Raw genomic sequence first — 133539 nt, forward strand, 5'->3', positions numbered from 1 at the left:
GGAACATTCATCATTCCCTCTTCTTCCATTCATTCTGACTTTTGTTTTTCCTCCATTTGCAGCTATCTCGCGATGGCTCGCTTGAAACAAACTGCGCGTTTAGTTGCCTCGTCCTCTGGTGCACAGCCTTCCGCGAGTGCGCCAGCTTCACCACCGCCTGTTGCTACCTCCTTCCATGACAACGCCAGGGTCTACGAATGGGCCTCCCTGGCGTTGCTCGCTGAAACCTCCACTCTATTGCCCCAGGGCCACCTCACGTCCTTGCTGAGCCACAATCCTGATGAGCCTTCCTGCGCCATCGACAGGGAGAATGACTTCAATATCCGAATTCGCATTCCTCCTCGAGGAATGCCCATCTGCGCGGATGACAGGGCCACCAATGGGGTGCCCTTTGTCTTCATCTACTCCGCTATCTTCAAGAGGTTGGAGCTGCGCCTCCCTTTCACCTTCTTCGAAAAGGAGCTGATGATGGAGTTAAACGTCGCGCCTTGTCAACTCCACCCAAATGCCTGGGCCTTCATCCGGGCATTTCAAATCCTTTGCAGTCATTTCGGGCACAACGCCTCCGTGGACGTGTTCCTCTACTTCTTCGAAGCGAAGAACCCTGGGGACAGGTCCTGGGTTAGCCTGAACGGGGTTACTGGGCGGGTGCTCCTGGGCTTGTACCAGCAATCCTTCAAAGACTGGAAGGGCAGATTCTACATGATATCTGCTACCCCTCAAAGTCCAAATCTGCTCGAGGGATACCCCCTCTACTGGGTTCCTGGAGTTGAATTCAAGAAGTCCAGGGACCTCGAAGCTATGGCCCCCTACGAGCGCGAGCTATGTGGGCTGCTCCTGGGGGCCAAGTACAACTCCGCCCGCCTCATCAAGGATGAATTTGATGTGGTGGCTCTGAAAAAATATATAGGTAGCTCTTCTTGCACCTTTTAGGATACTTGTCCCTTCTCATGCATGTTTCTATGTGCTTTTTGACTTACTTGCATAACTTGACCAACTAACCCTTCCTTTTCTCGTCTATGCAGACTCAATGACGGGGAAAGACAGGAAGCTGGCCTTGCTGGAGCTTGCCAAGCGTCGGGGAACCAAAGGCACTGGGTCCTCCTCTTCTACAACTGAGCCCATCGCAGCCCCTCCCCTCTCGGTCGCGCCAGCTGAAGGCCCCGAGCAAGGAAAGAAGAGGAAGAGGCTGGTGAAGGCTTCCACCTCACTTGCTGTTGCTGCTACCGTCGCCTCAACTGAAGAGGAGAGCTCAGGCTCTCCTCTTGTACACCGCCAGAGGAAGAGGCCAGCAGTCGAGGGGGCCTCATCTCTCCAGCTTGGAGAGATTGAGGTGGTGGAAGTAGAGGAAGGGTCTTCCCCTCCTCCCTGCGCTCAACCTGCCTCAGAGCCCGCCAACCTTCCTTCTCCAGGCCAGCAGTTGCCTCCAACTACCACACTTCCATTTTCCCCCCCAGCAGGCCAATCACCTGGTCCATCCGCTCATCTTGCTGGGGGCGCTTCTGCCCAAACTGGGGGTGCACCACCACCACTGCTGCCAATTCCTACCGCCACTGCTGAATGTGGTGGGTCTAGCTCGCGCCCAAGCGCTTCTGGGGCCACCCACGAGAATTTCAGCAGGGTCATCACCCTGGTTCGACAGCTCATAAGCAACCGGGAGCTCGTCGAGTGGAATGGTGATGAGGTGGACATGCACCTGGCAAGGCAGGTAGTGCTCTCTCTGGAGTTCTCCACCCAGCATCGCAAGCAAATAGCCCTGGAGAAGAGGGTGAAGGAGCTTGAGCACGACAAGGAGTCACTGCGAAGTGACTTCGAAGCTGCTCAAGGGTCCGTTGAACTGATGCGAGGCATGGTGGAGAAGGCTAGGAGGGAATACCTAGCGCAGGTCCAAGAGACCATCAAGACGGAGATCTTGATGGGGCAGACGGTGAGCTCTTTGGACTGCGCGGTGGTGGAGCTTAGGGCCGAGACTTCCTCCCTGCGCCAACTGAACACTCAACTAGTGGGGGAGCTCGAGTCCACCAAAGAAGCAGCTGCTGCTGGGGAGAAGAGACTTGAGGAGGTGGTGGGCAAACTGTCTGAAACTGCCTCCTCCCTTGCTGCCGTCACCACTGAGAGAGATGCTGCGAAGGCTTCAAAGCAAAAACTGGAGGTGGAGAAGGCTGATTTGATGAACGTGGGTGCTGATGCCCTTACAGATGGATTCGAGCTAGCACTCGAGCAAATCAGATGCGTTCTCCCAGACCTGGACCTCTCGCAGTTCAGCATCTATCATGAAGTGGTGGATGGAAAGCTCATCCCTCCTACCCCTTAAACTTTTCTCTTCTCTGTAAATGTAACTTTTGCACAATTTTTCTTAATGCTCCGAAATTTGTATAAGACTTGACTGTAAATACAAACTCTCAATGCTTCTTTTATTGCATAAGTTTTTTCCCTTGTATTTTCTTTGAGCTTCACTTATCTTTATGCGCGCGACTAACGGTTAGTTAGCTTAGGTTCAGCGCGATCTTGGGCTTTATCTTTCCTTTCGCACACGACTAAGTGTTAATCAGCTTAGGCTTAGCGCGATCTTGAGCTTTGTCTTTCACTTTGCGCACGACTAAGTGTTAACCAGCTTAGGCTTAGCGCGATCCGCTTCTCTTATTCTTTCGCTTCTACTTGATCACGACTGGCTATTCCCTTAGCTTGGTGTTTGACAGTCCTCGTGCGCTGCTTCACACCACTAACCAATCACTGACGACTCATCAGTGATCGTTCTTCGATCTTCACCTAGCTTCCCCGTTGCTCTAGCGCTAAGTGCATGGAGAACCTTGACATCGATCGCTCGAGGTGATGCCTTGTTTTGGGGAAATAAAAGTGTTTCTCGCTAACCCCTCTTACTTTCCCCAAGGTCATCACCCTTCGGGGCGTTGAGTCGTTCATTCCCTGCCTCACTCCTGGGGTGAGAAGGGTTTCGGACTAAGAGCTTTACTGGGCCAGTACTGGTGCATGCCAAGCGGGTAAGGACGTTTTGTCAAAACCTTTCCTTTCCCTCCCTTGGTTTTACTAGCATCCCTGGCTTTTCAAACCTTTGACTGCTTGCGCTCACTCCTGGGGTGAGGAAGACTTGGATTGGTGCCAGTACTTGCGCCTAGGGCAAGTAGGGCCTAACCAATCGCCTGCACTTGCACTTGGGGCAAGGAGGACTTTAACTTTAATACTTGAGCACACTTGATATGCTAGAAATTTTTCTTTAATTTGGTGGCCTCGTTAAAAACCCTCCTTAGGGAAAAGAGTGCCCCCTTGTCTGTTCAACTGTTTCCAACACATACAAGGCATGTATCTTTTAGCGCGAGAACTCCATTACTGTACAATTTTAACTGAAATAAAATTTTAAATGGGTGGCGTTCCACGTTCTGGGGATTGCTCCTCCCTCCAGAGTCTCTAGGCGATAGGCTCCGTTCTCCAATGTCTCCACTACTCTGTACGGGCCTGTCCACTTTGGGGACAACTTGTTCTGCATGTCGTTCTGGTGCGCCTTTCTCATCACCAGATCACCTTCCTGGAAGCGCCTGGGCCTCACTTTAGAGTTGTGCCTCCGCTCTACTCTTCTCTTCACAGCTTCAGCACTGACTCTGGCCTCTTCTCGCACTTCGTCTAGCAGGTCCAAGTTCACCCTACGCTCTTCATTGGACTCTTCAGCAACGAAGTTCAAGAATCTGGGGGAGCTCTCCTGTATCTCTACAGGAATCATGGCGTCTGTTCCATAGACAAGGCTGAAGGGTGTCTCATGGGTGCTGGACTGTGGGGTGGTGTGATAAGACCATACAATTTTGGGGACCTCCTCTGCCCAGCCTCCTTTGGCCTTGTCTAGTCTTCGCTTCAGCCCCCTGAGCAGTACTCGATTTGCTGACTCCACCTGCCCATTGGTTTGTGGGTGTTCCACTGAAGCGAAAACCTGTTGTATCTTTAACTCTTCACACATCTTCCTCAGCTGATGACTTGTGAACTGGGTGCCATTGTCGGAGACCAGCCTCTTGGGTATCCCGAAGCGGCAGACAATGTTCTTCCAGACGAAGTGCTCGACTTTCTGTGCGGTGATGTGTGCGACTGGCTCTGCCTCCACCCACTTGGTGAAATACTCGATGGCCACGATGAGGAACTTCATCTGCCTCACCGCCAAGGGAAAGGGTCCTAGGATGTCAATCCCCCATGTATGGAATGGCCACGGGCTATGGATGGACCTCAACTCCTCAGGTGGTGCCTTGTGCCAGTCTGCATGCAGCTGACATTGTTTGCAACGCTGAGCAAACCTTATGCAGTCTTCCTTTAACTTTGGCCAGTAGTACCCCGCGCGGAGTACTCTACTTGCTAAAGCGCGACCACCTACGTGGCTTCCGCACACCCCCTCGTGCAGCTCAGTCATGAGTCTGGTGCATTGCTCGCCGTGCACACAGATCTGCACAGGGTGAGAAAATCCAAATCTAAAGAGGTTTCCATCTATAAGAGTGAACTTACTTGAACTCCTCTTTATCTTTTTGGTCTTTGCCGCATCGAGCGGGAGTACACCATCTTCTAAGTATAGCTGGTATGGCGTCATCCAGGTGTCGGGTTCCTTCCCCGCGTGGACCTCCATCGACTCATCGGTCTTTGACGGTCGCGATCTCACCCTCGGTGCTCTCAGCGTTTCTTGGGTCAACGACCGATGACCGATCGTTAGACGCTCCATTGATTTGTATATATGAAGTACCTGGTTGTCCGACACGAACGCGCGTGGCACCTTCAGGGTCTCCTGAATGACGGTCCTCTGCTTCCCCCCTTTGCCTGAGCTAGCCAGCTTGGCAAGCAGGTCTGCTCTGGCATTTTGCTCTCTTGGCACGTGCACTAATTCAAACTCAGCGAAAGACGTCTTCAGGAGCCGCACATACTCCAGGTAGGCTGCCATCTGGGGATCTTTTGCTTGGAACTCCCCTGTAACCTGCCCGGTGACCAGCAAAGAGTCGCTTTTGGCCAGCAGATTTCTTGCTCCCATTTCTCTTGCTAGCAACATTCCTGCGATCAGGGCTTCATACTCCGCCTGATTGTTGCTAGCTTTGAAGGCGAAGCGAAGGGACTGCTCGATCAGTACCCCGTTTGGTCCCTCCAGGATGACTCCCGCGCCGCTCCCCTGCTGATTAGAGGAGCCATCCACCGATAATACCCATCGGAAGTCTAATCCTTCTGCAGGTGTCGCGATTGACGACAGCTCGACGACAAAGTCCGCGAACACCTGCCCCTTGATCGGTCCTCGGGGCTCGTACTGGATGTCAAATTCTGACAATTCCACCGCCCATTTGACCATCCTTCCTGCTACATCAGGTTTCTTCAATACGTTCTGGATAGGCAGATCAGTCATCACCACCACTGTGAAGCTGTGGAAGTAATGCCTGAGTCTTCTGGCTGAAAACACCACCGCCAGAGCAGCCTTCTTGAGGGCCTGGTACCTTGTTTCAGGGCCTTGCAGCACCTTACTCACAAAGTAAACAGGCCTCTGGGTCTGATCTTGTTCTTGCACCAAGACTGAGCTGACTGCTCTCTCCGTCACAGCAAAGTATAGACGAAGAGGGATGCCTACCTGAGGTTTTCGCAAGACTGGTGGGCTCGCCAGATACCCCTTTAACTTGATGAAGGCATCCTCGCACTCCTGCGTCCAGAGAAATCTGCTGTTGCGTTTGAGACACTGGAAGTATGGGTGACCTTTCTCCCCTCCAGCGGACATAAACCGGGACAAGGCCGCCAAGCGACCGGTGAGCTGCTGCACTTCCTTCACCGTCGTTGGGCTCCTCATCGCCACGATCGCCGCACACTTCTCTGGGTTGGCTTCGATTCCCCGCTCTGTTAAGAGGAAACCCAAGAACTTCCCAGCCTCTACACCAAAAATGCATTTCTCAGGGTTGAGCTTCAGCCTGTACTTGGCAATGGTGGTGAATAGCTCTTCCAGATCAGCTGCATGATGCTTCTTCTCTTGGGACGTAACCACCATGTCATCTACATAGGCGTGTACGTTCCTTCCCAGCATGGGCAAGAGCACCCTATCCATGAGCCGCTGGTAGGTAGCCCCCGCATTCTTTAACCCAAATGGCATGACCTTGTAGCAATAGCAAGACCGTTCCGTCATAAACGCAGTCTTGCACTCATCCATGGGGTGCATCCTGATCTGGTTGTACCCCGAGAAAGCGTCCAAAAAGCTGAGTAGCTTTCCCCCCGATGCGCTATTAACTAGGGCATCTATACTGGGTAAAGGGTAAGAATCCTTGGGGCACGCCTTGTTGAGGTCAGTGAAGTCCACGCACATTCTCCACTTGCCGCTTGCCTTCTGAACCAGCACCACATTCGCTAGCCACTCGGGGTACTGGATCTCTCTGATGTGCCCTGCAGCAAGGAGCTTCTGCGCTTCGTCGTGGATCACCTTCCTCTTCTCCTCGTTGAATTTCCTTCGCCTCTGTCGCACAGGTCGAACCATAGGGTCCATCGACAGGCGATGGCAGAGGAAATCGGGGTCGATACCTGGCATGTCGGATGCTGACCATGCAAAGGCATTCATGTGCTTCTCAATCACACCCATGATCAGCCTTCGCTCTTCTTCGACGAGGGATCCCCCTAACTTGAACTTTCTTCCCCCGATGTCCACTTCAACCCACCCTTCAGCTGGGTGGGGCCTTTTCTCATTGGCGATAACCGCCCTCGCGATCCCTGACTCGCGAGGAGTGATCGCGCCTCCCTCTTCTTCTTCAACTTGGGCTACCTGGGAGCCCCCCACCGCAGTATCCTCCATCCTCTGAGCGCCATGTATCTCCCTGACCACCGATCGCTCTTCGCGCACGCCTGGTGGTGGTTTCGTGGTGACGTGGCACACACTTCTCTTTTGCTTCAAGCTGTTCTCATAACAGCGTCTTGCCTCAGCCTGATCCGACTTGATGGTTATCACGGTCCCCTCCATCGACGGCAGCTTCAACTTCATGTGCCTCGTCGATGGTATTGCGCCCAACCTATTGAGTGTTGGTCTCCCCAACAAGACGTTGTACGCAGAAGGGGCGTTCACCACCAGGTACTTTATCTTTTCAGTGCGGGCTGTCGTTCCGTCAGTGAACGTTGTCCTCAGCTCGATGTATCCCCGCACCTCTACCTGATCTCCTGCAAAACCGTAGAGGCACCCGATATACGGCCTTAGCTGATCAGGGGACAACTGTAACTTGTTGAATGTTGGCCAGAACATGACGTCTGCCGAGCTTCCTTGATCTACGAGTACTCTATGCACTCGTCTTCCCGCTGTGATGAGAGAAATGACCACAGGGTCGTTGTCGTGCGGGACAACGTCCCGTAGATCAGCTTTCCTGAAGATAATGTCCACTTCAGGGTAGTGACTTTCATTTACCGCATCTACCGCCATCACCGATCGAGCGTATCTCCTTCTTTGTTAAGCTGTGCATCCCCCACCAGAGAAGCCTCCTGCGATCGTCTGCACTTCCCCATGTACAGGGACTTCATGCTGCTGTTCTCCAGTCTGGGATCCTGACGCGCGATCACCCTGTGGCTCACGTAGGTAATCTGCTAGGAACCCAGACTTCACCAACTCTGCCAGTTGGTGTCCCAGCGCCAAACAGGAATGAAGTGTATGGCCAAAGGCCTGGTGAAACTCGCACCATTCATTCTTCTTCCTTCCCAGTACCTTATCTGTCTTCTCTGGTACTCGTAGCCTTGTTGCTACAGCAGGAAGGGCGATGAGATCCGCCAATCCTACCATGAAGTTGTATCTCGGGGGTGCGTTATTCTCCCTTGCACGCCCCCTGCTCTGATCTTTGCCTGGTGCATAGGGACGAGGTTTTTCCCGCACCTTCTTCCCCTCTTTGGCCTCATGCACCCTTGCTTGTTGTGGCTTTCCTTGTCCTCCACGCGGTCTTGGTGGTGTAGCACTGCCCCTCTTCTCAGAAACCTCTGTTTCTGCCACTATGTGCGCCACCGCCCGTCGTCGGATCTCTGCAAAGGTGCTGGGATGGCTCCTGATGAGAGACTCGCTGAAGGGGCCAGGCAACACTCCCTTCTTAAACGCGTGCACCAGCATATCTTCATCTTTGCTGGGCAATCTAACCACTTGTGCCCCAAAGCGGTTGAGGTAGTCTTTCAGCGACTCACCTTGGTATTGACGCACGTCAAACAAGTCGTATGACACCACTGCAGGTGCCTTGTTGACGATATATTGCTCAGTGAAGAGTTTTGAAAACTGAGAGAAAGACGTGATATGTCCTTCTGGTAAACTCACGAACCACTCCATGGCGATTCCGCTCAACGTGCTCATGAACATCTTGCAGTACACAGCGTCTGAGCCCCCAGACAACATCATCTGGGTGTGGAACGCCGTCAGATGCGCCTCCGGGTCTTCTACCCCCTTGAACGCTGCCTTCACCCCCACCAGGTTGGGAGGCACCATGGTTCCCATGATCTCAGGGGAGAATGGCATGGGGAATGCTCTTGGAGGTGAGGGCTGCCTAGACACCCTTTCGTCAACAATGTGTTCCCTCTGCGCCTGCAGCGTCCTTCTCAACTCTTCGTTGACGCGATTCAGCTCGTCGTTCCTGCTTTGCGACGCAGCCAACTCCGTCTGCATCCTTTCTTGTTCAACTTTCGACGCTGCGGCGTTATCCTGCAGCGTGCGCACCATTTCCAGGACTTGCGCCATTGTCACAGCCCCTTCGTCAGCAGATGGCGCAGGTGATGGTTGTCTGTTTCTAGGCATCTTTCTCTATCAAAGAGACTGATCAAACTTTGGTGAACTTCAAAAACTGTGGTGTATATGGGACAACGATTCACTCGAGCCCCACGGTGGGCGCCAAATGATCCTGTCGGCAACTCGAACGTGGAGGAATCGCTTCGTAGCACTCTCTGCCCTGTCTACGCGACTGCGTCTTCTGCAGAATCACCCTCAAAACCTTCTCTTGGATCTCCAAATGTGACCTGCAAAACACACAGACGGCGCCTCTGGCGGCCGTTTGCACTCCGACGATCAAGTTAGTCCACAGAACCACCAAATCAGAAAACTAGTAGTGTGTGTGAAAAACTCTTGCTCTCTGTTTTTCGTATCCTCCACTTCTCTCCCTGATTCCTCCTTTTATCTCTCTGTCTCTGTTTCTGGGCATAACAGAATTCTGTTATGCTTTTCTGGCATGTGTCAGAAACCTGTTATGCTTTTCAGAGACAGTGTACCTGCAGAATCAGAGAGTGTGGGTGTCTGTGCGTGTCCGCGCGTCTCTGCGCTGGGCTGCGCCTGTCTGTACCCTTAATGGTACGGAGTGCACTTTTGTCTGGACCGCACCCCTCTCAGATGGTGACACGTGGAGGCCTGCAACTCACATCTAACCACACACGTGTCATTTACTGGAAGGGCTCTAGCGCTTCTCTTTGTGTGCCTAAGTTACGCCCTTGCGGAGTAGCTTAGGATATTTCTCTTATCTGGGTAAATCGCATACTCTTAGGAGAACGTCGGGTGTGGCTGGTCTAGGCACACTCACCAAACGTTGCTCTCTGCGTAGGCGACTTACCCTTCACGATGCCACGCACGTAATGGGTTGAGGGAATCACCAATCACTGACTAGTTTACTAGTTCCCTCAGGCCACTCTCGTGCATGATTCCTTGAGGTGTGCTCATGCGAAATCCATGCGTAACGCTCTCGCTGGGAACCTCAGTCCCAGTTTAACTACGTGTAACACGAGACCCCGATGACAATACACCCGATGACTGATCAATCAGTGTTTATTCGCTTCTCACGCTCTGCCTCCAGGCGCGAGTCTGAGAACTGGTCCGTTGGTGGCCACTTGGCTACTGACCACCGATCACCATTCTGGATGATCTGTCCCCCGACCTCTCTGCCGCCTGATCTGTCGGTGGTCGCTTGGTTACTGACCACCGATCACCGCTCTTGGCGATCGTCTCCCTGACCTCTCTGCCACCTGGTCCACGTGTCACCCTGCGAGTGGTCCACGTGGTTCTCTGCTGCTGACGTCATCGACTACCGATGACCGATCGGATCACCCCTACTAAACCATCATTGGGGAACGTGTTCCTTGGGGTTTTTTTAAACCTCAGGAAAAGTCATTCAGAATCCTTGTTAAATATCGTGGGTTTAAGAACCTCCATAAAATACCGTGGGTTTCAAAACCTCCGTTAAATACCATGGGTTTTAAAACCTCCATAAATTATCACGGGTTTAAAAACCTCTGTAAAATACCACCAGTTTCAAAATTTCCATAAAATGACTTGTCATTTGAAATAACCTTCAATCCTATTTTTCACCATCTCTAACAATCCTCCTGACTTCTCTCTTCCACCATAGACACATTGTTCTCCGGCACAGGCTTAATGGCCGCCAACGACATTCCTAACAAGGAATTACAATTCAGTCAGACTTATGTCTATTATATCTAAGGAGAAGAAATACACTACAAAAAATGATGTATACGGTGACGGTTATTTTCGTATAAAACTGACGTTTATAAACGTCACAATATACGTGTGTGAAGGTTTACCAAACCGCCATAGAACTAGCCGTCATAAAGTTTAATGAGGCAGTCTAACGCTAATCGTCGCAACACCCACCACTTTAACACTTTATTTAAAGTGACGGTTTCTATATGTAAGTAATGTTAGTCATAATTGTCGTAGTTTAATTCATTGAAAAGAATTTCAACTTCATTATATAGGGTATAATGTGAGGTTTTTAACTGTCAGTACTATAATGAAATCGTATAAATAATACGTCAGTTTCAACTGACGTAATTTTAATTCTAAATAAATGGAATTTAGCCACCACTTTTTATAATCTGGTTTGCACAATTAAACTAAACATAATATATTTTCATAATAAAAAACTAAAATATTAATAAAATGAAATATTTTATAAAGTTACAAGCATCCATTATTTGCATTGAAAATTAAACATAATATTGTTCAAAAGTTGATACATAATTGAAAATTAAAACACATTGTTCAAAAGTTGATACATAATTTAAAATTAAAACACATAATTGTTCAAAAGTTGATACATAATTTAAAATTAAAACACATAATTGTTCATCCCTAATCAGTTTTGCTTCCAAAACTTGATCCTATTACTTGATTAGGTAATAAAGCACCACTTCCAACATCTGATGTCTGAAATAAATAATTTTATAAGTTAATAATTTTCAATATTTATAATTATAAAATAAAAGACATCAATAAATATTTAATTGACGTGTAAAAAATATTATTCAAACAAGTAAGTAATAAATAGTTAAATAAAAAGAAAACTTATGGTTGTCAAAACTAAATCAACTCCTAAATGATTGTCAATCTGAAAAAATATCCATTAGACACACCAAGTATAGATATTATCATTAGATTATTTCACCAATAATAAAAATAAACATACACATTATAAAACTGTTTAGAACTATCAACTCATTGGGAAGTGTAAAACTGTTTTGCAAACATAAAACTCTTTTGAATCAACATCATCAACCCAAAAACAGTGGGTAAGTGGAGGTTTAAATACAAAAAGCTGCCCTTGCTGAGAAGTAGGTTATGTGTCTTCCTAGGTAACTAAACTATACATGACCAAATATCAATACTGTAATGGTGATACTTAACACAATTATGTTCATATTCAATGCATCAATGCATGCAATTTTAAATAAACTATATCCATATTCCAGTATTGAATTCAGTGGGTATGAGCTTCTCGGATCCACTCACTGCAAGTAGATGAATGAATGTTATGAGTAAAGAACAAAAGAAGGCATTGTTTTGGATCATATGCATGTCAAATAAACTAAAGTAAATGGAATGAATAAGTTGCTTACATATAATTTTCTTTATTTTTAGAAGTTGTTTACAGGAAATTTGGTTAATAAATAGAAATTTGATATTAATATAAAATTTGGAAAATTAAATAAAACGAATAAAGAAGGTTGTTATTCAAGTAAAACAAAGCAAACATTTTCGGAGGAAAAAATATAAACAAAGACCAAGTATATGTTTAATGTTAGAAGCAATTTGGTCGGACAATAATGCTATATACAATTAAATTAAATCACCGGTAATATAACTGCTGGAAATCTAAAGTTTAATAATAATAATAACAATAATTATAATAATAATAATATAAATACAATGTATTATTTCTAGTCTTTAATATGTATGGGAGTTTAGACTATTCTTTTACATCCTCTTTTCAGTAAAGTTTAACTTTATGTATTTCTAACATGATCTTCTGCTCAAGCATCTGCAGTTGTACCTCTTGTGTTTTGAGTGATCTGTAAGAAACTTATAAGTAATCTAATATTTTATTTAAAGTGTTGCTCTGAGTATGATACTAAGTTTTCCCTTATATGAAGTAGTAGGTGGAAAAAAAATTCAAATAATCAAATTTAATCCATAAATATTTAAATTCATGTTACTTTTAATTTATTTAAATCGATTTATTTTAAATTCAAATCTATATTTTTAAATTTTAAGTAAAATCCATTTAATTTGATATGGATTAGATATAAACTAGATATATTTTTGGATTATCTAAAATGAATTTTGGGGTGGATTTTGACATGGCCTTAATCTAAGTTGAGCCGAGTCAATTCGGACCCAGCTCGAGTAGCCCAAGTTCATGTCGAGCTGAGTCGGCTCAGACCAAAGTCAAGTCGATTCAGTTTGTGCCAAAGTCGAACCGAGTTAGTCCAGGTCAAACTCGGGCCGAATCAGTCCAGGCAAAAGTCGAAACAGAGTCAGTGTAGGAAAAAGTTGACTCGAGTCAGCCCGAGCCGATTGCAAGCCGAGTCGGCCCAGACCGATGTCGAGCCGTGTCGACCTAGGCCAATGTCGAGCCGAGTCGGCCCGGGTCCGTTTCAAGCAGATTCAGCCCGACTCAGGTCGATGTCGAGTCGAGTCGACCTGGGCCGTTGTCGAGCCGAGTCGGTCCGGGCCGATGTCAAGTCGAATTGGTTTGGGCTGATGTCTAGTTGAGTTGGCCCAGGCCGATGTTGAGCCGAGTCGGTTTGGGCCGATGTAGAAGTGAGTTGATCTGGGCTGAAATCAAGTCGAGTTGGTCCGGGCTGAAATCGAGCTGATTCGATCCAGGCCCATGTCGAGCAAAGTCAACCTGGGCCGATGTAGAACTGAGTCAATTCGGACCAATGTCGAGCCGAGTCAACCTGGGCCCGTGTCAACCTAAGTCAGCCCGAGCTGATGCCGAGCCGACTTAGCCTGGGTCGATGTCCATCTTAGTCGGCCCAGGTCGATGACAAGCCGATTCGGCCTGATTCGATGTCGATTTGAGTCGGTCTAGACCGAAAAAGCCCGGGACCGTATTAATCCAAGTTTGTTCGGGCCTGTGTCGAGCTAAGTCAGCCCGAGCCCGGCCCGTGTTGAGTCGAGTCAGACTGGGCCCGTGTCAAGTCAAGTTGGCTCGGGCCAATGTCGAGCCGAGTGCGCATGTCGAGTTGTGTCGGTTCTGGCTGATATTGAACCGAGTCGGTCCGGACCCATGTCGCGTTGAGTTGGGTTGATCACGCTCGAGTCCATGTCTAAGCGAGTGGACCTAGGTATAGATCTAGCCGTGTCAGTCCAGGTCTAGGTCGAGTCGATTTAAGCTCATGTCAAGTCAAGTTAGTTCATGTCCAAAATAAAATAAATTTAATCTAATTTACATAGTGAATTTAATCTAATTATAAAGTAAATTTAATCTAATTTATAAAATAAATTTAATCTAAATTTAATTTACTTTAAATAAATTAAATAAATTTCATCTAGTTAATATGAATTTAAATAAATTATTTGGATTGAATATAAATTGAATTTTAAATACCAATCTAATCCATGATCACCTACTACCTGATATATAATTCATTTCCTCCTAACTAGGCATATTGTGGTCCTACCATTTAGGCATATTTTTTAATGTTCAAGTCATAAACCACTGGAGTAAGTGTGGAACTTTTTAAGGAACTAAAACTAAAACTAAAAAAGTAACTGAAAATTTTATAAAGATAAAATACAATTTTTTAATAAAACCTAAAACCAAATTCTGCTAATCATATGATAAAAAAATATATTTAATTCTTATAAGTTATTTATTTTTTCAACATACGGATATTTCAGCGCTTCACAAGTAATTTTATATATAGCCTTATTTTTTTACTTCTATTAGTAATAAGCAAGAACGAACTGTCTAGGTTCTGGAGGACTAAACTATTTGGGCTGATAGTGGCTTCTAGAGCATAACATAAATCTTCAAGAATAGATCCTATTATGTCATTTGATTTCATAATTACCCCCAAACTCCTTTCTCCCACAAAAAATCAGTATTATCTACGAAATTTTATTCACAGATTTTAATTCATAGGTAAATTCATCATTACATACGAACAACATTATCTATGTATATTATTTACAGATCTAAATCCGTAGGTAAATTCAGTATTACCTACCAACTATTATCCACAAATCTTATTACCTACGAACTTTTACCCACGAATCTCTATTACCAACCAACTATTATCATAATAATTATATACATAAGTAGGGTTACTAACCCGTGCGATGCACGAGAAAGAAATACAGGTATAATTATTTATGAAGTATGATTACTATATTAATAATTTTTTATATTATTTTTTTTACTGTTTTTTATAGTATTTTTTGGATTTTTTAACAAAGTTCCTTACTTTTATCATTTATGTCAATTCTTTTCATCTCTTTATTGGTTTGTTTCCTCCATTGTTCTTCATATTGTTGCTTCTGTGTTTGTTAAGTTTTTTTCGCAACATAAAAATGATTTCTTTTTTGGTTTTCTAATAAAAATGGATTGCTTTTTATGTTTCTATTGATATAAAAAATTATGCAAGATTTAAACTATATTATAAAAGTAAAATAAAAAAATTAATGTTGTAAGTGAAATCTGAAAAATAAATAAATATGAAATCATAAAACAGTTATTTTATGTATATGACATTAAATTAGCAGAACAAATACCATAAAGAAAACCATAAATAAAGAGTGTAATAAACATAAAAATAATAAATTAAAAATTAAAAATCCAAATTAAATTAATAAATAAATTACACATTATAAAATTCTGAATTACATACTGTCTTAATTTCTATTTACAATAATAATAAAAAAAAACTTCATGTCTTTAGTTCAGCAAAATCCTGTTGTAAGTGAAATCTGAAAAACAACTTTAATATCATATAACATTTATTTTATGTATCATGGACAGAACAAATATTGTAAAGAAAACCATAAATTAAACAGTATAATAAACATAAACATAACAGTAAAAATAAATATCTAGAGTCCTAAATATAAACATAAAAATAAAAAAACATCTGAATCCAAAATTACAATAACTTTAATTTTTGTAAGTAAAATAATTTAGAAAATATTATTTTGTTACAATATTTATTTGAGATTATTATTTAAGCAAGAAATAAAATAATTTAGGATTTTTATTTATTTAGAATTTTGAAAACTTAGAAATTTATTAATTTTAGATTTTTATATGAAATTAAATAATTAAATAATTTAGGATGTGAATTTATTTAAAATTTTGATTAATTTACAAATTTTATTGATTTTTTATGTTTATCTAACTGACATTACAAAGTTTTGGAATTTTATTTATTTAAAATTTTGAAAAACATAGAAATGTTATTTATTTTATATTTTTATTTAAGTAGGACATAAAATAATTTTTTATTTTTGATTTATGTATGATTTTTAAAAACTTTTGATATTTTATTTATATATCACATAAAATAAGTTATGATTTGTGTTTATTTAAAATTTTGGATATTTTAAAATTTTATTTTGTTTCAAATTTTTATTTAAGTAGAGAATTAAATAATTTAGAATTATTATTTATTAATATTTTGAATAATATAAGAATTTTATTTATTTTAGATATTTTATTTAAGTAGGACATTAAATAATTTAGAATTTTTTTTTGTTTAAAACTTTGAATTATTTAGGAATTTTATTTTGAATAATTTAAGAAATTTATTTCTTGTAAATTTTTATTTAAGTATGACTTTCAATAATTTAGGATTTGTATTTATTTATAATTTTAAATAATTTAAGTATTTTATTTATTGTAAATTTTTATTTAAGTACTATATTTAATAATTTATGATTGTATTTATTTAGAATTTTAAATAATTTAGGAATTTTTTATTTTATTAAGACATTAAATAATTTAGAATTTGTATTTATTAAGGATTTTGAATAATTTAGGAATTTCATTATTTGGTATGTTAACATCTGCTAATGACTTTTTTGAAGTAATTTAATATACAAAAATTCTTTTATCCCGCTCTAAGTTTTTTTGATTTATTTGATGTGTTTTCTTACACTATTTTTTATAAAAATATGATTTACATAATTAAATATTAAATATATATATATAAGTGTAAATGTAAATAAGAAATTAAATAAAAAAAATACAAAACAAATATTAGTATATAAGAAATAAACATAAGCATATATGAATAAATAAATTAATATAAACAATGCATAATTATAAATAATACACCATAAATAAATAAATTGTTCAACTACTAACAAATTGACACAAAGTTTTAGGAAAATAAGTAACAATAAAGAGTTATGTAAAAAAAATGATTCATCATAAAAGGGGAATAACTCGAATTTCATAATTTGGTATGTTAACCTCGGTTTCAAAAACAATCTTATCGCATTATTGAAATCATTTCACACACTTAAATTCTTTCATCCCGCTCCAAGTGTTGTTGATTTATTTGACGTGTTTTCTTCACTATTTTATATAAAATTATAATTTATATAATTATATTATATATATATATATAAATGTAAATAGGAAAATAAATAAATAAAAATTACAATCAAATATTAATATATAAGAAATAAAAATCAGCATATATGAATAAATAAATAAACTAAACATACTAAAATTAATATAAACAATGCATAAAGATAAATAATACACGTACAAAAAAATAAATTGTTCAAGTATTAAGAAATTGACACAAATTTTGAAGAAAGTAAGTAACAATAAACAATTATGTAAACAAATGATTCATCAGGGCGTATAGCTCGAAATTAATAATTTAGTATGTTAACACCTACTTCACAAACAATTTTATTGCTTTCTTTGAAGTTATTTAACATACATAAATTCTTTCATCCCACTCTAAGTTTCATTGATTTATTTGGTGCAATTTCTTCACTATTTTGTATAAAAATATAATTTATATAATTAAATATACATATATATATATATATAAATGTAAATGTGAATAAGAAAATAAAAAAAATACAAATCAAATATTAATATATAAGAAATAAACATTAGCATATACGAATAAATAAATAAAACTAAACATACTAAAATTAATATAAACAATGCATAAAGATAAATAATATATGTAAATAAATAAATTGTTCAAGTATGAACATACTGACACAATTTTTGAGAAAGTAACAATAAACATCATGTAAAAAAATTATTCATCCTAAAAGGCAAGTGACTTTAATATAATTATTTGGTATTTTAACATCTACTTCAAAAACAATTTTATCGTTTTCTTTGAAATCATTTAACCTACAAAAATTCTTTCATTCCGTTCAAGTTTTGTTGATTTAATTGACTTGTTTTCCCTTACTATTATAAATAATAATATAATTTATATAATTAAATATATATAAATGTAATTGTAAGTAAAAAAAAATACAAAAAAATATTAATATATAAGAAATAAATATCAGCATATGCGAACAAATAACAAAACTAAACATACTAAAATTAATATAAACAATGCATAAACTTAAATAATTAAATTGTTCAAATATCAACAACTTGACACAAATCTTGGGAAAAATAAGTAATAATAAACAATTATGTAAAACAATGATTAATCCCGAATAATTCGAATCGAATCTCATTATTTGGTATGTTGACTTGCTTCAAAATTAATCTTGTCACCTTTTTTGAAATCACTTAACATACATGTCAGAAGCAAAGCTTGTTTAGTATCAGGGCGGTACAGAATGGGTTATACTTATAGTGATGACAAAACTCCATGTTCAAAAACCATTGAAGGCAAAAACCCCACAATCTTTGGTGCACCATGTTCAAAAACTCCATGGCTTAGTTGGAAATGCAATCACTGAAGGTAATTTCTTTGTTTTGGAAGTGGCCTATTTAATTGTTGTAGTTTATGTCGTGCCTCTCGGTACATATGTACTATCACCAACAAAAGAACTAGTTCTATGTTAGGAGTTTTAGTTATGAAGGCAGCTCATTCTCACGGATTGATAAGGCCGTTAGTTAATCCACTTTCATTGAGTTTTGCTTCACCAAGCAATACTGATGGAAAGTTGGCAAAGGGAGTTCTTGGAGCTCGTAGGCCATGCTGGGAGCCGATGTGGACGGGCACTATCTTAGGTTGTAATAGTATATGAAAAGGAGTTGATATATCTCGATACGAACACCATGTGTCTACCGTGGGGTTCAGCTGAGAGCTTTTACGCTTCTAGAAGGTGTTTGTGACGGACATGATGGATAACAGATCTCCAATTTTGCATTTTAACTTTGAGGCATCGTTGGAGTAAGGAACCATTCCCATTTCGCAAGGCTCTCCTTTGTAGAAAATGATTTTCAACACTGCACCATCAGTTAATGCATGGCTGAAGTGGGAGAGAGCAGAAGACAAGAATTGCTATGCAGCCATTGAAGCAGCGGGCACCAATGGTTGTACAGGAAGTATATATTTTGATGCTGGCCTTTATGTGCGTCTCAATCTGATTAGATGCCAGGATGAATGTCAGCCCCGGGAAGCCGCTTTTGGCCACACTTCTGCACTGGTGAGTCAATACAGATGAATAGCAAAAACAAGGGATTGACTGGTGGAGATTGCTCAAAATACCACAAAACTCTGAATTATGCAGCTTTAGCCTATGTTCTCAGTTGTTAGGCTATAGAGAATGAGAGGAGGAAGGAGGTGCTGTGGTATGTGGGGATGCCTGATGACGTTGTTGCTTCTGTTTGTTCTCGTTTTCTTAGTGTTATTAGAGGTAGGGTGTTGTTTTAATGCTAGTTTTTGCAGCGTTTTATTGCAAACAGTTCAACCTCTTTTTCTATGAGGGCGTTTTATGTAAAAGGGTTGGGATACCCCTTTGTATCTCCTCTAATTTTAATTCCATTCTTTGCTAATAATAAAAAAAAAAAACTTAACATACATAAATTCTTCAATCCCGCTCTAAGTTTTGTTGATTTATTTGACACATTTCCTTTCACTATTTTGTATATAAATAATTTTATCTTCTTTCACTATAAATAATTTTATAATTATATATATATATACAAATGTACATGTAAATAAGAAAATAAATAAAAAAATTACAAAAAAAGTATTAATACATAAGAAATAAACATCACCATATACAAATAATTAAAAAAAACTAAACATACTAAAATTAATATAAACAACACAAACTTAAATAATACATTTAAATAAATAAATTGTTCAAAAATAACCAAAATTCCTTCATCTTTTGATATATTTATTTCAAATTTTAATTAAGTAGGACATTAAATATTTTAAATTTGTATTTATTTCAGATTATGAATAATTTTATAATTGTTCAACTATCAACAAATTGAGACAGTTTTAAGAAAATAAGTAATAATAAACAATTATGTAAAAAAATGATTCATCATAAAAGGGGAATAACTCGAATTTCATAATTTGGTATGTTAACCTCTACTTCAAAAATATTTTATCAAATCCTTTGAAATCATTTCACATATTTAAACTCTTTCATCCCGCTCCAAGTGTTGTTGATTTATTTGACGTGTTCTTTTTTCACTATTTTGTATGAAAATATAATTTATATAATTATATATATCTATTATATAAATGTAAATAGGAAAATAAAATAAAAAAATTACAATCAAATATTAATATATAAGAAATAAAAATCAGCATATACGAATAAATAAATAAACTAAACATACTAAAATTAATAGAAACAATGCATAAAGGTAAATAATACACTTAAAAAAATAAATTGTTCAAGTAGTAACAAACTGATACAAATTTTGAGGAAACTAAGTAACAATAAACACTTATGTAAAAATATGATTCATCCTAAAAGGTGTATAACTCGAATTTAATAATTTAGTATGTTAACACCTACTTCACAAACAATTTTATAGCTTTCTTTGAAGTCATTTAACCTACATAAATTCTTTCATCCCACTCGAAGTTTCATTGATTTATATGGCGCAATTTCTTCACTTTTTTGTATAAAAATATAATTTATATAATTAAATATACATATATATATATATATATAAATGTAAATGTGAATAAAAAAATAAAAAAAATACAAATCAAATATTAATATATAAGAAATAAACATTAGCATATATGAATAAATAAAAAACTAAACATCCTAAAATTAATATAAACAATGCATAAAGATAAATAATACACATAAATAAATAAATTGTTCAAGTATCAACAAACTGACACAAATCTTGAGAAAGTAACAATAAACCGTCATGTAAAAAAATGATTCATCCTAAAAGGTGAGTAACTTGAATTTAATTATTTGTTATGTTAGCCTCTACTTCAAAAACAATTTTATCGCTTTCTTTGAAATCATTTAACCTATCAAAATTCTTTCATCCCGCTTAAGTTTTTTTTATTTAATTGACACGTTTTCCTTCCTATTATAAATAATAATATAATTTATATAATTAAATATAAATAAATAAACTTGTAAATGAAAAAAAAATTAAAAATTAAAAATATATAAGAAATAATCATTAACATATGCGAATAAATAAAAAAGCATAAACATACTAAAATTAATCTAAATAATCCATGGACATAAATAAATAATTCAAGTATAACAAACTGAAAAAAAATTCGAGGAAACCAAAGACCAATTCGAAAAAAATTCAGAAAGAAAGTTTTTTTTTTAAAAAAAGAGAACCAAAGACCAAAAAATATTGAGAAAAAGGATGAGAAAACATATTGACAAAGAAAAAATGAAAGGATGACAGAAAAGATCAAAGTTTGCAACTTTGATAAAAAACAGAGAACAAAAAAAAAATTAAGAAAGCTTTGGCATGTTAGAAATAAACATAAATTAATATAAGAAATAAACATTAGCATATACGAATAAATAAAAAACTAAACATACTAAAATTAATATAAAGAATGCATAAAGATAAATAATACACATAAATAAATAAATTGTTCAAGTATCAACAAACAAACACAAATCTTGAGAAAGTAACAATAAACCGTCATGTAAAAAAATGATTCATCCTAAAATGCGAGTAACTTGAATTTAATTATTTGGTATGTTAGTCTCTACTTCAAAAACAATTTTATCGCTTTCTTTGAAATCATTTAACCTATAAAAATTCTTTCATCCCGCTCAAGTTTTTTTTTTAATTGACACGTTTTCCTTTCCTATTATAAATAATAATATAATTTATATAATTAAATATAAATAAATATAATTGTAAATGACAAAAAAAAAGTAAAAATTAAAAATATATAAGAAATAATCATTACCATATGCGAATAAATAAAAAAGCATAAACATACTAAAATTAATCTAAACAATCCATGGACATAAATAAATAATTCAAGTATAACAAACTCAAAAAAAAAAAAAAATCGAGGAAACCAAAGACCAATTTGAAAAAAATTCAGAAAGAAAGTTTGTTTAAAAAAAAAAAAAACCAAAGACCAAAAAATATTGAGAAAAAAGATGAGAAAACATATTGACAAAGAAAAAAATGAAAGGATGAGAGAGAAAATCAAAGTTTGCAACTTTGATAAAAACAGAGAACAAAAAAAAATTTAAGAAAGCTTTTGCATGTTAGAAAGAAATGTTTTTTATACTTAGAAATATTTTTCATATTACTATTTGGTATAACTGCAATACTACTATTTATTATTCATTAATTCTTAGGCATTGTACTTTATTCAATGTTCATAAAATAATTTAAATAATATTGAATGAAAATCAATGTCATTTTATTTTTATTTTTATATAATCTTAATGTAATGTTACTAAAAGGATTTAAATAATATTGAATGAAAATCAATGTCATTCTATTTTTATTTTTATATCATCTAAATGTAATGTTACTAAAATGATTTAAATAATATTGAATGAAAATCAATGTCATTCTATTTTTATATCATCTAAATGTAATGTTTTCAAACAATCTCAAAATATTCATATCTATACACAAAATAAAGGAAATGACCTTGTATGCAAAATGTCTTTTTACACAATCAAAGAAATTGATTTTACATTGATATAGACTTCTTTCATCAGAGTATACAAAATATGACTTTAAACAATTACAGAATTGTTTCATCCTTGTATCAATCCTACATAAGTTCTTTGATCCTACACATTGATCTTCAAATTACACATTGATCTTCAAATGCATGCTAAACATTAAGCAGCAACGTGTTCTTCAAACTGATATTCAAACACTTCTTCAAATGCAGCCTACACAATAAAGTCTAATAAAAGTAAAAAACAATAACAATGGAAAATTCAAATTTAAAAAGAAATTACCTTTGATCAGAAATAGAGAACCAAAGACCAATAAAATTTAGAAAAAGCATGAAAGGATGGCAGAGAAGATCAAAGTTTGCAACTTTGATAAAAAAAAGCAGAGAACCAAAACAAACATAAATTTAAGAAAGCTTTTGCATGTTAGAAAGAAAGCTTTTTTTTATCAAAAAAAGAGAACCAATGACCAAAAAATCATGAAAATAAAGCATGAGAAAACATATTGACAAACCAAAAAATGAAAGGATGGTAGAGAAGATCAAAGTTTGCAACTTTGATAAAAAAACAGAGAACAAAAACAGTAATGAATACAACCTGAACAGAGTTGCAGCGCCTGTTATGCATGGAGGAACTGGTTGCCATTTTTGAACTAATAGTATTGATGAAAAACAAACACATTGAATAAGTTGGATAAGATGAACAAAAAGCAAAAAAATGAGAAATAAGATGAACAAAAAAAAATATATATTAGAAAGGCAAAAATAAAGAGCAATGAAATTAACACATGCTTACAACCCTACAACACGAACTCAACCCTAGTGAAAAAATACACGGTATATATAGTGAAAAATAATGGTGTTTTGGGGAAAAAAAGCTTTCAAATACGGCATCTCTGAAGTTGCCGAATTGGTGAAAAGGAGTAAAGGATAGTAATTAGGTTTCAGAGATACAAAGAATGGGAAAAGTGACGCTAGAAAGCAGAAATTGAAATTGAGATTCAAAACATTACCTGAAGGGTGCTTTGTCATTGTTCTGCACAACTGCTGGAATCGACATTTGCAGAGTCATACACGCTTCTGGAAAAGCCATTGCTAGGCACATAGAAAACACATTCTCAGAAACCCTAATTTTTCCTCCACCTATAGATATTGGGCCTGTTCACTCATTTTGCACTCATTTTGGCCCAACGGAACCATGGGCTCGTTTTCTTCCCAAGCCTCACAATTTGCCACGTGTAATTTTTTTCTTCTTCCGGTAAATTTCATTTATTATTTTTTTTTCAAAAAATCGTGAGAGTGACACGTGAAGAAAGTTGTCTGTTTGTGCTCCCTCAAATGTTATAAGTATAGATATTAAAAATATTATTATAATATAATTAATTATAAAATAATAAATAATATTTATAAATAATAATAATCATAACTAATAAGTATAACATATTATTAATATTATAAAAATTAATAATATTAATATAATAATATAATTAGTATTATATTAATAATATGAATAATAATAATAATATTAATAAAATTAATGATATTAATAGTATTAATGATATTAATAATATAATAAAATGAATATTATTTATAATATTAACACTATTTATAATATTTAATAATATTAATTCTACCGACCAATCCTCGGACTTGGACGTTGACCAAAGTCATGGTGGGGCCTCGAAGGCTGAGTTCACTGGGAGGCTGGCAGGACGGGCCAGAGTCTCAGTAAGCTCGCGGGTAAGGGCAGCTGAGGAGGGGGCGACATCAAGTCGTGGAGCATGGAGGCCTCGGACCTCGACAATCCATACAGTAAAGCTGAGCCGAAAAATGGTGGTTTTCAAGCCACATTCCAGCACTCAATAAGGGAGAAGTTAAGGTCACAAAAGGTCCATGCATGGGGTGTGGACGAGGCGGTAGGGCGCGTCACAATCAAAGAGCCCCTGGGAAAGAGATGACTGGTAAGGGTCACGTCCCAGGGGTGATCTGCATGCATGACACGTGAATAAGACAGGGCACTCCCAAGGCAGATGACCCAGAGATTGGGTGCATGAGTTGTGATGACATTCTTGGAAAAACATGACTATGACAAAACTTGTATGGATTCAAAAAGGAAAAAACACAAACACTTGATAGGCACAAATAAGAAAACAGCAATAAAACTCAAAATAAGCCTAAAAAACAGAAAGATAAACACAAGAATATAGAGCTCTTGAATTAAAGTGCAACACAACTCAAAATTAAACAAGAACACACCTAAAATCTAGATACCACATGATGTGATTCCAATAGCAAGATATAGATGATTCTTTGACATTTTATGGAATCAACTTGAGTTGGAGAATGAATAGGCACTTTTAATAGAAATGGATCAATGTTCTATGTTTCAAGAACTCACCAAAACTTGCACCAAACACCAAACTCACATGGAAGACCCATTTCTTGCCAATTGAACCGATTAAATTGAACAAGAAAGTAAATGAACCGATTAAATTGCTTAAGAAATGAAATGAACCGATTAAAATGCTTCAAAACTGAAATGCACCGAACAAATCCAAGGAGAAAGAAGATGAACCGATTGAAACATGAAAATAAGCAAGAACACCGAATAGAAAGCAAGAAAGGAACCTAAGACATGTTTAGGAATTCAAATAGGCACGGAAATGGAATGAGAAGATGGAGAAGAAAGAGGACTTATGTGGTTGTAGTTCTTGATTGATGAACACGCCACTTGAAGTGTGATTGCTCCAAGATAAGTGTGAATTGCCGCCACTTGAGGGAACCAAGGCTCTCAAGATGAGACTAGGAAGAGGAGAAATCAAATCTCACTCACTCAATCACCAAATTGGGAGAGTTTCTTTACTACAAATTCCAAATCTGCATTATGAAGGACCTAAGCCCTCCTTTTATAGGAGCAAGGGCTGGTCATGAAGCTTACAAAACAAGCTAACCAAAAGTCCCTTGCATGCTACTCACTTCTAACACCTAAAGTGAAGCATGAAGAGTCACCTTCTAGAAAATTCTAAACTAATGCCTAAAGATGCTTTTACAAAAGAGGTATCTAAGGTTTCCCTCTAAGCACCTTTCCTAAAAACTATGTATTTAAACATTCTATATTATTTACAAATTTATAAAAGAAACTATAAAGAGAGATATTTAAATGAAGCCTATTCTTGAAAGCTTGTAGACTTCTTTGGCTTTATGGCTTGATCCTCTCTTTATTTTTTGTCTTCTTTTTAATTTTGAAAAGACTAGAAGGAAGAACTTCAAATGTGTAGGTGAATGACCTCTCCCTTCATTAATAAAAGCCTCATTTATTTGATTCTCATCAAGTTGGCACCCAAGTGGTCATCCCGCGGAGGTTGCACTCCAGTAAAGGGGGTGTTGCACACTAAATGACCCTAAAAGTGGGTGATAGTGATGCTAAGATGCACTTACAGTAAGCCTAAGTCACAGTGAGCGAAGAAAGCAGAAACACCAAAGAGTATTGTACCGACCAGGTCATCGGGTGTGACGACGTGTTTAGCAAGTGAGTACGTGGGGCGTGCTCAGCAGGACACGTGGATAAGAGAAAGATGAATGGTCCAGGAGTGGGCATGGTCGCCGTTTGTGGAAGCGGCATTCTGCAGTGTACATAGTCGGTTGTCGCCAGGTTTTCATGTCATCGCCGTGTTAGATCATGGAAGATCAGGTGGTCTCCCATCGCCACAAGAAGTACATCGCCGGGTTTCCCCAGTAAACGTAGTTGAAGCTGTTGGAGGTCCAGGCGAATAAGTTCAAGTGTGTAAGTTCAGTAAAGATGATTGTTACGTCAGCATGGGGCGTGAAGGTTGAGTGAGTTGGAGGAAACAGCTTGTTCATCAACGACGGGTTTCCCAGAGTGGACATTCGTCGATGGCGAGGTTTCCTCAGCTAGAACATGCATGGCGTGGCAATGAGGAGGGTGGCGCTTGCGAAGAGTGATATCACAGAGACGGTGTACTTCGTTGCATCCGATACTCGCCTTGTCAGGTGGTGTTCCAGAGCGTGTGACGTGCTAGATTACTCCTTGAATAGGAGGCTTGGCCGCGCGACTGGTTACTACATAGAGATGACGCTCAAGTTACCCCAGCCCAGATGATGACACGTGTAGGGTTGGGTATTACCAGTTACCCTAGCCCAGATGACGACACGTGTAGGGTTGGATGCTACATAGAAATGACGCTCAAGTTATCCTAGCTCAGATGATGACACGTGTAGGGCTGGGTACTACCTGTTACCCCATCCCAGATGATGACACGTGCAAGGTTGGATGCGAGCCACGCGTCCAAAGCGTAACTGCCTGGAGAGAGAAAAAACCTAGGTATAAAGGTAAACTTAACAAAATTTGCAGAGGGACGTTCATTACGGCTCATTGTTTTGGCTTGAGTGCACTTTAGTACGGGTCTACAGAGCATAGTTTTCTCTCAGTTTTTGGGTGTTCTTGTTACTGACTTGAGCGTCAGAGCGCCACCGGCCGCAGAGGCGCCATCTTGTGTTTTCAGGTTCTCGGAGTGCCAATCTGTGGTGTGGACTTGAAGGGCACGTGGTGTCAAAGCTGGTGAGGAAAAATCGTGACGAGGCATCGTTCTTGCGCTTGGTCAACCGACAGGATCACCTGGCGCCCACCGTGGGGCCGTATAAAAGGTGATTCCCAACCACAGTTCGAGTTTGTTGAAGTTTTGGTGCTTTCTGTTCGACTGCTTGCTGTCGCAGTCAGTTTTCTGGAGTTTTCACCGTTCATTTGGAGTTTCTTTGAGTTGTTGAGTTTGCTGAGAAAGAATGAGGACAATGCGATCCAGTTTAGTCGCACCGTCAACCGAAGAGGACGCTGTGTCTATAACGCAGGTGATGGAGATGATGAGGACGTTGCAGGAGAACGTGGCTGCATCACGTTCTGAACAAGAGAAAATGCATGAGGCGCTAGTGGCCTCACAGGCTAGGAATGAAGAGCTCAACAGAGTTAACGAAGAGCTGCGTAAAGCCCTTCAAGGACAGGAGGAGCGTGCGATTGAGGACAGATCTGCACCCCTGTCCCCACCGCGTAGTTTTCCCATGCCGTTTTCTCAAGAGATCATGGACACGGTGGTCCCTGCAAATACGGTAGCGGTGAAAGCATCTTTCACCGGTGTGGAAGATCCTGAGGCTCATCTCACGGCGTTTCACACGCAGATGATGCTCCCAGGAGGTTCAGACGCGGTCTACTGCAAGGTGTTCATGAGCACTCTCAGCGGAACAGCGCTGCACTGGTTCGTCAGTTTGCCTACTGGCCACATTACCACGTTCCAGCAGTTCTCCAAGATGTTCGTTGAGCAGTACATAGTGAACAAGGCACCGCCGTTGGTGTCTTACGATCTGTTCGACGTGAGGCAGTATCAAGGGGAGTCTCTGAAGGATTTTTTGAACAGATTCGGAGCTTAGATTGTTCACTTGCCAGGTAAGGATGAAGAAATGTTTGTGCATGCCTTCAAAAAGGGCGTGTTGCCTGGACCTTTTAGTGAATCGCTGATAAGCCCCGTCACGTTCGCTGAAATCCGGCGACGTGTCGTGGCTCACATCGCCGCTGAGAGCGAGGTCTCCGAGAAAAGGGGGAATGTGGCCCCAGCTAAGCCACGCGCTCAGATGAGGATTCAGCCGCAGAGGGTGATGGAGGCGGCGGCAGGGAAGAAGAATCAAAGGATGCATCATCCTTATGATCTAAAGAAGAGCAAGGGGAAGGGGTCAGGACGACTTAGAGAGTCCAATCTCCCACCGAGGTACGAGTTCGTGATGGGATTGGCTGACCTGATCGCCATCCCAAACATTGTTGCCAGGCTAAAAGTGCCTGAGAAGACAACGAATAAGGTGTTGGGCCCAAAACCAGACGCGTGGTGAGAGTTCCACAAGAGCTTTGGCCACTCCATCAATTCGTGTTTGGCTTTGGGATACCAACTCGCCGAGTTGGTCAAGTGTGGGTTCTTGAAGGACTACTTGCTGGAGAAGCACATGGGGCAATCGTCAGGTTCACAACCGACGAGCAGTGAGGGACAGCAGCACGAAGTACCCATTCACGGCGAGATCCACACCATAGCTGGTGGATTCTCGGGTGGTGGGTGTACTGCATCGCAGCGAAAGAAGTATGCAAGGTCCGTGATGTCAGTGGAGGCTTTTGAGGATCACTCACCCGACGTGGACATTACATTCACCAAAGAAGACCTTAGGGATGTTGTGCCTCATGACAATGACCCTATTGTAATCTCGCTTGTTACGGCGGGAAGGATGGTCCATCGGGTGCTGGTCGATCAAAGAAGCTCGGCAGATGTGATGTTTTGGCCGACTTTTGAAAAGTTACAATTATCCCCTGACCAGTTGAGGCCATATGGGGGCTGCTTCTACGGTTTTGCTGGTGATCAAGTGGAGGTCAGGGGGTACATTTAGTTAAGAACGACGTTCACAGATGGGTTGGCCTCGCGCACAGAGAAGATCAGGTACCTTGTTGTGAACGCTCCATCGGCATACAACATCCTGTTGGGAAGGCCAACACTCAACAGGACAGGAGCTGTGCCTTCAACAAGGCACATGAAGGTCAAGTTACCTTCAATGGAGGGGGTGGTCATCACCATCCGTTCTGACCAAAAGGAGGCAAAGAAGTGCTATGAAAACAGCCTCAAGAACAAGAGATTGGTATGCCATGTAACCACAATGCCACCCCCTGGTGTGAGGCTTGAGCAGGAAAATCGGCAAGTTGAGGATACAGCGTTGGAGGTGGCCGCTGAGGGGGATGTGGCAATGGAGGATGTTGTGGCGAGGACCGAGAACGCCGCTCGAGTGGAGGAAGAGAAAAGCTACCCGAAGATCGCCAGGGAGTCAGGAATTGCGAGAGCTCTGATCGCCAGTGTGAAGAGGCCTCAGCCGGTCGAGGAGTGGCTCGAGAAGAAGATCGGCGACAAAACGTTTAAGCTGGGGAAACCCTTAGATGGCGAGACACAGGACTAGATCGCCAAAATGATAAGTAGACATCTGGACGCGTTTGCATGGTCTGCTTCAGACATGCCCGGGATTGACCCCGATTTTTTGTGTCATCGTTTGGCAATGGATCCCCAAGTCAGGCTGATCCGCCAGAGAAGGAGAAAGTTCAACAAAGAAAAGAGGCAGGCGATCAGGGACGAGACGCAGAAACTCCTCGCGGCAGGCCATATCAAGGAGATTCAATATCCAGAATGGCTCGCCAATGTCGTTCTGGTCAAGAAGAGCAGTGGGAAGTGGCAGATGTGTGTTGATTTTACGGATCTGAATAAAGCCTGTCCAAAGGATTCTTATCCTTTGCCAAGTATAGATGCCCTGGTAGATAGTGCGTCAGGGTGTAAATTGCTCAGCTTCTTGGACGCCTTCTCGGGATATAACCAGATTAAGATGCATCCCATGGAGGAGGAAAAGACTGCTTTCATGACGGAAAGGTCGTGCTATTGCTACAAGGTAATGCCCTTTGGGTTGAAGAACGCGGGAGCCACGTACCAGAGGCTAATGGATAAGGTGCTTGCGCCTATGCTTGGGCGGAACGTGCAAGCGTATGTTGACGATATGGTCGTGACATCTCTGGAAAAGAGTAGGCACGTTGCTGATCTGGAGGAGTTGTTCGTTACAATAGCCAAATACAAGCTGAAATTGAATCCCGAGAAGTGCATTTTCGGCGTGGAGGCAGGGAAGTTTCTGGGATTTCTCTTGACTGAGAGGGGAATCGAGGCGAATCCCGACAAGTGTGCTGCCATTCTGGCGATGAGGAGTCCTGCCACTATAAAGGAGGTGCAGCTGCTCACAGGCCGGATGGCCGCCCTGTCTCGGTTCGTGTCTGCCAGTGGAGAAAAAGGCCACCCATACTTCCAATGTCTGAAGAGGAATAACAGGTTTGTCTGGACGAGGGAGTGTGAAGAAGCTTTTGTGAAGCTCAAAGCGTATTTGGCGAGCCCGCCGGTTCTGTGCAAACCTAAAATGGGAACGCCCCTCAGGTTATATTTTGCCATTACTGAGAAGGCGATAAGTGCAGTGCTCGTCCAGGATCAAGATCAAGTCCAGAAGCCTATCTATTTTGTTAGCAAGGTGTTGCAGGGCCCAGAAGTGAGATATCAGGCCTTAGAGAAAGCAGCGCTGGCGGTCGTGTTTTCGGCGAGGAGGCTGTGTCATTACTTCCAGAGCTTTACAGTGTTAGTAATGACTGACTTACCCATCCATAAGGTTTTGAAGAAACCGGATGTAGCTGGGAGGATGGTAAAATGGGCGGTGGAGTTGTCAGAATTCGACATCAAGTATGAGCCCCGAGGACCGATTAAGGGGCAAATCTTCGCTGACTTTGTGGTCGAGCTATCCTCTGAAACAGTGCAGAGTGCGAGGGATGATTTTCGTTGGGTGCTCTCGGTGGATGGGTCGTCTAACCAGCTGGGTAGTGGAGCTGGAGTCATTTTGGAAGGACCCAACGGTGTGTTGAAAGAACAATCTCTGAGGTTTGCATTCAAAGCCAGCAATAATCAAGCGGAGTATGAGGCTTTGATTGCCGGTATTTTGTTGGCAAAGGAGATGGGAGCAAAGGTGCTGATGGCGAAGAGTGACTCGTTGTTGGTAACTGGGCAGGTAACGGGTGAGTTTCAGGCCAAAGATCCGCAGATGGCGGCTTACCTGGAGTATGTGCAAGAGTTAAAGAGGTCCTTTGTTTTGTTTGAAGTGGTGCACGTGCCAAGGGAGCAGAATGCCCGAGCTGACTTGCTAGCCAAGCTCGCCAGTTCGGGCAAGGGGGGCAGGCAGAGGACCGTTATACAAGAAACTTTGAAGACACCTCGGGCATTCGTGACAGATCACCAGGTTCTTCAAGTGTGCAAGTCAATGGAAGGGACGGCGAGGAGTCATAGATCTTTGACTCAGGAGACTTTGAGGACACCGAGAGTCAGAGCACATCCAGTGGGAGAGACGAAGATGACGCAAGTTTGCGCTATCCATGAGCCAGATACATGGATATCGCCATACCAGAGCTATATGGCGGATGGCATGCTCCCAATGGACCCGACGGAGGCCAGAAAGATAAAGAAGAACTCCAGTAGGTTCACCCTCATCGATGGCGAGTTGTACAGGTTCGGGTTCACACATCCTCCTTTAGTATGTGTATATGGAGATAAGTGCATGAGAATTATGACTGAGCTCCATGAGGGGATTTGTGGGAGTCACATCGGGGGTCGAGCTTTGGCAACAAGAACCCTCCGTGCAGGTTATTACTGGCCCACAATGAGGGAAGATTGCAAGAAATATGCCCAGTGTTGCAAGCAATGCCAGCAGCACGCCGATTGGCACAAGGCGCCTCCAGAGGAGCTAAAGTCAATTTACAGCCCCTGGTCGTTCCATACGTGGGGAATCGATATTCTGGGACCCTTTCCATTGGCGATCAGGCAAATGAAGTATTTGGTTGTGGCGATCGAGTACTTCACAAAGTGGATTGAAGCAGAACCAGTAGCCCAGATCACCGCGCACAAGATTCAGTGTTTCGTGTGGAAGAGTATAGTGTGCCGATTTGGTGTGCCCAAGCGTTTGGTATCAGATAATGGGACTCAATTTGCAAGTCACCTGTTGAAGAAGCTGTGTGGGGATGTTGGGATATAGCAGGTGTTTGCTTCTGTGGAGCACCCACAAACGAATGGGCAAGTGGAGTCAGCCAATCGGGTTTTGTTGAGAGGCTTGAAGAGGAGGTTGGAGAAGGCCAAGGGGTCTTGGGCTGAAGAGGTTCCCCGTATAGTATGGGCGTATCATACCACTGAGCAATCGGGAACCCACAAAACCCCGTTTAGTTTGGTGTATGGGTGTGATGCGATGATTCCAGTTGAAACCCAGGAAAGCTCGTTGAGATTCCAAAACTTCGTGGCGGAAGACTCAAACGAAGAAAGGAGAATGAACTTGGATTTGCTGGATGAAGTCAGGGAGGAAGCACGGGTGAAGGCCGAAGCAGTAAAGAGAAGAATTGAACGCAAGTACAACTCTAGAATAAGGCCAAGGCAATTCAGAGACGGCGACCTGGTGATGAGGAAGGCCCACCAGTATGAGATGGAGAACAAACTGTCACCCAAGTGGACAGGACCGTTTAGAATAACCGAAGCACTCGAGAATGGAGCCTACTGCTTGGAGACGATGGAAGGAGGGGCGATTCCTCGCACTTGGAACGCCACCCATATCAAGTTTTATTACAGTTAAAGCATTGTAAGTAGTGATTAACTTGAACAGTTTAAGGCAGTTTCAGTTAAAACAATTTTTCAAGGGGGCACTCTTTTTTCCCTAAGGAGGGTTTTTAACGAGGCCACCCAATAAAGAAGGTTTCGAAGTTTATCAAAGTTTCCAAGTTATTAAGTTTGCATGCTTATCGTTTTTAAGTTTTCGGAAAGAGACTTTGTCGCCCTTGTGTAATTTAAAGCAACGGTGAATTCAGATCGCATGCATTCAGTACAAAGTTTTAAAGCATAAAGTTTTAAACCCTCATCGCCACTTGGCGATCGGAGGTACAAGTTAAAGTTTTAAGGCCTCATCGCCACCTGGCGACCGGAGGTACAAGTATAAAGCTTTTTAAGTTCTCATCGCCATCTGGCGAGAAAAGGTTAAAAAGTCCTCCTCGCCTTGAGCGAGCGCAGGCGAGAAGAGATTAAAAAGTCCTCCTCACCTTGAGCGAGCGCAGACGAGAAGAGATTAAAAAGTCCTCCTCGCCTTGAGCGAGTGCAGACGAGAAGAGATTAAAAAGACCTCCTCGCCTTGAGCGAGTGTAGGCGAGAAGAGATTAAAAAGTCCTCCTCGCCCTGTGCAGGCAAGAGCAGATTGCAAGACCTCTTTGCGTAAGCAAATTGAGGCAAGTTTGAAAGTCCTCAGTGCATCCAGGGGAGGAGGAGATGTAACCCCTGGGCAAGTTGAGGCATCAGGAAAAGCCCTTCTCACCCTCAAGTGAGTTCAGGCAAGATAAAGCTAAAAAGTCAGGGGTGTTAATGATCTCGAGTATGGGAAAGGAAGGTTGACGGAAAACGCCTTTTCCTTGGGGTGAAACATCAATATTGACCTAGTAAGACCGGTTAAAAAAGAAGGTAAAGGATGGCTGGGGAAGGTTCGCAGAGGGCACCTCACCACCTAAATCATTGTTCTAAAACTCAGGGAGGTAAAGAAGGATCCGAAAGGCGGCTCTACCCCCATATGAGAGAACAATGACTTAAGCTATCTCAGGATTAAAGACTCAGGGAAGGTAGAGGGAGATCCGAAAGGCAGCTCTCCTTCCTGTCGAGCAAAGATGAAGTCATGAGGTGGCCCCACAGGGGATGTTTTCAGTTAAAAGGAAAATGGCGTCGCCGAAAGCCTATGGCTTTGAGATTGAAATAGAAAGAAGGTTACACGGCGAGAGCCAGATCAGCAAAGTGTTAGGCGATAACATAGAAACACACTTGCCACTTGGCAGATCAGGCGAGCGAGATTCCAGATACTAAGATTGACCCACGCCTACTGCCCAATAAGTGATTTCGTGTCAAATGTTATGGCTATAGACTAACAGTTTGTTTGAGTTAAGTGGATTTCCAGAGAATTAAGTATCAGTTTGTGTTAAGTTAATTGGGTTGAGTAAAAACCAACCAGTTGTCAGGTGATCGCACAACAGATAAAGTTAGAGCCATGTACATTCATGTATATCAAAACAGTATGAACAAAATGAAAATTATTACATATAAATCAGAGTTAAATACAAGAAGTTTCAAGGTGATTAAATTGAAGTGGCAGATGGGAGCAGTTAAGTTGGAGGCATGATCTTGCCATCCACCACTTCGTTGTACACTGAAAACTCAGAGAGGTCGAGATCGGGGAATTTGCAAGCAAACTGCTCCAAAGCAGCCCCGAAGCCTGAGGTAAGAGCCTGGGCAGCGTCAAGCTCAAGCTCGTCGATCTTCTCCTTGAGCCCCCTGTTCTCCTCGCGAACCTGGGCAATCTCAAGTTCAAGCTCGTCGGCCTTCTTCTTGAACCCGCTGCTCTCCCCACGCACTTGGGCGAGCTCGGTAGTAATTTCGCTCAGTTCTTTGGATGCCTTGTCCCGATCTGCTTCAACCTTCCCAGAAGGGTTTCCCTCTCGGTCGACCTCTTCTCCAATTTGGCCATCTTGGCCTCGTCAGCTTTTCGGGCCTCCTCCAGCTCTGCAATTCTCTCCCTCATAGGAACGAGCTTGCCCTCTAGCTCAACGGCGTCATGAAGTTTGTTGTGCAGTTTCAGGCGTAGTTCAGCTTTGTCCTTGCGCAAACTTCGGAGCTCGTCGTTGAGGGCATTTTCCACCCGCGAGAACTCTATCCCTTGCATCACCATGTCGCATTTGACTTTGTCAGCTTCGGCTCTCGCGGTGCTCGCCTCCTCCTGATGGATGCGGTTATCAACTTCGAACTTGCTCAAGGAGTCTTTCAGACCTTCACCGACGATTTGAGGAAGACTCTCGTCAACCATGGCGTTTAGGCGCACGGTGAAAGACTTCAAGGCTTCCTGGAGAGGAGCTGGAAGGGCTGGAGTTGGGGGAGGAGGTGAAGGTTGATTCTCACCACCACCCTCGCAAGGTTAGATGGCGAGGGGAGCCTCGAGGCGTGGTGGTGAGGCAGGTAGTTCCGCAGCAGCCTGAGAAGAAGCTTGCGTATTTGCGAGCTGCTCGGGTATAGCTTCAGCAGCTGAGGCATTTGAAGCAAGAACATCCCCAGCGGACTCGAATGGTGTGGAGGCGCTGGGGGGGTTCTCGGCGTAGTCAGGGATGGCGCCTTCAGCTGCTGGTGGCACAGCTACAGCTCCCCTTTTCCTCTTGCAGATCAACCCATCCTCGGTGTTTTCGTCTGCCTCTTCGTCCGACACTACCCTGGGGGCCTTCCTCTTAGCCCTTTTGGGTAGCAGTTTCTTTCACTCAGGGGCAAGAAGAGCGGCGACAATAGATGGGCCAACCGGCAGAGATTTGCCTTGGGCGGCGGCGATTTCTGCAACCGAGTTGGGAATGGTCTGGGAGCCCGCCGACAAATTGTGAAGTTTGGCCATGGAGCGCAGCTTAGCCATTTTCTCTTTACCCAACATCATATCTGCACAAGCAAGCCAACGATCACAAACCAGTCCAATGCAAGCAGTTGATAATGCACAAGAAAATAAGCAGTGTGAGTCAATGCATGGACTAGCTAGTTAAGACTGCGCGCGAATCAGAATGACAACATCAATGTAAAAGACAGGGTGATGCGAATTCAAGGAAAGGGAACTCGGAGATGAGGGAAAGACAAACCTATATGGACGTCCAGTTGACCTTCGTGGAATTCATAGGTGATGATGGAGGAGGTGGCCAAAGTTACGTTGGAGGAGGCAACACCTTTCCAGAAGTTGGATAAGTCTTTGTCGAGCTCCCCCATCTTTTCTGGACCCCTAGCACTCCTGAAGCTGGACTCCTTCTTTCCCTTGTACACCCAGTACAAGGGAAATCCGTCGAGGAGGGTGGGGTTTTGGTCATTGCAGCAGACGCGCACGAACTGCCCTTTCCAGTCTTTGTAGGATTGCTAGAAGATGGAGAGGATGAACCTCTCAGCAACCCCGTTGAGGCTGACCCATAGACGATCGCCTGGGTTATTGGCCTCGAACAAATAGAGGAACACGTCCACCGAAGCTGGATGTCCCAAGTGCGCACAGATAATCTGGTATGCCCTGACGAACGCCCAAGTGTTGGGATGAAGCTGGGCGGGGGCTATGTCAAGCTCGGTCAAGAGCTCCCTCTCGAAACGAGTGAAGGGGAAGCAGAGCTTGACCTTCTTGAACATCGTGGCATAGACGAAGCAGAAGGTTTTGCCGTTGCTCCCCTGGTCGTCAGAGCAGATGGGTTCTTCGGGAGGACAGGGATGAACAGACACCTTGTCATCATGTTCCTTGCTGAAAGAAAGGTGAGCTTGATCACCTTTCATAAGGCGAAGGATGTCGACGTCGGTGTTGATAGAGGAGGTCTCACCCAGCAAGGTTGTAGTAGCCCATGGATACAACTTTTTGTAGTCAGGGAGGGGCCTCACAGCTGCGCTGGTTTGAGGTGGGGTTGGTTGTGGTTGGTTGGGCAGAGAAGACGCGGGTCTCACGGCCTGGCTTGAAGGGACACTGGGATCCCTTGGTGGATTGTGAGAAGAAGAAGGGTTGGCCCTACGTGTTTTCGCCGAAGGGTTTTGGGAAGATGGAGGAGGGTTTGGAGTAATTTTGGTGCGAGCCATCAGAAGAGCTGCAAAGAAGATGAAAAAGGGAAGAGATGAGAGTTTATAAATAGAACGACTCGACAGAAAAGAAGGAGACAAAAAGAACAAGGGGGGCTTGCGAAGGAAAGGCCAGAAAACCTAGACGCAGGAAAAAACGAAACGAAGAACAAAACAACCCACAACGTATGCTCCAGACAGTTAATGGATGATGCAAACCGATTAAAATGCAGCAAATGTCAGTGGGAAGAGATGAACTGTTACCTTTTGATGATCAGAAATGTGTTGAGCAAGATGATGATTGAAGGAGATGAAACGTTCACTAGAGTATTTCGGGAGTTTGAAGTAAAGAAGAAGATAATGAAACAATGAAGTGGCGCGAAGGTATTAAGAATTTCGAACGTTGCAAGAAGCGCAAACGACAATGAATAATAGTTGTTGACAAGTCCACGTGTCGTTTGATCGGAGGGGTTGGTGAAATGTCAAATCAGTAAACAGTATGAGCGTCAACGCGCAAGGCCACGTAGGTCGCCGTAAATTTAACTCTTTAGTCTTTTCACTGAACAAGCCACAGCTGATGGAGGAGGGCCAAGCACAACCTCCCATGAAAGGCTAGACCCCAAGTCAAGAGCGTCTAGACCCAAGCCAAGCATCTAAGACCAAGCTAGGAGCGTCTAAAATCAAGCTAGGAGCGTCTAAGACCAATCTAGGAGCGTCTAGGACAAGAAGGCTTGGATCAAGCTATGAATGGGAGAATGACATATTGGTACATGTTCCGTGAAGGCCCATCAAGTGTAGCCTAGTTTTAATTGAGGTGTAAATAGCATAGCCATGTGGACAAATGTTTATTTTTCTGCACATTAGAATTAAGGAGGAATTAACCTTGATTAGCTAAAGGTTTCTAGAAGCCTTCACTAATCAAGTTCGGCCATGTGTAAGTTGGAGGGCCATGTGCACCCATGTGCCATGTGCTCCATGTGCCTCTATGTGCCACTTCTTTACATTTCATTTGGCTTACATTTGTGTAGCATTTAGGTCATCAAATCTGGTCCTCCTTAGCCTATAAAAGGAGGAGCCTACACCTTGTATTTTCAAGATTAAATAGAGTAATGTTATGCTGCCAATTTAGTGCCATACATTGCCTTTGCCTAGTTTCTAGGACCTAATCTTCTCTTCACCATCTACCAAGGGGGCTGGCCGAACCTCCCTCTTTCCATACACTTCATGCACCTTCAAGGTCACCACAACTCCTAGGAGGACCTTGCCCACTTTCACCATTAGCTTCCGCACCATTTTCATCAACATCCAAGAAGAGCTCCTTGAGAAGGCCATCATTTGGTATCATGAGCATAGGTTCTTCAAAGATGAGTATTTCTTGGTCATTTTCTATTTGAGTTCTTCTTTAATCCGTGTTGTTCTTTACATTCCATATTGTCTTGCTGTTTTTTAATTTTTGCTTTGAATTGGTGTGTTGTTTGGAAATTCCAATCGGTGCATCTTGTTCAATTGTTCTTGAGCAATCTTTGTGCAATTTTTGGTAGGATTTTCCATACACTTTGTGTTGCTGTTTTTATTTTAGGTTTTTGAGTCCTTATTGCAATTTTATTTGGTTCATTTTGTGTTCATTTGAGTCTTTTAATTTCTGAATCTATACGTGTTTTGTCTAGTCATGTTTTTCCAAAATGTCATCAAATCATAGTAGTACTTTGTTTGTTTTATTTGTTTCTTGATTTTGGTCTAAATGTTTGTTTTGAATCTGCTGTGGTTTTTATCCTTTGGTGCCTTTTATTTTTAGCTTGAGTTCATATTTGTGTTTAGATCTACACAAATTCCTTTTCACCAATTCCATTGTGTTTTTCTTTTGGTATCTTGCTGTTTTTTTTCCAGATTTACAGAATCCCCTGTTTTGCATAACTCTGTGCTGGCTGTTTTGCTTAAGAAAATTATTTTCCCACATAGAAAATTTCTGATCCTCTGGATTATGAAAGATTGAGGTGTTACAGAAAAGACAAAAAAAGAATCAGTTCAAAAAAACAAATAGAAAAAAATGATAAATATTATAAAAGCAGTGTGCAAATCTGGCGCTACAACTGGCGTAACTGAACACTGATTTTAGAAAATTTATTAAAAAAAAATGGTTCATGCGTTTGGAGTGAAACCAACGCCAGAATTCAGTTAAGATCTTGAATTGTTTGCATATAAATTTTCAGAAGCAAATATTAAAAGGGAAGCTCAGCATAAATCAGTGAAAATCACGCTCTCTGGACCACAACAATTATTTCAGTGGTGCTGTTTTTGATTTTGAAATCAAATCTAGTGCTATTCCTAGGATCCATTTTTGTGTGCCTTCTTTCTTTGAGTACCTTTTATTTGCTTGTCTACTTTCTTTGGAACTCTTTCTAGTTGTCACATTTAATTCCTTTTGTGTGGTACTGTTTTTTTTAATTAATTTGTTTCTTGCTTTAATTCTTTGACCTCTAAACTTGGTGGTGGATTGATTTTCAATTGGTGCTTATTTGAGTGGAAATTGACTTGAGTGAGGTCTAGTTTGCTTGATAGGTGCTGGATTTTTAGAATTAATTCCCTAATTCCAAGAGGAACAAAGGCAAGGGCAGAAACAAACACCTACAAAAACACCACATAGATTGGAAGGCCCAACAAAGAGGAGACAACAAAAAGAAGTGCAAATAGAAAAAACAACAAAAGGGAGTTCATCTAATTTTCTTTCTGCTTAACTCTTGTTAATTACTTGTTTAATTACACAATTAGACGGTGAGTGTGGCTTCAAGGGCTCCAAGTGTCCAAGAAGCCTCACCTAGGGCCGATTAGTGTAGAACTATCTAGTTTAGCAATTGTTAATTGCTTTTGTTTAGTCTTGTTTAAAGCTTTGATTATTTGTTTTGTTTGTTAAATAGTTTGCATTGTTTTCTTGCATTCAAAATTTGATTTCTACATCCTCATTGTGTTTCAAGTGATTTACCTAAAGAAAGATTTGTGTGAAGGTCTTGAGGGATAGTTTTTGGCTAAGGCAAAGACTTGGTATTTAAGTAGTCCATTGTGACTCACCTCTCTTACCTGGAAAACTACCTTCATTAGTTTCCCTCCTCTTTCTTAAAAGTAAAACATTTCTAAACACAAAGCTTTAGTCATTTCTTCTCACTCCTCTAAATCTCTTAAAAGTGAGGTGAAATCCTTGAAATCTCTTTTGAAACAACTTTCCAAGGATATGCAATCAATTTCATCTAAACAATTGGAGAATGAGGCTAAAACTAATGAATTGACTAAAGCAAAGGATGAGAAATCTCACATTTTAAAACAATTACCTTCTCATGCATCTATCTCTAAAGATCATGATTCTTTTGGGGAGGGAAGCCTTAGAATAAATGATTATTATCAAGCAACCCCTAGAAGACATAGAAGAGATAGAAAAGAACAAGAAAACCCAAGAGAGGTTAGGGTAGACCAACCCCATTTCCATGGAAAAGAAAATATAGAAGCTTGCCTAGATTGGGAAATGAGGGTAGAAAAATTGTTTGCTTCCCATAAAGAAAGAAAGGAAAGAAAAATACAAAAGAAAAGAGAGGAAGTCGAAAGGGAAGCTAAAGAAAAAGAAAAAGAAAAAGAAAAGCATGAGAAGACCCTTGAGAAACAAAAGGCGTGGGAGAAGAGTGTTCCTTCCCACAAGGTCATTCAACAAGACAAAAGATTTAAAAATACCTTTGAAAATTTGTGTCTTGTTGAACAACCTCAAAGCCTTACCTTTTGTAAAGGAACACTTGCAAGCATAGAAAAAAAAGAATCCTTAAAAGAGGCTTGCATAGATTATTTTACATATATACCAAGATATCCCCAAGTGAAGGTCAAGTTATCTATAGGTAACTACCAAACCAATTTTTTATGTGAGGTAGTACCTAAAGAAACTTGTCATGTCTTATTGAGACAACCCTTGCAAAGCATTAAAATTTTCATGAACAATGGTTGTATCAAAGAGACTACCTTCACACATAAAAGAAAAACTCTTCATAAAGGAGAACTCATGGGACAAAATAGAGTTGATAAAACTCTAGAGCTTTTAAAGGGAAAACTTTTGTCGCCCATGAGAAAAGAAGTTCAAAGACATTACCTTAGATACATTTCTTGTTTTACAAATACGCCTAAGGCAATGTCTCATGAACTCTATACTCCTTTACCTTTTGCAAATGATCTTTGGGAAGACATAAACCTCGATTTTATCTTAGAGCTTCCTAGGACAACAAAAGGTTTTTCCATGGATATGGATAAACTCTTCTCTAGAGAAGTGATAAGTCTCCATGGTTTATCTTCAAGCATAGTGTTGGATAGAGCTCCAAAAATTGAAAACCATCATTCGAGGATACTTTTAGAAAAACTTGAAATTAAGTTGTACTCTTCAAATTTTTATCCTCAAAAGAATGGTCAAAATAAAATTGAAAACATAGCTCTTTCCACTATGCCTAGAGTAATCATAAAAGACAAACACAACTCTAGAGATGAGCATGCACACCATAAAGTAGTTCACAAAACTACTTATATTTCTACTTTTGAGGTTGTATGTGGGCTAAATCATCTTTCTTCTTTTGAGTTGTTACCATCTCCTATAGGATTTGTGCCTAAGGAGAAAGTAACCACAATTGAAAATTTTAAAATGCATAAGATGATTAGAGAACACATACAACAATCAAAAAAGAAATATTGTAAAAAGTTGCCAAACACAAAAGAAAAACAAAAATGGCAACTTAGTGAAATTAATTTTCAGACTAACACCTCTTCTTTATTTGATGATTTCCGTAGGTACACGTTTGACACGGGAGGGCAATCCTAGTTCTCAAAGCAAGAGGCTGCTATCCGAGATCAAGTCTGAAGATCTGAGGATAGATCTTCTCAAGAAGGAGGAGATGATGGACACCATCCAACCACAACCATCCCCCTAGGAAGCAAAAGCATTGGATTTGAGGATAAATCCTTTTCAAGAGGGAGGGGATGATGGAGGAAGGCCAAGCACAACCTCCCATGAAAGGCTAGACCCCAAGTCAAGAGCATCTAGACCCAAGCCAAGCATCTAAGACCAAGCTAGGAGCGTCTAAAATCAAGTTAGGAGCGTCTAAGACCAAGCTAGGAGCGTCTAGGACAAGAAGGCTTGGATCAAGCTATGAATGGGAGAATGACATATTGGTACATGTTCCATGAAGGCCCATCAAGTGTAGCCTAGTTTTAATTGGGGTGTAAATAGCATAGCCATGTGGACAAATGTTTATTTTTCTGCACATTAGAATTAAGGAGAAATTAACCTTGATTAGCTAAAGGTTTCTAGAAGCCTTCACTAATCAAGTTTAGCCATGTGTAAGTTGGAGGGCCATGTGCACCCATGTGCCATGTGCTCCATGTGCCTCCATGTGCCACTTCTTTACATTTCACTTGGCTTACATTTGTGTAGCATTTAGGTCATCAAATCTGGTCCTCCTTAGCCTATAAAAGGAGGAGCCTACACCTTGTATTTTCAAGATTAAATAGAGTAATGTTATGCTGCCAATTTAGTGCCATACATTGCCTTTGCCTAGTTTCCAGGACCTAATCTTCTCTTCACCATCTACCAAGGGGGCTGGCCGAACCTCCCTCTTTCCATACACTTCATGCACCTTCAAGGTCACCACAACTCCTAGGAGGACCTTGCCCACTTTCACCATTAGCTTTAGCACCATTTTCATCAACATCCAAGAAGAGCTCCTTGAGAATGCCATCAACAGCTCAAGACTGGGGGGCTTGTGTACCGACCAGGTCATCAGGTGTGACGACGTGTTTAGCAAGTGAGTACATGGGGCGTGCTCAGCAGGACACGTGGATAAGAGAAAGATGAATGGTCCAGGAGTGAGCATGGTCGCCGTTTGTGGAAGCGGCGTTCTGCAGTGTACATAGTCGGTTGTTGCCCGGTTTTCATGTCATCACCGTGTTAGATCATGGAAGATCAGGTGGTCTCCCATCGCCACAAGAAGCACATCGTCGGGTTTCCCCAGTAAACGTAGTTGAAGCTGTTGGAGGTCCAGGCGAATAAGTTCAAGCGTGTAAGTTCAGTAAAGATGATTGTTACGTCAGCATGGGGCGTGAAGGTCGAGTGAGTTGGAGGAAACAGCTTGTTCATCAACGACGGGTTTCCCAGAGTGGACATTCGTCGATGGCGAGGTTTCCTCAGCTAGAACATGCATGGCGTGGCAATGAGGAGGGTGGCGCTTCTGACGAGCGATATCACAGAGACGGTGTACTTCGTTGCATCCGATACTCGCCTTGTTGGGTGGTGTTCCAGAGCGTGTGACGTGCTAGATTACTCCTTGAATAGGAGGCTTGGCCGCGCGACTAGTTACTACATAGAGATGACGCTCAAGTTACCCTAGCCCAGATGGTGACACGTGTAGGGTTGGGTACTACCAGTTACCCTAGCCCAGATGACGACACATGTAGGGTTGTGATCCTGCCGACAACTCGAGCGTAGAGGAATTGCCTTGTCGCTTGCTTGACCCACCTCTGGCAACTGTGTTATCTGCAAGAACACTCTTAGAACCTCCTTCTAAGGAACTCCGAACGCAACCTGCAAACACACAGACGACGCCTCTAGCGGCCGTTTGCACTCCGACGCTCAAGTTAGAATCACAGAATCACTAGAAAACAATGTGTGTAAAAACAACAGTGTGTGTGTGTTTCTCTCTGATTCTCTTTTTATCCCCCTCTATGTCTGTGCCTAACAGAATTCTGCTGCGCTGCTCTCTGCGTGTGTCAGAATTCTGTTATGCTTTTGTACGAAAACGTACCACAGTCAGGGTCGTGGGTGTCTGGGTTTTCTGTCTGTACCTTTCACGACACGGAGTGCACCTTTATCTGGGTCGCGCCCCTCTCAGGCAGTGACACGTGGAGGCATGCAACTCACATCTAACCGTGCACGTGCCACCACCTGAGGGGCTCTAGCGCATCTCTTTGTGCGCCTAAGTTATTCCCTTGCGGAGTAACTTAGCGCGTTTCTTCCATCTGGGTGAAATCGCACATTCTCAGGAGAACGCTAGGTGTGGCTGGACTAGGCACACTCACCAAGCATTGCTCTCTGCATACACGATTTCCCCTTCACGATGCCATGCACGTAATGGGTTGAGAGAGTAACCAATCGCTGACCGGTTTACTGACTCCCTCAGGCTACTCTCGTGCACGACTATACCGACGAGGAGCTCTTCTTTCTCTGAGGTATGATCATGCGAGGTCCATGCGTAACGCTCTCGCTGGGAATCTCAGTCCCAGTTTAACTGCGTGTAACACGAAACCCCGATGACCATGCACCCGATGACTGATCGGTGCTCTATTGCTTCTCGCGTTCTCCCCCGGGTGTTTATCTTGGAACTGATCTGTCGGTGGCCACTCGGTTACTGACCACCGATCTCCATATTGGGGAATCTCCTCCATGACTACTCTGCTACCTGATCCACGTGTCACCCGTTTATCTTGGAACTGATCTGTCGGTGGCCACTCGGTTACTGACCACCGATAACCATACCGGGTGATCTCCTCCATGACTACTCTGCCACCTGGTCCACGTGTCACCGTACGAGTGGTCCACGTGGTTATCTGCTGCTGACGTCATCGACTACCGATGACCGACCGGATCAGGTTGTATGCTACATAGAAATGACGCTCAAGTTATCCTAGCTCAGATGATGACACGTGTAGGGCTGGGTACTACCTGTTACCCCAGCCCAGATGATGACACGTGCAGGGTTGGATGCGAGCCACGCGTCCAAAGCGTAACTGCCTGGAAAGAGAAAAAACCTAGATATAAAGGTAAACTTAACAGAATTTGCAGAGGGACGTTCATTACGGCTCATTGTTTTGGGTTGAGTGCACTTTAGTACGGTTCTACAGAGCATAGTTTTCTTTCAGTTTTTGGGTGTTCTTGTTACTGACTTGAGCATCGGAGCGCCACCGGCCGCAGAGGCGCCATCTTGTGTTTTCAGGTTCTCGTAGTGCCAATCTGTTGTGTGGACTTGAAGGGCACGTGGTGTCAAAGCTGGTGAGGAAAAATCGTGACGAGGCATCGTTCTTGCGCTTGGTCAACCGACAGGATCAAGTATATAAAGGGTAACAAACCAACAGAATAAGGTACGCAATTCTAATGTGAAAACACACACAGAACTCTCGGAGTTCAAAGTTTTTTGGTGTTTCATTGCCCGAAGTTTGACTTGAGCGTCAGAGTGCAAACGGTCGCGAGGACGCCCTTTGTCCCTTGTTTTTCAGGTGATCCACGAGGAGGAAAGCACCGTGGTGAAGGAGGGAGTCCTGGACGCGAAGGTTGTTGTTAATATTTAATTATATTTAATTATATTTAATTATATTTAATTATATTTAATAATATTTAATAATATTAATAATATTAATAATATTAATAATATTTAATAATATTAATAATATTAATAATATTAATAATATTAATAATATTAATAATATTAATAATATTTAATAATATTAATAATATTAATAATATTAATAATATTTAATAATATTTAATATTATTAATAATATTTAATAATATTAATAATATTTAGTAATATTAATAATATTTAATAGTATTAATAATATTAATAATATTTAATAATATTAATAATATTTAATAGTATTTAATAATATTAATAATATTTAAAAAGATGAATAAGATTTAATAATATTAATAATATTAATAATATTAATGGTATTCAATAATTTTAATAATATTTAATAATATTAATAATAGATAAGAATGTTAATAATTTTTATATTATTAACTATATTAATATTGATAATCTTACTAATAAGTGTAATAATAATTATAATGTGACAACAAAACTTGATTGATATAATGGTTAAAGTTCTAGAGATATTATTAAAGGGACTTGGCTTTTGAGTATACCACCGTATCAGCTTCAGATAAATCAGATCTTCCACCAGTGGCCTACGACACACACAATGGAGGCCATGAACTGCTATGAATTTATGATGAAGATATTGACAGAAAGGCATGAAGATGGAGATAATCAAGATCTAAGTTGTAAGCATGAGACTCACATTGGTACCACGAAGCACATGAACAATAGTAGAGACGTCAGTTGTAACAGAGAGGACTAATGGTAAGCCAGAAGAGTAAAGTAGCCAAAATAAATATGTGGAGAAGGCAAGAGAGCAAAGCAAGAACAGGTATGGTACCATACCAGCTGCAGTATTAAGTAGGTTGGACGATCGGGTGAACAACATATTTCGATAAATGTGATCAAAATCAGCATTTCGCTGATTAACTGCTTCCAAATGTGCAGCAAAGCACATTATTATGTCATACACTCTAATTCTCAAACCCACTCCTCCCTGATTGATCAATATTTACCATGTAATAAGTGTTCATTTCAGTGAAAAGAAAAAGAATTCAACGCTCATAAGTGAAAATAGTTCATTGCTATTTTTTTATTTTATTTCGTCCAAATCCATGATTTGTACAAGTAACATCAATATGACTTGCAGGAAAAAAAAACAATTTGAACGCAGTACAAAATGGTAACCTACTGTTGCAAAAACAAATATTAATCAGAACAGTAAAAAAGCATTCCATCTAGCATGGTGCAATAAACAGAGAAGGCAATCTATACTCCCTGGTTGTTTCTTCTATGACCGTTCTTTCATTCTGTATTTTCTCCTCTCATAGAGTTCTTTCTCCTAGTTAAAATTGTAACTAGAGCAGCTTCAATTCAACCAAATAAATGACAGTTAAATTCTTCCAAATAAATCATTCAACCAAATAATCAATAAAATATAAGCTACATACACACATTCATACATAATACGGTCAAACAAAGAATTTAGTGTTTAGGTCAAACATAAAAGTGTTTTGCAATACATTTTACAAATCCTAATCAATTCTTCTATTAACCAAATCCTAACAAATATTATCTATACTAGAAGACACAAACTCATAGTTCACATGATTGAGACAATAACAACAATACTCAAGCGATAAATCAAAACTAAGCATTAGATAAAAAACTGACTATTCTTTTGGCAAGTGAAGGACAAAGGCAAATAAAGAACCAACACAGGGCAAAGGCAATCAACCTTTAACTCAATTGCAAATTAAATTTAGAGGACATCTTTATTCTCCGCAGCATATTCATACACAATATTTGTTCACAATAGATTTCACAAATTAAGAACCAACACAGGGAAAAGATAATCCAATAATAGATTTCAAAGACAAAGTTATAGAGCACAAACCTGAACAAACGATGGCAGATAGAAGTTTGAAATCCTTGCGAGGAGGCGACGATGGTAGACAAAAGAAACTATGACAATGGCAGACAATGAAGGGCGCGAGAGTGAGGGTTATGTTTAGGGCATGCGAGAGTGAGAAGATGCGAGACTTAGGTTTAGGGCATGCGAAAGTGAGAACACGCGAGACTTAGGTTTCGCAAAGAGGGTGAAGGCGAGAGTGAAGGGAAGAGTGTTTGGTGAAGAGAGTGAAGGGAAGGGAATAGTGTTTTGTGAAGAGAGGGTTTCGTGAAGAGCTTGCAAAGAGAGGGAAGAGTCACGTTTCTGAAGAGTGTGAAGAGTTAATGGTATTAAAAGATATTCAGTTTCCAAAGAGTCAACGAAGGTTTTAAAAAAAATTTAGGAATAATATGGAATGGTATGAAGGGAAGGAAAATGTGGGGCTTTTATTTCGAAGTTGAATTATGGCAGTTCAAGATGACACGTTCTCAAGGATAATTATGGCGATTATTAAGATGTTGTATTATATGGATACTTTTGGAGGTTATTAATAACCGCCATATTAAAATCGCCACTTCATACATAATTTTTTTGTAGTGCATTAGATAAGGCACTATCTTCTTCTTACTCCAATATTGCTTTCTTCTTACTCCAATATTGCTTCTCTCCCATCACCTTATTGCCCCAACTTTCTATATCCTAAATAATTGTATTATTTGTCAGATGTGTACTTCAAAACCATGTGTGTTCTTGAATACAAGGACTTCAAAGATTGTAAGAACATATTGCGAGAAGAAATTAACTTTATTATTTCTCACTTTCGCAATGAGTTAGTTATTGGATGCATTTTAAATTAAAGGCCTTAATTTAAAATATTTCAAAATTATGAGAATTAAATTTTAACAATTATAACTAAAACTAAAATCGCACATAAAAGTACGAACATCAAAAACTAAAACAACATAGGTCGGGTTTTTTGAAGTATGAGCTCCTAACAAACAAAAACTTAGAATTATATAAACTAACTACCATCAATCATAAGAAATGTGCAAATAATAATAAATATGCAAATATTGTTGAAATACTTATTATCCAAGATTAGTTATTGAAAGACTTTTTATCCAAGGTTATTTTGCTTTTAAAATAAATTTTTGAAACTTTAGAAAACTTATTTCTAGTGTAAAGTTACACTTTCAAAATTTTAGAGAGTTCAAATATAAAATATATTAAAACTATATAGTTTTTAGGTATAATTACCTTATTGGTCCCTACATTTAGGGTCAATATTCAATTTAGTATAGTGGTTTTAAAAAAAATCAATTTGGTCCTTATGTTTTTTAAAAAGTACCCAAATTGGTCCTTTCCGTTAAATCCCACCTTACGACGTCAAGTATTGCTTATGTGGCAGAGAGAGGTGGGATTAGGATTAGGGGTTGTGTGAGATGGAAAGTGGAGTGAATTGATAGATTAGTGAAAATCAATTGGGGGATTAGGGTTTTTTGAATTGCAATGAGTGAGTGGACAATTGGGATTAGGATTTTTTAATTGCAATAGTGTGGTTGCACTATGCTCAACACAAATTGTCTCTCCATGATGCCCGAAGACTCCCAGAAATGCGTCAACTCGCTCCAAGACTCGCTCCTTACCTACAACATTCGAATACCCCAACCCAACGCCACCTGCGACGCCATCCTCTGCTTCTGCGGCATCAGACTCCATCAACTAACATCCCTAACAACCCAATGCCACTCCTATCACCGTCGTTCATAACTTGGAGAACGATTGTCGGAACTCCTCTTACACCGGTTGCACGAAATGCCTCCCCTCTAGTTGAAGTTGCACCCGTGATTTTGCTTATGAGTTTGGGTTTAGGGTTTGTGCAGAGGAAATATAATATTCAAAAATTAAAAAATAAATATAATTAATAATTAATTATAAATGTGCATAATACTTGAGATCCATATATGCACAATTGTGCCATATAGTGTGCCACGTAATCACCATTTAACGTCGTCAATACATATTTAACAAAAGGGATCAAATTGTATATTTTTGAACAAAACTTGGGACCAAATTTATTTTTTTAAAAACCACTATAGTAATTGAATATTGACCCTAAATGTGAGGACCAAAAAGGTAATTGTACCTAGTTTTTAATTATTTATTTATAAATAGATTTAATTTTATTTATTTATTGAAGTTTGAAAAATCTGGAGTGTTTTTTTTAGGTTCTACTCTAAATTTTTTGAATTTAACGAAGGTTAAAAAACTTCTGTTATTTTGCTAAGGTTTTAGAATAAACCTTTGGAATTTAACGAAGGTTAAAAAATCCTTCGTTATTTGGCTGAAGTTTTAGAATAAACCTTTGGAATTTAACAAAGGTTAAAAAACTTTCGTTATTTTGCTGAGATTTTCTAACATAAACCTTTGGAATTTAATGAAGGTTAAAAAAACTTCCATTATTTTGCTGAGGTTTTAAAATAAACCTTTGAAATTTAACGAAGGTTAAAAATACCTATGTTATTTTGCTGAGGTTTTAGAATAACCTTTGGAACTTAAGAAGGTTAAAAAATTAAAAAAACCTCCATTAATTAAATCAATTTCTAGGGTTATATTAACCTTTGCTAAATAACCTCTGTTCAAACCCTTTTTTCTTGTAGTGATACTTGACCTGATAAACAATTTTCTCCATTTAAACCTCCAATTTATTTATTTATTTCTTACTATTCTTGGAGCCGTTTTATAATGTCATAGACACTAGTGTCGCCTTAGTATCAGATCAATGAGATTTCACTTCTATAGGTAATCCCGACATTTCCCTAATTTACCTTTACTTTAATTTACCTTAACTTGTAACTCTCTCCATACTCATGGTGCAACTATTCACTTCACAATCTTCTAACTTGAAGATACAACTTTCTATTCATCACAACTAAATAGAATGTAATTGACATAAGATCAATTCATTCCAAAAATTATACCTAGATTCTTGAAAGGTACCCATCTTAAATTCACTTACAATTTGTGTCCATCAACAAAAACAAAACACCTATAGTATTTGAAAATTCTACCCCAAAACAAATGTTGGTGTAAAGCTATTAATTTAAAAGACAACTTCAAAATCTACAAACAACACTTTATAAATAAAACATATTACACTATAATCAAACATATGTTCAACATTAAATTACACACAATATAAAATTAATTGTTTAAAATATATCTTTAAAATGTATTCTAGCTTTTAGAGTTAAGATAGAAAATCGTCTTGATTTAGTCATGACTGTGTACGCTCACCACTTTATCCAAACTCTTTTCTTTCTTAATATTTTTATCTTCATTCATAACAATAATTTCAAATCAAATACAAACAAGGTTTCAAAAACATTTTAACTAAGTCTTGAAACTAGACTTAAACAACCCTACCTTTAGGATGAGCCGCTTTGATACCACTAAATGTAACACCCAGATTATTATTTAAATAATTTTTATTTAATTAGAAATTGTGATATGAGTTGATTTTTAAGATTGCACCTTTAGAAGAATTTTGAAAAATATTCCCACATTTCTCTAACAAATGTTGCATGTAACTAGAGTTATGATTAGATAAACAAGAGAAGGAAGGAGAATACCAAAGTGAGCCGATAGTATTTATTTTTGGACGGATCAACATTACGGTTTTCACCACGTTTGGTGAGGTGATGAGCCTCATTTTGTTATTTTTGTTATTTTTGTTATTTTTGTCATCTTTTTCAGATTTTCTTTTTTGTTTCATTTTTATTTGGTCTTTATTTACCTCTTTTGGAGATAGGGGTTTCAATATGATCTTATAGCCTTGGAAGTGAAAAGATATCTTGTTAGTTAGTCCATCATGTAAAGTTTTCCTATCATATTGTCATGGTCTTCCTAAAAGAATATGGAATGCTTCCATGGGCACAACATCACATAACATCTCATATTTATATTTTCCAATTGAGAAAGATATGAGGAGTTGTTTATTATCAATTATTTCACCCTCTTCACTTAGCCATTGCAATTTGTAGGGTTGTGTATGAGAAATGGTTGGTAATCCAACTTTCTCCACCACTCTTCTACTTGCCACATTTGTAAAACTATCACCATCAACTATCAAGGAACATAATTTGTCATTAATAAGGCACTGGGTATGAAAAATATTTTTCCTTTGAGTTTCATCAAAATGTTTTTGAAGTATTCTTAACATGTGCCTTACTACTAACAAATCACCTTCACATGACATTTAACATTCATCCTCACTTGGGAACTATGGTCACTTACGATTATCCCCTCTCTAACCATCATTGTTCTTTTACTTGGACAATTAGCAGCAATGTGCCCAAAACCTAAACATTTAAAACATTTTTTACTTGAGGTTTTGGTGGGTGATTTAGGAGTAGAAGTAGAAGATTTAAAATTTTTATGATGTAGGATGGTTTCTTTTGAGAAATTTTAAGGAGAGTTTTGGTTTACGCCAAAATACAACTAAAAAGGTGGGAAGAGATTCTTACGTGATAGGGACAATTTTGTTAAGTGAAGGAAAAATTTGAAAACCATAACGTGATAAGGAATTAATCAAAAATAAAATTGAAGAGTTAAAAGTTTATTTTTTACGTTTTAAAAAAATCGATTCAATAACTTTTTTAATAATATAATAAAATATATGATATTTAAATTTAAATTTTTTTAAAAATAATTAAAAATTTTATATTATTAATTGTTAAGTAATTAATTTTTTAAAATATTAAAGTCTATCTAAAAATGTTTGATAAAAAAAGTTCAAAAATGTTCAAATTCAAATTCAAAAAGACCTCATATTTGCGTAACATTTTCAAAAACTAACGTTTTCATACAAATTTATGTTATGATTCCTAAAAGATAATTTATATAAAGTATATGAAAATCTATTATTTCTCAAAATAAAATGAAAATTTGAATAATAAAATTCGTATGTTATTATGAATAATATATTTTATCAATTCAACAAATTTATTTATAATTTATGAGATTCATAATCTTAAGTATAGAAAAAATTCGCATACCTAATGTCTCTTTAAAATATTAGAACATTTAAAATCTTGAACATGAAAGTTATAAACTTGCAAAGTAATTATATTATTAATATAGTAAAACGTAATAGTCTTTTTTATTAATCATTTACATCTTTATTTATTTTTTGTTAGAATATTAATAGGCATTCTTTAGAAGTTTTTTCTAAATTATTAGAAGAAATCTAGAAAGTTTAACCTCATAACGTGATCAATAAAGTACATACTCATAATAATATACACTGATTACATGCAATATAACAAAATATTATCATCAAAAGAATCATAGAATTTATAAAAATAAAAGAAGTATTAAAACAAGAACAAAATGATGATATGGATTACGAATTTCAAAATCATATATGTGTGCATTCATTTGCATTTGACAACCCTTTTATATAATTGTCATTTTCAGCACCACCACAAACTTAGCTAAGCTAAATATAAGTTATATATAGTAAATTCTACTCCAAGCAAATTTAACCGACCATATTTGAGGGTGTTCATTATTTCAACGGTCTCATTAGGAAGGTAAAACCCTATACAAGGGCTACCACTTACGTAAACATGTGAACTTTGTGCTGTTCTTAGGCAGGGTGGTGCATGAGGTGTGTGTAAAGTGACCTCAATGGAGAAGACTAAGTTACAATTATCTAATCTATATGGAGGACATGAATGTCAAGTTCTCTAATATAACTATTAATGTAGTTAGTAACAGTCATATTAAGTGGTAACCTGTGTAGAAATAAGTGGTAACCTACTACTAAGTTTCTACACCGTTAAGTAATTTTAAAAATTTTAAACTTTGTGTTGTTCTTGTATGAGGTGGTGCATGAGATGTGTGTAAAGTGACATCAATGGAATATACCAAGGTACAATTATCTAATTCCAATGTCAATTAGTCAGAGTAAGTGGTTACCTATGTATGAATAAGTGGTGATCAACTACCAACTTTCTCTACAACAAAGTAATTTTAGAAATTTTAAGCTTTGTTTTTTTCTTGAGTGGGGCTATGTAGTGCATGAGATGTGTGTAAAGTCACCCCAGTTGATACAATCCAAGTAGCCAAGAAGATGACTAAGGACTCAAGAGACAATTCACATTATGAGGATTCATCTCAGCAATCAAGTCAAGACCCCACCAAAGATTAGACGGATCTCACCAGAAGAAGAACCGGGCATAGACCAGAACACCAAATGTTCTTTCTCATGGTCTTTTTAAAAGTAAAAAACATGTTTGTAAATAAGTGGACTCACTTTGGGGGTCCAAATAAAATAGGCTATAGTAGGTTCACATAGCATAAAAGGGAGTGTACTTAGCGAAATGGACTTGTATAAAGCCCTTTTTTTCAAGACAAGGCACCTAGAATTAGGGTTTTTAACCTACCTTCTAGAAGTTATGCCTAAAGGTGCGGTTTTGACCATGATCAACACCCTAGGCAGCCCCTCTCCCTTGCCATTTCTACCCTTCATCTATCTTACCCACCAAGGCACCCCTTCCTATAAATAGGATGTCTTGCCCCATGTATTTTCAACATTGAAATTTTAAGTAAAGAAACTTTGTTGGAGTGAATTTGTGAGTATGAGTACTCCTTTTATATGGGTCTTATCTTGGGTGGGTAATATCCCAAGTGGCGGCTCTGGGTCTTATCTTGGGTGGCTAATATCTCAAGTGGCGACTCTTGCACCACTCATCTTGAAGTTCATCTGCTTCAAGTGGCGTGACATCTTCCATTCCATAAGTTTCCTCTGTCTCTTCATCTTTTTCCTTTTAATTCCTTTCTGCTTCCTCTTTGCGCCATCTTATCTCTTATCTTCTTTATTTTCGGTCCATATGCTGTCATCTTCATCTTTGTTCATGTTAGCTTTCGCACCTTCATCATCATAATCACCATATATTTGTGTTTTTCTCTTTGCCCTTCTGAATTGAACCTTCACACTTACTTAACGACTTGGTTAAGTTCGTGTCCAGTGGGAATCTTCTTAAGTTCTTACCATAATTGCTAAATCAAAAATATTAAACAAAGAGCAACCAATAAAATGTGCAATCCTAAAATCAACTCACATCACCAGTGGAGGACACGATGGTTAAGTTCTCTAATGCCACTGTGAATGTAGTTTGTTATAGTCACATTAAGTGGTGACGAGTGTAGGCATAAGTGATGACCTACTACCAAGTTTTTGTATAGTTAAATAATTTTAGAAATTTTAAAATTTGTTTTTTTCTTGGGTCATGATGTGTATAAAGTGACCTTAGTGGAGGACACCAAGGTCGTTCTTTAATCTCAACTTCAATGTAGTTAGTCACAACAAGTGGTGACCTGTGTAGCAATAAATGGTGACCTTATACCATTTTTCTACATATATAGTGATGTAATTTTGGAATTTTTAAATTTTGTTTTGTTCTTTGGTGGAATGGTGAATTAGTTGTGTGTAAAGTGACCTTAGTGGAGTACACCAAGGTCAAGTTCTTTAATCTCAACTTCAATGTAGTTAGTCACAATAAGTGGCGACCTATGTAGCAATAAATAGTGACCTGCTACCATTTTTCTACATAATGATGTAATTTTGGAAATTTTAAACTTTGTTTTGTTCTTGGGTGGGATGGTGCATGAGTTGTGTTTAAAGTGACCTTAGTGGACGACACCAAGGTCAATTTCTCTAATCTCGGTGTGAATGTTGTTAGTCACAGTGAGGACCTGTATAGGAATAAGTGGTGACCTGCTACCAAGTTTTTGCACACTAATCAAATTTTTGAAAATCTGAGCTTATTGTTGTTCTTGGGTGAGGTGATTTATGAAGTGTGTGTAAGTGACCTCAGTGCAGGACACCAAAGTCAATTTTTGTAATCTCAATGTCAATGTAGTTAGTGATAAATACACTACGTGATGACTTAGGTAGTAATAAATGGTGACCTGCTCCCATGTTTCTACACATTGAAGTAATTTTAGAAATTTTGAGCTTTAAGTTGTTCTTGGGGGAGGATGGTGAATGAGATGTGTGTAAATTAACCTCAATGGAGGACATCGAGAAAAAGTTCTCTAATCTCATTATCAATGTAGTTAATCAAAATAAGTGATGACTTGTGTAGGAATAAGTGGTGACCTGCTATCAACGTTTTGCACACTGAGCAAATTCCCAACATTTTGAGCTTATTGTTGTTGTTCGGTGGGGGTGGTGTATGAGGTAGTATGAAGTGACCCAGTGAAGGACACCAAGGTGAATATTTCTAATATCACAAAGGACCAGTCGAACATGTAGTTATGTACAACATTTACAATTTATGTTTTAAGTTGGACAATTCTTTTAGTTAGTGGGTTTGTATTACTAATGTTACATTGTTCAAAATGTTTAAAGTAATCAATTTCATTTTTCATATGATAAATAAATTTCATAAATGATAAATGTACCGACCAGGTCATCGGGTATGATGACGTGTCTAGCACGTGACTATGTGGGGCGTGCTCAGCAGAACACATGGACAAGAAAAAGATGAACAGTTCAGAAGTGAGCATAGTCACCGATTCGTTGAACCGGCGTTCTATAGTAAACATGGTCGGTTGTCGTCGGGGTTGTGTGTCATCGGCACGGTAGACAATGGAAGATCAGGTGGTCTGACATCGCCATAAGGAGCACATTGCCGAATCTCCCAGTAAGCTTAGTTAAAGCTACAGGAGGCTCAGAAGAGTGAGTTCAGGCGTGTAAGTTCAGTAAGACGATTGTTGCATCAGCATAGGGCGTGAAGGTCGTGTGGGTTGAAGGGAACATCTTGCCCATCAGCGACAGGATTCCCATAGTGGACATTCGTTGGTGGCAAGGTTTCCTCAGCTAGAACATGCATGGCGTAGCAATAAGGAAGGTGCCACTTGCGACAAGCGATATCACAAAGATGGTGCACTTTGCTGCATCCGATACTCGCCTTGTCAGGTGGTGTTCCAGAGCATATTACGTGCTAGATTACTCCTTGAGTAGGAGACATAGCCGCGCGAGGGCTATTACACAGAAATAACGCTCAAGTTACCCCAACCCAGATGACGACACGTGTAGGGTTGGATGCTACCTGTTTATCCCAACCTAGATGATGACATGTATAGGGTTGGATGCAATATGGAAATGACGCTCGAGTTATCCTAGCTCAGATGATGACACGTGTAGGGCTGGGTGCTACCTGCTACCCCAACCCAGATGGTGACACGTGCAGGGTTGGATGCGAGCCACATGTCCAAAGCGTAACTGCCTGGAGAGAGAAAAAACCTAGCTATAAAGGTAAACTTAACAGAATTTGCAGAGGTACGTTTTCATTACGGCTCATTATTCTGGGTTGAGTGCACTTTAGTACGGTTCTACAGAGTATAGTTTTCTCTCAGTTTTTGGGTGTTCTTGTCACTGACTTGAGCGTCGGAGCGCCACCGGCCGTAGAGGCGCCACTTTGTGTTTTTCAGGTTCTCAGAGAGGCTATCTGTGGTGTGGACTTGAAGGACACGTGGTGTCAAGCTGGTGAGGGAGATCGTGACGAGGCAACGCTCTTGCGCCTAGGTCAACCGGCAAGAACATCTGGCGCCCACCGTGGAGCCGTATAAAAGGTGATTCCCAACCACAGTTCGAGTTTGTTGAAGTTTTGGTGTTTTTTGTTCGACTGCTTGCTGTTGCAGTCGGGTTTCGAAGTTTTTACCATTCATTTGGAGTTTCTTTGAGTTGCTGAGTTTGCTGAGAAAGGATGAGGGCAACACGGTCCATTTCAGTCGCACCATCGACCGAGGAGGACGCTGTGTTCATGACGCAGGTGATGGAGATGATGAGAACGTTGCAGGAGAACGGAGCTGCATCGCATTCTGAACAAGAAAGAATGCACAAGGCGCTGGTGGCCTCACAAGCTAGGAATGAAGAGCTCAACAGAATCAACGAATAGCTGCGTAAAGCTCTTCAGGGACGGGAGGAGCGCGCGATTGGGGACAGATCTGCACCCCCATCCCCACCGCGTAGCTTTCCCATGCCATTTTCTCAGGAGATCATGGACACGGTGGTCCCTGCAAATACAGTAGCGATGAAAGCGTCTTTCACCGGGGTGGAGGACCCTGAGGCTCACCTCACAGCGTTTCACACTCAGATGATGCTCTCAGGAGGGTCTGACGCGGTCTACTGCAAGGTGTTCATGAGCACTCTCAGTGGAACAGCGCTAGACTGGTTCGTCAGTTTACCTACTGGCCACGTTTCCACGTTCCAGCAGTTTTCCAAGATGTTCGTTGAGCAGTACATAGTGAACAAGGCACTGTCGTTGGTGTCTTACGATCTGTTCGGCGTGAGGCAGTATCAAGGGGAGTCTCTGAAGGATTTTCTAAACAGATTCGGAGCTCAGATCGTCCGCCTGCCAGGTAAAGATGAAGAAATGTTTGTGCACGCCTTCAAAAAGGGTGTATTGCCTGGGCCTTTTAATGAATCGCTGATCAGGAGCCACCCCGCCTCGTTTGCCGAAATCCGGCGACGTGCTGTGGCTCACATTGCTGCAGAGAGTGAAGTCTCCGAAAAGAGGGGAAACGTGGCTCCAGCTAAACCACGAGCTCAAACGAGGATTCAGCCGCAGCGAGTGATGGAGGCGGCAGTTGGGAAGAAGGATCAGAGGGTGTATCACCCATATGACCCAAGGAAGAACAAGGGGAAAGGGCAAGGGCGGCCAAGGGAATCTAATCGCCCTCCCAAGTATGAGTTTGTGATGGGATTGGCTGATCTTATTGCCATCCGAAACATTGTTGCCAGGCTTGAAGTGCCTGAGAAAACGTCAGATAAGGTGATGGGGCCAAAGCCAGATATGTGGTGCGAGTTCCACAAAGGCTTTGGCCATTCCATTAACTCTTGCTTGGCCTTGGGACATCAACTCGCTGAGTTGGTGAAGTGCGGGTTCTTAAAGGATTATCTGCTCGAGAAGCGAATGGGTCAATCATCAGGGTCACAACCGGCGAGCAGTGAGGGACAACAGCACGAGGTACCCATTCACGGCGAGATCCACACTATAGCTGGTGGCTTTTCGGGTGGTGGGTGCAGAGTTAAAGCATTGTAAGTAGCGATTAACTTGAACAGTTTAAAGTAGTTTCAGTTAAGGCAGTTTTTCAAGGGGGCGCTCTTTTTCCCTAAGGAGGGTTTTTAACGAGGCCACCCAATAAAGAAGGTTTCGAAGTTTACCAGAGCTTTCAAGTTATTTAAGTTGGCATGCGTATCGTTTTAAGTTTTCGGAAAGAGACTTTGTTGCCCTCGTGTAAATCTAGGCAACGGCGAATTCAAATTGCATGCATTCAGTGCAAAGTTTGAAAGTATAAAGTTTTTAAGTCCTCATCGCCACTTGGCGATCGGAGGCAGAAGTATAAAATTTTTTAAGTCCTCATCGCCACCTGGCGATCGGAGGCACAAGTACAAAAATTTTTAAGTCCCCATCGCCACCTGGCGATCGGAGGCACAAGTACAAAGTTTTTTAAGTTCTCATCGCCACCAGGCGAGAAGAGATTGAAAAGACCTGCTCGCCTCGAGCGGGCGTAGGTGAGAAAGAGATTGAAAAGACCTCATCGCCGTGAGCGAGTGTAGGCGAGAAGAGATTAAAAAGACCTTCCTCGCCTCGAGCGAGCGTAGGCGAGAAAGAGATTGAAAAGACCTCCTCGCCTCGAGCGGGCGTAGGCGAGAAAGAGATTGAAAAGACCTCCTCGCCTCGAGCGAGTGTAGGCGAGAAAAGATTAAAGTCCTCCTCGCCCTAAGCGAGTACAGGCAAGAGAAGATCATAAGACCTCTTTGCGTAAGCAAATTGAGGCAAGTTGAAAGTCCTCAGTGCATCCAGGGGAGGAGGAGATGTAACCCCTGGGCAAGTTGAGGCATCAGGAAAAGTCCTCCTCGCCCTGAGCGAGTACAGGCAAGAGCAGATCATAAGACCTCGTTGCGTAAGCAAATTGAGGCAAGTTGAAAGTCCTCAGTGCATCCAGGGGAGAAGGAGATGTAACCCCTGGGCAAGTTGAGGCATAAGGAAAAGTCCTTCTCACCCTCGAGTGAGTTCAGGCAAGATGGAGCTGAAAAGTCAGGGGTGTTAATGATCTTAAGTATGGGAAAGGAGGGTCGGTGAAAACGCCTTTCCCCTTGAGTGAAACATCAATATTGACCTAGTAAGACCAGTTAAAAAAGAGGTTAAAGGGTGGTTGGGGGAGGTTCACGGAGGACACCTCACCACCTAAATCATTGTTCTAAAACTCAGGGAGGTAGAAAAGGATCCGAAAGGCGGCTCTACCCCCAGATGAGGGGACAATGATTTAAGCTATCTCAGGTTAAAGACTCGGGGAAGGTAGAGGGAGATCCGAAAGGCAGTTCTCCTTCCAGGTGAGCAAAGATGAAGTCATGAGGTGGTCCCGCAGGGGACGTTTTCAGTTAAAAGGAAAATGGCGTCGCCCATGGCTTGAGATTGAGATAGAAAGAGGATCACACAGCGAGAGCCAGATGAGCGAAGTTTTGGGCGATAACGTAGAAATACGCTTGTCCTTTGGCAGATCGGGCGAGTGAGGTTTCAAATACTAAGATCGACCTACGCCCTTTTGGCCAAGTAAGTGATTTCGCGTTAAACGTTATTGCTACAGACTAACCGTTTGTTTGAGTTAAGGTGATTTCCAGAGAATTAAGTACCAATTTGTGCAGAGTGCATTTGGTTGAGTAAAAACCAGCCAGTCAAACCAGGTGATCGCACAACAGATAAATTAGGAGACCACACATATATATATATATACACATGTATGTCAAACAGTTTGAGCAGAATAAAAGTTATTACATACAAGTCAAAATTAAGTACAAGAGTTTCAAAGGTACAAGAATTTTAAAGGCGGTAAAGTTGAAGTGGCAGATGGGAGCAGCAGTTAAGTCGGAGGCATGATCTTGCCATCCACCACTTCGTTGTACACCGAAAACTCTGAGAGGTCAAGGTCGGGAAACTTGCAAGCGAACTGCTCCAAGGCCGCTCCAAAGCCGGAAGTAAGAACTTGGGCAGCTTCAAGCTGAAGCTCGTCGATCTTAGTCTTGAACCCACTGTTCTCTTCACGAGCCTAGGTAATTTCAAGCTCGAGCTCGTCGACCTTCTTCTTGAACCCGCTGTTTTCTTCGCGAACTTGGGGAAGCTCGGTAGCAGTTTCGCTCAGTTCTTTGGAAGCCTTGTCCCAATCTTGTTCGACCTTCCCCAGAAGGGTCTCCCTCTCAGTTGACCTTTTCTCCAGCTTGGCCATTTTTTCGGCGTCAGTCTTTCGAGCCTCCTCTAGCGTTGCAATTTTCTCCCTCATAGGGACGAGCTTGGTCTCCAACTCGACGACGTCTTGAAGCTTATCATGCAATTTCCGGCGCAGTTCAGCTTTGTCTTTGCGCAAGCTTTGGAGCTCTTCGTTGAGAGCGTTTTCAACCCGCGAGAACTCCAAGCCTTGCATCATCATATCGCATTTGATCTTCTCAGCTTCAGCTCTCGCAGTGCTCGCCACTTCCTGATGGACGCGGTTATCGAGCTCAGACTTGTCCAAGGTGTCTTTTAGCCCTTCACCGGCGATTTGGGGAAGACACTTGTCGACCATGGCGTGTAGGCGCACGGTGAAAGACTTCAAGGCTTCCTGGAGAGGAGCTGGAAGGCTTGGAGTTGTTGGAGGAGCTGAAGGTTGGTGCTCACCACCACCCTCGCAAGGTTGGATGGCGAGAGGAGCCTCGAGGCGTGGTGGTGAGGCGGGGAGTTCTGTTGCAGCTTGAGAGGAAGCTTGCGTATCATCAAGATGTTCAGGTGCAGCCTCAGGAGCCGAGGCGTTTGAAGCAAGAACATCCCCAGCGGACTCGAAGGGCGTGGAGGCGCTGGGGGGGTTCTCGACGTAGTTAGGAGGGGCGACCTCAGCTGCTGGTTGTTCAGTTGCAACTCCCCTTTTTCTTTTGCAGATCAGCCCGTCCTCGGTGCTCTCATCAGCTTCATCATTTGATACAACCCTGGGCGCCTTCCTCTTGGTCTTCTTGGGTAGTAATTTCTTCCGCTCAGGGGCGGGAAGAGCAGCGGCGTTACACGGGCCAACTGGTGGAGGATTGCCTTGAGCAGCGGCGATCTCTGCAACCGAGTTCGGGACGGTTTGAGAGCCCGCCGCTAGAGTATGGAGCTTGGCTATGAAGCGCAGCTCAGCCATCCTTCCTTTTCCCAGCATCATATCTGCACAAAGAGGCCAACAATTACAAACTAGTATGCGCAAGAAGATGAGCAGTGTAAGTCAATGCATGGAATAAGTTAAGACTATGCGCGAATCAGAACTGCGACATCAAAGTAAAAAAACAGGGTGATGCGAATTCAAGCTAAGGGGACTCGGAGGTAGGACTTAAAGACGAACCTATATGAACGTCAAGTTGGCCTTCTTGGAACTCAAAGGTGATGATGGAGGAGGTGACCAGCGTCACGTTGGAGGAGGCGACTCCTTTCCAGAATTTGCATAAGTCTTTGTCGAGCTCCCCCATCTTCTCTGGCCCCCTAGCCCTCCTGAAGCTAGCCTCTTTCTTCCCCTTGTTCACCCAATACAAGGGGAACCCGTCGAGGAGGGTGGGGTCTTGATCGCTGCAGCAGACGCGCACGAATTTCCCTTTCCAGTCTTTATAAGATTGCTGGAAGATGGAGAGGATGGACCTCCCAGCAACCCCATTGAGGCTGACCCATAGGCGATCACCCGGGTTCTTGGCCTCGAACAGGTAAAGGAAAACATCCACCGAAGCCGGATGCCCCAAGTGCGCACAAATGATTTGGTACGCCCTGACGAACGCCCAGTTGTTGGGGTGAAGCTGGGCGGGGGCTATGTCAAGCTCCGTTAGAAGCTCCCTCTCGAAGCGATTGAAAGGGAATCGGAGCTTGACTTTCTTGAACATTGTGGTGTAGACAAAGCAGAAGGGCTCGCTGTCGCTTCCCTGGTTGTCAGTGCAAATGGGTTCTCCGGGAGGGCAGGGGCGAACGGACACCTTGTCGTCGTGTTCTTTGCTGAAAGAAAGGTGAGCTGGATCACCTCTCTTGAGGCGGATGACGTCGACGTCGGTATTGATGGAGGAGGTCTCACCCAGCAAAGCTGAAGAGGCCCAAGGGTACAGTTGCTTGTAGTTTGGGAGGGGCCTCACAATCGCGCTGGTGTGAGGTGGGTTTGGCTGCGGTTGGCTGGGTCGAGAAGATGCGGACCTCGTGACCTAGCTCGAAGGGACGTTAGGATCCCTTGGTGGGTTGCGGGAGGAAGAAGGGTTGGCCCTACGAGTTTTCGTCGGAGGGTTTTGAGGAGATGGAGGAGGGTTTGGTGTAACTTTGGAGCGAGCCATCAGAAAAGCTGCAAAGAGAATGAAAAGGGAAGAGATGAGAGTTTGAAGCAGAGGGACCCAACAGAAAAGAAGAAGGCATAGAGGACAAGGGGGGCTTGCAGAGAAAGGGTTAGAAACCCTAAGCGCAGAAAAAAAGCGAAGCAAGGAAAAACATCCCACAACGTATGCTCCAGACAGTTAATGGATGATGCAAACCGTTTAAAATGCAGCAAATATCAGTGGGAGTGAGAAAAAGGTTACCTTTTGATGATCGAAAGAGCGTTCAGTAAAGGATGTTTGAAGGAGTCGAAGTTTTCGCTGAAGAGTTTCGAGAGCTTGGAGTGAGGAAGAAGATAATGAAATAGTGAAGTGGCACGAAGTGTTTAAGAGTTTTGAAGAGTTTCGAAGAGTTTCGAACGTTGCGAGAAGCGCAAACGGCAACGAATAATGGTCGTTGATGAGTCCACATGTCGAATGATCGAAGGGGTTGGTGAAATGTCAAATCAGTGAACAGTATAAGCGCCAACGCACACGGCCACGTAGGTCGCCGAAAATTCAACCCTTTAGTCTTTTCATTGAACGAGTCGCAACTCAAGACTGGGGGGCTTGTGTACTGACCAGGTCATCGGGTATGATGACGTGTCTAGCACGTGACTACGTGGGGCGTGCTCAGCAGAACACGTGGACAAGAGAAAGATGAACTGTTCAGAAGTGAGCATAGTCGCCGATTCGTGGAACCGGCGTTCTATAGTAAACATGGTCGGTTGTCGCTGGGGTTGTGTGTCATCGGCACGGTAGACAATGGAAGATCAGGTGGTCTGACATCGCCACAAGGAGCACATCATCGAATCTCCCAGTAAGCTTAGTTAAAGCTGCAGGAGGCTCAAAAGAGTGAGTTCAAGCGTGTAAGTTCAGTAAGACGATTGTTGCGCCAACATAGGGCGTGAAGGTCGTGTGGGTTGAAGGGAACAGTTTGCCCATCAGCGACAGGATTCCTAGAGTGGACATTCGTTGGTGGCAAGGTTTCTTCATCTAGAACATGCATGGCGTAGCAATAAGGAAGGTGCCACTTGCGACAAGCGATATCACAGAGATGGTGCACTTTTCTGCATTCGATACTCGCCTTGTCAGGTGGTGTTCCAGAGCATATTACGTGCTAGATTACTCCTTGAATAGGACACTTAGCCGCGCGACTGGTTATTACACAGAAATAACGCTCAAGTTACCCCAACCCAGATGACGACACGTGTAGGGTTGGATGCTACCTGTTTATCCCAACCTAGATGATGACACGTTTAGGGTTGGATGCAATATGGAAATGACGCTCGAGTTATCCTAGCTCAGATGATGACACGTGTAAGGCTGGGTGCTACCTGCTACCCCAACCCAGATGGTGACACGTGCAGGGTTGGATGCGAGCCACACGTCCAAAGCGTAACTGCCTGGAGAGAGAAAAAACCTAGCTATAAAGGTAAACTTAACAAAATTTGCAGAGGTACGTTTTCATTACGGCTCATTATTCTGGGTTGAGTGCACTTTAGTACGGTTCTACATAGTATAGTTTTCTCTCAGTTTTTGGGTCTTCTTGTCACTAACTTGAGCGTCGGAGCGCCACCGGCCGCAGAGGCGCCACTTTGTGCTTTTCAGGTTCTCAGAGAGGCTATCTGTGGTGTGGACTTGAAGGACACGTGGTGTCAAGCTAGTGAGGGAGATCGTGACGAGGCAACGCTCTTGCGCCTAGGTCAACCGGCAGGAACAATAAAAAAAACTCAATTCATCTTGTTCATCATCCTCCATGATCACTGTGCAAAAACTTACACCAGGTCACGACATCCTAAACCATTTTTTTGAATGACTAACACATTAACCTCTGCCACACTCGATTCCAGTTGGCCATTACTGCAATAAATGAAATCATTCATACTAAAGCTAATCACAATTTGTATTTAAGCATACAAAAAAGCATTTTGAATAAAATTATAGTAATACTATCAAGAAAGTCCAATTCAAAAGTATACTTATGTTGTTATTTTATTTAACAACATATTTCACTATGTTAAATTGAGATTCTAAGATATGAAGATAGATAAATAACACTTACTAAATTAAAAAAAATATTATTGTAATTATTATTAATATTAACTGTTCCTGCTGGCTAACCAAATATGCCTTCGTGCGTCTACGTCACTCTCACGTCTAGAATCCCTACACTTCACACGTGCTTTATGCTTAAAAACACAAAGATAAAGGGCGCCCTAGAGGTCGTTTGCACTCCGACGCTCAAGTCAATCTTAGGGCTAGGAAACACCAAAACTATATCGTATGTCACTGTGTGTGTTAAGCGGCGCAAATGAATAGCGTACCTTACTAAGTTTGTTACTTCCCTTTACATAGCCTGAAACTAGGGTTTCCTCTTTACCCAAAATGGGCTTTCTGAGGGGGTGGGCCCAACACTGTCGTTACCCACTCTTAGGATAACCTAGCGCGTGGGTTCCCTAACTAGAGTGCAACCTCTGACGGGGTGACCACCTAGATGCCTCCTCGTGCACCTGATCTCTGGGATCACCCGCCTTGGGAGTGCCCTAGCTGTTCACGCGCCATGCATGTAGCTCGTGTTATGCCTGAACGCGTCATCCACTCCACACGCATGGACTCTCGTGACCTAGGCTCTTCCCTTACTGATAACTGGTGTGTGGTCTGGGATCCACCTCTCGTGGCCCAGCTCTGCTGTTTGGGTCCCGATGTCCGACCTCTCAACACTGTCTAGTGGCACGTCGTTACATCCTAGTGACCGATGTCTGACTGCTCTTTGGTTCCTTAGCGCACGTGCTTCGAGAGGTACTGGCCCACACCGCTCGTGGGACCCTGCTCACGTGGCATAAATATTACCAGTGGTCAACGACGCCCGATGACTGATCGGTACATTAACATTATTATTATTGATATTACTATTAATAATAATAATTTTAATAATAATAAGAAGAAGAAACCAAAACAAAATACAAACTTTGAGAAAAGCTCAAAGAGAAAAATTAACAAAAAAAAATACTAAAATAGAAACGGTAATTAAGCAAAGAATTTAAAAAAAGAATTTTAAAAGCATGTAAGATATTAAAATATTAATCTATTTTACCACGTCGACAATTGTATACTTATACTTGCTCAATTATTATGACACAACTATTATGTGTTTGTTCATATGTCACGATCCTATTCAAACAACTGATGATAAATTAACAATCTAATGATATAAAAAAGGAATATTTTTGTCATTTTATAAAAAAAAAAAAATTAAGTAAAGAAAAAGGATTGTCCAGTGAAACAAGGTTCTCAATGTATTATTTTTCCATTCCAAATGAAAATGCTTGTTTGGTGTGACTTTATTCAGAGAGAGTTTTGGTGGAAAACAAAGAAACCCTTGATCTTGAAAAGAACACATTCTCCAGCAGTCACGTGAAGGATGGGCCATCCTTTCCCAGGTCCATGGAAGACTTAGCCGACGACGGAACAGAAGCGTAACGAGATGAAAAATCACAACCATAATGTTCCTGTCGTTTCTCTCTCGTTCCGTCATCAAAGTTTTGCGCATAACTACGAGCATCATAGTGAAATGAGCCTTGCTTTCTATACCCAATGGACCGATTTTTATTAAACCTACGGTTGAAGGTTTTCCATTTGGACCTTGCCACAACTTTTGACCATTCCCTTATCTTAGTCCACCCTTTCACCCACCATTGAACCTTCTTCTCCGGCGACAACCTAGTTTTGGAGTTGTCTCCAAAGCAGCAAATGTTGAAGCAGCAACCTCTCTTGGAGAACACAATATCTTGCATGTCGTCATCAACGTCTCTTACCATGTTCGACGATAGTGACATCTTCTCGCCTGAGAAAGGAGAGAGGGAATGATATCTTTATATCAAAACTCTCTCTCCCTTTCTGTCATAGGTTTTGCATTCTGCGAGATATTATAACCAATGCACAAGTTGTTTTAGCAAAACAGAAATACCGTAGAACAGATAGGTTGCTAGATTAATAGTTGTCAACGTCCCTTCAAATCTCATATGCCAGTTGGCTCCATGTAATAGTTTTTTTTTTTTCAAACAGAACTTTCATAGACTTGGAATCTTCTAATCTAAATTAATCGCAACACTTCATTTTGTATGCTTTTTTATTTTTTTTAAAAGAGATCATATATATATATATATATATATATATATATATATATATATATATATGTGAAAATGTTACTTTTAAGAGTTGCATTTCAATAAAAGATTATTTTTTTTCTCTAATTATAATTTGGTGTAGGAATATAACATATCAACACTTTGTATTCTAGAATCCTCGGATTCTTATGTTGATAAATGATTTACCTTGCTAATTAATAACATTTTAAAAATAGACCTTTATATAGAATACAAATTATATTTGACAATGTAATATATTTTCACATTTTCTTTTCTTAGGTAATGGTGAGATTTTAATCATTTAAACCTTTTAATTTTATCAAATAGAATCTTTAAGTTTTATTATGTATTAAGAAGTAAACCTTAAGCTTATAAGGTGAACTGAAAGATGAAGTTTACATCCACTTATATATTACGGAATGTTTTTAATATTTAGTCGATGTGAGATCTTCAACACACTTTACTCAAGTTGAGATTGTCAACTTGTGCATGAGGATATATATATATATATATATGTATATATATATATACATATGTATGTACATATGTATGTATGTATACATACATATGTATATGTATGTACATATGTATGTATGTATACATATATATATATATATTAGTTGTATGATAGTGGTCCGATAATGAATAGTCTGATAAGCCAAACAAATTATCGATGGGATAAATTGTAAATGACTCTGATATCATATCAAGAAGTAGACTTTAAGTCTAACTTAATCTTATAAGGTGAGGTTTGTATCCATTTTTATATTATTAAATGTTTGTATCTTCAATGTTTTTTATCAGCAAAGAAAAAATAAATTAAATGAGGGTATTTTAGGGATACCCTAACCCTTATACAAAATACCATTTCAATCTGCCGATAGTCCAAACACCACAAAAATCCCACCAAATATCTCCCAAAAAACACTACCTACATTAATCTTAATACTTTCATAGAGCTAGGAACTAAACTTTATACCAAAGAAGATGCCCAGATTCCATAATACACAAAAACAATTTTACTCATACAACCATTGATGATCTTTCCTTGTATTCTACCTTACCACATACTGTTTCAATTGATATGCAATACCAAACAAAAACACTGCATTTTAGATAGTTATTCCTATGACTAGTTTCCACACTTGCACCTGGCTAGCCAGTTGCCTCTTGTGACCGTTGGCATTGTCATAGGTAAGAACCCTTTCCAAATATGCAAAGCCATTTTCATTCCCTCTTCCTTGCATGCTATGTGTACTCCACGGTTTCCATGCAATCCATTTTTGCATAACCTTTCCCTTCACCTGTACTTTGCATCTGCTGTAGATTCTTCTATTTCTGCATCTTCTCCTTCCAGCTCCTTCATACTCCAAGATCTTCTCTGGTATCGATATGACCATATGCCAATACCGGTACCAACAAAGATTATACCAAAAAGAGAACTGGACAACAACCTTTCACCCTGCAAAACAAAAAGAGTACCAAGAGTACCAATGACACTGTACATGTAGAAAAAATGAAGATAACAAAAAATAGAGCCCTTTTTTAACCGTTATGCATCTAAAAAGCCGCCCTTTTTTGCCCCCTACCTGAAACACCAGCATATGATTGCCCTCCAAAGATCTAACTTTTGATACTACGGATACATCTTCTAGGGTACATACACCAATCACAATATGAAAAAATAGCCTTTAGAATTTTGTTTGTTATCCATACCTAAGCTCTCAATTGTGCCCCTCCAAAAATTTCCTCTCCATCTCTTACTCCATTATTAAAAATGAACTTGTTTCTTTGTTCACAAATGCCTCTCACCACTGCCACTCACGTAACTTTCCATATCAATCACCACTGCCACCCACATGACTTTCCATATCAAATTTGGCTGTGTCTAAGTTACCTAATCTGAAATGATAAAAATTTTGTTCTATCTCGTTATGTGTCATACTATATTCTTCAGTCCATTTATTACACCTATTCCAAACAGTCCATTTATTACACCAATTCCAAACGTAAAAAAAGTAGATTCCTCTTCCCCTCTGCACATAACACAACAATCAAATGATATAGGTAGATAATATATGTACAACTCTTTTCTTAAGATTTACCTTGTAACTAACCTGTTCAAACTCACTTTCCAAACAAAATGGGCAGCTTTAGGTGCACTTTCAATTTCCAGATAATTGAATAAAAATTAGATGTATTCTCACCTTCTTTTTTATTTATAATTTCATAAGCAAATTTAACAATATAATGCCCTTCTTGTTCTCCTTTCCACTTCCAATTATCCCTCACATCTATATACAATTTAAGATTTTCCAATTCATGTAAGAAATTACTAACTAATGGTTGTTCCCACCACTAAAACCATTGTCTCCTCCTGCCTATCTTCCAAACTCACCTACCATTGTCCCACACCCCATCTCACTGGTTTTTCCTTGCTTACAAACACTATTACTATAAAGCCTTGGATACCTTATAGCCAGCAGATCTTCACCACTCCATCTATCCTCCCAAAACCCAAACCTACACCCATTACCAACCACCCATCTGATATTATTATCAAGCTAATTGGCATTATTCCTCTCTCTACACACCTTTTTTAAGTCCACCAACCAAGCGGATTCATCTGATATTAAGATTTTTTTCCACAATCCAGTTTGTTCATGAGTCTCCATCTCATTTTCCAAGTAATACCATATTGAAACCCTTTATATCTTTTACCCCCAAACCTCCCTCCTCTTCTCGCGGCCTACATATTTTCAACTAACTTAGCCCAATGTATTTTCCTAGCATCTTGACCCCAATCCCAAAATCCCGAACAAATTGTTGTACTTTCCTAATTTACTGCAACAATAATGTTCCTATCTTAAGTGATCTCCAACATTATGAATATTTTGTTTTAGTTTTTTAATGAAAACTAAAACCACTGAAATTGAAGAAGACGTCGTTAAATTTGTATTATGAATTATAATAGCCATCAAATCAGCATTAAAATAAAATCAACATTAAAATAATGGAGGAAGATTCCCATAAATACTAAAGCAAAATTCGTGTGTATATAACTTTGTATCTCTCGAGTCTAACGCTATTGGATCCAACTACATCCCTAAACGCATATCCATATATACTAGACACCCATTATTTCTTTAGAAAATTCTTTATCATTAAAATCCAACCTCGCAAATGTTAAAATTCTCAATGACAACATTTTGGTTTAACTAAATATAACTTTAATCTTAATAATTTTTAAATTTTGATATTGGTATATTTAAAAATATTAATTTTCAATTTCTGTTAAAACCAACCACTGAATTTTGTTCCCACATACTTTGGTTTTGATACTTTCAAACTAATCACTAAACCCGTATTTTGAATTAAAGAGAAATGAATAAAGAAAAGAAAGGAATAAAAAGAAAGTGCATAATGAAATTGATTAGAGTGAGGGAAGAAGAGTGTAAAACGTGTGAAAACGAGTAATAAGTTTCTAATGATTGATGTAACAAAAAAAGAATATTAAGATTAATTGTGTAATTAATTACAAAATTTTCTTTAGTTGTATTTTAATAAGGACGAGTATAAATTAATTTAAAAAATGGTAAATTGGGAAAATTAATCTATGTAATGGAAATAATATTTTTAAAATAACTCAGTCGATGTTAATTGTTATTGTACCGCCCTGGTGGACGGGTGTGATGACGTGGCATCCTGCTACGGTATAGGCGTGTTGACAAGGCGCCAGGTTGGCAGATGGGAAGGAAGTCGGGAGGCACGTGTGGTCGCCGATTGTTAAGTTGGCGTGTTCCGATTTCCAGTTTACCAGAATAGGCGATCGCCAGGTTGAAAGGTGAAGTCGCCAGATGTAGACTCAGGCGACCAGGCAGTCGGAGATCGCCAGAACAAGCACATCGCCGAAGATGAAGGAGAAGCAGATTATGAAGGCGGCCGGCGAGACCACAGGGAAGGTGTATGAAGGCCCTAACTCGCCAGTTTCAGTAGAGATCGCACTCCTGAGTTAGCTATGCACTGGGCAGTACCATGCATAGGTAACTTAGCCAAAATGAGAGTAGAAGCAGCGCCAAGTCAGGGAGCCTCCAGATGATGGCACGTGTACAGTTGGATGCGAGCCACGTGTCCGATTCTGTAACTGCCAGGAGAGAGAAAACCACCAGGTATATAAGAGTTCTTAACAGATTTTCTAAGGTACGCGCGTTCAGTTCATACACTTTACGCTTGCGAGTGACAGAGCTGTTTGTGAAAGAGAGAGTTTGCACGGTTCCAGTTCTTAGTATTTGGTGATACCGTCACTGACTTGAGCGTCGGAGTGCGATCGGCCGCAGCGGCGCCGTGTCGTTTCTTTGCAGGTTCTTGAGATAGATCCAGAGGAGGAACGGAAGTGAGAAGCGGCGCGCACGTCGATCCTTTGACGAGGCATTCTCCAGCGCTCCGGTCAACAGGCGGGATCAGTTATATATGTTGAAGTTTGATTTGAGCAACTTGTATCATATCAAATATATGTTTTTTTAAATATAAAAAAAATTAACTACAACTTTGATTAAGTTCTTATCGATGTTAATATGTTTAAACAAACTGATCCTGTCGCCAACTCTAGCGTGGAGGAATTACTTTGTCGCTTCCTTACCCCGCCTATGCAACTGTGCTATCTGCAAGAATGCTCTTAGAACCTTCTCCGGGAACTTCAAACGCAACCTGCAAAACACACAGATGGCGCCTCTAGCGGCCGTTTGCACTCCGACGCTCAAGTTAGGTCACAGAACCACCAACAAAAATAATCTCACTCAATCTCTTTCTGATTCTCTCTCTCTGTGTCTGTGCCTAACAGAATTCTGTTACGCTATCCTCTGCGTGTGTCAGAATTCTGTTACGCTATTGTGCGAAAACGTACCACCATCAGTAAAGACGTGGGTGTCTGTGTTTTCTGTGTGTACCTTTCACGACGCGAAGTGCACATTTATCTTGGTCGCGCCCCTCTCAGATGGTGACACGTGGAGGCATGCAACTCACATCTAACCGTACACGTGCCACTACCTGAAGGGCTCTAGCGCATCTCTGTGTGCGCCTAAGTTATTCCCTTGCGGAGTAACTTAGCGCGTTTCTTCCATCTGGGTGAATCGCACACTCCCAGGAGAACGCCAGGTGTGGCTGGACTAGGCACACTCACCAAGCATTGCTCTTTGCATAAACGATTTCCCCTTCACGATGTCATGCACGTAATGGGTTAAGAGAGTCACCAATCACTGACCGGTTTACTAACTCCCTCAGGCCACTCTCGTGCACGATTCTACCGGCGAGCAGCTCCTCTTTCCCTGAGATATGATCATGCGAGGTCCATGCGTAACGCTCTCGCTGGGAATCTCAGTCCCAGTTTAACTGCGTGTAACACGAAACCCTGATGACCATGCACCCGATGACTGATCGGTGCTCTATTGCTTCTCGCGTTCTCCCCCCAGGTGTTTATCTTGGAACTGATCTGTCGGTGGCCACTCGGTTACTGACCACCGATCACCGTTCTGGGTGATCTCCTCCCTGATTTCTCTGCCGCCTGATCCACGTGTCACCCTGCAAGTGGTCCACGTGGTTATCTGCTGCTGACGTCATCGACTACCGATGACCGACCGGATCACAAGCCCCCCAGTCTCGAGCTGTGAACTCGTTCTCAGCGAAGAGACTAAGTGGTCGCGCCCTCGGTCCACGTGGCAAGTGGGGCCACATCACGTGCCACCTCACGTGTTGCCTTTTGACGTTATGACTTCCTCCCTTAATCTCGCGACACGTGGACGCATCAACCGCCAGCGTGGAGTGTCGCTAATGCTTCCCTTATTCATATAGGCGCGCGCCTTTACTGTTTCATCATCTTCTTCAATACTCCAACTCTCAGACTTACTTCGAATCTCCTCTCTGCGCGCCCAACTTTCTTCAAGCTGTCTTCCTCAAGACCTTCCGCAATCATCTAAAGGTATGACTTTTCTTCTTCCTTGATCCATTTAGGCTCTTTTCACCGATTGCATTCACCCCTTTCACTACCATGCATTCATCTTCTCTGTTTTTCTTCTTCTCAACCCGCGCTAGGGTTTTTGTGTTTCTCACTTCGCTTTCTACTTCTCCCGCTTCCTCTTCTTCGCCTGGACCTTTCTTTCTTCTTCCCATCCTCTGTTTTTCACCGAACCATTCATCATTCCCTCTTCTTCCGTTCATCTGACCTTTTTCTTTCCTCCATTGCAGTTATCTCGCAATGGCTCGCTTGAAGCAAACTGCTCGCATCGTCGCCTCATCCTCTGGTGCACAGCCTTCAGCAGGTGCACCAGCGTCACCTCCACCTGATGCAACTTCCTATCAGGACTACGCCAGGGTCTATGACTGGGCTCCCCTGGCATTGCTGGCTGAAACTTCCACTCAACTACCGAAAGGCCACCTCAAAACCCTTCTGAGCCACGACCCTGACGAGCCCTTCTGCGCCATCGACAGGGAGAATGATTTCAATGTTCGTATACGCATTCCTCCTCGAGGGATGCCAATCTGCGCGGACGATAGGGCTACCAATGGGGTGCCCTTCACCTTCATATACTCCACCATCTTCAAAAGGTTGAAGCTGCGCTTGCCCTTCACCTTCTTTGAGAAGGAGCTGATGATGGAGTTGAACGTCGCCCCTTGCCAACTCCATCCGAATGCCTGGGCTTTCATACGGGCATTCGAGATCCTCTGCAACTACTTTGGGCATAACGCCTCTGTAGACGTCTTCCTACATTTCTTCAAGGCGAAGAACCCTGGGGATAGGTCTTGGGTCAGCCTGAATGGAGTTGCTGGACGAGTGATCTTGGGCCTGTACCAGCAATCGTTTAAAGATTGGAAAGGCAGGTTCTACATGATATTTGCTACCCAACAAAGCCCAACGCTGCTCGAGGGGTTTCCCCTTTATTGGGTTCCTGGAGTCGAGTTTAAGAAACCCCGGGGCCTTGAAGCCATGGCTCCCTACGAGCGCGAGCTGTGTAGGTTGCTCCTAGGGGCAAAATATAACTCGGCCCTTCTCATCAAACACGAGTTTGATGTGGTGTCTCTGAAGAAGTACATAGGTAGGCTCTTCTTCTTGCACCTCTTAGAATACTTGCACACTCTCATGCATACTTGCATAGCATTTTATCCACTTGCATAATTATGCCATCTAACCCTTCTTTTTACCCTTGATGTAGACATGACTTCAGGGAAAGATAGGAGGAGGGCACTACTGGAGCTTGCTCGGACCAGGGGTGCCAAGGGGACTGGTTCTTCCTCCTCTACCATCGAGCCCATCGCGGCTCCACCTCTCTCGGTCGCGCCAGCTGAAGGCCCCGAGCCAGAGAAGAAGAGACGAAGGCTAGTAAAGGCCTTTCCCGCAACTGTTGCGGCCGCTGCTGCTCCTACCCCCTCAACCGAGGAGGAGAGTTCGGGCTCTCCTCTTATACATCGCAAGAGGAAACACCAAGAGGTTGGGGGGGCTTCATCTCTTAGGCCTGGGGAAATCGAAGTGGTGCAGATCGAGGAGGGTTCACCCCCACCTCCTCCTACTCAACCTGCCCCAGCACCAACTTCTTCCCCCTCCCCTCAGCGCCTACCATCTCCAATGCCCCAACTTCCGTCTCCAGCATCACTTCCACCTCCACCCCCAGCGGGCCAAGCTATTGGTCAACCCACTCCACCTGCTGGGAGTGATTCTGCCCACTCGGGGGGTTTCTCAAGACTTCCTGCATCGCCACCACCGCCAACCTCTGCTGCTACTGCTGAAGGTGGTGAGGCCAGCTTGCAGCCAAGCAGCTCTGGCGCTAGCAATGAAAATTTCAGTCGAGTCATTGCCTTGGTTCGACATTTCATACGCAGCCGGGAGCTTCTCGAATGGAGTGGGCAGGAGGTGGACATGCACTTGGCCAAGCAGATAGTGCTTTCCCTAGAGTTTTCCACCCAGCACCGCAAGCAACTGGTCCTGGAGAAGAGGGTCAAGGAGCTTGAGCACGACAAGGAGTCACTGCAGAGTGACTTTGAGGCTGCCCAAGGGTCCGTAGACCTGATGAGGGATATCGTGGAAAAATCCAGGAAAGAGTACCTATCGCAGGTCCAAGAGACCATCAAGACTGAGATCTTGATGGGGCAAACTGTCAATGCTCTGGACAGCGAAGTGGTGGAGCTGAGGAGCAAGGTAATCAACTTGGAGGCTGAGACTTCCTCCCTACGCCAACTGAACTCACAACTAGCGGGGGATCTCAAGTCTACCAAGGAGGAGGCCACTGATGGGGGGAAGAAACTTGAGAAGGCAGTGAACGAGCTTTCTGCGGTGAAGGTCGAGCTTGCCGAAGCAAAGGGCAAACTGGGAGAAGCTGCCTCTTCCATTGCTTCCCTCACCACTGAGAAGAACGCCTTGGAGACTTCAAAGCAAAAGCTCGAAGCTGAGAACGCCGAACTTATGAACGTGGGTGCTGACGCCCTTGCTGATGGGTTCGAGTTGGCATTCGAGCAGATTCGTTGCGTTCTTCCAGATTTGGACCTTACGCAGTTCAGCATCTACCACGAAGTTGTAGATGGCAAGCTCATTCCTCCTTCTTGAGTTTTCTTCTTGTAATTTCATATTTCTGCACAATCCTTGTACTTGAAACTTGTATAGACCTTGGTGTGAATATATACTTGCTTCAGCTATATGTTTCTTCTCTCGTATCTTCTTAAGCTTCGTCTTTCTTTTTGCACACGACCAACTGTTAACTAGCTTAGGTTTAGTGCGATCTGTACTCTTTGATCTTGGCCTCTACCTTGATCACGACTAACAACTCCCTTAGCTTTGTTTTTAACAGTTCTTATGCACAGCTTCGTACTAGATGACTGACTAGGCATAGTCTGTCTGCTTCGGCTTGTTGCGTAAGAACTTGTTTGGAAAAGCTTCCTCTGACAAGGCACTACGCACTAGCATATCCACCAACAACTCATCAATCATCGTTCTTCGATCGTCAGAGGTGATGCCTTGTTTTGGGGGAGGAAGAGTGTTTCTCGATAGCCCCTCTTATCTTCCCCAAGGTCATCGACCTTGGGCGGATCAGGTCGTTCTTTCCCTGCCTCACTCCTGGGGTGAGAAGGGTTTAAACTAAGAGCTTTACTGGGTCAATATTGGTATATGCCAAGTGGGTAAGGACGCTTGTCGAAATCCTTCCTTTCCCTCTCTTGGTCTTACTAGCACCCCTGGCTTTTCGAACCCTAGTCGCCTGCACTCACGCCTGGGGTGAGGAGGACTTAGGTTAGCGCCCATACTCGCGCCTAGGGCGAATAGGGCCTAACCGATCACCTGCACTCGCGCCTGGGGCGAGGAGGATTTTAACTTGAAAACTCTCGCACACTTGATATGCTGATAATCTTTTCATTGGGTGGCCTCGTTAAAAACCCTCCTTAGGGAAAAGAGTGCCCCCTTATCTGTTCAACTGTTTTCAGTATATACACTGAGTGTGTCTTTAGCGCGAGAACGCAACTACTTTACAACTTAACTGAAATAAAATTTCAAGTGGGTGGCGTTCCACGTTCTGGGGATTGCTCCTCCCTCCAGAGTTTCCAGCCGATAAGCTCCATTCTCCAATGCCTCAACCACTCTGTATGGACCTGTCCACTTTGGAGACAACTTGTTTTCCATCTCATTCTGATGCGCCTTTCTCATCACCAGATCACCTTCCTGGAAACGCCTGAGCCTCACCTTGGAGTTGTGCCTCCGTTCTACTCTTCTCTTGACGGCTTCAGCACTAACTCTGGCTTCTTCTCGCACTTCGTCCAGTAGGTCGAGATTCACCTTTCGCTCTTCGTTGGATTCTTCGGCAATGAAATTCAAAAACCTGGGGGAGCTCTCCTGTATCTCCACGGGAATCATGGCATCTGTCCCGTAGACAAGGCTAAAGGGTGTCTCATGGGTGCTGGACTGTGGGGTGGTATGGTAGGACCATACGATTCTGGGGACCTCCTCTGCCCATTTTCCTTTAGTTTTCTCTAGTCTTCGCTTCAGCCCCCTGAGTAGTACTCGGTTGGCTGACTCCACCTGCCCATTGGTTTGTGGGTGTTCCACCGAGGCGAAAACCTGTTGTATCTTTAACTCCTCGCACATCTTCCTTAGCTGATGACTTGTGAACTGGTGCCATTGTCGGAGACCAGCCTCTTGGGTACTCCGAAACGACAGACAATGTTCTTCCAGACAAAGTGCTCGACTTTCTGTGCGGTGATGTGCACGACTGGTTCTGCCTCCACCCACTTGGTGAAATACTCGATGGCCACGATGAGGAACCTCATCTGCCTTATCGCCAGGGGAAAAGGTCCTAGGATGTCGATTCCCCATGTGTGAAATGGCCACGGGCTATGGATGGACTTCAACTCCTCGGGAGGTGCCTTATGCCAATCTGCGTGAAGTTGACACTGTTTGCAACGTTGAGCATACCTCACGCAGTCTTCCTTCAGCTTTGGCCAGTAGTACCCTGCGCGGAGGATCCTACTTGCCAAAGCGCGACCACCTACATGACTTCCGCATACCCCCTCGTGTAGCTCTGACATTAAGTCTAATGCATTGCTCGCCATACACGCAGATCTGCACAGGATGAGAAAACCCAAATCTAAACAGGTTTCCATCAATCAAAGTAAACTTACTCGAGCTCCTCTTTATTCTTTTTGCCTCTGTCGGGTCAAATGGGAGTACACCATCTTCTAAGTACAACTGGTACGGCGTTATCCACGTGTCGGGCTCCCTAATAGCGCAGACTTCCATCGCCTCATCGGTCTTTGCCGGTCGCGCTCTAACCCTCGACACTTTCAACGTCTCCTGAGTCAGTGAACGATGACCGATCGCCAGACGCTCCATCTATTTGTACACTTGAAGTACGTGGTTGTCTGACACGAACGCTCGCGGTACCTTCAAGGTCTCCTGAATGACGGTCCTCTGTTTTCCCCCCTTGCCTGAGCTGGCCAGCTTGGCAAGCAGGTCTGCTCTGGCATTTTGCTCTCTCGGCACATGAACTAGTTCAAAGTCGGTGAAGGACGTCTTCAGGAGCTGTACGTATTCCAGGTAAGCTGCCATATGGGGATCTTTCGCCTGGAACTCCCCTGTAACTTGCCCGGTGACTAGCAAAGAGTCACTCTTAGCAACCAGACTTCTTGCTCCCATTTCCCTTGCTAGCAACATTCCTGCAATCCGGGCTTCATACTCCGCCTGATTGTTGCTAGCCTTGAAGGCAAAGCGGAGGGACTGCTCGATCAGCACTCCGTTCGGGCCTTCCAAGATGACCCCAGCGCCGCTCCCTTGCTGGTTGGAGGAGCCATCCACTGATAATACCCATCGGAAGTCTAAACCTTCTGAAGGTGTCGCGACCAACGACAGCTCGACCACAAAGTCGGCGAACACCTGCCCCTTTATCGGTCCTCGGGGCTCGTACTGAATGTCGAACTCTGACAATTCCACCGCCCACTTGACCATTCTTCCCGCTACATCTGGTTTCTTTAGCACCTTTGGATGGGCAAATCTGTCATTACCACTACTGTGAAGCTGTGGAAATAATGTCTGAGTCTTCTTGCTGAAAATACCACTGCCAGGGCAGCCTTCTCGAGGGCTTGGTACCTTGTTTCAGGGCCTTGCAGTACCTTACTCACAAAGTACACAGGCTTCTGAACCTGATCTTGCTCTTGCACCAGGACTGAACTGATTGCTCTCTCCGTCACAACAAAGTATAGACGAAGAGGGGTGCCCACTTGTGGTTTACGCAAGACCGGTGGGCTTGCCAGGTACTCCTTCAACTTGATGAAGGCCTCCTCGCACTCCTGTGTCCAAAGGAATATGCTGTTGCGCTTAAGACACTGGAAGTACGGATGACCTTTCTCCCCTCCAGCGGACATAAACCGGGATAATGCTGCCAACCGACCGGTGAGTTGCTGCACCTCCTTCACTGTCGTTGGGCTCCTCATCGCCACGATTGTTGCGCACTTCTCTGGATTAGCTTCGATTCCACGCTCTGTCAGGAGGAAACCCAAGAACTTCCCAGCCTCCACGCCAAAAATACATTTCTCAGGGTTCAGCTTCAACCTGTACTTGGCGATGGTGGTGAATAATTCCTCCAGATCGGCCACATGATGCTTCTTTTCTCGGGATGTGACCACCATGTCATCTACATATGCATGCACGTTCCTCCCGAGCATGGGCGAGAGCACCCTATCCATAAGTCGCTGGTAGGTAGCCCCCGCATTCTTCAGCCCGAACGACATTACCTTGTAGCAGTAGCAAGACCGTTCAGTCATGAATGCGGTCTTGCATTCATCCCTGGGGTGCATCCTGATCTGGTTGTATCCTGAGAATGCATCCAAGAAGCTGAGTAGCTTCCCCCTGATGCGCTATCCACTAGAGCGTCTATGCTGGGTAGAGGGTAAGAATCTTTGGGGCATGCCTTGTTGAGGTCAGTGAAGTCCACGCACATCCTCCACTTGCCGTTTGGCTTCTGCACCAGTACCACGTTCGCTAGCCACTCAGGGTACTGGATCTCCCTTATGTGCCATGCGGCAAGGAGCTTTTGCGCTTCGTCGTGGATCACTTTCCTCTTTTCTTCGTTGAATTTCCTTCGCCTCTGACGCACAGGTCGAACTTTAGGATCCATCGACAGGCGATGGCAGTCAGGGTCGATTCCTGGCATGTCAGATGCTGACCATGCGAGCGCGCCCATGTGCTTCTCGATCACCCCGGCGATCAGCCCTCGTTCTTCTTCAACGAGCGATCCTCCCAACTTGAACCTTTTCCCCCTTATATCTACTTCTACCCACCCCTCAGCTGGGTGGGGTCTTCTCTCGCTGGCGATGACCGCCCTCGCGATCCCTGACTCGCGAGGAGTGATCAAGCCCTCCTCCTCCGCTTCCACCTGAGCTACCTGGGAGCCCCCCAGCGTAGCATCCTCCATCTCCCGATCGCCATGCGTTCCCCTAACCACCGATCGCTCTTCGAGCACACCTGGTGGTGGTGTTGAGGTGACATGGCATATGCTCCTCTTCTGCCTGAGGCTGTTCTCATAACAGCGTCTAGCCTCAGCCTGATTTGACTTGATGGTTATTACGGTCCCCTCCATCGACGGCAGCTTCAGCTTCATGTGCCTCGTCGATGGCACTGCACCCAACCTATTGAGTGTTGGCCTTCCCTGCAAGATGTTGTACGCAGAAGGGGCGTTCACCACCAAGTACTTTATCCTTTCGGTGCGGGCTGTGGTTCCATCGGTGAACGTCGTCCTCAGCTCAATGTACCCCCGCACCTCTACCTGATCCCCTGCAAAGTCGTAAAGACACCCGGTATACAGCCTTAGTTGATCGGGGGACAGCTGCAACTTGTTGAACGTCGGCCTGAACATGACGTCTGCCGAGCTCCCTTGGTCTACGAGCACTCTGTGCACTCACCTTCCTGCTGTGATGAGGGAGATGACCACAGGATCGTTGTCGTGCGGTACAACGTCCCGTAGATCAGCTTTCTTGAAAGTGATGTCTACCTCGGGGAAATGGCCCTCGTCTACCGAGTCCACGGCCATAACCGATCGATTATACCTTTTTCTTTGTGATGCGGTGCACCCCCCACCGGAGAAGCCTCCCGCAATCGTTTGCACCTCCCTGTGCACAGGGACTTCATGCTGCCGTTCTCCTGCCTGGGCCCCCGATGTGCGATCACCCTGCGCCTCCCGCAGGTAATCTGCCAGGAAACCAGACTTTACCAACTCCGCCAGCTGGTGTCCCAACGCCAAGCAGGAGTGGAGTGTGTGGCCAAAGGCTTGGTGAAACTCACACCACTCGTTCTTCTTCCTCCCAAGTACCTTATCTATCTTCTCTGGTACTCGGAGTCTTGCAGCTATGGCAGGAAGGGCGATCAGATCCGCCAACTCCACCATGAACTCCTACCTTGGGGGTGCATTATTCTCCCTTGCACGCCCCCTGCCCTGGTCCTTCCTGGGTGCATAAGGACGAGGTTTCCCCTGCACCTTTATTCCCTCCTTTGCCTCATGCACCCTCGCTTGCTGCTGTTGCTGTTGCTTCCCCTGTCCTCCACGCGGCTTCGGTGGTGCAGCACTTCCTCTTTTCTCAGAAACCTCTGTCTTTGCCACTATGTGCGCCACCGCGCGTCGTCGGATCTCCACAAAGGTGCTGGGATGGCTCCTGATGAGCGACTCACTGAAGGGACCAGGCAGCACTCCCTTCTTAAACGCATGCACCAGCATATCCTCGTCCTTGCTGGGCAATCTAACCACTTGTGCTCCGAAGCGGTTGAGGTAGTCTTTCAGCGACTCACCTTGATATTGGCGTACATCGAACAGATCGTACGACACCACTGAAGGTGCTCTGTTAACGATGTACTGCTCAGTGAAAAGCTTCGAAAACTGATGGAAGGACGTGATATGACCCTCTGGCAGACTCACGAACCATTCCATGGCGATTCCACTCAGTGTACTCATGAACATCTTGCAGTACACGGCATCTGAGCCCCCAGACAGCATCATCTGAGTGTGGAACGTCGTCAGATGCGCTTCTGGATCTTCTACCCCCGTGAACGACGCCTTCACTCCCACCAGGTTGGGAGGCACCACGGTTTTCATGATTTCAGGGGAGAATGGCATAGGGAACGCTCTCGGAGGCAATGGTGGCATCGACATCCCTTCTTCAACTGCGCGTTCCTTCTGCGCCTGTAACGTCCTTCTCAGCTCCTCATTAACGCGATTCAGCTCATCATTCCTACTCTACGATGCAGCCAACTCCGCCTACATCTTCTCTTGTTCAGCTCTCGACGCTGCGACATTGTCCTGCAGCGCACGCATCATCTCCAGGACCTGCGCCATCGTCACAGCTCCTTCCTCACCAAATGGCGCAGGTGATGTTTGTCTTGTTCTCCTCATTTTCTCAGCAAAAACTCAGCAAAAACTTTGAGAAACTTCAGAAACTTTGGTGTGGATGGGACCACGATTCACAGGGCCCCACGGTGGGCGCCAAATGATCCTGTCGCCAACTCTAGCGTGGAGGAATTGCTTTGTCGCTTCCTTACCCCGCCTATGCAACTGTGCTATCTGCAAGAATGCTCTTAGAACCTTCTCCGGGAACTTCAAACGCAACCTGCAAAACACACAAACGGCGCCTCTAGCGGCCGTTTGCACTCCGACGCTCAAGTTAGGTCACAGAACCACCAACAAAAATAATCTCACTCAATCTCTTTCTGATTCTCTCTCTCTATGTCTGTGCCTAACAGAATTCTGTTACACTATCCTCTGCGTGTGTCAGAATTCTGTTACGCTATTGTGCGAAAACGTACCACCATCAGTAAAGACGTGGGTGTCTGTGTTTTCTGTGTGTACCTTTCACGACGCGGAGTGCACCTTTATCTTGGTCGCGCCCCTCTCAGATGGTGACACGTGGAGGCATGCAACTCACATCTAATCGTACACGTGCCACTACCTGAAGGGCTCTAGCGCATCTTTGTGTGCGCCTAAGTTATTCCCTTGCGGAGTAACTTAGCGCGTTTCTTCGATCTGGGTGAATGGCACACTCCCAGGAGAACGCCAGGTGTGGCTGGACTAGGCACACTCACCAAGCATTGCTCTTTGCATAAACGATTTCCCCTTCACGATGTCATGCACGTAATGGGTTAAGAGAGTCACCAATCACTGACCGGTTTACTAACTCCCTCAGGCCACTCTCGTGCACGATTCTACCGGCGAGCAGCTCCTCTCTGTGAATCGTGGTCACATCCACACCAAAGTTTCTGAAATTTCTCAAAGTTTTTGCTGAGAAAATGAGGAGAACAAGACAAACATCACCTGCGCCATTTGGTGAGGAAGGAGCTGTGACGATGGCGCAGGTCCTGGAGATGATGCGTGCGCTGCAGGACAATGTCGCAGCGTCGAGAGCTGAACAAGAGAAGATGTAGGCGGAGTTGGCTGCATCGTAGAGTAGGAATGATGAGCTGAATCGCGTTAATGAGGAGCTGAGAAGGACGTTACAGGCGCAGAAGGAACGCGCAGTTGAAGAAGGGATGTCGATGCCACCATTGCCTCCGAGAGCATTCCCTATGCCATTCTCCCCTGAAATCATGAAAACCGTGGTGCCTCCCAACCTATGCCACTCTCGTGCACGATTCTACCGGCGAGCAGCTCCTCTCTGTGAATCGTGGTCACATGCTAAACAAAGAACATGCTAGAAAGTTTCGTAAACAATTTAAAGATTAATTCAACTTTATTCATAATAACTAATATTAAAACTTTTTACTAAGAAATAGTCTAATGCTTCTAGACATACACTGGATTATCTAGAACTTAACAATTTAATACAAAATCCTATTGTAGGAAACTAATTGAAGGAAATAAGAGAAGACAAAAGGTTGTAGCAACACAAAATTGCAAAACTAATCTTATTCATTTTGATTTACTCAATCATATATATAATAAAGTTACAATTACTGGAAGCTATAAAATAGGAATGCTAACAGATCTAAACTAACCATTAATGCAATATAACGGTAAAATAGTTTAAGGGTAATAAAATCAGAATTAATAATAATAAAATCTGAATTAATAACCAACATCCTCCCTTAATTCTGATTTGGAACAATCTTCCCAATTTGAGTCATGATATTGTTTTTCTCAATCGCCTCAATTCTTCATTCATAGCCTTTTGCCATTTGGGGTGTTGAATGACATTGACAAGTCTCATAGGTTCTGATTCTACAAGAAAAGCAAAGTGAACCAAATCTCCATTGTCATCAACTTCATCATCAAGATTTACTTCGCAATCTTGAAGATGTATAGGTTGTCGTTGCTGCCTTCTTGGTCGCTCCTTCATAGTTGCAATTGGAGTTGCAACTTCAGGTTGAATTACAGGTTCAGGTTGAACTTCAGGTGCTTCATATTGAACTGCAAGTGCTTCAAAAGTGACTCCATCTTCCACATCATCATTCAAAACATAAATATATCGTTTTTTTTAATCCATTTCAGTTGTTGCATTCCATTGCCATTCCTCATCTTCGGCAAATGTAACATCACGACTGATAATCCCTTTCTTTGTCATTGGATTGTACAGTTTGTATCCCCCATCCTTATATCCAATGAAAATGGTCTTCACTACCTTATCATCCAACTTCGATCTTGCTGCCTTGGGGACATGAGCATAAGTAATTGACCCAAATACCTTCAAGTGTCGCACATTGGGTTTGAATCCACTCCATGCCTCAATCGGAGTTATGTTAGGAATACTCCGAGTGGGTGATCTATTTATCAAATATACCGCACATGTTACGGCCTCAGCCCAAAAATAATTTGGCATACCTTTCGCTTTAAGCATGCTCCTCGCCATGTCCATGATTGTTCTATTCTTTCTCTCGGCAACTTCGTTGTGTTGAGGTGTGTAGGGACAAGTTATGTTATGTTGCAACCCTAGTTCTTCACAGTGCCTCTTGAATTCATTAGACTTGTACTCACCTCCTCCATCACCATGCACCATCTTAATTTGTTTGCCACTCTCTCTTTCAACAAATGCTTTAAATATTTTAAAGCAGTGGAATACCTCATCCTTGCTTTTCAATACATAAATCCAGGTTTTCCTTGAAAAATATCAATAAAGGTTAAAAAATACTTATTACCTCCAACTGATGATATGTTCATTGGGCCACAAACATCTGTATGAACAAGCTCCAAAGGAAATTTTGCATGCCAAGACTCCTTAACAAATGGTATCCTGTGATTCTTTCAAAAAATGCAAGCCTCACACAGTTGATCAGGATGATGAATATGGGGTAAACCATTTACTAAATTTCGTTTGGAGAGATTTTCCAAACTCTGGAAATTGAAGTGCCCAAAAAGTAAATGCCATAACCACGATTCATTATTCACTTTTGCATTCAAGCACTTGAAATCACCCATATGAATATCTACTAGAAACATGTTGTTTTTTGATAAAAAAGATTTAAGAATCAAACTACCTTTTTTTATCAAAAATTGATAATTTATTTTCAACTATGTGCATCACATAACCCTTCTCGGCCAGCTGACCCATACTCAAAAAATTACTTTTCATATCAGGTACATAGAAAACATCATAGATGTACCTGTGATCACCATTCTTCGATGTAATAAGAATTCGCCCTTTTCCAGTCACCGGAACGAACCTGCCATCACCGAATTTCACTTTTGTGCGAAATGAGTCATCCAAATCTGCAAACAACTCATTCTTACCTCACATATGATTCGTGCAACTTGTATCCAAATACCAAGTCTGATTGTTTGGGGTTTCATTTGATGTGGCTGCCATTAGTACTGTATGATCCTCTTCATCTTGTACGTGATTACTCTCTTCTTGAGCACAATTGGCAGCATGATTATCACCTTTTGATCTGCACTCATTTGCATAATGGCCACGTTTATGGCAATTATAACACTCAACATTTGATTTATTATAAATGTCTCCTCGTCCTCTGCAACCACGTTCCCCGCACCAAGCGCTTCCATGATTCTGGCCACCACGACCTTTGTTGAAATAGCTACCATGTTTATGATAGGAGCTACCAATTGAGGCTTGTGCTTGTAAAGCCTGTTCAATTGGTTTTTGAATCTTATTGTCATTCATCCGCTGCTCATGCGCTCGTAGAGAACCAGACAATAACCTTACTGTCATTTTTGAAATGTCATTGGCCTCTTCAATTGTGGCAACAACATGTTCAAATTTGGGAGTTAAAGATCTCAAAATCTTTTCCACCTTTGTCTGCTCCGAATGTGTTTCACCATTGGTCTTCATCTGATTTGTCAAGGCAATAACTTTATTTATATAAACATCAATAGTCTTTGTGGTTTCCATCTGCAACAGTTCATATTGGCGTCTTAGGGTTTGAAGACGCACCCTCTTGATCTTGTCATCACCTTTATAATTGGTTGACAAAATTGTCCAAGCCTCACTGTCAGTTGTTGCTCCTTCTATATGCTCAAACGTCTCATCATTCATCCCTTGATGGATGAGATACAAAGCCTTATTGTCCTTCTTCTGATCACGATGCGCTACTCGTTGTGCCTCAATTGCATTAGCAGCTAATGCAGTCACTCTACTCTCAACGACTTCCCATAACTCATGATAATCAGACAAAACTCTCATTTGCACACACCACTGATTGTAATTTTTTCTATCAAGGATAGGGACTGATAATTGGGTAGAGTTCATGATAACAGACTAGCTCTTGATACCAGTTGTAGGAACTAATTGAAGGAAGTAAGAGAAGGCAAAAGGTTGTAGCAACTGATTGAACGTAATTGCACAAAATTGCAAAACTGGTCTTATTCATTTTGATTTACTCAATCATATATATAATAAAATTACAATTATTGGAAGTTATAAAATAGGAATACTAACATGCCTGTAAACTAACCATTAATGCAATATAACGATAAAATAGTTTAAGGGTAATAAAATCAGAATTAATAATAATAAAATATGAATTAATAACCAACACTTACAAGGATATGGATTTATCAACTCAACAGATGTTTTTGGAGAATTAAAAATCCATAAAATAGGATGATAAGCTTTATGAAAGCATCACCATGGTTGTAACATTCAAGGATGAAAAGTAAAAGTATATGAACAAGTTGCAATGGAGATAACAAAGATGAATTAAAGAAGAAGATGAAAATAACACACCACCCAAACGAGAACATCTCAAGAATAACTTCACCACTTGAAGAAACTCTTTTCAAGATAATAATCAAAACAAGAGTATAACATTCTAAAGACACTAAAAAATGCTCACAAATTAATTTGTATTTCATTTATTCATGTGTAGTTTATAAGATAGACTTGACATCCTTTGAAAAGCATATGGTTTGTCCAAAATGAAAAGAAAATAGGTTTCAAGCAATGCGAATACAAGAAAAAATAATTCTTAGTGTAAAAGCAAAAAGTAATGACACCTAGTGTGGACAGAAACATATTTAAGCTAATAATTGCACTTACATCTTTTTTAACACATGGATGACTCTTGACACTACAAGCAACTTTTTTGTTTTTTCTTTATATTTACTGGAGGATTTAGATCCATAGATATATTACGATTTACAGACAAATATTTGTATGAATTAATATCCGTACGTAAATTTATCATACATATTGAGTTTTTCGTAGGTAACACTAAATTAATTTCGTAGCTTCTATGTTAGAATTAATGACCTAAACAAGAAGGGCAGGTGAATTGTTTGACAAAAAAAATTTTGCAAAGATTGGATAAGAATGAAGTTTTATCAACAATCACATAGAGAGTAATCAAGGAAGCCAAACAAAAAAAAAATTGAAACTGTTTGCAAAGAAACAATCGGTTGAAACTTCACTTTAACCGGTTGTTTATAGCAACATAAACAACAAAATCAAATCAAACAATTTATAATGAGTGAGTGTGTGTGTGTGTGTGTGTGTGCGAGAGAGAGAGAGAGAGAGAGAGAGAGAGAGAGAGAGAGAGAGAGAGAGAGAGATTACACCATCAATTTATATTAGTTCAGTCAACCTCTGAGCTACATCCAGTCCCCAAAACAACCACTGGGTTTTCCACTAGCAATCAATCACATATTACACACACTCAAAGCCACAAAGAGGTGATCTGGATAACCCAAGAACACTTACCCTCTTTTCCTTTCACACAACCACAGTCAGAACACCATCTGACCTTACAGGTTTACAAACTTTACAAGTATAGAAAAGTAACAATTACAAGAATAAAAAAGAAATATATTACACCTAGTATTTCAGGAATCACAGAGCTCCTAAGATCAGTTCTTGAACCAATGCAGCAAAACTTTGAATCAAATATCTTCTAAAAAACGTTTTCAATCTCACTTTCTGTGTGTTTTTTAATACAAAGAGAAACCATATTTATAGCTCTTAAATCTAGTTGTTTTAGGTAGTTAATCATGAGCCAAATCAGTTTTAATTCAACTGAAAACAGATTTAACAGGTTTTTGAAAAGTTGTTAAGAAATGTGACAATCAACCAATTGAAATGTCGTTTTAACCGGTTGAATTGGTTTTGACAGTTAGTCAAAAATAGTTTTGAAAACCTTCAAATAAGCTAAGTGTAAAACAACCGATTATATCGTGAATTCAACCGGTTATTTTTCTCTTTGCTTAGAAAAACATTTGTCTTTTTTAAAACAGATTGATTTAGCTTGTGCATAGAATTAAGAATGATCTTTACAAAAATTCTAAACACCCTAAAACTAAGCTTCAATCAAAGTAGGAAAGCATCAAGCCTTCATCACAGATTTGGTTCATCAAAACTTCCATGTTCTACATTCTATTTATAGAAAGAATTCTTACAAAATCTTTTGGGGTGGGAAAATTTCAAACAATGTAATCCATATGCAATGTTAACTTCATCTGCATGTAACTAAAGGTTTCCATTACATATAAACATTTTACATAAGGATTTTAATAAATTAATTATTAATTTTTTTTTGCAAAACATTGTAATCAACTCTATAAATTTTCAAAGCATTCTCAATTCCAATTGTAAGAACTCGAAAGGACCCTAATATGAAAGAAGATTGGTTGCCCCAAGCCATTACTTATTGAGATCCTAGATGATCTACTCACTTTTAGACGGTCTGTCAATAAACCATTTATGAATAGTTAGTTGTATAAACCAACGAACATGTTTTTTTTTAGTACATGTAATGTTTAAAGATCATAAGTAGACTTTAAACGTCTACCTAGCTTTATGTGATAGAGGATCTATTACAATTTCTTTTATTTAAATTGTTTTAAGAAAATTGGCAGGGTAGGAATTAGCAGAGAACTCCCTCATTCTATCTTCATGATAATAGGGACAAGGATTGATCAGTTTATCCCACTGCCTCCTTTGGACTTATGTTTTAAAGTCTTTAAACTTTCTTGGCAGCAACTCAACCCTTGTTTTGCTTTAGTCAAGAACCTTATTTTTTTCCTATTGTTCAGCTTCATCACTTGCTTGTCTTGTTGCTTCTACTTCTTTGAAGAAGGTGGAATTGCCCATCTATCCCTACATGAAGGTGCAATTTCTTTCCTTTTCTTTGAAGAAGGACTGTTATGTGTGAACCTTTTCCCTTTCAATTTGCAATCCTCATTAATACAAATAAACCATTTTTCTCCTTCTATAGGAGTCTAGCTACACGAGGGATTGAACCATCAAGGGTCTCAATACCCTATTTTTAAGAGTTTTAATCAAAACCATGTGTTAATTCACATTTGAACAATTCATGCAAGGTCAATGGTGGATTAAGGTGAAACTATCAATCAACATGCAACTGAAGGATCCTAAGTCGGACATGTATAAATGCAATGAGTATATCCTTATGCGTTGCAAGAATTGATAGGAAGGAAAATGTATTTACCTGGATTGAAGCTTTTGATGATGTACAATCAGTGTAGTTCCCTCAAAGTGAAGTAGAATTTTAGAGAAATTCGATAAACTAAGTCAGTTAAATTTTCTAGGCCAAAGAGGGTTATGGAAGAGGTTAAAAGGTAAAGTTGAAAAATTGATCAATTTAAATTGCTTATACATACCTCGAGAGCTGCATTGAGCGCATCCTATTTTTTCAACGAATTCATTCAAATTTTCAAACATAACAACTACTTCTAAAAATCCGCCCAGTGCATTCCCATCAACTTCAGCGAATGCTTTCTAGAGATGATTATTTTTTCCTCTATTAAAATAGCTTAAGCGAAATGAAAATGGCTGGAGAAAATTGTTGAACCAAGTGGTGTTCAAGCTTTGAAGAATCCAAACCCTTTGAAGGATGTTGAAGGCTTGGCTGTGCTTGTTGTTTCTGAGCTGTCTTAGTTAGGATCTGGGGTAGTTTGAGTTTTGTAATCCACTCTAGATTGAATCCAAAGCATAGGCATTCTCAATCTTTTAAAAGAAAAGTGTTTTTCAAACTAAGTGAAAAATTACCGATTGTTTTGTCGAAACAACCGATTGTTTTATACTTAGATGTTTTGAGAAAAGGTTGAAAACTGTTTTTCAAATGGTTGAGTTGTTGAAACCAAAACAACCGATTGATTCGAGGAAACACCCGATTGTTTGTTTTGGTACCATAACAGAAAAACTGTTTTAGCTTTGACTGAGCTTTAAATGCTTTAACTGTTTACGCTCCAATCTTTAAATGCTTTGACCAATCATCAAATGCAATGAATAAGTTTGTTAAGATTTGATAACAAACAATATTTTTGAATAAATTCAGAAAAACAGTTTTGAGTAATAAGATTTTGAACATAAGTTTTTGAGTTTTTCAAAGAGTTGAGATTGCTTAGAGACTGTGATTGATCAAAGAGTGTGAGATAGGATTTCTGCTTGTATTGATTTCATATTTGCTTCTGTAACAAGTGTAATCCTTGTATTCTGTAGAACAAGTTTGTTTGAGTGTTTGCTGATAAGTGTTGTGTGTTCTTGAGGGGATCAAGATCAACATTCTTAGTGTTGGTGTGTTGGCCAAGAGAAGTGTGTGTCTTGAGGGGATCAAGGTCACTTTCTTGGTTGTGTTGTAAGTAATCTAGGTTTGATTGCTTAGTGGTATTCCTAAGTGGTTTCTGAAAAGACTGGATGTAGCTCTGGGTTTAGAGTGAACCAGTATAAACATCTGTGTGCATTCTCTCTATCCTTAGTCTCTTTAAATTCAGTTTTAATATTTGCAAACTGGTATAAACAACCGATTGTTTCTGCGAAACAACCGATTGTTTTTCTGGTGCTGTTGTTTTTGCTTGTTGATTTGGCAAACTGGATTCCTTATCAATTGTTTATTGAAGTAATTTCATTCTTGACTTAAAAGTTTGTGAAAACCCTCTTTAAACCATTCACCCCCCCTCTAGTTTAAAGCCATCCATTCTAACAAAAATTAAAGATATACCTATTGATCCTGCCTGTTGACCAGAACGCTGGAAACTGCCTCGTCAAAGGATCGACGTGTGCACCGCTTCAAACCTCCGTTCCTCTACGAGATCCACCTAAAGAACCTGCAAAAGAAATAGAGCGGCGCCGCTGCGGCCGATCGCACTCCAACGCCCAAGTCAGTGACCGAATCACCAAATACTAAGAGAACAAGAACCATGTAAATCCTCTCTCACAGTAAGCTCTATAACTCGCAAGCGTAAAGAATGTATTCTGAACGTGCGTACCTCAAAAAGTTCGTTGAGAACTCTTATATACCTGGTTACTCTCTCTCTCCTGGCAGTTACAGACTTGGACACGTGGCTCGCATCCAACTGTACACGTGCCATCATCTGGAGCCTCCTTGACTTGGGCGTTGCTTCTACTCTCGTTTTGCTAAGTTACCTATGCATGGTACTGCCCAGTACATAGCCAACTTGGGAGTGCGATCTCTACTGGAACTGGCGAGTTAGGGTGCCTTCGTACACCTTCCCTGTGGTCTCGCCGGCCGCCTTCATAATCTGCACCACCTTCATTTCTGGCGATGTGCTTTCTCTGGCGATGTGCTTTCTCTGGCGATCTCCAATCTCAAGGTCGCCTGAGTTTACATCTGGCGACTTTATCTTTTAACCCGGTGATCGCCGGTTCTGGTATGCTGGAGATCGGAACACGCCAACTTAATAACTGGCGACTTCACGAGCCCCCCGACTTCCTTCCCTTCTGCCAACCTGGCGCCTCGTCAACACGCCTATACTGTAGCTTGATGCCACGTCATCACTTCCGACTACCAGGGCGGTACACAAGCCCCCCAGTCTTAAGCGAAGACTTGTCCAGCGAAAAGACTGAAAGAGTCACGTCAACACCGGTCTACGTGGCACTGACGCAGAATTCCAAGCGGTCGTACTTTCTGCTGCTCTGACGCTCCACCAAACCCCTCGTCCATCACTCGACACGTGGCTTCATCAACGGTTACCTTCAGTTATCGTTTGCGCTTCCCAAACCCATTTTCGAAAAAACTCTTAAACCCATTTTCACTCAACACTGTTCCATCACTTTCCCTCGCATTCACGAACGCTCTCACCTTCTTCTGCAAAAAACTCTCAGCGCTCTCCAACATCCTGAACCATCATCAACCTTCATTGTCTTCCTGATCATCGAAAGGTACCTACTTTCCTTCTTCTGCTGGTTTTTCTTGCATTTTAACCGATTCGCATCATCCTGTAACTGTCTGGTGCATACGCTGTGGGTTGCTTTTTCCATTTCTCCTTCTACGTAACTTAGGGCTTCGTCAATCATCGCAACGAACCTACGTTCGTTCGTTTTTCACCTTCCTTCCATGATCGAGTCAGCCTTTGTAACCCCTGATCATTTTTCCTTTTCTTCTTCCTTTGCAGCTGCAACAATGACTCGCACAAAGATCACCCCGAATCCTCCTCCTTCATCAAGAAACCCCCCTTCTCAAGCACACGACCCACCACGAGTTCGTGGCGCTTCATCCTCCCAGGCTGAGAGGCCTGCGTCGTCCCGCCCTAACCTGGCCCAGGCGACTCCACCTATCGCCGGAGGAGCCCCCGTTCCCTTGCCAGACTTCAAAACCCTGTATCCCTGGGCCAACTCGACCTTCCTGAGGGAGACATCTTCTGTGAACACTGCGGGAGCAGTTTTGCGGCTGACTAAGGGGGATGAGCTTCATCAATCATTTCATAAGGAGCACGACGAAAAGATGATAGTGCTACCTTGCCCCCCCGATCTGCCTGTTTGTGCTGATGACAGGGTGAGTGCTGACGGGCCCTTCTGCTTCGTTTACACGACCTTATTCAAGAAGGTGAAGCTCAAGTTCCCTTTCACCCGTTTCGAAAGGGAGCTCCTTACCGAGCTTAACATCGCCGCCGCCCAGCTCCATCCCAACAGTTGGGCGTTCGTGCGAGCGTTCCAAGTGATGTGCGACCATCTGGGGTTGCCAGCATCCGTGGACGTATTTCTATTCCTCTTTGAAGCCAAGCACCCAGGAGACCGCCTGTGGATTACCTTGAATGCGATTGCTGGGAGGTCGATCTTCTCCATCTTCCAGCAATCCTATAAGGACTGGAAAGGGAAGTTCATCCAAGTGCGCCCCAACGACAAGGACGACTCCCTACTCGACGGCTTCCCCTTGTACTGGGTGGACAAGGGGAAGAAAGAGTCCAAGAGCTGCTTCAGGAGACCCAGAAGTCCTGACAGCATGGGAGCGTTGGACCGAGATCTCTGCCTTTTCTGGAAAAGGGTCGCGGATGCCAACATCATTTTCCTTACCACCACCCTGATATGCTTCGAATTCTACGTGGACCAACTCGAAATTCGAATAGGTTAGAACATTTAAACTGCTGTTTTAATACTGCTTCTATTTGACTGTTTCTGGGCGTCTTGTGCGTTATGCGCAAGACTTTGGTTTTATTTTTCCTGCACCGATCATCTGTTTTGCTGCATACTGCCTTGTGCGCTTATTTTCTCCTTGAGTTAACCCATGCATTTTCGTTCCATGCAGATAACATGTTGGGCAAGGGCATGCTTGCTGAATTGAGGGCGCTCGCCCGAACCCACGGGCTGGCGACGGGCTCTCAAGCAGTGCCAAACTCTATGGTGGAGATCGCTGCCACTCAGGGCCGATCGCCACCTAAGGGCCCAGCACCCTCCGACGTCCAACCCGCCGCCCAGCGGAAGAAACTCGTCCTTAAGAGGGCTAAGAGGAAGGCTCCCCAGATAGTCCAAGAGGATAAGGAAGAAGATGACGAGGTCACCGAGGATGGCCTCGTTACAAAGAGGAAGAGGGTGGCACCTTCTTCACCACCTGCACCACCCCCTCTTCCCACGTCATCGCCACCATCCACACCTGCTCCTCCTCCATCATCGCCACCCCCAGAAGCTCCTGTTTCACCAGTCCAAGCGATCCCGCTGGCCACTGCGCCACCCGCGGTTGAGGCCCAAGAGCCAAACTTCATGGAGGACCCCCCGAGCGCCTCCACGCCACGTATATCAGCCGGAGGGGGTCCCCCTTCAAATGCCTCAGCCGCAGAGGTTGCTCCAATCGGGGATGAGGTCGCTCATACCTCACCGATTCTGATCACTGAATCCCCGATGTCGTCACCACGCCGAGAAGTGCCCGTTGAAGAACCAGCTAAGGAAGGTGGCGACGAAAACCCACAACAGGCCCCCACAGCGCCTCTAGTGCCTCTACAAGCAGCAAACCTTCCCCTTGAGGTCACGAGGATGTGGGAGCCTCTATCTGCTAAGCTAAAGACGATAGCAGAAGACATCCCAGCCAACATCACCAGAGCTGTGGAAAGCTCTACTAGGAGGCTCCAAGACGACCTCTTCAACCTCAAGACAGAGAACAGCACCATGAGGGTTGAGGTGGAGAAGTTGTCTTTCAACTTGACGCTGGCGGAGATTGAACACTCCCGAGTGGAGGACGCAATGAGCACCGAGCTCAGGTTGGCGCGCAAAGAGGCCACTGATCTCCGCCACAAAGTGCAACAGCTTGCTCAAGAAAAGATCGAACTAGAGAGCAAGATTGTGCCTTACCGCGTCAAGGTGGCTGACCTAGAGGCTCTCATGAAGGCCGACGCCGTCAAGGTGCAAAAATTAGAGAAAAGGTCAGCCGAGCGAGAGACCCTCCTTGGGCAGGTGGAAAAGGCAAGGGACGACACCATAGCTGATCTCGCCAAGGCCAACGAAGAGAAGGGAAAGGTAACTGCTGAATTGGCCCAAGTGCAAGCGGAATCTAAGAAGGTTGCTGAAGACCTTCTCCAGGCTCAAGAGACCAACGAACAACTCAAGAAGCAGGTTGAAGAGCTGGAGCAACAGAATAAGGAGCTGAAAGAGAAAACTGAAGGTCTCTAGAAGCGGATTGAGGAACTTCAGAAGCAGATTGAAGAACTCAAGCTGAACTCTGCTCAAATTCTGGCTGCTGGATTCGAAGCTGCACGGGAACAATTTGCCTGCTTGTTCCCCGACCTGGATCTCAGCATGGTGTCGCTGGATAATGAAGTGGTGGATGGAAAAGTGGTGCCCGCCGAAGACTGATCAATTTAATTCATCCATCGCTTGCATACTCTCCCTTGCACTATAACTTGTAATAGACTTTATGTCCTTTCGTACATATGTTTTGAACTGATATTCACTGTTAATGACAAAGTCTACGTTTTTCCTCTTATGACTTCTTTAACTGCTTCAACTTTCCTTGCTTGCTTAATTCCAAAGAAAAGACTTAGGAAAACTGTAGGCACGACCTTTGACTTAACTGCTTCGAATCACCTCAACTTCGAATAATAATCACGTTTATCAACTCGTAACTTAAGGCAATAAACCTTAGCGTAAAAAGACTCCTCAAGCAACAAACTTTGACTCAGCTACTGGCTTAAACACTGCTTCACCCGATCTGCTCCATCAAAACGGGTCTTTTAACTTTTTCGCCTCTGTTTAAACTTTGGCAATCAGCTTCTTTCTGGCTTCACGCCTTGGCCATTGTTCTTTGATCTGGGGGTAGAGACGCCTTTCGGATCCTTCTCTACCTCCTTGTGCTTCAGAGCAAGAGACCGGGTGGCTAGGCGTTCTCTTCGAACCTACCTTAGCCACCCTCAGAACTTCTTCCACCCTCCACACCATACCTGAACTCGTTCGAGACGAGAAGGATTTTATCTTGCCTGAACTCGCTCATAGGCGAGAAGGTCTTTAACTCGCCTGAACTCGCGCATAGGCGAGGAGGTCTTTTACTCGCCTGAACTCGCTCACAGGCGAGAAGGTCTTTGAATCATGCCTCTACATTGCCCCAGGGGTTACACCTTCTCGCCCCCAGAAAGACGGAGGACTTTTACTTGCCTCTACATTGCCCCGGGGGTTACATCTTCTCGCCCCCAAAAACACTGAGGACTTTCACTTGCCTCTACATTGCCCCGGGGTTACATCTTCTCGCCCCCAGAAACACTGAGGACTTTCACTTGCCTCTACATTGCTCCAGGGGTTACATCTTCTCGCCCCCAGAAACACTGAGGACTTTCACTCTTTCTCGCCTGCACTCGCTCGACGGCGAGGAGGTCTTTAACTTGCCTCAGGACGCGCGAGGGCGTTGAGGTCTTTTAACTGGTGCCTCCGATCGCCGAAAAACGATGAGGACTTAAAAACTTTAACTGATGCCTCCAATCGCCGAAAAACGATGAGGACTTAAAACTTTAACTGATGCCTCCAATCGCCGAAAAACGATGAGGACTTAAAAACTTTAATTGATGCCTCCAATCGCCGAAAAACGATGAGGACTTAAAACTTTAACTGATGCCTCCAATCGCCGAAAAACGATGAGGACTTAAAAACTCTTTAGAAAGCATGCAATATATCTTTACTCGCCTTAAATCACGTATAAGTGACAAGGTCTTTCTTCAAAACTTTTTGGAAAACAGCAAGCATGCAATCTGAAAACGCCTTATACTTCGTAAACTCTTCTTTTATTGGGTGGCCTCATTAAAAACCCTCCTTAGGGAAAAAAGAGTGCCCCCTTCAAACTGTTTTATCAGAAACATTGTAATATAACTTTTGTGTTCGTCTTTACTTACAAAAGTTCTCAACTGTAATACAACTTCAAGTGCGTGGCGTTCCAAGTGTGAGGGATCGCCCCTCCTTCCAGTGTCTCTAAGCGGTAGGCGCCGTTCCCGAGCGCCTCGGTTATTCTGAACGGTCCCGTCCACTTAGGCGACAGCTTATTCTCCATCTCGTACTGGTGGGCTTTTCTCATCACCAGGTCGCCTTCTCTAAATTGCCTTGGCATCACCTTCGAGTTGTACCTTCGTTCAATCCTTCTCTTTACCGCCTCAGCTTTCAGTCTCACCTCTTCCCTGACCTCATCCAGTAGGTCCAGGTTCAGCCTTCTCTCTTCATTCGAGTCTTCCTCTACAAAGTTCAGGAATCTCGGCGAGCTCTCCTGAATCTCTACTGGAATCATCGCATCACACCCATAGACTAGGCTGAACGGGGTCTCATGGGTTCCTGACTGTTCTGTGGTATGGTATGCCCAGACTATACGGGGCACCTCCTCAGCCCAGCTTCCCTTGGCTTTTTCTAGCCTTCTCTTCAAACCTCTCAACAACACCCGATTAGCTGACTCCACCTGGCCATTTGTCTGAGGGTGCTCGACGGATGCAAACACTTGTTGAATTCCCACCCCTTCGCAAAGTTTCTTCAACAGGTGGCTCGCAAACTGAGTCCCATTATCTGACACCAGGCGTTTAGGCACTCCAAACCGGCACACGATGTTCTTCCACACAAAACCTTCGATCTTGTGTGCGGTGATCTGGGCCACTGGTTCTGCTTCGATCCACTTGGTGAAATATTCAATCGCCACCACCAAGTACTTCATCTGCCTGATCGCCAGCGGGAAAGGTCCCAGGATGTCGATTCCCCAGGTATGAAACGGCCAAGGGCTATAGATCGACTTCAACTCCTCGGGAGGCGCCTTATGCCAATCGGCGTGCTGTTGGCATTGTTTGCAACATTGGGCATACTTCTTGCAATCTTCTCTCATCGATGGCCAGTAGTATCCTGCACGGAGAGTCCTCGCGGCCAGAGCTCGACCCCCGACGTGGCTTCCGCATATACCTTCGTGGAGCTCCGCCATGATTCTCGTGCACTTCTCGCCATGTATACATTCCAGGAGCGGGTGAGTGAACCCAAACCTGTACAGATCGCCATCAATCAGGGTGTACTTACTAGAATTCTTCTTTACCTTCCTAGCCTCAGTCGGATCCAGCGGGAGAAGGCCATCCGCCAGGCACCGCTTGTACTGGGTTATCCAAGTGTCTGGCTCATGGGTAGCGCAGACCTGCATCACGTTCACCTTCTCTCCCCGGCAAGCTCTAATTCTCGGCGATCTCAGAGTTTCTTGCGTCAGGGACTTATGGCTTCTCGCGGCTTTCTCCGTCGACTTGCTGATCTGAAGGACCAGGTGATCTGCCACAAATGCTCTCGGCGTCTTCAGAGTTTCTTGAATCACCGTCCTCTGCCTACCCCCCTTGCCTGAGCTGGCGAGCTTAGCTAGCAAGTCAGCTCGGGCATTCTGTTCTCTGGGCACATGCACTACTTCAAAGGAGGCAAAAGAACTCTTCAACTCCTGCACATATTCCAGATAAGCCGCCATTTGTGGATCTTTAGCCTGGAACTCGCCTGTTACTTGCCCCGTGACTAGCAGCGAGTCACTCTTAGCCATCAGCACCCTAGCTCCCATCTCCTTGGCCAGCAAAATCCCGGCGATCAGCGCCTCATATTCTGCTTGATTGTTGCTGGCTTTGAAGGCAAACCTCAAAGATTGTTCGATCAGCACGCCGTTGGGTCCTTCCAATATGACTCCAGCACCGCTGCCCTGCAAGTTCGACGATCCATCCACCGAAAGTACCCAACGGAAATCGTCCCCTTCAACTCGCGTCGCCTCAGATGAGAGCTCGACCACGAAATCTGCAAAGATTTTCCCCTTAATCGGGCCTCGGGGCTCATATTTGATATCAAACTCTGACAATTCTACTGCCCACTTCACCATCCTTCCTGCGACGTCAGGCTTCTTCAAGACCTTCTGGATGGGCAGGTCAGTCATCACCAGTATTGTGAAGCTTTGGAAGTAGTGGCGCAACCTCCTCGCCGAAAATACCACAGCCAGCGCAGCCTTCTCCAGGGCCTGGTATCTCGTTTCGGGGCCCTGCAACACCTTGCTCACAAAATAGATAGGCTTCTGAGCCTGATCTTGATCCTGGGCGAGCACCGCACTCACCGCCCTCTCAGTTACAGCAAAATACAACCTGAGAGGGGTTCCCACCAGCGGTTTGCACAGAACCGGCGGGCTCGCCAGATACTCCTTCAGCTTGACGAAAGCTTCCTCGCACCCTTTCGTCCACACAAACTTATTGTTGTGCCTCAGGCACTGAAAATAGGGATGGCCCTTTTCTCCGCTAGCGGACACGAAGCGGGACAGGGCTGCCATCCGACCTGTTAGCTGTTGAACCTCCTTCACTGTAGCTGGGCTCCTCATCGCCAAGATGGCGGCACACTTGTCAGGGTTGGCCTCTATGCCTCTTTCAGTTAAGAGGAAACCCAAAAACTTCCTAGCTTCCACGCCGAAAATACATTTCTCTGGATTCAGCTTCAATCTGAACTTGGCGATCGTTGTGAACAATTCCTCCAAGTCGGCAACGTGCTTGCTCTTTTCCGGCGAGGTCACGACCATGTCATCGACGTACGCTTGCACGTTCCTTCCCAGCATCGGTGCAAGTACTCGATCCATCAACCTCTGGTACGTGGCCCCCACGTTCTTCAGCCCAAACGGCATCACCTTGTAGCAATAGCACGACCTCTCCGTCATGAAGGCTGTCTTCTCTTCATCCATGGGATGCATCTTGATCTGATTGTACCCCGAGAAGGCATCCAGGAAACTCAGCAACTTACACCCTGCAGCACTGTCAACCAGGGCGTCTATACTCGGTAAAAGATACGAATCCTTTGGGCAAGCTTTGTTCAGGTCGGTGAAATCGACGCACATGCGCCATTTCCCGTTACTCTTCTTCACCAGCACGACATTCGCCAGCCATTCAGGGTACTGGACTTCCCTGATGTGGCCTGCAGCAAGGAGCTTCTGTGTCTCATCTCTAATCGCCTGCCTCCTTTCTTCATTGAACTTTCTTCTTCTTTGTCGCACTGGTCTCACCAAGCTGTCCATCGCCAGATGATGGCACAGGAAGTCGGGATCAATCCCGGGCATGTCCGAAGCGGACCATGCAAACGCGTCCAGATGCCGCTCAATCACCTTGGTGATCTGGTCCTGGAGCTCGACCTCCAGAGATCTTCCCAGCTTGAAGATCTTTCCCCCGATCTCTTTCTCGAGCCACTGCTCGACAGGTTTTGGCCTGGATTCTCGGGCGATCACCGCCCTGGACCATAACAAACTTGTGCTTAGGCGGGCGATTGTATTCCCGGCGTGCTGGCTGCTGGCGTCCTTGGCCCCTCCCCTTGCTCCTCCTATCATAGGGATGGCGAGCCCTCTGGTCTTTCCTGGCTGCCGCCGCTGTCTCCAGCACCCTTTGCGGCTGGATCCTGGTCTGGGCGCGTGGCCTAGCGGGAGCCACGCTCCCTCTCTTCTCAGCGACCTCACTTTCGTCGGCGATGTGAGCCACCGCAAGTTGCCTGACCTCAGCAAACGTCGCAAGGTGAGCCCTGATCAAGGCCTCGCAGAATGGTCCTGGCAGCACGCCCTTCTTGAATGCATAGACCAGCATTTCTTCATCCTTGGCCGGCGATCTGACCATCTGTGCTCCAAAACGATTCAGGTAGTCTATGAGGGACTCTCCCTGGTACTGCCTAATATCAAACAAATCATAAGACACCCTGGGCGGTGCCTTGTTCACGATGTACTGCTCGACGAAAACCTTCGAGAACTGCTGAAAACTGGTTATGTGACCGTTAGGTAGGCTCACAAACCACTCCAACGTCGTTCCCTGGAGCGTGCTTACGAACATCTTGCAATACACGACAGCATCATCTGCGTATGGAACGTGGTCAGATGGGCCTCTGGATCCTCCACGCCGGTAAAGACAGCCTTAACTGGAACCACGCTCGTAGGAATAGGCGTGTCAGTAATCGCCTGAACAAAAGGCATAGGGAAAACACGAGGTGGCGACGACGGCGCCACCTCTTCAGCAGAAGAACGCCCTTGCTGCTCCTGAAGAGCTTGACGCAGCTCCTCAGTCACCTTGCTTAGCTCCTCATTCCTGGCGCGAGAGGCGACCAGGTCCTCATGCATTCTCGCCTGCTCTATGCGTGAGGATTCCACAGTTGCCTGCAACGAACGCATCATCTCTGCCATCTGCGCCATGGTCATGGCAGCGGCGCCTTCGGCAGCGACGGGCGCAACTGGACTTGAGCGATTGCTTCTCATTTTTCTCATGAAACTCAGCGAATCACCGAATGCAGCGAACAACACTTACTTTAGCTACGATCGACTCAGCGATCAATCGGAAGAAATTGCGCGAAACTTCGCAAGGAAACTCAAGAACACCGCAAACCTTCAAAGAAACTTATAACTTCACCAGAAACCACTGCTCTTCCCACGGACAACCGAACGGGCGAAAGAACTCAACTCCACCGAACAAATCGCGCGAAAACAGTAGGAAAACCTCACTTCACCGATCGAAAACCCAAGCGAACGGTGTAAAACGCGAATTCACCGAACAAATTTCAAGCAAACAGCGAACGATGGTTGCACCAGCACACAACCACGCAGAAAACTTCGAAAACCTCCAAGAACTCACGCTGTGGATGGGAGCAAGTTTTACACGGCCCCACGGTGGGCGCCTGATGATCCTGCCTGTTGACCAGAGCGCTGGAAACTGCCTCGTCAAAGGATCGACGTGTGCACCGCTTCAAACCTCCGTTCCTCTACGAGATCCACCTAAAGAACCTGCAAAAGAAACAGAGCGGCGCCGCTGCGGCCGATCGCACTCCAACGCCCAAGTCAGTGACCGAATCACCAAATACTAAGAGAACAAGAACCATGCAAATCCTCTCTCACAGTAAGCTCTATAACTCGCAAGCGTAAAGAATGTATTCTGAACGTGCGTACCTCAAAAAGTTCGTTGAGAACTCTTATATACCTGGTTACTCTCTCTCTCCTGGCAGTTACAGACTTGGACACGTGGCTCGCATCCAACTGTACACGTGCCATCATCTGGAGCCTCCTTGACTTGGGCGTTGCTTCTACTCTCGTTTTGCTAAGTTACCTATGCATGGTACTGCCCAGTACATAGCCAACTTGGGAGTGTGATCTCTACTGGAACTGGCGAGTTAGGGTGCCTTCGTACACCTTCCCTGTGGTCTCGCCGGCCGCCTTCATAATCTGCACCACCTTCATTTCTGGCGATGTGCTTTCTCTGGCGATGTGCTTTCTCTGGCGATCTCCAATCTCAAGGTCGCCTGAGTTTACATCTGGCGACTTCATCTTTAACCCGGTGATCGCCGGTTCTGGTATGCTGGAGATCGGAACACGCCAACTTAATAACTGGCGACTTCACGAGCCCCCCGACTTCCTTCCCTTCTGCCAACCTGGCGCCTCGTCAACACGCCTATACTGTAGCTTGATGCCACGTCATCACTTCCGACTACCAGGGCGGTACACCTATCACCTTAATTATTCCATTGGGCAAATTAGCATTGGCATGAGCAAATTCTATCCATAGAACACCCTTCATCTAGTGGCAATTTGGCTCAAGCGGATTCTATTTGGCTGAGTGAATTCCCTTTTCAACATGATTCCTCAAATCTGATAAGAAAATTGGCTTAAGCATTATGGTCGCTCAATGTTTGGTTTTGATTGAATTCAACCATTTAGGCTTCAACCATTGATTCCTCAAACAACAGATCTTCTGAAGAGGACTTGCCTCTTGTTACCATGCAAGTGCAATCAAAGGAATTCTTTTCATCAAAATAAAAATAAAATTAAAGCAAACTAAACTCAAAGAAATGTTAGTCTAATATAAAAATGTGAAAGTATACTTGTTATTTGAAGTTGATTGTTAGTTTCTTCTTTTTTTGCAACAAGTCAGACATGGATGTGCTTCTATGAATTCAAGATTTTAATCGCCTCTACCAAGATTTTGTACATCAATGTCTACATTACTTGTTTATATAGTCATCACATAAAATAGTAATCAATTAATCAAGAATTGAATGTTACTTTAAAATAAACTTAAGTTTCACGACCATGTTATATATCTCAAGCTTTTTCATTATGCATTGCAAACACGTCCATTCAAATTATTAATTTTTCACTCAACATTCCAACGACAAATTCCAACAAGCAGTTTAACATGGATTCTTGATACATCGGTGAAAGTTATAGGATTACTTAAGATGAACCTATCATTAGAGATATGGTTCATGATTCCAGTGAAGAGGAGGAGAAACACGAATGAATATCTTAGGAAGATGTTATATCGACATCATCTATGCAACAAGTTCAATTGTTCAGTCGACTAGGTCAAAACATTCAATTTGACTTCTCTGAACAGATGTGTTTCCATACAAAAGAGACTACTCTGACTACAATAAAGCAATATCACGTTGACTAGGATTACAAATGTGTGGTTCTGGAATCGAAGATAGACATATATGTAGTACGATGCATTTATTATGATGTGTGTTAATGGAAACTTCAGGGCCTTTTCCAGTAAAATTCAACATCAATGGTAAATAAAAAAAAAAATTTGAAGCACCTCGTACATTTTTGTAAAGTGTTATTTCTCATGATTAAATACATTTTTGTCAAGTGTTCTTTCTCATGATTAAATAGAGAGACAATTTTTCTAAATTTTATACTAATGATTAAATACATAGACAATTTTTCCTAAATTTTATTAAAAAAAATAAAACTCGTAATTAAAGTAAAATCGTGCCAAAGGTCCATAGCTTTGTAATGCACAAACAATTGAATTCATGTGATCTATGTAAATTTCATGTAATTAGAGTCATCTCATGGTGGCATGACTTCAATTCTAATTACAAAGACCTAAATTCATTATAACATGAAACAACTTCACTTAAAATTTCAAAAAGAAAAACATTACATTAAAAAAGTTGTAATCGGTTCACACAACTTCTTCATCAACATTAAAATTTATATGAATCAGAATTCACTACAGTTTAAACAAAATCGTTTCACGACTGACTCCCGTAGAATAAAATTTGTCATGTTAACCTAACTTATCAATTTATATAATTAAAAAAAAAATGTCAATTTTGATAATAAAAGTTCCAAATTACACCCATTTTCGTAAAAATTTTCTAGATCTCACTTTTAACATCCAAACTTAACCAATCAATATCTTCTTACCTTATTATTTATACCAGTTCAAATGATGTTTAAATATATTATAATATCCTTAAACTATCCCAAATTGTTCGAGCCTGCAATCCTTGATACAGCAAGAAAAGATGCTTAGAAAGTTGATTCCTAGCTCAAAACCCAAAAAATTAAACAACCATATGTTAAAGCTTTGAATCACTAACCACTGCCAATTCAAAACATCAATGAAGAAAGGCTACATTTTTGGAAGTTCTAACAGCGCGAAAAGCTCAAGAAAAGAAGGAAGAGAAGGATTAGGATCTTCAGAAAAAGAATAAGATCTACCTTGTAAGCTTGAGCAACCAAGTGGAAGAGATGGTGAGAATTTTTTATAGCTCCATTTCTCCTTCTATCAATTTTGGCTCCTCTCTCTCTCTCACCGTTTGTGCATGTATTGTATCAAACATTTGTGCATGGTAAAAGATATTTAAATTACAAACTCATAAAATAGACTTTTACAACATATTTGTCCAAAATAATCAGATCTAAAAAATAGATAGGACATATCAAATTAAAAAAGGTTGTAATTTAAGTCAAATTTTTATTCAACTGATTTATCTTACAATTTAAATAGCCTTGTTTTGAATTTATAATTTATATATAAAATTATTATATTTAAAATTAAAATTAATTTCATTAATCTATTTGAAATTCTTAAAAATATATTTACTTTTTATTTTTATTTAAATTTATTTGTTTATTTTTAAAGTAAACGAAAATGACACATTGATTGAAATAAAGTCAGAATAGATAAAAAAAAAATTATAACATGCTTAAAAAATGAATTGATACAGTTTTTTTATGCTGATCCAATAAGATGAATCAATTTTACTCCTCTGATATCATTTATATATAAAAGTAGAAGAAACTGCATACAGGGATCCTTGTATCAATTTTCAGCACTATAAAACATTATACACAGAGGAACTAAATCAGCACATCTTACAAAGTTCTAGGGCATTTAGTTACACAATTCACAATCCAACTAACTTTCTTATACAAAGTTCTCTATTAAAAAAAAAAAATACCTCCCACAAAAATATGCATTGCCCACTTCATCTTCATCTCAAGTTCAGACTAGGATACTTGCATGATGGAAGAATATTTCCTCCTGAAATTTTATTTATTTATGTACCAGGAACAACAAGAAAAAAATGCCACCAATTTATACTGTGTATGATTTACCTATAGTAGTAAAGCTAAACTGCATAACTTGTAACCAAAATTCAGACATGATAGACCATGCCAACTTCTAAGATAGAAGCATGAGGGACACTTAGAGCATAAGTTGGTCCTCTAGAGTTTCTCCTTAAGAAATCATACCCATAGTTGATCACAAGTTTCTTTATCCAGCTTGATCCTCTCTTTGCTTTCACATATGAGTGACCCATTATGAATGCCATTCCTCCTTCCCTCGCTTGCATTAGTTCCTGCAACTCCTCTCTTGCACCCAAATCAATCAGTGGACTCTCTGGCAAAACAAACCTCACTCGCTTCCTAACTATTTCGGGAGACTTAACCACCCTCACTTCTAAGCTATCTTCAATCTGAGAAGAATTATTGTTGTTGTGATCATCTTCACACATCCTTATACCTTCAGAGTTTGATGCTGAGGTGCCAATAACTGTCATCTTTGTGTCGTCTTCAAAACTCTCAAATCCTGGGCCGGATTCAGAAGTATCTGACCGAATGAATTCTGCTATGCTACAAATAAGATCTTTCTCAAACTCAATATCATCCTTGTGAAAGTCCCGATAACCATACCGTGCTATGCATCTATACAACCTATATTCTTTTGGGCCAATTCTACCAACTAAGAATCTTTCCTCAGGTCTCACATGTGGCACTGGCACAGATTTAACGCAAAGGAAGATCACAACCTGATGAAAAGCTGGGAGATTGGTGACAAAATGAGAGAAAATAGCTGGGATCCCAGACACAAGCTCAGTGTGTATCAGGCCAATTCCCCTGACCCGCACAATTCCAAGAGTGGGGCCTAAACCAAGGAGCCAGTTGATGGACACCTTGTTTTGAACATCAAACTCATACTTCTTAAGTGTGCCATAGTGCCACACATACATGATAATAAGAAATATGAGGGAGAGGGCAATGGGTACCCAAGCTCCTTCAAGGAACTTGATCAGGGATGCAGAGAAGTATAGTGCTTCGATGGACCCAAAGAAGAATATGAAGCAAATGGCTAGGAAAATACTCTTATGCCAGCATAACACAATAACTAGAGACATTAGGCAAGTGGTGACCAGCATCACAGTTATGACAGCCAAGCCTGTTCATCCAAACAGTATCAAAATTAAAAGCCATTAAAAACAGTATCAGGATTTCTATACTTTTAATATACTGGTTTTTTTAAAATCAGAATAACACCGTGAGATATTAATCTCGAATCTGTTGAAAAATGCAAATGGACCGAACTAATCCTTTCGGGTATTTGAAATGATCTGATGTTTTCAGACCAATGTACATCATACTGATTCATTCCATCAAGTAGTAAGGAAAAAGTTGAACTACTGATGTCCACTCAATTTAACTACCAAAAGAGGAAAGGGAGTAAAGAGAAAAGAAAATTAGTTTAGAATACATATAAATTATGGTGTGCATCAGGAGAAAGCGTACCTGATGCGTTTCCCATGCGTTTTGTATCTCTAAATCCAATAGTAATAGCCAAGCAAAGTAGCATCAAACACCAGTTGATCTCTGGGATATAAATCTGGCCGTGTACCTTTGATGATGTATGAATGATCTTGACTTTGGGGAAGCATCCCATGGCAGAACATTGTTTGATTATTGAGAAAGTACCTGTAATGATAGCTTGACTTCCAACCACAGCTTGAAGTATGGCTATTGCAAGAACAGGCCATCTAATTTTCTCTAAAACAAATTCAAAAGGAAGAGTAAGCCAAATAGTCAAAGCTTAATCATTCTTTAAATATGTGCCCTTTGTGAGAAACATAGATCTTACCAGGTACAGATACGTAGAACCCAATTCGGTAATCACTTTCAATAGCATGATGCTTGGAAAGATAAGCAGCTTGTCCCATATATGCAAGAATTAGAGAAGGGTACACCACAAAGGTAAAAGCAATCTGCAGGTAAGTGGTTTTCTGTTAATGTAATTGATTATTTCCCTACAGCTTCTAATTGAGAAACATCCCCCAAAGCTTCATATTCATTAACAATCGAAAAACAATACAGTTGCATTACTAGCACATAAAGGAGAGGATTTCCCTACTCTATAAAATAGAGCATTTGAAAAAGTAGTAGAAAGATAATGAGAAGGTCAAGCATAAAAGGTACTGAATTACATTATCAATACATTGCATGAAGACAAGGGAATCTCAGAATTTATGGACAAACCAGCCACCAAAATCACTAACCCGTATTCTATTTAGTAATTTTTTTTACACAGGTGAAATCTAGCACTAACTTTTGACCTTAAGCGTTGGAAAATCATTCCATCGCAACACCCTTATAATAAGGAGGATGAAAACCTAGAACTTTGTCGAGGATTTATTAGCACATATGCATCTAATTGTGCTTTTGTCTATCTTTTGTAGGCTTTTTGTCCAATTAAGAGGTGACATTTGTCAACCTCTTATTTGAGAGGATCGTGAGTATGGAACATGTGACGCCACTTGTCACCTTGTTAATGGAGAGCTTTTAGGTTAGAATTCTTAGTTTAGACCTCCAAAACTCTTATAAATAGAAGTGCACATCTCTTGTGATTTTTAATTTGGAATTAGTATTGAAATGTTGTCCATTTTTGACCATTCTACTTGTTCGTAAGTTCTCCCCAGGTTAGTCTCTTTCAAGACTTAGTTTATACTCTTTCATAGTGAGTTGGTCTCACCTTTCACTCTCATAAATTTCTAACTCCACTTCAATTCATGGAAACTCCTCGTAAGTTTCTTTAATGCTTTCGCTTCTCAAATCTCCTTCATCATCCAAATAAGAAATTACAAAGATCGCTACTAGAAGACAAATATTTTCAATCATTAAGAGTTGACTTGTTTAAGTAGGAAAACGAAAAGTAATTATTCAGGGAACTTGATTTGTACAAATTATTTTAGAACCAAAAGAATTTCTTGATTTCTTGAATGAGGAATGTAAATTAAGAGTTTAGTTTCAATTTAGAAATGATGCTATCAACTTCAATTAGTATAAACTCTGATTATAATAATAGTTGTTTAGAACAATAACATATTTTATATCAGACAAACATCTTTTCCCTTCTAATATTCCCAGAGATAGTTTTGAAATCCAAATCTCCAAAGAATATTCCCCTCAAAAGTTTCAATTGTGCACCTTAATCGACAACTGCGAAAAGTGTCCTAGATCAGCAAACATAGCTTCAGAACCTGAAACACAAGAGGGAAAACATCAGAGGAAGTTAAAACATCTGTCAAAAACATATATAGCAGTTGTGAAGTACACTTACTATATACCTGTTATACATAGTAGAATTCCCCCTAAGGACATCCAACCTCCCATTTGAGTCTTCTTCAGAAATTTGAACATGTAGTATGGAGAGAGAGCCTCATAAACATGTGGGTTCCAATGTAAGATATTATACATACCAATACAGCTAATGCATAGTAGCCAGGTCAACACAACAGGAGCAAATAGAAACCCCACGCGATGTGTTCCATAATGTTGAAGCGCAAACAAAAATATCAGTATCACACAAGCAACTGGTACTTCAACATCTGCACAACCAATTATATTTCAGGAAATGCAGAATTATGTCTAGATATATAATAAGAAATTGAGTTACAAGTCTAACAGTAGATTGTGCCACCTAAAAACAACACACAAATATTAGAATCTATAAGATTGACTTGAACAAGTACATTCTGATTAGAAAATAGAGACCTTTATTACTCTAATGTATGGACCTCTTTGTTTGCCAGGATAACTAACTACTTTCGGTTCAGTCAACTTCTCAAGGTGCTGGACAATAATACTATACTTAAAACTGCCCAAGTGATTAATTTATGAAACAGGAGGTGGTTATCATTAACCAGTCTTAGAATATCTTAAAATATCCCCTCTTTTTAATGTTGTATTTCCAAAGGAAAAGGCAAATGTATAGTGATAATAGAATTGTTTGAATATAGACATATGACACTCTAGGGTTATAAAAAGAGTGTAAGATTATTACAATCAAGACCCACATGATTTAGATAGTCAGTAATATTCTCATGTAAAAAGCCAGTGACTAGTTAAATTTGAATTGGAATCCGAATTTTCAGAAACTGAAGAAGTATAGCAAAAATCAATTGACACACAGTCAACATATTCTGATTTCTGTGTGTTGAAAAGTTACTAATGCAACAACAAAGTATAAACTACAGTATGCTTTGAATGCATCTGGAAAAGGTTGAATAATGCTATGGAATGAGATCTATATACAACTGGCCATAAGTCATCCAATTGAAAGTATGCAGCTCAAGGTGAGAGAACATATTATTAAAGAAGACATACTATTAGTATTACCCTGTACCAAAAGCACAAACTTGCAAACATTTTATGGGAATCACAAATGACCATAGAAGAACAAATGGAAGTCCAGCAACTAAACCCAACTGATTTTAGTGTTTAAGACACTGCAACGATTATAGTACAGATAGAGTAAGTTTCAATTAAGTTGAAGAGTACCTGGATCATCATTACTTATTCAGAGTGGACCAGTATCCACTGTATATGACAAATTTACTAGTGTTCTTACCTAATTTTGTCATCCAATCAGATAATCACTTTACTGTTCCAGATTGATCCATAATGATTTATTTCAAAACCTTATCCATACCACACTGCTCTTTACCTCCAATCCTATGCTCATATCATATTCTAATGAAAGTTAATTAATAAAGAAATTACTGTTCTCAGTTCTTCTGTGCTAGCCTTAACCACAAACTTTATTATATATTCAATATTACCAAGTTGGCAGGGATTATTTATTTTAATATAAATTTTAGCATGACATTGATTTGACTTCGATCAAAACAAGGAAGTTGGCCCTGATTACATATTTATGGGACCCACAATAATGCATGCACTTGGAGGCATTTGGTTCTCCCTTTTTGTCCACTAACTTGTACGCTTTGCTATAGTTAACATAAAAAGGGAAGGCATTTAAAAGTTCAAATAAGTTTTATTGAATTAAACAAAAAAATATTGTCGTAGCTAACAACATTCATGATCAATATCTATTCAGCATATATGCCATTCAAAGAGCAAAAATCCTTTGCTCAAGTCAACAACAATAAATTGTGATGCAAGCATTAGAACTATTCTAAATGTTTAGTATCACAATTCTTGAGAAGATATTCCAGAGAATAGTTCCAGATGCCAAGCATTTTGCAATCTACTAATCAAAATTGAATTCTGAACTGATTAATCCAATTCAAATAGTATAATTATATATGTGTTTCCAATTGCAATATACAGTATTTGAAATTAAACTTCAAACCAACTTGCAGCTTATTAAAATTAAAATATATTTCTTCAATTAAATATTCAAGCCCTGTTGCATACTGCTCTCTCGTGTTCATTAGAGGCTAACCACAAACTAGACTTAAAATTGATCTCAAACAAAACATAATAGAAAGAGACTAAATGGATCAATTACTTGTATTCAGAAAGGAACTTACATCTATGCTGTTCTTTAGACATAGAAAGCTCCAAGCCTGATACGGCAGAGAAAACTGCATAATAACCAAAAACCAAATAATTCAGTCATCAAGAAGAACAACCATCACTGCATGTTAAAAACAATGCTTTAAAAATGGTCAAAGATTGCAGCATCATGGTTTCTTGGATCTCCCCAATTGCGGATTGCATTTGTCCACAATTTCCCGCTATGTGAAAGATTGCGAAGAAACCACGACCGCAGTTTTAAACCTTTGCCATGACCAAAACACAGAAAACATTGCAAACCCAGTACCAGAAATAGCAGGTGTAAGCACACCATCCCCAATAACCATGCAAGTCCCTATCAAAGCCAGAACAAGCAGCACCCTCTGCAGAACCTTGCGGTTCTCCAACACCGATTTCAACCCCAACCCAACATTCTTCTTATCCATTGGGACTGTTCCATCCTTGGTGTACTCAGTTAGCTCCTCGTCTGCAAGCTGAACATTAGGCAACAACCCCACCTGAGCATGCCTGCATAGCAGAGAGTATAGAGCAAAAGTCCCTCCTTCTCCATTGTCATCTGCTCTGAGCACAATGAAGACATACTTGAGGAGTGGAACCAGTGTGAGAGTCCAGAACACAAAAGACAACACTCCATATATCTCTTCATTGGTCTCTGAATGCTGAATGTCCTCAGCAAAAGTGCTTTTGTAAACATAAAGTGGGGAAGTACTTAAATCGCCATACACAACTCCCAAGCTCTGATAAGCCAATATTAATACTGTCTTCCATGATCCATCCTGCAAGGTGTGATGAGTGTTACGTAAAACATAATTTTTTTTTCACATATAATACTGAGAAGTATGCTCCAACATGCCATACCTTAACCGAGTTTTTGTAGATCACAGACTCCAGATCCATCAAGGAATGTCTCAGAAAAAAACAACCTTTAAATTTTTAATTTTGCTGAGATGGTCAAAGGAAAATGAATACCACCCTGATGAATCAACACCCTCCCCTGTTCAAGCTAGTCCATTCTAAGGATAATAAAAGTAGTTATGGCAAAGAAGAGAGTTTGGTACAACTCCTAATACTTTGTTTTCTCTTTCAAATATGTATTTTTTTTTTAAAAAAAAAACTATTTTCATGAAGAGGCTCAAATGCAGACAAAACAAGAACAAACAAACATAATAAAAAACACCAGCACCAACCAATTTAGATAATATAATAGTGGTGTGAGAATGAATCAGATTATTAGAATAAGAGAGAAAGAGAGAGCAGAGAAGAGGAGGCTGAGTTAGTGTTTTATTATACAGTTTTCATACTGTGTTTAGCAGTTTGGTTTAGAGGGAATATAATACAATAAGTTTTGAATATTATTCTAATGGGGTGTGTGTGTGAGGGAGAGAAAGAGAGAGAGAAAAAAAAAGATGGTGGTGCATCACATGAGTTGCATTTGAAGGAGGGTAAGAAACAGAGAAAGGGTTGCATCTAAACATGCACTTATTGGAACTCTTGAGTGACCTGACATAGCGCTGACCAAGTCTCAAGAGAAAGAGACAGTTCTATGTCTATCTCTTTCCCTCACACTCCTAATTATGGGGACGTTTCAGTTTCACAGCTGTTATCGCCTAGCTGTTACAAAACCTTCAATTAGGTCAAGGAATTTTAATCTTATCTTTTAAACCATTTTTATCATCACTAATGGTTTTCAACACAACATCATACTTAATAAAGCATTCAGTCAAATATCATGGACCAATGTTTTTATTGTTTATACTTTTAATCTTATTTAACAACTAAAAACTATATTTATATGATATATGTAAATACTATATTGTAGTTGTGTATATTGCAGAATAAATATTTATTTTAATTGTGATTTAATAAGAAAGTCTTTTATAACTTACTCGGAGAATTGTTTGAAATTAATATTTAAGAGAAAAAGAGATTTTTTAAATATTTATTTGAGAAGATGTGAAAAAGTATGAATTTTAAATTTTAACTATTCTAATTTATAATATAAAATTAAATTTTATTAAAAAATTAATTTAATGTATAAAACAAAGTTACAATGAATGCATAATACTAATATTTAATTATTAACATATAGAATAATTTTAAAATTATATTAATATATACAATTAATATTTTCTTTTAAATATGTCTAATGAATAATAATAATTAAAAAACCAAGTATAAATTTAATAATTGTATTAATATATATGAGAATTTTTTAATTAAATAATTATTTTTATATAAATGAGGATGTGTGAGATGAGATTAATATTATAATATCCGTTGACAACCCATTTCTACTAAAAGTTATGATATATATTTCGTATTTATTACCGTCAAACAAGTTTTTCCTCTTGTATTTACTCTTTTATTACATTTTATAATAGGATTTGACTACAATTTATCATCATGTAGGTGGTGTAATTATTTTCCATTTACTATAATAAAAATCTCAATAGATTTTATTAATTTGAAAAGAGAATTGAGTGTAACATTTAATAATAGCCTTTAGTATTGATAAGTAGTTAAGTTTTTATGATAGCGTTTAATACTAGTTTATTCTAAAGATTATGTTTAAAATATTTATATCAATTATTTCAAAATCAATTTCTAAATTAATTTCTTTTACTAAAGCTCTTTAAAGAAAAAAAAATGTTACCACTAATTTGAGCACGTATTATCTTAAAATAATTAGTAATTGCGTTTTAATATTGAATGTGGCATTATTTAATAATTTTATTTTATATAATTATATACTATATGTAACAATAACAATAATAATGAATAGTTAACTTTTATAATAACATTAATACGTATGTAGTCAAAAGTTTTTCTTAAGTATAGCCAAATAATATATTTAAACTATTTAAATAATTTTTTCAAAGTAAACTTTTAATTAATTTATCAAGTTTAACTCATTAAATTAAACTTGAATTTTGAAAAAAAAAATATTTTTATTCTAAAGCTCCATCAGAACGTTTACACTTATTTTAACACATTATTTTAGGAAAATATTTATGTAAGTGAGTAAGATTGTTAAATTTATTTTTTTATCTTATTATTTTATTTATTATATATAAAACAATGTAAGCGGATTTGATAAACATATGAAAGATCCTCTCTATGTTTCATAATATATGTTGATTTAAACTAGTGTGAAATGGTATGAAGATTTGTGGATCACGGTTATAATATAATATGATATAAACATAAATAGATAATAAGAGAGTAATTGGAAATGATTTAGTGAGAATCAATGTACATTTAAATAAGACAACAAAGAGGTGTAATTGCGAAAATGAAAAGAAAGTAAAAATCTAAATCTCCAAATAGTGTATTCTAATTTATGATATAATTAAATATTATTCAAATTATTATAATTAATTTAATACATAAAAGGAGAATATTTAGAATATCTAATTGTGAAAATGAAAAAATAAATAAAAATCTAAATCTCTAAACATTTTCTAATTTATGATATAAAATTAAATACTTTTCAAATTATTGTAACTAATATAATACATAAAATAAAGTGCAATGTACACATAGTATTAATATATTATCAGGAATTGTTTTGTTAAATATAGTGACTTTGAATCAATGAATTCAAATGTCTCTTTCCGAATCAAATTTATAGGGATTTTTTTTTCCTTTTTAGTGTTTATTGAATAAGTTTAAGTAATGGAAAACTAATTGGAAGGAGATGTAGGATACAAAAGAAATGAGTTCTAGAATTTAAAGATTAGTTGTTGTTCAAGCTCTCAAAATTTTGGTAATAGAATCATCATTCATGCCATTCTTGCTAGGCTTGGCCAAGATGACACCCTAAGATTGACGTACTCATCGCCTAAAGAGAGAATCACGACCGAAAAACATATCACCTAGAGGGCAACGTGCCCTTACTTAAAGTTTAAACTTTAGATTTCCCAGCACTATTATAAGGTGTCCTGATCCGATCGGTCATCGGTAGTCGATGACGTCAGCAGGAGAGAACCACGTGGACCACTCGCAGGGTGACACGTGGACCAGGTGGCAGAGAGGTCAGGGAGACGATCATCCAGAATGGTGATCGGTGGTCAGTAACCAAGCGACCACCGACAGATCAGGCGGCAGAGAGGTCGGGGGACAGATCATCCAGAATGGTGATCGGTGGTCAGTAGCCAAGTGGCCACCGACAGACCAGTTCCCAGACTCGCGCCTGAAGGCAGAGCGCGAGAAGCAAATAAACACTGATCAGTCATCGGGTGTATTGTCATCGGGGTCTCGTGTTACACGCAGTTAAACTGGGACTGAGGTTCCCAGCGAGAGCGTTACGCATGGATCTCGCATGAGCACACCTCAGGGAATCATGCACGAGAGTGGCCTGAGGGAACTAGTAAACCAGTCAGTGATTGGTGATTCCCTCAACCCATTACGTGCGTGACATCGTGAAGGGTAAGCTGTATACGCAGAGAGCAACGTCTGGTGAGTGTGCCTAGACCAGCCGCACCCGACGTTCTCCTAAGAGTATGCGACTTACCCAGATGAGAGAAATATCCTAAGTTACTCTGCAAGGGCGTAACTTAGGCACACAAAAAGAAGCGCCAGAGCCCTTCCAGTAAGTGACACGTGTGTGGTTAGATGTGAGTTGCAGGCCTCCACGTGTCACCATCTGAGAGGGGTGCGGTCCAAACAAAAGTGCACTCCGTACCATTAAGGGTACAGACAGGCGCAGCCCAGCGCAGAGACGCGCGGACACGCACAGACACCCACACTCTCTGATTCTGCAGGTACACTGTCTCTGAAAAGCCTAACAGGGTTCTGACACATGCCAGAAAAGCATAACAGAATTCTGTTATGCCCAGAAAACAGAGAGAGAGAGATAAAAGGAAGGAATCAAGGAGAGGAGGGGGATACGAAAAAAAAAAACAGAGAGCAAGAGTTTTTCACACACACTACTAGTTTTCTCATTTGGTGGTTCTGTGGACTAACTTGATCGTCGGAGTGCAAACGGCCGCTAGAGGCGCCGTCTGTGTGTTTTGCAGGTCACGTTTGGAGATCCAAGAGAAGGTTCTGAGGGTGATTCTGTAGAAAACGCAGTCGCGTAGACGGGACAGAGTGTGCTACAGAGCGATTCCTCCACGTTCGAGTTGCCGGCAGGATCATTTGGCGCCTACCGTGGGGCATGAGTGAATCGTTGTCCCATATACACCACAGTTTTTGAAGCTCACCAGAGTTTTATCAGTCTCTTTGATAGAGAAAGATGCCTAGAAACAGACAACCATCACTTGCGCCATCTGCTGACGAAGGAGCTGTGACAATGGCGCAGGTCCTGGAAATGGTGCGCACGCTGCAGGATAACGCCGCAGCGTCGAAAGTTGAACAAGAAAGGATGCAGATGGAGTTGGCTGCGTCGCAAAGCAGGAACGACGAGCTGAATCGCGTCAACGAAGAGTTGAGAAGGACGTTGCAGGCGCAGAGGGAACGCATTGTTGACGAAAGGGTGTCTAGGCAGCCCTCACCTCTAAGAGCATTCCCCATGCCATTCTCCCCTGAGATCATGGGAACCATGGTGCCTCCCAACCTGGTGGGGGTGAAGGCATCGTTCAAGGGGGTAGAAGACCCAAAGGCGCATCTGACGGCGTTCCACACCCAGATGATGTTGTCTGGGGGCTCAGACGCTGTGTACTGCAAGATGTTCATGAGCACGTTGAGCGGAATCGCCATGGAGTGGTTCGTGAGTTTACCAGAAGGACATATCACGTCTTTCTCTCAGTTTTCAAAGCTCTTCACTGAGCAATATATCGTCAACAAAGCACCGGCAGTGGTGTCATACGACTTATTCGACGTGCGTCAATACCAAGGTGAGTCGCTGAAGGACTACCTCAACCGTTTTGGGGCACAAGTGGTTAGATTGCCCAGCAAAGATGAAGATATGTTGGTGCACGCGTTTAAGAAGGGAGTGCTGCCTGGCCCCTTCAGCGAGTCCCTCATCAGGAGCCATCCCAGCACCTTTGCAGAGATCCGACGACGGGCGGTGGCGCACATAGTGGCAGAAACAGAGGTTTCTGAGAAGAGGGGAAGTGTTGCATCACCAAGACCGCGTGGAGGGCAAGGAAAGCCACAACAAGCAAGGGTGCATGAGGCCAAAGAAGGGAAGAAGGTGCGGGAAAAACCTCGTCCCTATGCACCGGGCAAAGATCAGAGCAGGGGGCGTGCAAGGGAGAATAACGCACCCCCGAGATACAACTTCATGGTAGGATTGGCGGATCTCATCGCCCTTCCTGCTGTAGCAGCAAGACTACGAGTACCAGAGAAGACAGATAAGGTACTTGGAAGGAAGAAGAATGAATGGTGCGAGTTTCACCAGGCCTTTGGCCATACACTTCACTCCTGTTTGGCACTGGGACACCAACTGGCAGAGTTGGTGAAGTCTGGTTTTCTAGCAGATTACCTGCGTGAGCCGCAGGGTGATCGTGCGTCAGGATCCCAGACTGGAGAACAGCAGCATGAAGTCCCTGTGCATGGGGAAGTGCAGACGATCGCAGGAGGCTTCTCTGGTGGGGGATGCACAGCTTCACAGAGAAGGAGATACGCTCGATCGGTGATGGCGGTAGATGCGGTAAATGAGAGTCACTACCCTGAAGTGGACATTGTCTTCAGGAAAGCTGATCTACGGGACGTTGTCCCGCACGACAACGACCCTGTGGTCATTTCTCTCATCACAGCGGGAAGACGAGTGCATAGAGTACTCGTAGATCAAGGAAGCTCGGCAGACGTCATGTTCTGGCCAACATTCAACAAGTTACAGTTGTCCCCTGATCAGCTAAGACCGTATACCGGGTGTCTCTACGGTTTTGCAGGAGATCAGGTAGAGGTGCGGGGATACATCGAGCTGAGGACAACGTTCACTGACGGAACGACAGCCCGCACTGAAAAGATAAAGTACCTGGTGGTGAACGCCCCTTCTGCGTACAACGTCTTGTTGGGGAGACCAACACTCAATAGGTTGAGCGCAATACCATCGACGAGGCACATGAAGTTGAAGCTGCCGTCGATGGAGGGGACCGTGATAACCATCAAGTCGGATCAGGCTGAGGCAAGACGCTGTTATGAGAACAGCTTGAAGCAAAAGAGAAGTGTGTGCCACGTCACCACGAAACCACCACCAGGCGTGCGCGAAGAGCGATCGGTGGTCAGGGAGATACATGGCGCTCAGAGGATGGAGGATGCTGCGGTGGGGGGCTCCCAGGTAGCCCAAGTTGAAGAAGAAGAGGGAGGCGCGATCACTCCTCGCGAGTCAGGGATCGCGAGGGCGGTCATCGCCAATGAGAGAAGGCCCCACCCAGCTGAAGGGTGGGTTGAAGTGGACATCGGGGGAAGAAAGTTCAAGTTAGGGGGATCCCTCGTTGAAGAAGAGCAAAGGCTGATCATGGGTGTGATTGAGAAGCACATGAATGCCTTTGCATGGTCAGCATCCGACATGCCAGGTATCGACCCCGATTTCCTCTGCCATCGTCTGTCGATGGACCCTATGGTTCGACCTGTGCGACAGAGGCGAAGGAAATTCAACGAGGAGAAGAGGAAGGTGATCCACGACGAAGCGCAGAAGCTCCTTGCCGCAGGGCATATCAGAGAAATCCAGTACCCCGAGTGGCTAGCGAATGTGGTACTGGTTCAGAAGGCAAGCGGCAAGTGGAGAATGTGCGTGGACTTCACTGACCTCAACAAGGCGTGCCCCAAGGATTCTTACCCCTTACCCAGTATAGATGCTCTAGTTGATAGCGCATCGGGGGGAAAGCTACTCAGCTTCTTGGACGCTTTCTCGGGGTACAACCAGATCAGGATGCACCCCATGGATGAGTGCAAGACTGCGTTTATGACGGAACGGTCTTGCTTTTGCTACAAGGTCATGCCATTTGGGTTAAAGAATGCGGGGGCTACCTACCAGCGGCTCATGGATAGGGTGTTCTCGCCCATGCTGGGAAGGAACGTACACGCCTATGTAGATGACATGGTGGTTACGTCCCAAGAGAAGAAGCATCATGCAGCTGACCTGGAAAAACTATTCACCACCATTGCCAAGTACAGGCTGAAGCTCAACCCTGAGAAATGCAATTTTGGTGTGGAGGCTGGGAAGTTCTTGGGTTTCCTCTTAACAGAGCGGGGAATCGAAGCTAACCCAGAGAAGTGTGCGGCGATCGTGGCAATGAGGAGCCCAACGACGGTGATGGATCAAGCCCAAGAGAACATGGAGGCCACTCATCAAGCTCAAGAAGAGGTGGAGGCACAAATGGAGGACGCCCATGGAGGTCAAAGTCCACCTCAAAGGATTACAAGAAGCATGTTCAAAGCCTTGGGAGCTAGAGGACATTTATTTTCTCTTTTTGTAGTGTCTTTAGTTGAAGGTGCTTAGAGGGAAACCTTAGAAACCTCTTTTGTTATAGCATCTTTTAGGTTTTAGTTAGGAGCTTTAGGGGGGTGTATTAGTAGATAGGTGTAGGAGTAGAATAGGGGTGCCAAAGTGAAGGAAAGGATCACACCTTCCTTGCTTGTTAGGCGGTTCTAGAAGCTTTTTGGAGGGAATTTTGAATTGTTTAGCTTTCATTTTCAGCACCTTAGGCTATAAATAGAGGTGCCTTCCTTGTAAAATTCAGATTTGAATTTTATCTAAAGAAACTATACTCAAAATTGGAGTGAGCATTTGGAGAGCTTTGAGCTTCTTCTCTAGTCTTATCTTGAAGGACCATGGTTTCCTCAAGTGGCGGCTTCCACACTCATCTAGGAGCATCCATTCTTCTAGTGGCGTGATCATCCAACCATTCTTCCATCTTCATGAGCATTCTCTTCTCCTTCCTTTCTTCTTCTTCAATTTGTTCATTGTTGAGTTTTGAGTTGTTTTGTTTCGGTTTCCTTTAATTTTCCAGCACCTATTTTCTGTTGTTTTTTAAATTCTGTTCGGTTCTTTTGTTTTAATTCAATTCTGTTCGGTTTTTTTCTTTTCCTTCTCCTTTGTTGATTCAATTTGACAATATTTGGTTCATCCAAATGAGTTTGGGATTTGGTACTTGTTTTGGTGAGTTCTTGATCTTAGAACCATGATCCAACTTCTAAGAAAGTGCCTCTACATTTTCCAGCTCAAGGTGATTCCTCAAAGTGTCAAGAATCTTGTTCTATGTGGCTATTGGAATCACATCATGTGGTATCATGAGTCTTAGGTTCATTCTTGTTTAATTGTTGAGTTGTGTGCACTTTATTTCAAGAGCTCTTTAATTTCTTGCAATTTAAGTTTCTGTTTTAGAATTTTAATTGAGTTTTCTTGCTGTTTTTCTTTTGCTCCAAGTGTTTGTGGAAAGGTTTATGGCACTCATAATTCTTATGAGTAAGGTTGCTCTTTTGGAATGGCATTATCCTTCCTAGAGTTTACCTTAAGCTTCCTTTCACTTGTTACAATTTGTGTTGTGTCTTTTAATTTTTGAATCATGTCAAGTTTTGTCTTAAGTCATGTTATTCCATATATGTCATTACTTCTAGTAGTACTTTTATTGTTTGATTGTTTCTTGCTTTAGTGCATATAATTTCTGAATTGATGTTGATCCTTTGTGCATTTCTTTTTAGAATTGAGTTCATACTTGTATTCTAGACCTATACAAGTTCCAATACATCATTTTCTATTATGTCTTTGCTAGTTCATCATCCTGTTTTTATTCTTATTAGGATTCCTCTGTTTCTGAAAAGAGTGCTTACTGTTTTTCCTTATTGCAACTGATTTACGTACTGTAAAATTCTGAAATTCTGGATTTGAGATATTCAAAGTGTTAGAAAAGAATAAAAAAAGAATCATTCAAAAATATGAAGTACACAAAAAATGATAAATAAATAAAAAAAGTGTACATTCCTGCCGAAAAAATACGGTAATCTGGCAGTGATTTAAAAAATTTATTTCTCTCAATTGGCTTACTGTTTTTAATTGATTCCAGTGCCATTATTGAGTTAACATCTTGAAGTTTCTGTGGTATAAATTTCATATCCAGTTCGCTCTACAACGTTCCAGTTAAATCAGTGAATATCAACACAGTTGGCATAAAAAAAATAATTTTCCAGTAGCTAAATTTTTTTTGTTTTCTTCATCTACTCTAGTGCTTTTCCTTAGGTATTCTTTTGTGTGCCTACTTTTCTCATTGAGTTCTTTATTTCTTGATTGTCTTTCATTCTTACTCTTTGAGTTTGTCTTACATATAGTATTCCTTTTGCAATTACCTTTCCTTGCTTATACCTTTTCTTGTTGTCTTTATTGTTCTTTGGTTTTGTGGTGGTTTGCTCTTAAGATTGGTGTGCTTGCTTGACATATTTCATTTGAGGATTCCAAGCCTCAAGATCAGATTGGAGCAAGAACATTATTTCTTTGAGAGTGATATCTTTTTCAGCCTTAAATTCACTTCGGCAGTTTCAAGTGCAAAGCTCACTGTTTTTGCTAATTTTTAACTTGTTTGCTGTTTTGTGTGTTTGCTGTTTTTTATTTACAAATGGCTGGATCTTCAAGTGATGCATCCTACAAGCAGAATTCTCCTTCCAAAGCTTCCATTCTTGGTGAATTACATGAAGCTCAAAGAACAATTAGAAGGTTGGAGGAAAAAATGCAAAAGATGGAGGTCCAACAATCTAGACCATCTCCTTCTATCCATGATGGACATCATCTCATAGACCATCTTCAAGAGCTTCTTCAAATGATGTTGGCCGTGAGATGAGCATAGGAGAAGGAGACCTCCACCCCAAGTCCATGGACAAGACATCATCACCAAGGGGAAAGAATTCACTACGGCAATGGCTTCTACCATGATGCAAAGTCCAAGCTTCCTTCGGTCAAACTACCTTGCTTTAATGGTTCTAGTGATCCAAATGTTATTTAGATGGGAGGCTAAGTGTGAACAAATTTTTGAGATCCATGAGATCCAAGATGAGCATAGCTCAAGCTAGCCACCCTAGAGTTTAGTGATTATGCCATGAAATGGTGGCATGGAATGTAAAGGACATTATCTATCACAAGGGTCCTCCCGTGGACTCTTGGAACTCTTTAAAGGATCATATGCGCGCTAGGTTTGTGCCCCCACATTTTAGGAAAGACCTCATGTTGAGACTCCAACGGTTTCAACAAGGCACGCTAAATGTGGATGAATATTATAAGGAGCTTGAGACGCTTGTGCTTAAAATTGAATTAGAAGAAAGTGAAGAAGCCATGGTTGCTAGTTTGTGAGTGGTCTTAGGAAGGATATCCAAGACATTGTTGAGTTACAAGAGTATTCATCATTGGGCCTCTTTAGTTCATCTTGCAATGAAGTGGAAGCCCAACTTGCTAAGAAAAACTCTTTTAAAAATGCTTCCAATAATGGATACTACTCCAAGTCTTGGAGAAACAAAACTTCTTTTTCAAAACATCCTTCCAAAGATTCTTCTTTCAAACCCAAGGAATCTAAGCCATCAACATCTAGACCTAAGTCTCCCACTAGAAATCTAACACTAAATGCTTTAAATGTATGGGTTATGGTCATATTGCTGCAAATTGTCCTTCAAAACGAAGTATGTACATGCATGAGGGCATTGTAGTTAGTGAGCATGATTCGGATTCTTCCAAGCATTCATTGCATTCTCATGCCATCTAGTGAGGAAGAGAGCGAATGTCCACTTGAAGGGACTTGTTAGTTGTGAGAAGACTTCTTGGACAAGTTTCACAACCTTTTGATGAAAGTCAAAGGGAAAATATTTTCCATACAAGATGTCTTATTCAAAACAACATTTGTTCCTTGATAGTGGATGGGGGTAGTTGTGCAAATGTGGCTAGTACAAGAGTAGTAGATAAGCTTGGATTGCCTACTATCTCTCATACAAAGCCCTACAATTACAATGGCTTAGTGAAGTAGGAGAAATAATTGTTAATAAACAAGTCCTCATCCATTTCTCCATTGGAAAATACAAAGATGAGGTATTATGTGATGTTGTGCCATGGAAGCCACTCATGTTCTTTTGGGAAGGCCTTGGCAATTTGATAGAAAAGTTTTACATGATGGCTTTACCAACAAATTATCTTTTGAATTCCATGGTCACAAGGTTACTTTAAAATCTCTCTCTCCAAGAGAAGTCCATGAGGACCAAGTTATCATGAAGAAAAAGAGGGAGAGTGAAAAAGATAAAAAAGATAAAAAAGATAAGAGTTCTAAGCCTACACTCCTTGTGTCTAGGCGTGACATTGAAAGGGAAATAGTGGCTCATCATCCTCTTTTTTTAGCCATCCCTAGAACTCTTAGCATAGAAACACTTGTTGATAGTCCTCATTGCTTGGAAAATTTGGTAGAAGAGTTCAAAGATGTGTTTCAAGATCCTCCAAATGGACTTCCACCTTTGAGAGGGATTGAGCACCAAATTGATTTGATACCGGGCTCTTCTTTACCAAATCGTCCCGCATATAGGACCAATCCAAGTGAAACCAAGGAAATTCGCCAACAAGTTGAGGCTTTGATTGAAAAAGGGTGGGTGCAAGATAGCATGAGTCCTTGTGCTATGCCTATCATCTTAGTGCCAAAAAAGGATGGCACATGGCGAATGTGTTCGGATTGTAGGGCCATAAATAACATAACCATTAAGTATAGGCATCCCATACCTAGACTAGATGATTTGTTGGATGAATTACATGGTTCAAAAATCTTTTCAAAGATTGATCTTAAAAGCGGCTACAATCAAATCCGTATCAAACCGGGTGATGAATGGAAGACGGCTTTTAAGACCAACTTTGGTTTATATGAGTGGTTAGTTATGCCTTTTGGTTTAACTAATGCACCAAGTACCTTCATGCGCCTCATGCATCATGTTCTTAGACCTTTCATTGGTAAGTTTGTTGTGGTTTACTTTGATGACATTCTCATTTATAGCTTATCTTTGAATGACCATAGGTTGCATGTTAGGCAAGTTTTGGAAACCCTTAGGAAGGAACATTTGTATGCTAACCTTGCTAAATGTATGTTTGCTCTTGATCATATAGAATTCCTAGGGTTTGTTGTGAGTTGTAAAGGGGTCCATGTGGACAAAACCAAGGTGGTGGCCATTCAAAATTGGCCTACACCGAAATCTTTGAATGAGGTCCGAAGTTTTCATGGGCTTGCTTCTTTCTATAGAAGATTTGTCCCAAACTTTGGTACCATTGCCGCACCACTCAATGACATAGTGAAAAAGGATGTGGTCTTTCATTGGGGAGAAGCACAACAAAATGCTTTTGATACTTTGAAAGAAAAATTGACTAATGCTCCCATCTTGGCCCTTCCTAATTTCACTAAGACATTTGAGATTGAGTGTGATGCTTCAAGTATAGGTATTGGGGCTGTTCTCCTTCAAGAGGGCCACCCATAGCCTATTTTAGTGAGAAATTGAAGGGAAGTCATCTCAACTATTCCACCTATGATAAGGAATTATATGCACTTGTTAGGGCTTTGTTTACTTGGCAACACTATCTTTTTCCAAAAGAGTTTGTGATACATAGTGATCATGAATCTCTTAAATATTTGAAAAGCCAAAACAAACTTAACAAGAGGCATGCTAAGTGGGTGGAATTCATTGAGCAATTTCCTTATGTGATCAAACACAAGCAAGGCAAAATAAATATTGTGGCGGATGCTCTTTCTAGAAGATATACCTTGCTAAATCTTTTAACCTTCAATATCTTGGTTTTGATCACATTAAGGAACTTTATCATGATGACCTTGATTTTTCTCTCCTCTATCAAGAGTGTCTTAAGGGAGGACACAAAGACTTTTTTATTCAAGATGGCTTTCTTTTAAAGGAAAACGTCTTTGTGTTCCCCAATGTTCTATTAGATTATCTCTTGTTAGAGAAGCTCATGAGGGTGGCTTAATGGGACATTTTGGGGTTGCTAAAACTTTGGATGTGTTGCATGAACATTTCTTTGGCCTCATATGCATAAACATGTTCATAGTTTGTGTGATAAATGCATAGCTTGCCGCAAAGCTAAATCTAAAATGCATCCCATGGTCTTTATACTCCTCTTCCTATCCCTTCAATGCCTTGGGTAGATATATCTATGGATTTCATCTTAGGCTTACCCAAGACATCAAAGGGAAAGGACTCCATTTTGTGGTAGTGGATCGTTTTTCAAAGATGGCTCACTTTATCCTTGCCACAAAGTGGATGATGCATGCCACATTGCAAACCTCTTCTTCCAAGAAGTGGTTCGCTTGCATGGGATTCCTAGGTCTATAGTGTCCGATAGAGATCCTAAGTTCTTGAGTCACTTTTGGAAGACCTTGTGGGGCAAGCTTGGAACTAAGCTTTTATTTTCTACCACTTGCCATCCACAAACCGATGGTCAAACCGAGGTGGTGAATAGAACTTTGGGACAACTATTGAGATGCTTTATTTCGGGGAATCCTAGAGTGTGGGAGAATTTACTACCCCATGTTGAGTTTGCATATAACCGAGTAGTAAATTCTACCACCTCCCATTCTCCTTTTGAGGTGGTCTATGGGTTTAATCCCCTAACACCTCTTGATCTTCTTCCTATTCCCCTTCTTGACGATGTCTTGTGCAAAGATGGGGATGAAAAGGCTTCTTTTGTGAAAACTTTGCATAAAGACATCAAGAAGAGAATTGAGAAGAAGGTTGGCAAGTATGCTGAACTTGCCAATAAGAGGAGAAAAGCATTGTTGTTTGATGAGGGCGATTGGGTTTGGCTTCACTTGAGGAAGGATCGTTTTCCTACTCAAAGGAAGTCCAAACTAATGCCTCGAGGGGATGGACCTTTCCAAGTCCTCAAGAGGATTAATGACAATGCTTATGAGTTAGATATGCCTGATACATTCTTAGGTAGTCATACTTTTAATGTCAGCGATCTAACTCCTTTTTCTGTAGGTCTCCAGAATTCGTGGTCGAATTCTCTCCAACTCGGGGAGTATGATGGAGATCAAGCCCAAGAGAACATGGAGGCCACTCATCAAGCTCAAGAAGAGGTGGAGGCACAAATGGAGGACGCCCATGGAGGTCAAAGTCCACCTCAAAGGATTACAAGAAGCATGTTCAAAGCCTTGGGAGCTAGAGGACATTTATTTTCTCTTTTTGTAGTGTCTTTAGTTGAAGGTGCTTAGAGGGAAACCTTAGAAACCTCTTTTGTTAAAGCATCTTTTAGTCTTTAGTTAAGAGTCTTAGGGGGGGGTGTATTAGTAGATAGGTGTAGGAGTAAATAAGGAGGTGCCAAAGTGAGAGAAAGGATCACACCTTCCTCATGCCTTGTTTTAGGCGCAAATTCTAGAAGCTTTTTGGGAGGGAGTTTTTTTTGAATTTGTGTAGCTTACATTTCAGCACCTTAGGCTATAAATAGAGGTGCTCTCTTTGTAAAATGCAGATTTGAATTTTATCTAAAGAAACTATACTCAAAATTGGAGTGAGCATTTGGAGAGCTTTGAGCTTCTTCTCTAGTCTTATCTTGAAGGACCATGGTTTCCTCAAGTGGCGGCTTCCACACTCATCTAGGAGCATCCATTCTTCTAGTGGCGTGATCATCCAACCATTCCTCCATCTTCATGAGCATTCTCTTCTCCTTCCTTTCTTCTTCTTCAATTTGTTCTTATTGCCTTGAGTTTTGAGTTGTTTTTGTTTCGGTTCCTTTAATTTTCCAGCACCTATTTTCTGTTTAGTTTTTAAATTCTGTTCGGTTCTTTTGTTTTGAAGTTCAATTCTGTTCGGTTTGTTCTTTTCCTTCTCCTTTGTTGATTCAATTTGACAATATTTGGTTCATCCAAATGAGTTTGGGATTTGGTACTTGTTTTGGTGAGTTCTTGATCTTAGAACTATGATCCAACTTCTAAGAAAGTGCCTCTACATTTTCCAGCTCAAGGTGATTCCTCAAAGTGTCAAGAATCTTGTTCTATGTGGCTATTGGAATCACATCAGACGGTGAAGGAAGTGCAGCAGCTCACCGGTCGCTTGCCGGCTTTGTCCCGATTTATGTCCGCTGGAGGGGAGAAAGGTCACCCATACTTCCAGTGTCTCAAACTCAACAGCAGATTTCTCTGGACGCAGGAGTGCGAGGAGGCCTTCATCAAGTTAAAGGGGTATCTGGCGAGCCCACCAGTCTTGCGGAAACCTCAGGTAGGCATCCCTCTTCGTCTATACTTTGCTGTGACGGAGAGAGCAGTCAGCTCAGTCCTGGTGCAAGAACAAGACCAGACCCACAGGCCTGTTTACTTTGTGAGTAAGGTGCTGCAAGGCCCTGAAACAAGGTACCAGGCCCTCGAAAAGGCTGCTCTGGCGGTGGTGTTTTCAGCCAGAAGACTCAGGCATTACTTCCACAGCTTCACAGTGGTGGTGATGACTGATCTGCCTATCCAGAACGTATTGAAGAAACCTGATGTAGTAGGAAGGATGGTCAAATGGGCGGTGGAATTGTCAGAATTTGACATCCAGTACGAGCCCCGAGGACCGATCAAGGGGCAGGTGTTCGCGGACTTTGTCGTCGAGCTGTCGTTGATCGCGACACCTGCGGAAGGATTAGACTTCCGATGGGTATTATCGGTGGATGGCTCCTCTAATCAGCAGGGAAGCGGCGCGGGAGTCATCCTGGAGGGACCAAACAGGGTACTGATCGAGCAGTCCCTCCGCTTCGCCTTCAAAGCTAGCAACAATCAGGCGGAGTATGAAGCCCTGATCGCAGGAATGTTGCTAGCAAGAGAAATGGGAGCAAGAAATCTGCTGGCCAAAAGCGACTCTTTGCTGGTCACCGGGCAGGTTACAGGGGAGTTCCAAGCAAAAGATCCCCAGATGGCAGCCTACCTGGAGTATGTGCGGCTCCTGAAGACGTCCTTCGCCGAGTTTGAATTAGTGCACGTGCCAAGAGAGCAAAATGCCAGAGCAGACCTGCTTGCCAAGCTGGCCAGCTCAGGCAAAGGGGGGAAGCAGAGGACCGTCATTCAGGAGACCCTGAAGGTGCCGCACGCGTTCGTGTCAGACAACCAGGTACTTCATGTATACAAGTCGATGGAGCGTCTAACGATCGGTCATCGGTCGTTGACCCAAGAAACGCTGAGAGCACCAAGGGTGAGATCGGGACCGTCAAAGACCGATGAGTCGATGGAGGTCCATGCGGGGAAGGAACCCGACACCTGGATAACGCCGTACCAGCTATACTTAGAAGATGGTGTACTCCCGCTCGATGCGGCAGAGGCCAAAAGGATAAAGAGGAGTTCAAGTAAGTTCACTCTTATAGATGGAAACCTCTTTAGATTTGGATTTTCTCACCCTGTGCAGATCTGTGTGCACGGCGAGCAATGCACCAGACTCATGACTGAGCTGCACGAGGGGGTGTGCGGAAGCCACGTAGGTGGTCGCGCTTTGGCAAGTAGAGTACTCCGCGCGGGGTACTACTGGCCAAAGCTGAAGGAAGACTGCATAAGGTTTGCTCAGCGTTGCAAACAGTGTCAGCTGCATGCAGACTGGCACAAGGCACCCCTGAGGAGTTGAGGTCCATCCATAGCCCGTGCCATTCCATACATGGGGGATTGACATCCTAGGACCCTTTCCCCTGGCGGTGAGGCAGATGAAGTTCCTCATCGTGGCCATCGAGTATTTCACCAAGTGGGTGGAGGCAGAGCCAGTCGCACACATCACCGCACAGAAAGTCGAGCACTTCGTCTGGAAGAACATTGTCTGCCGCTTCGGAATACCCAAGAGGCTGGTTTCCGACAATGGCACCCAGTTCACAAGTCATCAGCTGAGGAAGATGTGTGAAGAGTTAAAGATACAACAGGTTTTCGCTTCAGTGGAACACCCACAAACCAATGGGCAGGTGGAGTCAGCAAATCGAGTACTGCTCAGGGGGCTGAAGCGAAGACTAGACAAGGCCAAAGGAGGCTGGGCAGAGGAGGTCCCCAGAATTGTATGGTCTTATCACACCACCCCACAGTCCAGCACCCATGAGACACCTTTCAGCCTTGTCTATGGGACAGACGCCATGATTCCTGTGGAGATACAGGAGAGCTCCCCCAGATTCTTGAACTTAGTTGCTGAAGAGTCCAATGAAGAGCGTAAGGTGAATCTGAACCTGCTAGACGAAGTGCGAGAAGAGGCCAGAGTCAGTGCTGAAGCTGTGAAGAGAAGAGTAGAGCGGAGGCACAACTCTAAAGTCAGGCCCAGGCGCTTCCAGGAAGGTGATCTGGTGATGAGAAAGGCGCATCAGAACGACATGCAGAACAAGTTGTCCCCAAAGTGGACAGGCCCGTACAGAGTGGTGGAGACATTGGAGAACGGAGCCTATCGCCTAGAGACTTTGGAGGGAGGAGCAATCCCCAGAACGTGGAACGCCACCCATTTAAAATTTTATTTCAGTTAAAACTGTACAGTAATGGCGTTCTCGCGCTAAAAGATACATGTTTTGTATGTGATGGAAACAGTTGAACAGACAAGGGGGCACTCTTTTCCCTAAGGAGGGTTTTTAACGAGGCCACCCAATTAAAGAAAAATTTCCAGCATATCAAGTGTGCTCAAGTATTAAAGTTAAAGTCCTCCTTGCCCCAGGTGCAAGTGCAGGTGATTGGTTAGGCCCTACTTGCCCTAGGAGCAAGTACTGGCACCGATCCAAGTCTTCCTCACCCCAGATGTGAGCGCAAGCAGTTAAAGGTTTGAAAAGCCAGGGTGCTAGTAAGACCAAGGGAGGGAAAGGGAAGGTTTTGACGAAATGTCCTTACCCGCTTGGCATGCACCAATATTGGCCCAGTAAAGCCTTATCCCGAAACCCTTCTCACCCCAGGAGTGAGGCAGGGAATGAATGACTCAACGCCCCGAAGGGTGATGACCTTGGGGAAAGTAAGAGGGGTTAGCGAGAAACACTTTTATTTCCCCAAAGCAAGGCATCACTTCGAGCGATCGATGCCAAGGTTCTCTATGCACTTAGTGCTAGAGCAACAGAGAAGCTAGGTGAAGATCGAGGAACGATCACTGATGAGTCGTCAGTGATTGGTTAGTGGTGTAAAGCAGCGCACGAGGACTGTCAAACACCAAGCTAAGGGAATAGCCAGTCGTGATCAAGTAGAAGCGAAAGAATAAGAGAAGCAGATCGCGCTGAGCCTAAGCTGGTTAACACTTAGTCGTGCGCAAAGTGAAAGACAAAGCTCAAGATCACGCTAAGCCTAAGCTGGTTAACACTTAGTCGTGTGCGAAAGGAAAGATAAAGCCCAAGATCGCCTGAACCTAAGCTAGCTAACAGTTAGTCGCGCGCATAAAGATAAGTGAAGCTCAAAGAAAATACAAGGGAAGAAACTTATGCAAGAAAAGAAGCATTGAGAGTTTGTATTCACAGTCAAGTCTTATACAAATTTTGGGAGTAATAAGAAAAATTGTGCAGAAGTTAAATTTACAGAGAAGAGAAAAGATTAAGGGGCAGGAGGGATGAGTTTCCATCTACCACTTCATGATAGATGCTGAACTGCGAGAGGTCCAGGTCCGGGAGAACGCATCTGATTTGCTCGAGTGCTAGCTCGAATCCATCAGTAAGGGCATCAGCACCCACGTTCATCAAATCAGCATTCTCCGCCTCCAGTTTTTGCTTTGAGGCCTCCGCAGCATCTCTCTCAGTGGTAACGGCAGCAAGGGAGGAGGCAGCTTCAGACAGTTTGCCCACCACCTCCTCAAGTCTCTTCTCCCCAGCAGCAGCTGCTTCTTTGGTGGACTCGAGCTCCCCCACTAATTGAGAATTCAGTTGGCGTAGGGAGGAGGTCTCGGCCCGCAGCTCCACCACCGTGCAGTCCAAAGAGCTAACAGCTTGCCCCATCAAGATCTCTGTCTTGATGGTCTCTTGGACCTGCGCTAGGTACTCCCTCCTAGCTTTCTCCACCATGCCCCGCATCAACTCTACAGATTCTTGGGCAGCTTCGAAGTCACTTCGCAGTGACTCCTTGTCGTGCTCCAGATCCTTCACCCTCTTCTCCAGGGCTAGTTGCTTGCGATGCTGGGTGGAAAATTCCAGAGAGAGCACTACCTGCTTGGCCAGTGCATATCCACCTCATCACCATTCCATTCGACAAGCTCCCGGTTGCTTATGAGCTGTCGAACCAGGGTGATGACCCTGCTGAAGTTTTCGTGGTTGGCCCCAGAAGTGCTTGGGCGCGAGCTGGACACCCCACCTTCAGCAGTGGCGGTGGGAATTGGCAGTGGTGGTGGTGGACCCCCAGCAGGATGAGCAGGTGGACCAGGTGATGGGCCTGCTGGGGGGAAGATGGCAGTTGAGAAGTTGGAGGCAACTGCTGGCCTGGAGAAGGAAGACCGGTGGGCTCTGAGGCAGGATGAGCACAGGAGGTGGGGGAGACCCTTCCTCTACTTCCACTACCTCGATCTCTCCAGGCTGGAGAGACGAAGCCCCCTCAACTGTGGCTTCTTCCTCTGACGGTGTATAAGGGGAGAGCCAGAGCTCTCCTCTTCAGTTGAGGCCACGGTAGCAGCAGCAGCAAGTGAAGTGGAAGCCTTCACCAGCCTTTTCCTTTTCTTTCCTAGCTCGGGGCCTTCAGCTGGCGCGACCGAGAGTGGAGGGGCTGCGATGGGCTCAGTCGTAGAAGAGGAGGACCCAGTGCCCTTGGTTCCCCGACGCTTGGCAAGCTCTAGCAAGGCCAGCCTCCTGTCTTTCCCCGTCATTGAGTCTGCATAGACGAGAAAAGGAAGGTTAGTTGGCCAAGTTATGCAAGTAAGTCAAAAAGCACATAAAAACATGCATGAGAAGAGACAAGTATCCTAAGAAGTGCAAGAAGAGCTACCTATATATTTTTTCAGAGCCACCACATCAAATTCATCCTTGATGAGGCGGGCGGAGTTGTACTTGGCCCCAGGAGCAGCCCACATAGCTCGCGCTCGTAGGGGGCCATAGCTTCGAGGTCCCTGGACTTCTTGAATTCAACTCCAGGAACCCAGTAGAGGGGGTATCCCTCGAGCAGATTTGGACTTTGAGGGGTAGCAGATATCATGTAGAATCTGCCCTTCCAGTCTTTGAAGGATTGCTGGTACAGGCCTAGGAGCACCCGCCAGCAACCCCGTTCAGGCTAACCCAGGACCTGTCCCCAGGGTTCTTCGCTTCGAAGAAGTAGAGGAACACGTCCACGGAGGCGTTGTGCCCGAAATGACTGCAGAGGATCTGAAATGCCCGGATGAAGGCCCAGGCATTTGGATGGAGTTGACAAGGCGCGACGTTTAACTCCATCATCAACTCCTTTTCGAAGAAGGTGAAAGGGAGGCGCAGCTTCAACCTCTTGAAGATAGCGGAGTAGATGAAGACGAAGGGCACCCCATTGGTGGCCCTGTCATCCGCGCAGATGGGCATTCCTCGAGGAGGAATGCGAATTCGGATATTGAAGTCATTCTCCCTGTCGATGGCGCAGGAAGGCTCATCAGGATTGTGGCTCAGCAAGGACGTGAGGTGGCCCTGGGGCAGTAGAGTGGAGGTTTCAGCGAGCAACGCCAGGAGGCCCATTCGTAGACCCTGGCGTTGTCATGGAAGGAAGTAGCAACAGGCGGTGGTGAGCTGGCGCACTCGCGGAAGGCTGTGCACCAGAGGATGAGGCAACTATGCGCGCAGTTTGTTTAAGCAAGCCATCGCGAGATAGCTGCAAATGGAGGAAAAACGAAAGTCAGAATGAATGGAAGAAGAGGGAATGATGAATGTTTCGGTGAAAACAGAAAGGGGAAAGGAGAAGGAGGTGCCCAGGTGAAAAGAGGAAGAAGAAGAAGCAGAAGCCAGAGTGAGAACGTGAAAAAACCCTAGCGCGGGTTCGAGAGAGGGAAATAGAGAAGATGAATGCATGATAACCAGAATGATAAATGCAATCGGTAAAGATGACCAAAAAGGGGCCAGGGAGAAGAAAAACCATACCTTTGGATGATCGCAAGAGATTTGGCAGCAGAGAATTTGAGGAAAGAAAGGTGCGCAGAGGAAAAGTTCGCAGAGAGTCTGGGAGTCGAATGAAGAAGATGAAAGAACAGTAAAGGAGCGCGCCAATTTGAATAAGAGAAGCGCTAGCGACGCACAGCGCTGGCCGTCGATGGGGCCACGTGTCGCGAGATTAAGAGAGGAAGTCCAAACGTTAAAGAAGCAGCACGTGAGGTGGCACGTGAGGCGGCCCCACTTGCCACGTGGACTGAGGGCACAACCACTTAGTCTCTTCGCTGAGAACGAGTTCTCGACTCGAGACTGGGGGGCTTGTGATCCGATCGGTCATCGGTAGTCGATGACGTCAGCAGCAGAGAACCACGTGGACCACTCGCAGGGTGACACGTGGACCAAGTGGCAGAGAGGTCAGGGAGACGATCGCCAGAGAGGTGATCGGTGGTCAGTAACCAAGTGACCACCGACAGATCAGGCGGCAGAGAGGTCGGGGGACAGATCATCCAGAATGGTGATCGGTGGTCAGTGCCAAGTGGCCACCAACAGACCAGTTCTCAGACTAACGCCTGAAGGCAGAACGCGAGAAGCAAATAAACACTGATCAGTCATCGGGTGTATTGTCATCGGGGTCTCGTGTTACACGCAGTTAAACTGGGACTGAGGTTCCCAGCGAGAGCGTTACGCATGGATCTCGCATGAGCACACCTCAGGGAATCATGCACGAGAGTGGCCTGAGGGAACTAGTAAACCAGTCAGTGATTGGTGATTCCCTCAACCCATTACGTGCGTGACATCGTGAAGGGTAAGCTGTATACGCAGAGAGCAACGTCTGGTGAGTGTGCCTAGACCAGCCACACCCGACGTTCTCCTAAGAGTATGCGACTTACCCAGATGAGAGAAATATCCTAAGTTACTCTGCAAGGGCGTAACTTAGGCACACAAAGAGAAGCGCTAGAGCCCTTCCAGTAAGTGACACGTGTGTGGTTAGATGTGAGTTGCAGGCCTCCACGTGTCACCATCTGAGAGGGGTGCGGTCCAGACAAAAGTGCACTCCGTACCATTAAGGGTACAGACAGGCGCAGCCCACGCAGAGACGCGCGGACACGCACAGACACCCACACTCTCTGATTCTGCAGGTACACTGTCTCTGAAAAGCATAACAGGGTTCTGACACATGCCAGAAAAGCATAACAGAATTCTGTTATGCCCAGAAAACAGAGAGAGAGAGATAAAAAGGAAGGAATCAGGGAGAGAAGGGGGATACAAAAAAAAAAACAGAGAGCAAGAGTTTTTCACACACACTACTAGTTTTCTCATTTGGTGGTTCTGTGGACTAACTTGATCGTCGGAGTGCAAACGGCCGCTAGAGGCGCCGTCTGTGTGTTTTGCAGGTCACGTTTGGAGATCCAAGAGAAGGTTCTGAGGGTGATTCTGTAGAAAACGCAGTCGCGTAGACGGGACAGAGTGTGCTACAGAGCGATTCCTCCACGTTCGAGTTGCCGGCAGGATCAATCGCCATCCCAGTTAAAGTGCTCATGAAGAGCTTGCATCTTGCATGGTCTGAACCTCCTACTAACACCATCTGCGTGTGGAACGCAGTGAGGTGCGCCTCAGGATCCCATTCCGGTGAAAATCGCCTTAAGCCCCGCGAACGTGTTGGGGATCGCTGCGTCTAAGATTTCCTGCGAGAAGGGAGTGGAGAACTCCCTCGGCGGGGTGAGATG

At 42.2% G+C, this 133539-nt stretch overlaps 4 protein-coding genes and 1 long non-coding RNA gene across 5 annotated transcripts in view; 1 reads left to right on the forward strand and 4 right to left on the reverse strand.

Moving 5' to 3' along the window:
- Positions 1 to 56932: 56932 nt before the first annotated feature.
- Positions 56933 to 57976, forward strand: LOC137824969 (uncharacterized). The gene has a single exon (XM_068630640.1). The coding sequence runs from the start codon at positions 56933 to 56935 to the stop codon at positions 57974 to 57976; it is 1044 nt and encodes a 347-aa protein (XP_068486741.1).
- Positions 57977 to 65672: 7696 nt separating this feature from the next.
- On the reverse strand, positions 65673 to 66080 carry LOC137824970 (uncharacterized). The gene has a single exon (XM_068630641.1). It carries the CDS (start codon positions 66078 to 66080, stop codon positions 65673 to 65675), a length of 408 nt encoding a protein of 135 aa, XP_068486742.1.
- Positions 66081 to 67366: 1286 nt separating this feature from the next.
- Positions 67367 to 68151, reverse strand: LOC137824510 (uncharacterized). Its single transcript, XR_011083266.1, has 3 exons — positions 68000 to 68151; positions 67504 to 67872; positions 67367 to 67469 (listed from the first exon to the last, which is right to left on the reverse strand). It is a non-coding gene; the product is annotated as an uncharacterized lncRNA (long non-coding RNA).
- A 35912-nt stretch (positions 68152 to 104063) lies between these two features.
- On the reverse strand, positions 104064 to 111468 carry LOC137824053 (potassium transporter 8-like). The gene is made up of 8 exons (XM_068629483.1): positions 110782 to 111468; positions 110210 to 110699; positions 109917 to 109970; positions 107709 to 107969; positions 107569 to 107621; positions 106226 to 106349; positions 105880 to 106134; positions 104064 to 105532 (listed from the first exon to the last, which is right to left on the reverse strand). Exons 1-8 carry the CDS (start codon positions 110818 to 110820, stop codon positions 104472 to 104474), a joined length of 2337 nt encoding a protein of 778 aa, XP_068485584.1. The 5' UTR covers positions 110821 to 111468; the 3' UTR covers positions 104064 to 104471.
- An 18453-nt stretch (positions 111469 to 129921) lies between these two features.
- LOC137824971 (uncharacterized) overlaps positions 129922 to 133539 on the reverse strand; it is a 14298-nt gene continuing 10680 nt past the window's right edge. Inside the window, exons 2-3 of the mRNA XM_068630642.1 lie at positions 130274 to 130580; positions 129922 to 130195 (exon numbers count right to left, since the gene is read on the reverse strand). Of these exons, the coding sequence (XP_068486743.1) occupies positions 129922 to 130195; positions 130274 to 130580 (581 nt within the window). The remainder of the gene's footprint in view (positions 130196 to 130273; positions 130581 to 133539) is intronic.

The sequence above is a fragment of the Phaseolus vulgaris genome, chromosome 8 (assembly GCF_000499845.2).
Source record: "Phaseolus vulgaris cultivar G19833 chromosome 8, P. vulgaris v2.0, whole genome shotgun sequence".
Taxonomy (NCBI): Eukaryota; Viridiplantae; Streptophyta; class Magnoliopsida; order Fabales; family Fabaceae; genus Phaseolus; species Phaseolus vulgaris.

What these genes read in the sequence shown, in the direction of transcription:
- LOC137824969 (XM_068630640.1), top strand. Translation starts at nt 56,933, where the DNA reads ATGGACACGGTGGTCCCTGCAAATACAGTAGCGATGAAAGCGTCTTTC.
- LOC137824053 (XM_068629483.1), bottom strand. Translation starts at nt 110,820, where the DNA reads ATGGATCTGGAGTCTGTGATCTACAAAAACTCGGTTAAG. An exon ending in TCTACAAAAACTCGGTTAAG is followed by an intron (nt 110,700 to 110,781) that starts GTATGGCATGTT and finishes CACACCTTGCAG; the next exon opens with GATGGATCATGGAAGACAGT. An exon ending in TTTCGCAGTTGTCGATTAAG is followed by an intron (nt 106,350 to 107,568) that starts GTGCACAATTGA and finishes ACTTACCTGCAG; the next exon opens with ATTGCTTTTACCTTTGTGGT.
- LOC137824970 (XM_068630641.1), bottom strand. Translation starts at nt 66,080, where the DNA reads ATGGTAAGAGACGTTGATGACGACATGCAAGATATTGTGTTCTCCAAG.